This window comes from Euleptes europaea, chromosome 13 (assembly GCF_029931775.1).
Source record: "Euleptes europaea isolate rEulEur1 chromosome 13, rEulEur1.hap1, whole genome shotgun sequence".
In the NCBI taxonomy this organism is placed as follows: Eukaryota; Metazoa; Chordata; class Lepidosauria; order Squamata; family Sphaerodactylidae; genus Euleptes; species Euleptes europaea.
The window spans coordinates 15,884,099-16,014,124 of record NC_079324.1 but is presented as its reverse complement, the minus strand read 5'-3'; the positions used below and the strand labels follow the sequence as shown (position 1 = coordinate 16,014,124).

Below are 130,026 nucleotides of genomic sequence, written 5' to 3'. Positions count from 1 at the left end.
GCCTGAGGAGGACAGGGTTTGGGGAAGGGACTTCAATGCCATAGAGTCCAATTGCCAAAGCGGCCATTTTCTCCAGGTGAACTGATCTCTATCAGCTGGAGATCAGTTGTAATAGCGGCAGATCTCCAGCTAGTACCTGGAGGTTGGCAACCATCTTTGGATGGGAGACCACCAAGGAAGACGCTGAAGAAGAAGGCAATGGTAAACTACCTTTGCTTCTCACTTGCCTTGAACGTTCCTTGCTGGGGTCACCCTACGTCGGCTGCGACTTGACGGCGCTTTACTCGCACATTAGTCAGCAGTAGCCTTTCTTAAAGCACCTTCCTGAACCATTCAGTTATAATATAGCCCTGTTAGCTTTATGAAAATGCTCTCCTGAACATTTCAGTTTTGCACATTCTGCCAAATGATAAAAAGGTAGGAGCCTTCTGGATCGAGTTGCCAACCTCTAGGTCCGTGTTGGCGAACCTATGGCACGGGTGCCACTTCCGGCACGCATAGCCCTTTCTGCCGGCACTCACGGTTCCTCCAATCCACTGGCCTTTCCGGCTCTGCCCCACCCCGGATGGGGGAGGCTGTAGCCCAGGGGTGGGGAACCTCCGACATCATTGGCGGTGGCCCCCGGACTCTCCCACAGAAGCTGCCGCCATTGCTGCCGCTGGAGCGTGCGCGGCCAGCCAGGCGGGTGGGAGAGCGGGGAACAGAAGCCGAGCGCCCACACTCGGCATGGCTGGCGGCTTCTCCGGCGCCCTCTGGGCCTGTGCGGGCGGAGGGGCATGGCTGGTCGGTGGGTGTGAAGGAGGCGCCCTCTGCCCCACCCTGCTCGGCTCTCACAAGCCTGCTGCCGCGCCCCACCGAGTGGCAAATCCAAGGCAGAACCTCCCATGCATAAATGGCCTCTTTCTTTTTCTGTCTCCCTCTGTCCTTTTCTTTCTCTCCCTTGCTCCATTTCTTTCTCCCTTTCTCTCTCTTTTTCTTTCTTTCTCTCCCTCCCTTCCTTCCTTCCTTCTTTCCCTCCAGCGGCTTCTCCAGCACCCTCTGGGTCTGTGCGGGCGGAGGGGCGTGCAGTCCTATTCCACCTTTGAAGTGCCCACAAGCTATCCTCCAAACACCTTTCCATTTGTCTTGATATGTAGAGAGAAAACACTAAGGAACTAGTTGCCAATCTCCAGGTACTAGCTGGAGATCTGCTATTACAGGTGATCTCCAACCAATAGAGATCAGTTCCCCTGGAAAAAATTGCCACTTTGGCAATTGGACTCTATGGCACTGAAGTCCTTCCCCAAACCCTGCCCTCCTCAGGCGCCACCCCAAAAACCTCCCACTCATGGCGAAGAGGAACTTGGCAACCCTAGCCTCTCCCTCTGGGCCCCCTCTGGGGGTGGTATTCAGGTTAAATTGCCGCATTGGCACTCGGCAATAAATAAGTGGGTTTTTGGTTGCAGTTTGGGCACTCGGTCTCTAAAAGGTTCGCCATCACTGCTCTAGGTCATTAATCAAGAGAGGCTACAAGTGCTAAAGTAGGAGGTTGAATTCAAACAAAATAGCACAAGAACAAAAAGCCAAACTAAGGCACATGAATGCCCAAATTGGAAATTTGCTAACAAAGTGTATTGAAACAACCAAAAGGTCAACAACCACAAATGACAGCAAATAGGTGCAAGACCAATGAATCAAATATCACAATATACAATAAACGCAAAGCGTTTAGTAATACAAAAGCAACGGAATAATAAAGATGCAATGGGGTTCCGGATAAATTCCCATTTCATAACGATTTTTTCAAGCTTTCAAGTCTTCCGTATGCTTGACAGTTCATTTGTGTAGCAAAGGAGAGTACCTTCCCAGCCGTGATTACAAGGAAGGTACACACCTTTGCTACACAAATCTAGGTCATGGCTGGAGATCTCCTGGGATTACAACTGATCTCCTGAGGACTGCCATTTTCTCCAGGGAATTGATCTCTGTAGTCTGAAGATCAGTGGTAATTCCGGGAGATCTCCAGCCACCACCCAAAGACTGACAACCTTACTTGAAAAAAATCTGCTCAGCAGGGGCAGGAAATTTAAACTGTTTAAGTGTCCAAAATCCTATTGGCATTTACAAGCATGGGAACTTGACTGTTTCAAGTACATCACTGGATCCCAGCCTGCGTGTTTTAAATATATTTTAGTAAAATAAAAGTTATGTAGAGGTTCTTGGAATAAGTTATGAGAAATATACCCAAGACCTACCTTTGCAAATAGCCAGCCCTTTACAAATGCTCAGTAAAATTGCTATGAAAACAGTAGCATGCCCCCAAAGCAAAGGATTCGTCTCTATGTCCATCTAAGACCTTCCAAGCATGCATTCCCTGGCAAACAACATGGTGTGCCTTTTATACGTTCAACACCAAAGTAACCCCCCTCTGGAAAAAACACGTGGTCTGTTTTCCACTGACACCCGATTGAAAAGAGGATATGACATTTTAGAAATGCTAAGCAACAAGTGATGCAAAAGATAATATTTTCCACCTCACTGGTGTCATAATTGTGGGAAATGGGAAGTACACAGTAATGAAAGAGAATGCTGCTGAAGCTTTGCAGAACCTGTCCTGGAGATTGCTATGCCAAAAGCCATGCTTCCTGCACTGTCCCAGAGCTACGGTATGCCTTTGTGGCTGAAGAAGGGGTGGGTAGTGTGGGATGCTGTTGCATGTCCCTTTCAACCAGGGCTGGTTCTAGATTTTGGGGGAGGGCCTGGGCAGAGAGTTCCCTGGGGCCCCCTTCCCACCCACTCACCAATGTGTCTTAGGACTGCCAGTTCCCTCTTCGTCACCGCCAGGAGGTTTGTGGGGCAGAGCCAGAGGAGAGTGGGGTTTGGGGAGGGGAAGGACTTCAATGCCATAGAGTCCCATTGCCAAAGCGGCCAGTTTCTCCAGGTGAACTGATCTCTATCGGCTGGAGATCAGTTGTAATAGCGAGAGATCTCCAGCTACTACCTGGAAGTTGGCAACCCTAATGTGTCTTATTACCTCTCTGTGCATCCCTCCTTACCTTGGCCACAAGTAGTGTTGCCAGCTCCAGGTTGGGAAATACCTGGAGATTTTAGGGGTGGAGCCTGAGGAGGGCAGGGTTCGGAGAGAGGAGAGGCTTCAATGCCATAGAGTCCAATTGCCGAAGTGGCCATTTTTCTCCAGGTGAACTGATCTCTGTCGCCTGGAGATCAGTTGTAATAGCGGGAGATCTCCAGCCACCACCTGGAGGCTTAAGCTGTAATAGAGTAATGTATTCAATAAACACAGCTACTATGGCTATCCAATATTATGCAAAAAGTATATTATACTCACGAGTTTACACTTCCTAAAGTTAGTATTACATCAATCGGATATCAGCTCAAACGTCCCTTAGGATCAAGTTTGGCTGCCGTCATGCTCTGTTAGCTTCCACAAAGGATATCCTTTGCCAGCCTCCAGGTGGGGCCTGAGATCTCCCAGAATTATAACTGATCTCCAGATGACAGAGCTCAGTTCCCCTGGAGATCAGTTATAATTCTGGGAGATCTCAGGCCCCACCTGGAGGCTGGCAACCCAAATTGGTGCCATTTGGGGTGCTTTGAAGAGCCACACCGGTCACGTTGAAGAGCCCAAAGAGGCTTTGCTGACTATTGCTGGTACAACCATTTCCGTTAGGGTTGCCAGGTCGCTCTTCGCCACCGGCGGGAGGTTTTGGGGGCGGAGCCTGAGGAGGGTGGGGTTTGGGGAGGGGAGAGACCTCAATGCCATAGAGTCCAATTCATTCATTATTCTATTCATTTATTTAGGGAATTTATATGTCACCACTGCAGAGACCTGCTCAGGACGGTTCACAAATAAAAACAGACCCCTAAAACAGTACAAATTGTCATGCTTAAAATAAGCCGGTTAACAAAAGCATAAAACAGCCAATGAGCAGCCTGAAAATATCCATAAAACAGTCTTCAGGCAAAACGCAGGGCACCTCTGCAGAGAGAGATAGCTTTCCCATCACTTGAAACTAGGGTTGCCAACCGCCAGGTACTAGCTGGAGATTTGCTGTTATTACAACTGATCTCCAGCTGATAGAGATCAGTTCACCTCAAGAAAATGGCAGCTTTGGCAATTGGACTCTATGGTTTTGAAGTCCCTCCCCTCCCCAAATCCCACCCTCCTAAGGATCTGCCCCAAAAACCTCCTGCCGGTGGCGAAGAGGGACGTGGCAACCCTGCTTGAAACCTGAGATCCTGTTTCTGGGATTACCAGGGATTAGACCTGACAAGGTGGGTGTTTTCCCTTTCCTGTTAGATCCACGTCATAATGTATCCACTACATGAGAATGATGCACTGATATTGTTATATTTAGGGAACTGCAGATTTATGCCTTTAGGCTGTTTACTTAGTCATTTACTTCATTTATAGACCAAGACTTTGTCCACAGGGGGAACCCAAAGTGGTTTAGGTTACATAGTGCTCCTCTCCTCCACTTTGTCCTCACAACAACCCTGTGAGGTAGGTTAGACTGAGAGTGTTAGCCTAGCCCAAGATAAGCCAGCAAGCTTCCATGGCACAGTGAGGATTTGAAACTGGGTCTCTCAGATCCTCACCCAGTACTCCAACCACTACACCAAGATGGCACATTTATATAATCAGTCTTTTTCCTAATAGTAGGGTTGCCAGGTCCCTCCTAGCAACTGTTGGGAGATGTTGGGAAGTGGAAACAGGGGGCAGCGTTTGGCGTCCATATGCAAAGACATTACCTTTGGCACGATAATGAAGTGCCGGTATCGCACCGGGGGACACTTTAGCACTTGCCCCAAAACATCATTCTGGATAGACGCTGATTATTAAGAACATAAGAACATATGAAAGGCCCTGCTGGATCAGACCAAGGCCCATCAAGTCCAGCAGTCTGTTCACACAGTGGCCAACCAGGTGCCTCTAGGAAGCCCACAAACAAGACGACTGCAGCAGCACCATCCTGCCTGTGTTCCACAGCACCTAAGGTAATAGGCATGCTCCTCTGATCTTGGAGAGAATAGGTATGCATCATGACTAATATCCATTTTAACTAGTAGGCATGAATATCCCTCCATGAACATGTCCACTCCCCTCTTAAAGCCTTCCACGTTGGCAGCCATCACCACATCCTGGGGCAGGGAGTTCCACAATTTAACTATGCGTTGTGTGAAGAAATACTTCCTTTTATCAGTTTTGAATCTCTCACCCTCCAGCTTCAGCAGATGACCCCACGTTCTAGTATTATGAGGGGGAGAAAAGCTTCTCCCTGTCCACTGTCTCCATACCATGCATAATTTTATAGACCTTCATCATGTCTCCCCTTAAAACTCCTTCTTTCCAAGCTAAACAGCCCTAAGCATTTGAACCGCTCCTCATAGGGCCCCCAGATAATTTTGGTTGCTCATTTTTGCACCTTCTCTAGCTCTGCAATATCCTTTTTTAGGTGTGGTGACCAGAACTGTACTCAGTATTCCAAGTGTGGTCTCACCATAGATTTGTACAAGGGCAGTATGGTAGCAGCCGTTTTATTCTCTACGCCTTGTCTAATTATGGCAAGCATGGAATTTGCCTTTTTCACAGCAGCTGCACACTGGGTTGACATCTTCATCGAGCAATCCACCCCTTTCAGGCAGCCTGGTTCCACCCATTGAACATCTGAGTGTTGGCGGGCAGCAGAAGGAACTGACGGAAAATTGCCCACTATTAGCAGGCACTTGGGAATCTGCTGTCCTGTATGACCGTGGAAGGTGTGGAGATTGATAATGTTGTGTAAAACTGAGACTATTATTACAGTGTTACAAATCCAGTGCACAAAGCCAGTAAATTAATAAAATAAGCAATTGTAGTCTGTCAGCATCTCCAAATTATCTTGGAAGGATTTATTATGCCATAGAAGACCAAATGTATCCAGTACAGAGAGTGAAAACGTTGTAGTAAACAGATACCCCCCCACCAACTCTACAAAATATAACAAACATGATCCAACCCAGGTAAAACCCTTGTAAGATCCATTGGTTGCAACAGGACAGTTAAGCACATGCTTAGACCTCCTGCATTAAAATCAATGGGGCTTACAAGTGCTTACCTTTTGCTGGCTCATCATGCCCAATGCATGTTGCAAGATCGGGAGATTTGCCTAATAGAGCAATTCCAGATATAACACAAAGTTGTCAGAGTGCAATGTATGTGGGTGGGAAGTGCGTGGAAAAACACAATGCGGGGGATCCTTTGGAGGCTGACTCAGCGACTTCCCTTTTCCAAGTCCCAGTTAATTCAGATACATCAACTTGTTTCAGTGACTGCTGTTTGTGGGCTGCCTTTCTCTGGCAAAGAGAGAGTCGGAATCCCAAATCTGGCCTGTTGAAATCTGATGGAGCTACTGACAAGCTATGTCTCTTTAGTATCTGATCAGTTGGCCTTTAGGAATAACTTTAGGTCAAGGCTTGAGGTCTAGCTAGTTGTGATACTGCTCCCCCCCCCCCCGGTCCCTGAGTACTATATAAGGCTCCTAACAGAGCTCATGCAGTTTATCCTTCTCTTGGGGTGGTAAAACCATAGCTACCTGATGCGTGTAAAGATTTCTCCATATGACCTTCCAGTAGGGTTGCCAGTAGGGATGCCAACTCTGGGTTGGGAAATACCTGGAGATTTTTGGGGGTGGAGCCTAAGGAGGATGAGGTTTGGGGGAGGGGAGGGACCTCAGCGGGGTATAATGCCATAGAGTCCACCTTTCAAAACAGCCATTTTCTCCAGGTGAACTGATCTCTGTCGACCGGAGATCAGTTGTAATGGCAGGAGATCTCCAGCTACCACCTGGAGTTTGGCAACCCTAGTTGCCAGGCCTCCCCGGCCACTGGCAGGAGATGGGGGGGGGTAGGGTTGGGAAACCTCTGGAGATTTGGGGGTGGGGCCTTGGGAGGACAGGGACCTCAGTGGGGTATACAATACCATAGAGTCCATCTTCCAAAGCATCCATGTTCTCCAGGAAAAGTGATCTCTGTAGTCTGGAGATAAGCTGTAATCCTGGGGGATCCCCAGGTCCCACCTGAAGGCTGGCATCCCTACCTTCCATCATACCACCATTTCATCTTATCTGAGGCAATCTTTAGATTTGAATAGTGTGTTCAATACAGTCCCAGACCAACAATAAAAACTTTTACATGATAAAAACAATAGCTATATACATCAATAAATACATAATCGTACATTCATAGGGGAACTATTAAAAACTTAAGCTTAACTAAAACACAGTTAGAATCCACATATAAATACAAAAACACTCATTCGTTGGGTTCGACCCATGCTCGCCTAGTCTTTATAATTCGCCATCCAAATTTGGCCATTTTAAAGGTAAGCTCAGTGTCTTTATCTGAGAGCATATTAAAAAGGCGAGTCGCTCTAGTTCTCCCTGGGTGATCAGCTATTACAAGGGGAATGTCTTCTCTTATTTTATTATAAATTTTGCAGTCATAAATGACATGTTCAAGGGTCTCTATGCTCCCATCAGAACAAGGGCATACGCGTTCACCATAGGGGATCTTCTTATATCTCCCTTCCATTATAGCTGAAGGGAGAGCTTTACAACGTAACACGGTAAAGGCCCTCCTATAATCAGGGTTTTCCAGATGAACAAGATATGGCATCGGGGTCACATTAGTAAGGGTGCTTCGATTGTAACACACATTTTTAAGTCTATTCAGATCATGCTGTCGTTCTACATCTAGTACTCTTTGCCTTATCAAGGCCCTGGCCTGCAAATACTCCATAGATAAAAGTAGTTTTTGAGAGAGCCCATAGAAGCCTAATTTATTCTTCAAACTCCTCGACCAGGGAGAGGCAAAGGTATCATACAGGATCAGATTAATGAGTCCTTTAGGACAGAGTGCTATTTTAAGCCAATAGGAGATCGCATCTATCCATATCCTCGCTTCAATTGTAACCTCCCCAGTCTCTATTCGAACTGCAGCATTAGAGACACTGGAAGGGACTTGTAAAACAACTCTCAAAAATTTAGATTGAATTTTCTCCATGTTGGAGTAATTTGCCGTTATCATAAATGGCGCCCCATATAGCATTTGAGAAAGATTTAGCCTTAAATAGCTTAACAGCTGCCCTTAGTCCAGAAAAATATTTGTATAGCTGCTGCACTTTTTTGGGCATTTGAGGCGGCATAAGTTATGTGAGAAGTTCTTGTACCTGATGCCTGAAAGACCACCACCAGGTATTTATAACAGTGCACTTGCTCTATTTGGACCCCGTTCAAACACCAAGAATGGAGTTTTGGTTTGTTTGCAAAAACCATTACTTTCGTCTTGGAGTAGTTAACCTCAAGTTGGTTGTCAGCACAACAGAGTGCAAGCGAGCGCAAGGCCCTTCTAAGCCCAATAGATGTTCTGGAAAGAAGAACGGTGTCATCCGCATACAATAACAGTGGGATGTGTCTTCCACAGTGGGATGTGTCTTCCTCTTTAGATTTACCTTACAAATTACACACCTTCTCGATTTTACATGGTCTTTGGAAATTGCAGATGGTAGCGCATTTAGCTGCACTGTAGCTTTAATGCAAGGCTCAGCTGAGGGTGCAGCTCTCTGATTGTGCCAGTCTAAAACCCAGTGGTGCAGATGCCCTTGGTTAGCTCATTCTGCCATTTCCCCTTCCAAGTTCCTGGTAGATACATGCAACATATTATTTTCTTCTGTTTGCCAATTTGGAGTCTCCACTCCATCGCCGACGCCTTCTGCATTTCCCGTGGGGATTATTAAATCTTCTTAGAGAGGATTATTAAGTTTGCTTATACTGAAGCGTAAACGGCTGTTGGCACGCTTTGGCTCACAGCACATTTTAAATCATGATTATTCACAAAACACTTAATGTTGCGCAAAACGAACGCTAACACACGTCCACCTCGTTCCTTCCTCATGCCAAGATAGCTCTTTAGAAAAGAAACATTTGATTTCTGGAGTTCTTTAATATCACTGTTGCTTCTTCATAAAAAGAAGTCCTGTTTTCACAAACCAGATTAAGCGTCAGAGCAATTAACCAGCCCCGCTCTCTAAAAGCTTCTGCCTTGGCGGGTCGTGAGCCATGTGAGTATAGAAAAAGAATTGGCAGCTTAGAGATCAACTCCAACTAGGGTTGCCCAGGTCCCCCTTCGCCACCAGTGGGAGGTTTTGGAGGCAGAGCCTGAGGAGGGCGGGGTTTGGAGAGGGACTTCCATGCCATAGAGTCCAATGGCCAAAGCTGCCATTTTCTCCAGGTGAACTGGAGATCAGTTGTAGTAGCAGGAGATTGCCAGCTACTACCGGGAGGCTGGGGGAGAAAATAGACACCACTGTACTATTATCAACCGATGAGGAAACTAGTACAGGAGCGAACCAGTATAATGAAGTGCAAAAAATATATTTATGAGCTACTGTGTCTAACAATTACGCACAAACAATTACACATACATTTCTTGTTAATATGTATGTGTAATTGTTTGTGCGTAATTGTTAGACACAGTAGCTCATAAATATATTTTTTGCACTTCATTATACTGGTTCGCTCCTGTACTACTACAGGGAGGTTGGCAACCCTAACTCCAACCCATAGAGGGGTGTTTCCAGGGCTGCTGATTGTTAAACTCCGTGGTGCAGCAGAAAAGAGCGTAGAAAATTTTAGTGCCTCAATCGGGCTCCTAAAAAAGCATACAAAGAGCGCTTTTATACACGGCTTGTTTCCGTTGCAGTCACCCCGCAACTACTTCGGGACTTTGTTTTCATTATGCACATTTTCTCCGACCTTTAGAAGTTAAGAACATAAGAAAAGCCCTGCTGGATCAGACCAAGGCACCATCAAGACCAGCAGTCTGATCACACAGTGACCAACCAGGTGCCTCTAGGAAGCCCACAAGCAAGACGACTGCAGCAGCACCAACCTGCCTGTGTTTCACGCCACCTAATATAACAGGCATGCTCCTCTGATCCTGGAGAGAACAGGTAGGCATCATGACTAGTATCCATTTTGACCAGCAGCCATGGATAGCCCTCTCCTCCATGAACATGTCCACGCCCCTCTTAAAGCCTTCCAAGTTGGCAGCTACCACCACATCCTGGGGCAGGGAGTTCCAGAAATACTTCCTTTTATCTGTTTTGAATCTCTTACCCTCCAGCTTCAGCAGATGACCCCGCGTCATCTGTTCCCTCGCTCTTCCCTCATGTTTTCCCAGCGTTTTCTGGATGCTGTTTTAGCCCGAGTTTAATGTCTGCCTCAATCCCAAATCGAAAGCTAGTCCTGTGCATAGCTGTAGTTCGGGTGTGTCTGCCCATGCCCACATTCTCACTTCTCCCTCCCGCTTTTCCCTCCCCTTGAAGCCATTTTTGTTTGCGAGTGTTTGCGAGGGCACAGCTAGTGAGAGTATGCTGCTTATTTCTCCATTTAACTTGTCCTCTTCATATGCCCTCCCGCCCATTTTTTTTATTTTTGTTGATGAATACAAGATTAGCAATAGAACATGGAGCCAACAGGCAGAGGAGAAACTTTTGCCCCGGGCTAGGGATGGAGCGGGGAATAGTCTGGGCTGCTCATAGTGAACCGCACCCACTGCCGACCCCCCACTTTTCTCAAAAGGAGTATTTGCCACTTTTGCAGCGGAGGAGGAGCTCCGGGAAGAGGGGCCCATTCCCTTCCCTCCCCTGCCCTGGATTAGAGCCCTTAGTGGCCGTTCCCTCCACCCCCCAACTGGCAACGCTAATTGTCCCAGGATTCGGTGGTTCCCTTCGGGCTCACGCATTTTCTTCATGCTGGAAAGCGCCTCTTTCCCACCCCTTGCAACGCTTGCCCAGCCATCCTTTCACTCCCAAACCCAAGAACTAGTCTTTTTTTGGTGAAGGCAGGAGCGCTTCTCTCCAAGGCAGCCAAGCCTCTGCCAGGACACACCTCCCTATGCACCCCCGCGCAATTCCTCTCCCTGATTTTTGCAAAGCGCAGGGGAAGTGATCCCAAGTTCTGCCATTTTAGGAAAGAAACACTGCTGAAACAACAGCAGCTTTGGATGTGAAATGGCTACTCGGTTTGGTTAAAATCAAATAATCCCAACAATTTTTTTGGGGTTTGCAAATACAAGATTAGTGATAGACTACTGAAATAGCACAACGGACCATGCCTATTTCGGGGGGTGGGGACACTACAGCCAGTGATCTAGAGAGCTATGGCTTGAGAGCATGTGTGAACCAAAGAAAGGGAGTGGCATGTCACACAACAACATCGGTGACCACTCCCCCATTAGTTCAGACACTCCATATTTTTGCCAGTGATGGAGAAATTTAATCCAAGGAACTCCAGGAATGTATTTGTGGGGGGTAGAAGCCCCTGTGCAGACTGATTTCAGAATTAGAATGCAAACACTGTACATCGAGAGCGGGGCCCATCCAGTGGAAACAACCCAGGACTAAAAGGCCACACACTCGTCTCTTGGCATTTACACATTTCCTCATGAACACATGAAGTGGGTTTACACTGAGTCAGACCAAGCTCAGTTGTGGCTGTTCTGACGGGCAGCCACTCTGCAGAGTCTGGTCGAGTTCTTTCACATCACTTACTACCTGTTCCTTGTAATGGGGATTGAACCTGGAATATCCTGCATGCAAACTTCTGCCACTGAGCCATGGTCCCTGCCCCTTGTAGAATGGGGTGGGGATGGGGAGAATAGATTATTGGGCTCCCCATCTTCTAGTTTTCCCTCTTCCCCATTCCAGGCAACCTAGGTTCTAGTTCAGTAGTGTTAGGTATGCAGCGGGAAGCTGGGCTATGGTTGAGCTTGGAGTTCCCCAGGCTCCTGGGCTGTACGTTCTCATTGGCTCCCAAGTTACAGCTGCCCAATTACAAACAGTCCTGAGTTGTATTTTCTCATTGGCTCCCAAGGTACAACCATCCAATCACGGACTTGGGGGCGTGGCCACAGGCCGCTGAGCGGGCATATAAGCAGGGGATGTGGGCACAGCTCGCCAGTTCTGTTCTACGGTGACCCAATAAAGTAGTTGCTGTTGGAACTCCGTCTCTGGTCTCATGTATTGCCCGTGCGGACTTAACAGTGGCGACGAGGATGGGATCGCTGCGATAGTCGGTAGGCAACCTGCCTTGCCCTGCTCATGCGGACTTAACAAGTAGTATAGCACATTTTTTTTCTTTTTTGGGTCAAAGTCCAAAATGCACCTCATTGTACCCTATAGAACAAATGCACCAATTCTAGCTTACACCCGCAACGGGTGCCTGAGAGTGGTTTTGGCTTTGGCGCAAGCGCAAGTGTGAATGCTAAATACACAAACTGAACACAACAGAGAAATGTTTTGTGTCGCTTCAATACACCGCTCCGTTCCACTGAAATCACGACACGCCGACACCTGCCTGTCCATGAATGCCGAGGCACTAAGAGAAGAGTTTGTGCGCAAGGATCTTTCGCTCCAGATCCCACCTTTCATCCAAGGAGCTGTAGGGCCACATACCTGGTCCCCCTCCTCCCTTTTATCGTCACAACATCCTTGTGAGGTAGGTTAGACTCAATCAAAGGCACTGGTTAAAGGACACCCAGTGTTTTGTAGCTGGGGTGCCAACAGAGCTGGAGATAAGTGTCTTCTCCTTTTAACATGAGGCTTAATATGTGGAAATGGGCAGCTGAAGTTTTTTCATGGCATAGAGAACCTATTGAAGAGAACCTATTCAAGAGACAGGGTGGGGTTTTTTTTTCCTCCAGGCCTGTTGGCAACCTTATACATGGCTGAATCTGAACTCCTATCCCCTCCATTCAGGTCCAGCACTCTAACCAACACACACTCCACCGCCTTACACCAGATGCCGCAGTCATTCGTGGAATGGCAGAAATCCAACAGGAGTAGCTGCTCCCAGCCTAGAAGCTGCGCCTGCTGACTTTCTACCTGAATCAAGGACCATGCAGCTATACAAATCCGTTCCTCTCCCACAAGCTAAATAATAATAATAATAAAAAAGCCTCTTAAAATAGTCATATCGCAACTAGGGGGCGGGAGAACCAGGCCAAGCTGGTTTTACTTGCAAGAGGGACACGGAAAAAAAAAAGGCGACGTGCAAACATCGCAAGCTGCGCCTGGTGTTCTGCGCCCTCCCGCGCCGTATTGACAGCCCCTTCCCCGTACGCAGGGGGGCGCCAGAGAGCAAAGACCGGCGATACGGCGGGGGAAGCGGCGAGGGCCTCGCCTGTGAGTGATCGCTCCCGCGGCCAATCGGTGGGCAAGGCGAGGGTGTCGCGCCCGGCGACGGCCGTTGGGTTGCCATGGCCACCGCGGAGCAAAACGGGCGGCGCGAGCGGCTGGCCGGCTGGGCGGCCTTTGCAGAGCGGCGTCAAGATGGCCGGCATCCGGGTTTATTACACCAGCGTCACGGGGTCTAGAGAGGTGAGGGAGGAGGCCTATGGCGGCCGGGAGGTGGAGGGGGGGGGACGGAAGCTTCCCCCCCACGGCCAAATGCAGAGGAAGGAGATGTTAGCACTGGGCAGGGTTGCTGACCTCCAGGGGGTAAAGAAAGAAACAACAACAGCACAAATATCAATGCAGTTATATATATATATTGGGTGCAAAAATATATATACAGTGACTCACCACGAAGCCTTTTTGGCAGCTGGAATTGTACCTATTATGGTCATGTATTTGTATAGAAATTCTAACTGAGGTAAGCCTCATTTATAGCATACATATATACATATATATATATACATATATATATACATATGTATATATATGTATATATGTATGCTATAAATGAGGCTTACCTCAGTTAGAATTTCTATACAAATACATGACCATAATAGGTACAATTCCAGCTGCCAAAAAGGCTTCGTGGTGAGTCACTGTGTGTGTGTGTGTATATAGATAGATAGATAGATAGATAGATAGATAGATAGATAGATAGATAGATATGTATATATGTGTACCTTATATACATATCTATCTATCTATCTATTAATAGCACTAGTGATGGCATAACTTCTTTTCCAGGTTTGATACTGTATTTAATATGTAAAATAGTATTTTTGATATTGTTATTAATAAAAAAAGCAACCATTGTATTTTTTTATATTATAATAATTTTTATTGTACATTGAAAGTGATCAGCTGATGAAGCCTTGGCGAAACGTGGACAACGATCTAGACAACACGTCCATCTTCATCTCCTTTCCAGCTGTTTACTTGTCTGCAATATACTTTGGGACATTTGCACTTACCTGGAAGCTTGAATTCTGTAAAAGAAAACTGATATATCAGTGATAGTTATAACGTCTGGTACTTAACCTTTACTAAGTGAATTTTTTTCCTTTGTCTTTTCATGTACTGTTTGTTATTTATGTAGTCACTGTGTATATTTTTCGCACCCAATATATATAACTGCATTGATATTTGTGCTGTTGTTGTTTCTTTCCCATATTATACAGCACAGAGCCTTTTTTCTTCCAACCTCCAGGTGGTGGCTGGAGATTCCCTGGAATTGCAGCTGATCTCCAGACAGCATGCATCAGTTCCTCAGGAGGAAATGCATCAGTTCCTCAGCTAGAGAAATATCTTTCCCAGCGCCTGTTAGCTCATTTCACTGGAGATACTAGCGAATGAACCTTTGGATCTTCTGTGTGCAAAGCATGGACTCTGCCATGGACGGACAGCCGGCAGTTCCATCAGTATACTGAAACCCTGGAGCAAATTTTTGTAAGACAAACCTATACTGCACAATACTCCCAGACATTTTGACTGCATTTTTTTTAAGGTCTTCATTAAGCTCTTCACAGATCTGAATTAAAAAAGTTGGCCACCCCATTTGAAAGTGAAAGGACTGGTTCATTCTCGAGGAAGCCTTTTCTCTTTCCTCCACCTGGCATCACCCCAAACTAACTCCACCAAAAGCTGAATAGACAAAACACCTTCAGTACGCAGACAGGGAGAGCCACCCTAGAGAAGGGCACAGGTGACGAAAGTGTAAATATCCCAAGCTTCGGGATGATGAACAAATTACCAACTACTCTCTCAACAAAATTACCACTTCAGAGGGAAAACTAGCAACCCTGGATGAACCCAGGATTTTTTCATTTTGTATATAAAGAGGGGTAGCGTGAAAAGCGTTCAAACCTGCCTAGAAGTCTTTCAAAGGAACATTTGTTTGCGCAGGTGAAGCAGAGGCAGTCAGAAGTCCTTCGCATTCTGGATGGAAACCACATGAAGTACGAGTTGGTCGATGTGTCCATCAGTGAAAGTTTGCTTCAAGAAATGAGGGACAAAGCCGGCAACCCGGATGCGATACCCCCACAGATCTTTAACGGGGAGCGCTACTGTGGGGTAAGGTCAGGTTTTTTTTAGCAAGCTGAGATCTCCTAGAAAGCTGTCTGGATGTCAGGAGTGTTGTATCAGGTTAGGCCAAAGGTTCATGCCCCACACCAAGCTTGGCCACATCAGTTCTCATCAACCAACTAGCTAGCACTGCTCCTGTAGCATAGGCTCCACAGTCAGTCAATCTAAGACCTTATGAGAACACCAAACAAGGTGAGTTGCCCCTCCAGAGGTGAAGCAGAGGTTTAGTTATTTATTGTTCATACTTATATCCCGCCCTCCCCATGTCTATCAGGGCTCAGGGTGGCTAACAAAACATACAAACAATCATAATTAAACTGTTAAAAACCACGACAATAAATTCAATAGATTACATTATCTAAAACATCGCGTGTAACAAATTAACAGTTCTCATAATACTAGAATGCGGGGTCATTTGCTGAAGCTAGAGGTTGAGAGATTCAAAACACATAAAAGGAAGTATTTCTTCGCACAATGTGTTGTTAAACTGTGGAACTCCCTGCCCCAGGATATGGTGATGGCTGCCAACTTGGAAGGCTTGAAGAGGGGAGTGGACATGTTCATGGAAGAGAGGGCTGTCCATGGCTACTAGTCCAAACTGATACTAGTCATGATGTATACCTGTTCTCTACAGTATCAGAGGAGCGTACCTATTATATGAGGTGCTGTGGAACACTGCTGGACTTGATGGGCCTTGGTTTGATCCAACATGGCCTTTCTTATGTTATTTCAGGCTTGTCATTTCAGGGTAATGAGAACTACAGTAGCTCACAAGTTCTTACGTTATCAGAATGATACTATTTTAAAAAATACTATTCACTCTTATTAATTAAAATATTTATATGTTGTCTTTCCCACTGTGGCTCAAGGCTGTTTATGATCTGTAATGAAAATAACAGCGAAATTAATTAAAAATCAGTTAAATCCCACCCACATGTGCCTGTAAGCTCGTATTCCATTAAATGCCCTACCAGATAAAACTGCCTTACGCTGCCTCCTGAAAACCTACAAGGTGCATTCCGTCCTTGTGAAGTGCATTTCATACAGTGGGAGCCACCAATGAGAAGGAACAGGCCAGTACATGCCGAGCTGGCAACCTTAGGTGGGTGGGCAACCAGAATGTGGCAACCAGTACACCATATCTGGGCAGTGGAGAAGTTTGGAGCAAGATGGTCCTTCAGATACTAGGCTTTAAAGATTATAACCAGCTCCTTGATTTCAGCCCGGAAATGATCTGGCAGCCATTGTAACCAAGATGTGTTCTTATTGGCGAACTCCTGTTAATAATTGAGCTGCTGAATTCTGAACCATTTGAAACATCCTGGCTGTTCTCAGGGGAAGGCCCATGCGTTACAGTAGTCCAGCTGTGAAGTTACAGAAGCATGGATTGGCATGGCCAAGTTGGCTGACTAAAAAAAGAAGAAGACAGTTGGAGAACTGAATGCAGCTGATAGAAGGCACTCTTGACCACTAAGCCAGGCAGATTTCCAGTGCCCTAAGCTCACCCTGCATAATAAAAAGATTGATGCTGAATAATCTTTCCAGTTTCCAAAATGAACAAAGCAAGCTGGTCAGTTCTCACATGCTCAGAGCGTCAATAGTCAGACTAGGATATTTTGATGGCATTCTTTCATCCTGTCAGCAGTGCATGGGAAATGTAGAAAAGAACAAAACAGACAAACAGAAATGCAGACCTTCCTGAAGATTCTAGAAGGTCATGAGCAAATTGGAAGTCTCTCAGTAATTGAGCCAGCCCTCGACACTTTGCCAGCTAATTCCATCATATTGCCTACCCCTATCCATGCTCTGATAATGCTTTGGGACCAGATCAGTTATGTTTTCCCTTGGATGAACACATGAACATATAAAGCTGCCTTATACTGAATCAGAACCTTGGTCCATCAAAGTCAGAATTGTCTACTCAGACTGGCAGCAGTTCTCCAGGGTCTCAGGCTGAGGTCTTTCACATCACCTACTTGCCTAGTCCCTAAAACTGGAGATGCCGGGGATTGAACCTGGGACCTTCTGCATGCCAAGCAGAGGCTCTACCACTGAGCCACAGCCTCTCCCCAGAAATGAGATCTTCCACCCATAAGAACAAAGTCAATGTTTTAAATTTTAAAAAAGATAGGATGATTATTGCATGCCTCCCAATAGAACCTTTACTGAAACCCCCTTCTTCAGCCACTCCAAGACACACCCATATCTCCTTATTTGGGAGATATTTCTAACCAATTGTTGGCACCCCCACCAAGGAAGCTCACCATCTGATTCTAAGCAACCTCTGAATATCAATATCATAGTCCGGTTAAGCCCTTTAAATTAGTTGTCAGGGACTTTGCACATGATAAGAAAACTGTATCTTGGGTCTTTGTCGCTTTCATTTAGGTCCGCCCGCAGTTAGATGAGATTTCACAGGGAAGGCAAAAAGCAGCTGAACTGACAGCCGCACTGACCCCCAATACTGCTAGCTTAAGAGCATGATCTGTGTCTAGTTATGGTACTCAAGGGAGAGGGGATGTATTGCAAGGCACCCCCCTTCATTCCAGCTTTGCATTACATTCAGTGGCTTCCTGGACACCAGTGGTCTCTCCTCTGTAGCCTGGGCTGGGTTTGCGCTGGTGTGCCTGGCTGCTTTGCAGCAGCAGTACCCAGATTAAGCAAGACTGTGTGCCTGCGTGAAGTCCTATAGGGGAATGTTTCTGTCTCACCTGGGTCATGTTTGATTCAGCCCTGTTTATGGAGATGACTGTTTGGTTCCACAGTAGAAGATGATGATGATGAAGAGTTGGTTTTTATATGCCATCTTTCTCAACCTTTTAAGGATAATCAAACCAATTTACAATCTCCTTCTCTTCCTCTCCCTGCAACCTACCTGTGAGGTAGGTGAGGCTGAGAGAGTTCTGAGATAACTGTGACTGGCCCAAGGTCACCCAGCTGGCCTCGTGTGTAGAGGTGGGGAAAAAACCTGGTTATCCAGATCAGAGTCCACCCCTCCAAACCACTACACCATGCTGGCTCTCATATAGTCCCATACAGTGGAATGGGAAATGTCTTTTTTTATCCCCCCTGCTTCTTCTAAGGAGTTCAGGGCACCATACATGGGTCCCATATATGAGAGGCATGTAGGCTGGCTGAGACTGGTCCAAGATCCCCCAGCAACTTGAATGCAGGACTCCCTGGTCCAAGTATGAAATGCTGTCCAGACACATACTGGTTCTCAAAGGCTTTTCCCATACCGTTTTTTCTCTGCTTTCGCTTTCTAACTGGATTTGTGTGTGTGTGGGGGGGAGGACATCCACACCACATCATTCCCTAATTATGTTCCAAGCATCCTTTCCCCCATCCTCTGTATGCTCATTTGCTCACTCCCAAGCCTGCTCCGCTTTTCAGGAAGAGTGCTGCTCGAGCATATAGTCACATATCTAGATGGGAAACTGCATACTTGCCAAGGTCCCACCCGCATCAGGGCCATTTTCCCTGCCACACCACAGGGCAGCTTTCAGAAGGCTACATAAATAAATAGCCATCGTAACAATCAGCTATCCCCTTCCCCACCAAAAAGCCCTTCGGGGGCACGGCAGGGAAAACAGCGGCTGATGAAGAAGAAGAAGAGTTGGTTTTTATATGCCGACTTTCTCTACCACTTAAGGAAGAATCAAACCAGTTTACAATCACCTTCCCCTCCCCACAATAGACACCCTGTGAGGTAGGTGGGGCTGAATGAGCTCTAAGAGAGCTGTGATTAGCCCAAGCTCACCCAGCTGACTTCATGTGGAGGAGTGGGGAAACAAATCCAGTTCACCAGATTAGCCTCCGCCGCTCACATGGAGTGGGGAATCAAACCCGGTTCTCCAGATCAGCGTCCACCACTCCAAACCACCGCTCTTAACCACTACACCACGCTGGCTGATAAAGGAAAGTACACGGAAGCCCCCTTGCCAGTGCACATCCTTCTGCATTCACAGTGGCACTGGTAATAAATGCAACCCGGAGAATCCTCGCTGTGTGGATGAAGCCCAAGATGCAAATCTAGCTTCATGCAGAAAACACAGCTGGGGGGCGGGGCGGTAGAAGAGAAAGGTTGAATCCAAGTAATCTATCTTATTTTATTATATCTATTATATTATGTGAGCCGCCCTGAGCCTGACCTCTGGCTGGGGAGTGAGGGCAGAATACAAAACTAATAAAAATAATAAATGTTTACAAGTTTAGGACTCCCAGATGCTCTACAAAGCAACGGAGAATGAAGAAGTTAGGGAGTTCCTGAAGATGGGAACCATAGAGAAGACAGGAAGGGGAGAGATCGCCATCTGAAGAGGGAGCACAGTGTTGCCTCCACCAATGATGTTATATTATACGTTTGTTGCCTTAAGAGAAAATCTTGTGTGCAGAAGAGAGTCGTGTCAGGGCAAAAGGAAAAAAAACCCACTTAAAATGACCCCCCAAGTCTCCCAATGAGCTTCTTGTGCTGCTTTTGCACCGAATGTCGCGCCACCTTCCAAGATCCTTTCCATGAAATGAGGTTCAGCACAGCCTCCTTCAGCAGCTTACTAGAAAGTTGCTGTATTGAACGATGAAAAAAATAGAAAATATCGAAGATGGGCAGATTTTTGCTCTTGTAGAATATTAATAAAAAGCTATTGAATTTTATCCAAAACCATAGTTATAAATGGTATTTTTCCTACTGGTGATAGTTTGTCATCCATTCAAAGGTGTTGCATAGGACAATACCTTAAAAGGGTTCAGAAAAGCAGAAGTGTTATCTTATGAACAGGTTGGGGGACACAAAAATTTGATCCAGCACCTGGTATTCACAGGTAAGCCAAGAAAGGGCTTAGGGATGTGTGGAGTTCAGACAGAAGAGAGCTCTGCTGAGTGCCTCCTGCTTTGCCAAGGGTTGTGTCTTTGGATATTTCATATTTAGGGAAAGCAAGAGGTTGTGAATTTTAACCTTGCCTAAACCATGGTTAAGGAAGCTTAGCTTAACCTATGTGTTGAGAAGGCAAAGTCTGAGACTGGCTCACTAATCAGAAACCAAGGTATGAAGAAAGTTTGCAAACAACCTTTTGGGATGCTCAAACTCAGGAATCAGGGTTACGGCCATTGCTTTCCCTCTCAAAGTCTCTGCCCCGGAGAAATAGGAGTGCTGAGTAGCTCCAAAACAAAAGCAGACAAACAGCTCTGAATTACTGAAATACTAGTTAGGGTGAAGCATTGCTTGACATGATGCCTGAACTGTGCCAAACTGGCTACTGTACACTGCTCAAGAGCATGTATATACAATAAGGATTAAATCCTGCAGATATTAAAGTATTTCTACACATTTTTTCCTTCCCAGGTAGGTCTTTTTCATGCAACCAGCACCACAGATTCATCAGCAACAAGATGCATTTTATACGGAAAGTGCTTGCTGGGTAGACACGATTTCATTCTTGCCTAATGCCTCCATTGTTTTGAGCTGGAGTCTCAGTTCAGTCCCGCTTTTTTAAAAAATGAGATGAACTCAGGGAGTTGTGAATTTTGGCTTTGGTTTTCACTTGAAGTATATATTTTCTTCCTTTAGAGGTTGAACAGCAGTTTTGAAAATAGGATCTCCCCGACCAAAACAAGAGGGTATGCAAGAACAGGAAAGCATCAGGGACTGTACACATTACAAAGGGTGGCAAGTGTAACCTTTCATACATTCCACCCACCTCCTCACCATCACATGAAATGTGCCCACTCCTAACAACCCCGGCCCATTCATTCACATGGAACAGACGTAGTGTATAAATTAGTTCCATTGTTAACTCTCATGACAGAATGGGGAAAGAAGCATACATGTTTATGGGCTGTACAATTAACTAATGTGCAACGCACATATGCTCCATCCCAGTGTGTTCTGGAGGAGATGTAATGTGCAATGAAGTGAGTGGAGCAGCTCCCATGCACACATCAAATTGGGGCATCTGGTGCTGTCCTAAAGCTGAGACTGTAGCCAATATTGCAAATTCTTTGCATACTGGAGAACACTGGATCATTGTTCTTAAAACTGTTGGGTCATGACCTACAACTGGGCTATGTGCAGACCTCTGGTGGAATTCCACTGCCATCTTGGGTTACAGGAAAGACAGATCTAGGTAGACTTAAACACACACGAAGTAATTAGACTTTGCCTCCTGCTCATTTTGTCAAAGAACCGTTTGTTTAGTATTAACAGAAGTACTGGAGTAAAAGAAGAGATGCACCATAAGTGCAAAACAAAGCTCTGGAATATCATACTACAAAGCTGATATAGTCTTATAAAGTACTGGCCCTGTTCTGGCACACATGTCATAGGGCAAAAACGCATGGTCGCTTTAGTCTCCTGTATTCCCTGTTTCAGCCTGGATTTAGCCAGGATCGAACGGATGTTCAGCGAAAACACATGTGTTCGATCCTGGCTGAATCCTGGCTGAAACGGAATAAAGGAGGCTAAAGCAGCCATGCATTTTCGCCCATAGTCTCATATTGTGTATCTTATTTTGGAGGGCGTGACTCAGCTTTGCATGCAGAAGATCCCAGGTTCAACATTTGGCATCTCTAAACTCTCTCAGCAGGTCTTTCTCTGCTTGAGACCTGCCAGTCAGAGCAAGCAATACTGAGCAATACTGAGCAGGAAGGCCCAATGGTCAGACTTGGTAAAAGGCTATCTGGTTATAAATTTGGAAAGGCCGAAGAGCACTGCCCTAGAAAAACACAGCACTGCAGGTTACAAAGACGAAACAAAACACAAATCAAGCTTGGGTGCATGCCAAGTAGAAACTTTTATTCTTAATTGCACACCACATGAAAGAACAGAATGGACATTAGAGGCAGATGTGCAGCTTTTTTACAGAAGGTTGAAAGTTTGGGTTGTGTGGTTTTGATTGTCAGCATTAAGACTAACTTGGACAGAAAGACCAAAAGCAACAACCTGAAATAAATCTAAGAGGCTAGTGAAACGTATGTAAAAATAAGGGAAGTCAAACATCTTGTGATTAGGAATTTGACAATTCAGAACCTAGAAGGATCACTGGGGATTTACAAAGAAGAAGCCTAAAGAAAAACTTAGCCAACCATTATGAGCAAAAATTAAGGCTATAAAAAGAAACAAGACTGTTCTAAGACTATTTCCGTTCTTAAAAACAAAAACAGGAATTAAAGAAAGGCCAAATTCTGTCTCTGAGGTTTGACACTCAGAGCATCTAAATACAATTAGTTTGGCAAATCTCAAAAATAACAGTTTAAGGAGACCGTCTTGTCAGATTTGGGCCAGAAACCTCAGCCCAGTTCTCATGAAGGCAGCTGACCTGTGCCTGGAGCGTTCCACTTCAGACTGAAGGTGGGGGCATGCACTTTCTTCCATTAAAAACAACAACACAACTCTAGAAAGAAAACTAGCATAAGATGCATTCTAGTTAAGCCTTTCTCATTGCCCTGACATGTTTACCACCTAATGAAAAAGAACTAAACCCTGCTTGCTGAGCCCCAAGCCCAACAACGCAGACCAACTTTACCACTTTGTCAGTTCTCAAGGATATTAAGGGTGTGGTAAAACCTGACTGAGAATCCTCACTTGCGACTTGGATTGGCAAACCATTCGGATTACAGCTGACATCCAAATTAAGGGTGTGGTGGAACCTGACTGAGAATCATCACTGGCAACATGGACCAGCAAGCCATTCAGATTACAGTTTGACATCCAAATTCAGCGCTGGGGGGAAAATCTTGCCTCCTTCCATAAACTGCATAACCAACTGTAACGAAGGGAATATTTATCCCACAAAACAAACACCTTTAATAATTCTCTCTACCCAAGAAGCTGCTAGTCTGTGAGGGGGTTTCCAGTGGAGAATAGTAAAAACACCATTCTAGTTTTTAGGACCTTCGAGCTTTGGGTCATAAAGATACACTAACACACCAGGTCTCAAACCAAAGAGGAATGTATTTTCTTCCCACCCATTATTACACATTCCTGACACCTCTTCTCCACCAGCTACACATTTATCCTAAGATAGCATAGCCTGTTCTGTACTGGCTTCCAGGCTAACTTAGAACGGTTTCATGGACACTTCAATTTCATAATTTACTGCTGCAATTCAAGACATATCCAGCAATTTGCATTTCATGGAAAGGTTATAGGGCAGATGGGATGGATGCTTGTGCATATTAGCACATTTCACTACACCTTTAAAAAATCCTCTTAAGATCTCTTCAGATAGGGACAGGAACACACCAGAAAATATAGACTGGCCCTGGTGATGAGACTTGAAGTGTATGGAGCTCCCTACAGGAACCAATCAACAGAGAACTTCGTGCATTGCATGAAATAGCAAGAAGCAGATAAATAAGTGGCATAAGCATCCATTCTCTGCCCTGCTGACAGAATGTCCCCACAAGAGACTTATGCATTTCCTATTAGCATTGCTCCAATTTGCAGTATGAGCAGGCACAGACAGCCAAGAATCCAGCATTGGCAGGAATCAGTGACATGTATTAATTGGGGACCGTCCTAACTCAAGCAAAACTACCTTGATAGAAAACTTGATAGAAAATTTGGCTGCTGTGGGGGAAAACCAGTTGCTAGTGTACATGGTCTATTGATAGGGTTGCCAGGTCCCTCTTCGCCACCGGTGGGAGTTTTTTGGGGTGGAGCCTGAGGTGGTGTTTGGGGAGGGGACTTCAATGCCATAGAGTCCAATTGCCAAAGCAGCCATCTTCTCCAGGGGAACTGATCTCTATCCGCTGGAGATCAGCTGGAATAGCAGATCTCCTGCCATCACCTGGATGTTGGCAACCCTATCTATTGATGTTCCCAATTCTAGAATTCCAGGAGTGAGTGACCCATATAGAGTAATCCTAATCAAGTGCCAAGTTTTACAGACTAACATCAGCTACCCCATCTGGAATGGTTTTCAAGGTTTCAAAACCACTTCAACTCAACATAAACAGCTGTTGCACTGAGTTGTCAGACAACATTTCTGTTTGAAATTAAAAACCATTTTCCACCTAAAGAAAGCAAAAATACAAAAGGCAAGCAGAAATCATAGTTGCAAACAATATTCAATTGCTTTATTCCGATGATACAACAGTTAACAGACAAGACAATCCAAAGATTGCCTTCTTTTTGTTATAAAGTAGGACAGTGAAGGGAGAGATCGGCAAACTCCCTTCTACACCGGTCCCAGAAATGATCAAAAATGCTTTCAGTGTTTTGCACCTTTGCTTGGATGAGGCCAGATGTCTGTGTTGGAATGGTGGTCGACTGGGAGTATTTTTATGCTCCTGATTTTGCCCTCCTGCCTCTGACACATTATTGTTTTGGAGAAGCCGCATTGTCCTAGGAGAGTCCAGACGGTGCACTTAATTTAAGATGTTACTCTTTCACAGCAGATACAAAAACACAGCCAGCAATTCATTGAAGATTCGTCAGTTACAAAGAGAGGGCCTTTCGTTCAAAATTTAGCAAGGCCCTTTGCCGAGCGCTGATACTATTTTGATCTGGTTTGCTAAGCTGTGGTTGAGGCAAGCAGTAGCCACAAGCAGCCCAATTTAGTCAGCAACAGCAACTTGTTGCAAACAGAAAGTGGAGAAGAGAATCTTATGTGGCCATAAGAATAGAGTGTGTGATCTGATCCAAACTGAGTGTGCTTAATTAAACATGTACTCAGAGTAGGGTTGCCAGGTACCCGGTGGTGGCGGGTAAAAAGTGCGCACCCCGCGCAATGCGCCTGCGTCACTTCTGGGTCTACCCAGAAGCGACGTGGATGCTCTGGCAACCTCGGCTGAAGCTCTATGGAAACCACAGAATATCGGCTAGGATCGCTAGAGCATCTGCATCGCTTCCAGGTAGACCCGGAAGTGACGTAGGCACGTTGTGCGGGGTGCGCACACGCGTCTGCCACGGCCCTGCAAAGCTCCCGCCGGTGAAGCTGCAGGGCCTGGCAAGCCTAACTCAGAGATATCAAGGTCTGTCATATAGAAATTATGCAGAATGAACCAGCACAGAGATTACCCTGTTTCCCATTCTGTTCGATCAAAGACCTTGTAAAATAGGATAGTCAACTACTGAGGGTTGTTAAAAAGTGCAAAAGATTGTATCAAGAAACTCTGGCAGATAGCGTAGATCAACTGGAAAAATTACTCCTCTGGCATCCCCCCCTTTTAAAGTATGGATAATGAATTCCTCAAACTCATCAGTTAAGAGAAAGTCTTGATAAGATGATCACAGTTCCCTTAAGTTTCTGAAAGAAAGCCCAACTATTAAAAGTGCTTCTTCAAAAATTCTAGTCAGAGTCCTACAAACCGGAATGAATTTGAGACAAAATACACTGATATTTTTTTTTAATGAAAGGAAATTGTCACAGATTGGTAGCAAACTTCAAATACACTAGAACGGGCAAATGGATTAGAAATCTTTCTAGCCTAAATGCAGAAGGTTAGTCGTGATGATGTTTGCCCACAGGCAAAAGGACAGTTTGGCAGGGCATCTCCGCATCAGGCCCTTCAGGTTAAGCCCTATTCCTGCTATCTGCCTCGCAAAAGACACTATTTCAACAGGACTGCTGCCTTTGAAATGAGTTTTTAATGAGAAGCCTTGATGTACTGAAACAAATTCACCAAAGCAGAAAGTTTGCTGAATACAAGATATTTTACCCGATAATCTACCAAGAGCTGAAAGCATTGTTGTGGATCTGCAGAACCCATCTGGACAATGTTCAAAACATAGCCCCTATTCTTGATCTCTCTCTTCCAGCAGCAGCAGCCAAATTTTACAAGTTTGATTATTTGGAATGACTATGCTTGACTGCAAACTGCTTTCCAAGGTCTAAACAGAGAAAAGTTTATACAGTGGAATGGAACTTTTGCACATTGTTTCCTGAAATGTTTCAGGATGTATAGAAATAAGGACTACAGCCGGTGTTGGGTATTGTTTCACCATCTAGCCATGGATCCAGTTCCATCAAGCCAGCAGTAAAACCTGGCACAGATTCGTGCATTTGGGTCCTTCAAAAGTCAGTTAAGACAAGCAGGGACAGCCTGTGAAATTCCCTACATTGGTCAATTCAGTGAAATTCTTGTAACATTTCATCTTTGAAAGCCTATGCCTTGACCTACAAAATTACAACACACAAAGAAATACCCTAATTTCAGCAAGCAATTTTGATCATTACTATGCTACTTTTTTTTTAGCAGAAGTCACAACTTAAAAGACATCAACATTACAATATTTTTTTCAATTATCTTTGAGGCAGTTCAGGCACTGGGGCTTCTTTAGAGAAATTTTTGCTCCCCCCCCCCCTTGAAACAGTTGGATTTATAATTATAAATCTGCATTATTAATAGCAAAATACGGTGTTCGTAAGTTTACAAAAAACGATGCAACTGACAAAATATACGTTATACAGGCTAGAAAAATCAAAAGATTTCTTTTTGGACCACTGTCTTCAGCTCACATTTGCGATTATTGTCTTGGCGCTGTGTTTTATGCTGTGCCCCGGCAATTGGCATTTGATAAAAAACAACGAAACCTTCTCTATTTTTCTTGAAGCATGGACAATTTTGCCATTGTAGAAAAAGCTGTGGAAGTTTCCCTTTGCAGAGTATTTAAGGCTTTAGGCAGGGATGGGTGGAGAGGGGGGAAATCAGGCTTCTTGCTTTGCGAGGGCTTCCGCTTCCTGAAACAATAACCATCATCAACAACAACAACATCATCATCACAGAATAAAATGTAGCAAAATGTTGACCGCTTGGTAGGGTTGTCAGATCACTTGGATTGACGGGCAATTGCCCGCCAATCCATTGGCTGGCTCAGGAGCGGGGATCATGCGTGTGCGGCTGCACCAACGCTATTAAGTCACTTCTGGTTTGCGCACAGAAGCGTTGCATTGCAATGGGTTGCTTTACCACTCATACCCCCCAAATGCTACATAATCGCACAGCCGTGCAAGCGCAATCCCCACCCCAGCTCTGCTCCAAAAACCTCCCGCCAGAGGAGAGGGGGGGCCTGGAAACCCTACCGCTTTGATATGTTGCTGGAGGAGAAAGGAAAAACTGGGGCAAAACCCAATCGAATGGCAAAGGCCTTTTATGCATTCTCAGTTTCCTCTTTCTTGTGTCTTCGGGGGGGGGGGGAGTGTTATACATGCGTTTTGCTTCCTTCATTGGTCAATTAGATATAACACCAGTTTTTATGAAGCACAAAAAGCTGTTGATTTAAACTACAGGGAGAAACGCTTCATTTAAAGCTGTGTGATGTTGAATTGACCCATCAGAGGGAGCAAAACACAGGCATAACTGAACCCCCTCCCCCCGAAGAAACAGGAAGTTAGATGCAAGGAAACTGAGAATGGCCATAGCCACAAGGACACAGCATCTAGCCACCTCCATTACTAAAAGATCCTTGGAGATACTGTTCTAAGCTGACTCGATCCATGTTTGAGAACATTTCAGGATATTCTGATAAATTTCATGTTAGCTCCTCTTGGAGGAAAATCCCCACCAAATCAGCGAGGTCGCCAAATTCTGTGCAGCAATCTATAAACTTTGTCAAAGTCTTTTACGATAAAATCCAAAAAAACTACGGAAAACAAAGAAAAAGAAAAAAAATATTTTTTTAATATGAGTTAAAATGTTTATTTTTTACTTAACTGTAAATTATTTTAATTAAATATACTCTCTCAATTTAAGATGACACAACTTTTAAACAATATCAATGTACCCGTGGTAAAATTGCTGTTATGTTCTTAATTTTTATTGGCACAATGCCACAATAAATGTACTACTACTACTGTGTGCAAGCAGGAAGTTTGGCTGAATACAAGATTCGAATCCAGTAGCACCCTAAAGACCAACAAGATTTCCAGGATACAAGTTTTTGAGAGTCCAAGCTCACTTCATCACATACATGTAGGACAAAGGGAGCTTCGACTTTCTCTCTTTGACAAGCTTATGCCCTGGAAATCTTTGTCTTTAGGGTGCTCTGAATCTTGCTCTTATACCGCAGACCAGCACAGCTCCCCACCTGAGACTGGCTGGAGACAAGCACTGGAAAAGACAACGTGGAGCCCACCCACAGCACTCCAAGCCCACCTTCAAACTAGCAGTCGGGCAGACATGCCGATGAGGCAAAAGCTGGATGAAGCTTTAAAGCTCTGCTCTCCCCACAGGCTGCTCCTTTGGCCCCCCACTGCCGCCTCTGCAGCATTCATTTGCTTGGGACAATTCATTTGCTTTTTCTAGACAGAGGAAGAAGTGGGTAGGAAGAGACAGTAGCAGGAAGCCGAGCCAGTAGGGCAAAGCCAAGCTGCAGGGCCTTAGCCAGTGCTTGAACTGCTGGTGTGTTGGACGCTGCGGGCTTGAAGGGGACTCAAAAGGCGGCGGACGTAAAACGATCCCTGCGGGAATAGATCCCTCTAACCCAGGGGTACCCAACATGGTGCCCGTGGACGTCATGGCATCCACCGACACCTTTTCTGGTGCATGCTAAATTTTTAAAGGAAGTGGGAGGGCCAGATAGGGCTTTTGCCTAGTAAGGATTCTGACTGGCTGTGCAGATTTTGTTTTAAATGTTGCTTTGGCAGCAGCTGCCAGCACAGCACAAGGATCTGCACTGTGTCACTGAAGTTAAGCTGTTGCAATCATTTTTGAGGCGGGCTCTGCAGCACCCATTTTGTGGCAGCCGTTTTGTTCCGGCGCTCACCACGCCATGTCAGCATTCCAAAGGTGCTCGCAGGCTCAAAAGGGTTGGGGACCCCGGATCTAGGCCAGCATTCCTGTTCCCCGGGTTGGCCAACCAGTCATCAAAGCACCCCATCGTTGTCCTCCAGAAACTCTGAATATGGAGGTTCTATTTAGCCATCATGGAAAACAGCCGTGGATAAACCTCTCTTCCTCAAATTTGTCCTGTGAAAAATGTTTATACTTCCTAGCTCGCTGGGCTGGTGTGAAAATGGATCAACATGGAGGTGGAATTATGGACACATTCAAAAAAATCACCAGTGTTTCAGGGTTCATATTTAGCTTCGGGATCCTGAACAATCCAGAATTTTGCTGATTAATTTCCACTTTGAATGTCTGATGACTGCTAGAGTAACAATTGTCCGCTTGCCGATTTGGGGTGGGTGGGGGTATCCAGCAACTCGGGAGAATCGGAAACGCTAACATGTTTTGTTTTAGGTGAACGCCTGACTGGCGACCAAGTCTTGTCTCATCCTATCAAAATCAAGGCTTCGTTTTTCCAGTTTTCTGGTTTGCCGTAGCAACCTAATGCTTAACTGGCCTAGACAGTTCCATAAAACAGGTCTAACCTAGGGCAACATTTATCACAAAAGACAGCACAGGCTTCTCTCTTCAAAGGTGAGCATAGATTTCTTTGCAAAAGATACGTCTTTGAAAGAAGTCCTTTCAAGTTTTTTTAAATGTGTTTTTTTTAACCCCCCCACAGCCTCCTATTTGTTCTATTTTTTTCTTTTCCTGACACTAATTGAATGCCCCCCTACTTGGTAAATTCCCTGAAGAGTCAGTTGCGCTTTCGGCAAAGAAGCCCCTATTAGGAGAAGACCCTCGGGTTACACTCCAAACTGCCAAGTTCTGCGCTGTTGCTATTAACATACACAGAACTTTATTAGAAAATGATTGTTAGAATATTTTACAATTTTATCAGTTTTAAGATGATAATTTTAACCAGGGGTTGCTTTTATTGATCTTATACCTTTATATGTCTGTGATTCTGTGGTGCAAAACTATTGAGTCTGGAATTTTTGATGTTTTGGCACGTGATTGGTCAGTCGACCGTATTAATAAATTTGAATTTGACACAAATTGAACGTTTCTTCTGGTCCTTGCAAACCGGTGGGGTTCTGCCTTTTGAACTACCCTGCAAGCTTACATGTTTACAGCAGCCAAAGTCTCTTAAGCGAAGTTCGGATGCCTCCCGACTACCAGCAAGCGATGGTGAAGATCTGACTAAAAGTCACAGAAATGAAATGCGAAATGACGACGGCACATACCTTTGAACCAGGGGGAGCTGTCAGGCCTAAAAAAGCATAGACGGCATTATTTTCTCGAGCTTCAAAGAAGGCTTCGTAATCCTGGGAGACAGAGAGCACAAAACATTAGATAGGAATATCCAGCGCCAGGTCCAGGCATTTGAAAAGTGTCAATGCGGGGTGGGAGAGGGACGAGAACTGGTTCACGGGGGCCAACAAGTCGTGTTATCTAAACTGTGTTGGTCTTAGGGCCTCTGACAATGCCCTTGATGGATGGGGTCATACATATCTTATGGCCTGTGACTTTCACACTGGACCTCTCCGGAGTCATGTGAGTATCTGGATCTGTCTTATACCAAGTGATACCACTGGCCCATCTAGTACTCTTATTCTGCCTGTCATCCGCCGGAATCCAGGATCTCAGGCAGGAAGAAGTCTTTCCCATCACCTGCTATCCTAGATCCTGTAGTTGGAGATCCTGGGGACAGAACCCAGGACCGTCTTCATGAAAAGCAGACACTCTGCCCCTCAGCCATGAGCTCACTTTTTGTGGTGGAAAGACATCGCACCCTCACAATAAAAGCAAGATCCCTCCACACACACTTTGTCAGCTCTTGGACAAAGGAAGTCTAGGGTTACTAGGTGGAGGAAGGCAATGGCAAACCAACTCTACTCATCTTTTCCCTGGAACACCCCGTGGATGGGGTCGCCATGAGTCGGGTGCAACTTGACAACATGCTCTTCTTCTTCTCCACTTTATAGGTGAATGGGGTGGACGGAGTGAACCAATCCTGTCTAGTTTGGCCTTTAGGGTGTGTTCCCTATAGGAATCCACCCGCCTATTGCTTCTGAGAGCTTAGCTCTATGTTTCCTGAACATGGACATCCACAGCGCAGAGGAAGGCCTTTTTGGTGAGGGCCCCAAAGTTGTGGAACGGATCTTTCTAAGGAAATTCAGGCACACATCAGCACTGGACTTCTGAAAGTAGCGCAACACCCACTTGGCTGGCAAGCTTTTGCCTAATAACCGGGAGCATACCTGGATTTATTTTGAGGTTGCAGGAAGACCATTCAAGCCTGCCTCAGGAAAAGCTAAAGATCACACAGCATATGCAAGGGTGATGTATTGTTAACTTCTTAATTATGCTGCAGTTTTTTTTAATGCAAGCATATTTTTTAAAATGTGAATATATAAATATCAATGTTCTCTACATAACTGATAAAAAGTGAGCTCACTGAATGAGAAAGCCAAGTGCGAAGAGAGCCAGTGTGGTATAGTGGTTAAGAGCAGTGGTTTGGAGCGGTGGACTCTGATCTGGAGAACCGTGTTTGATTCCCCACTCCTCCACATGAGCGGCGGATGCTAATCTGGGGAACAAGATTTGTTTCCCTGCTCCTACACGCGAAGCCAGCTGGGTGACCTTGGGCAAGTCATTCTCTCTCAGCCCCACCTACCTCACAGGGTGTCTGTTGTGGGGAAGGGAAGGTGATTGTAAGCCGGTTTGAGTCTCCCTTAAGTGGTAGAGAAAGTCGGCATATAAAACCCAACTCTTCTTCTTCTTCTAAACATCTAATCATATATCCATGAGGAAAAGGCAGACCAAGAAGATGACACCCTGCTGTCAACAAATATGCAGCATACATATTTAAGTAACAAACTGTATCTATTTCCATGCTAAATCCAGACCCTGTATTTGCAACATGGCCACCAAATGCAGTTGGAGGAAGCTGAACTTTTTTTTTTTTTTGCAAATGCAACTGAGAAAGGGTTTAAAAAAAAAAAACTTCGCCCTTCTCCAAGCAATTTCCCAACAGTTCTGCCTTTGCCACTGATGCAATCAGGTGGCCCTTAAAGGGGGAGGGTTTGCTCTTCAAGATAAAGACCCCAGGCGACAGCAGCACGCTGACTGCACAGCTCCTATTGAGAAAGGAGGCAAAGCCAGGGAGGGAGCAGCCATTAAGGGGAAGGCATTTCACAGGTCCACTATGTCAGACTCATGGCGCCTAAGCAGAGGCTTGGCTTACAAAACAGCAAGAGAATATTCTGCAGAGGTTCAGGACTGGCAGAAGAAAAAGGAACTGCGGGTGGGGGGGGGAGGAAGAGGTCAACACTGAAATTACTTAAGGTCAGAGAACTTATCAGTTGGGCTTCTATTTAAATTGCAAAACCCTTACCCCCAGCAGACCTGATACAGGGAAATACCCACAGTGTAAAAGCTCCACAATAAAGGTGCCTGTGTCGGGATTCTGAAGGAGGGGGCTGCTTTCTATTATCTATACCAGGAGTCCCCAACGTAAGGTTGCCGGTCTCCAAGTACTGGAGAAAGAAAGGCTCAGTGCTGTTATGGATAATGGAAAGAATCCAGACAGCACTCACACAATATATATATTAAAGTACTAATTTATAAAGGTGAAAGAAGGTGCAAAAGTGAACAATATATATATATACAACAAGGTAACAACAAGATACACGTATAGATATCAATAGCAGTCCAGCAGAAAAAACAAGTTCAATATATAAATAAATAAATATCCTGGGAGTCAGGTAAGTCAATGTCAATTCTTGAGTATCCTGAGTGACAGGTAAATCAATTTTTATACTCAAATATAGACTTCTTTATGTGTTGTAGATTGCTGGAAAGCGGAGTCCCAGGCAAGAGCCTCTGTGGCCCGGTCCCCAAGTACTGGCTGGAGATCTCCTGCTATTACAACTGATCTCCAGCCGATAAGAGATCAGTTCACCTGGAGAAAGCGGCCGCTTTGGCAATTGGACTCTATGGCATTGAAATCCCTCCCCTTCCAAACCCCACACTCCTCAGGCTCCACCCGCCAAACCACCCGCCAATGGAGAAGAGGGACCTGGCAACCCTACCCCAAAGTGGTGCCTGCTGATACTTTTTCTTGCACCCTGCAAGTGTTCTTAGGAAATAGGGCTTTTGCCCAGCAAGGCTTCAGAAAGACGATTGGAGATTTGATTGGCTCTACAGAGTTTTTCAGATGTTGCACTGGCAGCAGCTGCCAGCACAGCACAAGGATCTACACTGGTTACTGAAGTTAAGCTGTGGCAGCCATTTTTTGGCTGACTCCGCCTCCTGCGGCAGCCATTTTTTGGATGAGCCCACCATGCCATGTCAGAATTCCAAATGTCCCTGCAGGCTTAAAAAGGTCGGGGACCCCTGATCTATACATTACCCTCAATGCTGGATACACCCAGTCCTCTAGGTACTGAGATGAATGGGTCCAGTATACAGGATGGCGTTTCCCCTATGCATATCAACAAGAGTCAACACAGCACAGCTGTCCTAGTAATTTAGGCCTAAGGGACAAAAGGGAGGCCTGGCTCTCACCCCGAGGTACCGGCTGTCGCTAAAGAGTCGAGGGGGCAATGGATTCCCGCTGGCCGGCCGGCAATCTTCAGGGACATTTTCCCGCATCCATTTTCGGTTCTCTTCGTTGGCTGCAATATCTTTCTCCTCGAACTCAATCTTGTTGGCTTCCAAGAAGCTGAGCATGTCTTGCTGCTGCTTTTTAATCTAGAATAAGGAAAAGTGAAAGACAAATCAGATGCTGGAAGGCTTCCTTACTGTTGATGGAATTCCAAAGGAATTGGAATTCTAATTCTGTAATACTTAGGAGCGTAGTGTAGTAGTAGAATAGTAATTAGGACTCTAATCTGGAGAACCAGGGTTAATAATAATAATAATAATTTATTAATACGGTCACTGACCAGCAGAACCAGGGTTGGTTCCCCCACTCTTCCACATGAAGCCTGCTTGGGCTAGTCACAGTTCTCTCGGAACTCTCTCAGCCCCACCTACCTCACAAGGTGTCCGTTGCGGGGAGGGGAAGGGAAGGTGATTGTAAGCCGCTTTGTGACTCCTTAACAGTAGAGAAAAGTGGGGTATAAAAAACCACCAGGACTACTGGACCTCAGAATTTCTAGGAAAACCTCAGGGTTTCCAGAGGGAAAGAGGAAAATCTAAGTTTCAAGGACCAGAACCAAAGCAACAGGCAATTTTCTGCTTGGCTTCAGAGTTAAGGTGTGAATACGAGTGTCTTATAGGCTCTGCCACCAGGCACCAACCCTTTGCTCCCAGGCCCCGTTCCCCGTGTCTCAAGGTCTCCCGTGTCCTCAACAAGTCACTTCTGGCCCTCAGCTAATGGCCAATGGGCTCTCTGCTCCAAAAGGCATCCACTTCCAACTTTTGGGTCCATGTGAATCAATAGCTACAAGTTCTAGGTGAAACTATGGCAGGCATCCCAGCAGTGGGAGACATGACTCCCTGCTTCCTGAACCCAAACGATAGTGTGATTCCACCCCGGAAGAAAGTCTAAGAGCACCCTGCTGGTATGGCGTGTGGGTAGGGTTGCCGATCCCTCTTCGCAACCGATCGGAGGTTTTTTGGGCAGAGCCTGAGGAGAACAAGGTTTGGGGAGGGAGTTCAATGCCATAGAGTCCAATTGCCAAAGTTTCTCCAGGGGAACAGATCTCTCTCGGCTGGAGATCAGTTGCAATAGCAAGCGATCTTCAGCTAGTACCTGGAGGTTATACTGAGGCAAGGTTGCACAAGTACTAAAGTAGTCGAGCTAAGGAAAGGATAGTACAAGGCTCTCAAATAATTGCAAAAAACATGTATTAACAAGTTAAACAGTGAATGTGCAAACGCGTGTCAAAGGAAACTTAACACAATTCTATAAACGGACCAAATACAAGAACTTGGTAGCCAAGGCTACACAGGTATCAACGGACAAATATATACAAAAACAACTGTAATAAATATGAAAAGACTCAAATGCAGTTCATATATCTCAATTATGGTCTAAAAGACTCAAACTCAGTTCATTAATGTCGTAGTTCCCACAGGAGGCGGGTCAGGAGGCAGAAGCCGGGAGGAGTTGAAATGCTGTCCGGATGCTTTGTGTTTTCACCGCCGCCAGGGCGGCGGTGAAAACACAAAGCATCCGGACGGCATTCCAACTCCTCCCGGCTTCTGCCTCCTGTGGGAACTACAAGATTAATGAACTGAGTTTGAGTCTTTATAGAACTGTGTTAAGTTTCCTTTGACACGCGTTTGCACATTCACTGTTTAACTTGTTAATACATGTTTTTTGCAATTATTTTATTCCCTGATCATTCAAGCCTAGGCATACAGTTTTCCCCAACCCAGGTTGCTTTGATCCTGGCTGAAACGGGGAATAAAGAAGGGTCAAGTGAGCATGCATAATTGGCCAATTGGTTGTTGGGGCGGAGCCTGAGGAGGGTGGGGTTTGGGGAGGGAACTTCAATGCCGTAGAGTCCAATTGCCAAAGCGGCCACTTTCTCCAGGTGATCTGATCCCTATCGGCTGGAGGTCAGTTGTAATAGCAGGAGCTCTCCAGATATTATCTGGAGGTTGGCAACCCTACCAGTGGCCCATCTAGCCTAGCAATCGCTTTCCCACATGCCTCTGGAAAGCTCACAAGTAAGGCAGGAAAGCCAGAAGCTGTCCTCTGCTATTGCCCTTTGCTACGGAAACTAATATTCAGCAAACAGTAGCCTGTTTCCAACCACTCCACTGTGTGAAGGTGGACGTTTTCCTCCAGAGATCCCCAACGTGGTTCCCATGGGCACTACAGCCCCCACCCACACCTTTCCTGGAGCCCCCCCAAGTGTTTTTAGAAAGTGGGTGGGTCTCCTGCCCAGCAGGGCTTTGAATGGCCGTGCAGATCAAAATACCTTTGTTTCAGTAGTAGCTGCCACTACACTGTCAGTTCTTATTCTCGCACTCCTATTTCCCAGTGTATTTAAAAAATATATATTCCTCCTGTCCCCTGCACCTGTGGGTCTGTGGTTAGCTCCACCTCCCACAGCAGTCATTTTGTGGCTGTGGCCACCACCCTATGTCAGAATACCAAAGGGGCCCACTGGCTCAGAATGGTTGGCGACCCCTGCTCAAGTCCGAGAAGATTTCCTCCAATGGAAGAGCCACTTAGAATCATAGGGTTGGAAGGGACCATCTAGTCCAACCCCCTGCACAATGCAGGAAATTCCAAACTACCCCCACACACACACCACCAGTGACCCCTACTCCATGCCCAGAAGATGGCCAAGATGCCCTCCCTCTCATGATCTGCCTAAGGTCATAGAATCAGCAGTGCTGACAGGTGGCCATCTAGCCTCTGCTTAAAAACCTCCATGGAAGGAGAGCCCACCACCTCCCGAGGAAGCCTGTTCCACTTAAGGAACCGCTCTGTTAGAAAATTCTTCCTAATGTCTAGACGGAAACACTTTGGATTTAATTTCGACCCGTTGGTTCTGGTCCGATCTTACCCAGCAACAGAAAACAACTCAGCGCCCTCCTCTCTATGACAGCCCTTCAAGTACTTGAAGATGGTTATCATATCCCCTCTCAGTCTTCTCCTCTTCAGGCTAAACATACCCAGCTCCTTCAACTGGAGGAAAGCTTCTTGGACATTTTGGGGGGGGGGGAGATGAAGAGCACATAACAGGGCTGTGTGCATCCAGCAATTCCACGCACGTGCAAGAAGAACAGATAACAGGGTGTATATACACAGAGACAAACATACTTTAATCCTCCTTTTCCCTTCTAAATACATCCTAATTATAAAAGTTTTAAAATTCTTATTTCATGCTGAATTACTAGATGATAAGAGGCCAAGGATTGAGTAACATTCAGATCTTTGCACCGCAGAAGAAAGGAAAAACTTTGATCACTGCTGATAAACTCATCCTTCTCTAACAACGGGGTTATCCATCTCTTTCTATCTTCACCAAATAAAGGACATTCAGGGTGGTTATTGAATGTCCCATTTTGTTAACTATACTGACTCACTGTGTACAATCCACCCTGTGTCCCTGTGAGACAGGCAGACTGCAAAAATAATGTAAATAAATAAAATAAATAAGCAAACTTTATTGGAAATGTTAGTTTCGCTACTGGGTAGCTTCCTATTCCCCATTTCAGCTACTGATCTGAAGGAATCATTCACAAGGACACAGGTCGCTACCGGATTCTGACAGCACATCAGCCCTCCCCAAACATGCACCGGTCGCTGGGAGACCAGCTAAAAGGAGGCTGATGTCCATCGTGAGAAAAGCAGCTCTCCAGAGGCTCCAATGCTGGCCCTCGAGCAGCTTTCCCTTATATGGGCAAGTCAAAAACACCCAAATCCTCCCCCAAACAGATGTGAGGTCAGCAGACTGGCACACAAAGCACCAAATATGGTAGCCAAGTTCCCCAATAAGCAGGAGGCCCTGAAAGAGGAAGCTGGAGCCGCACACAGGCAAGCTGATTCTCAGGTCTTGGCACACAGTTTGATGATGCTCTTTGGGGCTCTATCTCAGCATTTATGTGGTCATTTGAAGAGACTCCCTTTTCTCTTCTGCTTATTCTGCTTGGGACAGGATCAGGACTGGGGAAGGGGCTCTTTAACCCTTTATTTTCCTGCTATTTTGCTCTCTGGAAATGTTACGCCCCCGCCACTCTTTTCCCCAGCTGGGAAAAATTTACAGGTGCCTGTATACCTTCCCCCCCCCCCCCCGCAAAAAAAGACGGTTTAAATCAGATTGGGGTGGTGTTTTTCAGCAGGAAAATAGCAGGGGACAAAAGTTTTTAAAAAACACCTCCCCATCCCACCTCTACACTGCCCCTCCCTTCAAAGAAGCAAGTGCATTTGAAAAATAAACAGATCTTTTTATATGATTTATAGATTTAAGCATAGTGTAGTTCTGCACACAGAAAGACATGCTGCTGTGCAGTGGAAGCATTTTACATGCCTGCTTCTACATGCTGAGATGTTTCTTCAGAGCAATGAATGCATGTTCAGCCATTCCCACCACACTTTAGAATGCACATCCAACTTATCTCCAGTGTGATATAGGGGTTAAGAGTGGTGGACTCTAATCTGGTGAACTGGGTTGGTTTCCCCACTCCTCCTCATGAGGACTGCTGGGTGACCTTGGGCTAGTCACAGTTCTTTCAGAACTCTCTCAGCCCCACCTACCTTGCAAGATATCTGCTGTGGAGAGGGGAAGGTGATTGTAAGCCGGTTCGAGACTCCTTGAAGGTAGAGAAAATCGGGGTATAAAAAAACCTAACTCTTCGTCTTCTCCACAAGATTCCAGCCACAATGTGAGGGGGGTCTACCCCACTCCCACATAGTACCAGGGAAGGGGACATTGCTCAAAATATGATGTGGGTATTAGAGAATCACACTCTGTGGTGTTGGAGGAGAGTGTTACGAATACTGTGGACTGCCCAAAAAACAAATCAGTGGGTTATAGATCAAATGAAGCCTGAACTGACCCTAGAACCTAAAATGACTAAACTGAGGCTGTCGTACTTTGGTCACATTATGAGAAGACAAGAGTCACTGGAAAAGACAATCATGCTAGGAAAAGTGGAAGGCAGCAGGAAAAGAGGAAGACCCAACAAGAGAAGGATTGACTCTATAAAGGAAGCCATGGCCCTCAATTTGTAAGACCTGAGCAAGGCTGGTAACGGTAGGACGATCTGGAGGACACTGATTCATAAGGTCGCCATGAATCAGAAGTGACTTGACGGCATTTAACACACGCACACACACACACATATTGGCAAATCATACATCCCTCCTACCCTTCTATGGGATAATGAATCCACTCTCTTCAGCTCACATGGACAAAGCCTATCTGAATAAGGTAAATTGTCATATCTTCCATTTAACACCGCTGAAGGGGTGGCATTCAAGCGAGTTCGAACCTCAATTCTGAACACTAACCAGAGACCATAAACCACCAAGGGATGCATTTCTTGGTCCTGTGGTCAGGGGGTGGGGTAGATCAAAAAGCCATAGACGATTCAGAAACTGAGATGACTGTGTGGAACTTTGCATTCTTGCATCCTACCTGTCTTCTCACAAGCTCAGGACAGACAATAAATGAAGTAAATAAATGTGAGTTGTCCAAATTTATCCTCACCACAACCTTGGATGATGGGTTACACCACAGAAGACGGCAACCGGTCAAAGCTCTCACAGCGAGCGTTACAGCTCAGCAGGGATTTGAACCCAGATCTCCCCGATCCAAGTGAAGTGCAGTACTCACTTTTCAAAATTGCATTCTGGAAAACACTGGGGCTCCTTGGAAGTTTATCAAGGCTTCCTTGGGGATCAGGTCAGACAATGCAGACAAGCTTCCCTGGATGTCACACATGGAGCTGCCTTATACTGAATCAGACCCTTGGTCCATCAAAGTCAGTATTGTCTACTCAGACTGACAGTGGCTCTCCAGGATCTCAGGCAGGGGTCTTTCGCATCACCTACTTGCCAAGTCCCTTTAACTGGAGATGCCGGGGATTGAACCTGGAATTTTTTGCATGCCAAGCAGATACTCTACCACTGAGCCACAGCCCCTCCCCTGCCTGCCAACACTGATCTTCCCCTGGAACGGGCAGGCATATCAGTGAGAGAGGAGTGCCCCATAAATTCAAATCTGGAGTACTGTATCAGTGAAGCAGTTGGTAACTATGAAAATAATGGTGGAGCCCTACAAAGCCCATCAGTACATCTAAGACTCCCATGGGGGCAAAGAGTAGCCCCCCTAAGGGCTATTTCAGGTTGGGGAAACAGTGGGGGGGATTAGGAGAGGAGGCTTAAATAGGGTTGCTATCCTCCAGGTACTAGCTGGAGATCTCCTGCTATTACAACTGATCTCCAGCCAATAGAGATCAGTTCACCTGGAGAAAATGGCCGCTTTGGCAATTGGACTCTATGGCATTTAAGTCCCTCCCCTCCCCAAACCCCATCCTCCTCAGGCTCTGCCCAAAAACCTCCCACCAGTGCCAGAGAGGGACCTGGCAACCCTAGGTTTAAACCCCCTCTTCCTACCTGCCATAGTCCCAATTGAAACATAACTTGGTAATTCGGTTCCAAACACATAGGGTGGATTTGATTTAAATCAAATCGATTTAAACCATGATTTAAATTGCTAGTCAGTAAGACTAGATTGAAATCATGGTTTTCTACACTCTTTTACGGTCTGTTGCCATTATAGGTTTTCTCCTCCAGGGAGAAAATAATATTATAAACCTCAGGCTACATACACAAAGACCTCAAGACTTGTGGAGCATTCTGCTTGAAAGGTTTCACTTTCGTTTTTACTGCTTGCCCCTCCCTCCTCACACTCAGCTCCTTGGGCAGATCTATTCCACTCCAAACAAACTTCCATTCATTGAACTTTTTGAAACTTAGCACTTAAAGGTTAAGGAGTTGATTCTGTGCACATACATTTGCAAAGGGACAATGGGATTAAGGTCTTTTTCTCAACTCTGTATGTTTATTTTATAACATTTTTGCTGTGAAGAAGAGGCATGTAATTTCTGCAGACACAAATTCACAGTTTTGAGAACTGCAAAACCAAGCATCTGTGATAATGTCTTCTAGATAGAAAAGCTGCCCAAAATAATCTTACAGAAACCTCTGGAAGAGCATATAACATTGTGAAACATTGCATGAATATATAGCCTCATGCTACATAATCCTTATTTCATGATGAATAACCATGTATCTTAAATAGAAAACTAGAAAGTTTTCCTCAAAAAGCATTTTATTAAAAAAATTCAATTTAAATTAAAAAATACAATTTTTTATTTTTTTAAAAAAATCATTGATTTTTATCCACCCTGCAAACACAGAACTCCAAGCACAACTGTTAAAAAGACCCACAAAGGACACACATAATGTGTGAATGGTCCCTCAACCACGCAAGAAGCAGTACCACCACCCTCACAAAGCTACAATTCCCAGGGTTCCTTTGAAGGTCCTTGGCAATTAAACAGGTGGAAAATTAAGTTGGGTTTTTCCGTATGGGATGTTACCAGCCTCTCTTAAAAAGAAGACTATACTTAATTTCGGGCGCATTGCTCCATTGCACAGGGCATCCTCAAAAGCCACCCATGGCATTTGTTTCATTCAAAGAGGATGGAGCTGCTGCGGATAACACTCAGAAAAGGCCTCCGTTGCAACAGAAATCGGGCGATAACAAGGAATGCCGGATTGCCGCCAAGGCAAATTAATTTCTCCGCAGGGAACGCAGCCAGTCTGAGGTCCTGGCAGCCTGTTTCGCCTGGGCCTGACATTCCCGAGAACATGCGGAATGTCCTTGCTGTTCCAAGTCAAAAGAGCACGGCTGCAAAAGAGCCCAGCACAGAACAACGGTTGTGTTTCAGAGGCTGAAACAAGGGGGCCAAGAGGCTCGCCGGCGTGCCCCGCGCAAACAAACAGAAGCCGCAAACTTTTTGTTTCGAAAGGGCATGGATTCCCTGGCAGCCCTGGCACAAAGGAAGTCTCGGATGGCAGGGCTCTAAATGCCAACCTGAATCTGGCCAAAGATTCCGCATTTGGGTGGCTGTAGCCCTCCTCGCCCCACGTTTCACTGGTTAATGAACACTCAGTGCCAGGCCGCTCAGGATTTTGGAGCTCTGGACATGTATTAAGCTTTAAAAGCAGCCGTGCAGAAAGGGAGATTCAGGTCAGGGATATGATGTATCCCAACAACAACAACCCCCCCCCCCCAATAAGCCATTCCCTCCAGCAGCAATCTCATGTGCTTGCTAGCGGTCTCAGAGAAGGAAAAAACAAAGAATCAGTTTCCATATCATGTGGTGGAAAGTGCCGTAAGCTCGCAGCTGGCTTATGGTGACCCATAGGGTTTTCAAGGCAAGAGATGTTCAGAGGTGGTTTGCCATTGCTTGCCCCCGCGTAGCGACCCTGGTATTCCTTGATGGCCTCCTATCTAAGTACCAGCCAGGATGACCCTCCTTAGCTTCTGAGATCTGATGAGACCGGGCTAGCCTGGGCTATCTATACCAGCATTTTACCCTCTACTAGCCATTCAGGGAGGGTTTCTATCAATGCCCCTTGCCCCTCTATCCTATAGCCCTGAAATAGCCCACACCTAAACATCAGGAAGTACAATCCCTCATCCCCACTGCAACAGTTTGGCCCTCAAGCATTATCCAAAGTTAGGGTTGCCAGGTCCCTCTTCACCACTGGCGGGAGATTTTTGGGGTGGAGCCTGAGGAGGGCAGTGTGGGGAGGGGAGGGGCTTCAATGCCATAGAGTCCAATTGCCAAAGCAGCCATTTTCTCCAGGGGAACTCATCTTTATCGGCTGGAGATCAGTTGTAATAGCAGGAGATCTCCAGCTAGCACTTGGAGGCAACCCTATCCAAAGTAGAACCATAGAATCACAGAGATGGAAGGGTCCAACCCCGTACTCCACACTCAGAAGATGGCAAAAGCAAAAAATACCCCAGGATCCCTGGCCAATCTGGCTTGGAGGGAAATTGTTCCTGACCCCAAAGTGGCGATCAGCACTACCCTGGGCATGCGAGAAAGGGCCATGAGAGCCAAAGTAAGAACAGAACAGTCCAATTTAAAGGTTGTCTTTATATAACGCATATACATGCCTTGCTAGCCAAGGGTGCTTACTTAACGGCCTTCGACAACTCCAAACCACTGGAATGTGAGAGACCTCCCGCTTTCTTGGGGAGAGGGTGCGGCTGGAAGAACCTGGAGCCGGAAAAAACTCAGGTTTCGAAAGAGGCTTTCCACAAGCAGCCTGGGGGAGCTAGGAGGGAGGTGGGAGGTGAAATGACACAATTTCTAAGCTATGCTGTCTGGTTGCTTGCCTGATTCCCCACGGCCACTCCAGTCCTACCTGTGTAAAGGTTAGCAAAGAGATACTACAGAGTTGTGCAAGTCTCCAGCATGCTCTCCTTACAAAGAGAGAGACCCCGGACACATCCTCGATTGGATTTCAGTTCAATTTAGTTAAATTTCTGCCCCATTTCTTCAGCCAGGATGGGCTCCCAGAGTTGCTTCCCCAAATTAAAATCTAACATAATGGCACAATAAATACCAATGAGGCTGCTTTATATGAGTAAGATCCTTGGTCTGTCACATTTAGTCTGGTCTACTCTGACTGGCAGTGGCTCTCTGGGACCTTAGGTCTTCCACATCTTCGGCTGCCCAATCATTTTTTAAAAGAAAATGCCTGGGATTGAACCTGGGACCTTCTGCATACCAAGCAGATGCTCTACCACTGAGCCATGGCCTCCATCACTATATTCACAATACTTGTGTGTGTGGATAGTCCTCGGCCCTGGCAGCAGATAGCTTGGTCCAAGTTCTAGGCTTTTACCCTGGGGCTGGGGAGGGGGCAGAAGGCACTGCAGATGGACGGAGATGGTCCCAGAAGCAGCCCTGCCACTGATCTTCTACCCTCTAGAAGTCTTTCATTTGATTTCAAAACAGAGAACTTTACAAAAATGAGGGGCTAGTAAGAAGGGGGCTGAAAAGGAAACTCAAGAGAGTCAACTCCCTAGAGGACACTGGGACGCTATTTAAAACCACAGCATGGTGCCAGCATGGGGTGGTGGTTTGGAGCAGTGGGGTCTGATCTGGAGAACCGGGTTTGATTCCCCACTCCTCCAAATGAGTGGCCGAGGCTAATCTGATGAACTGGATTTGTTTCCCCACTCCTCTGCATAAAGCCACCTGGGTGACCTTGGGCTAGTCACAGTCTCTCAGCCCCACCTACCTCACAGGGTATCTGTTGTGGGGAGGGGAAGGGAAGGAGATTGTAAGCCAGTTTGATTCTCCCTTAAGTGGCAGAGAAAGTTGGCATATAAAAACTAACTCTTCTTCTTCTAATTAGAAATGGATGGGCAAAGAGACGGGAATCAACCCTCTGGTGGCTCCCAGTAACAGCCTCTCCTGCTCATCATTTGCCTTATCGTGTAAACATTTACAGAAATAGAGAAATGGTCAGCAAATCCTTACCGTTTAATTATTTAATAGTTTACATCTCTGTAAATTTCAGCCTGTATTGGGGAATAACAGATAAAGGCTGCCAAGCTTCCTGCAAAATTTGCATTTCAGTCCTAAACAGATTCACACCCTTCTGAGCTCACTGGACGGAGAAGGGTGTAACTGTTTAGGACAGCCCTGTTAAAATGTACTTCTGGTTTCTCAAAGGCCCCACAATACTGATACATTACCTCTTAACTTTAGTCTTAGAGCAAAATTAAAAATCAAACCCCAACAGAGATGCCAATCTGGAGTATTATTTTGCTCTCCTCACTTAAGGACATAAGAACAGCCCTGCTGGATCAGACCAGTGGTCCATCTAGTTCAGCATCGTGTCTCACACAGTGGCCAACCAGTTACTCTAGCCCAAGGTCACACAACTGGCTTTATGTGGAGGAGTGGGGAAACAAATCTAGTTCACCAGATTAGCCTCCGCCGTTCATGTGCAGGAGTAAGGAATCAAACCGGGTTCTCCAGACCAGACTCCACTGCTCCAAACCACTGCTCTTAACCACTACACCACGCTGGCTCCTTAAACATTTAAACTATCATTTAAAAGATTCTTCTTTAAGTCAAAGTTGACATCCCTGGTAACTTACCAATGCTTATGCCACAATAAATACTGCAGCTAAAATGCTGCAGGACTCTCCACAAGCTTGAAAGTATTTAACTCGTCTTTCTTAAAAGACCCATAATGCCTAAATGCACACCCCCATAACAAAACTCACATGAACACATGAAGCTGCCTTATACTGAACCAGATTCTTGGTCCATCAACACCAGTATTGTCTACTCAGACTGGCAGCGACTCTCCAGGGTCTCAGGCAGGGGTCTTTCACATCACCTACTTGCCTAGTCCCTTTAACTGGAGACGCCGGGGATTGAACTTGGGACCTTCGGCATGCCAAGCCAACGCTCTGCCACTGAGCCGCAGCCCCTCCCCTCCTCTCCCTCCTAAAAAGGGCCACTGAAACCACAACCCACTTTTTTCCTCTCTGCCTGCATAATATCTAGAGCCTCGGGTCACGCAAACCTCCCACACAATCCTCTGAGAGGGAAGCAAGAGAAACCTGTAAGTGCCCACCTTGGGCGCCTGCCTTCCATATTTCAGTAATGCACCAGAGCCAATCCGGATTCCAAAATGGCACAAACATCCCTCCCCCCCCCCAGATTAAAATCAGTTTAATAAACTAAAGGCTGATACCAATCAAATAAACTGCATAGGACTGACAGCTAAGGATTTTTCTCCCAACTATACAGAGAGAAACTTGTTTTGGCACAAAACCATTTTCCCCATTCTCAGGATGCATTCCTCCTATGTGGGGAAACCCCCAAAACTACACTCACTGAGCCCAACTTAGCCACTTTTTAAGGGGGGAAAAGCCATATGGATCTTGCCTGATCTTCCAAGGACTTCAAGCGATTCTGCTAATTGGGTGTTGAGTCCCCTTAGTTGGGTGCTGACATCTTTGGAGAGGTTTTTTTGGGAGGGGGGAGATGCGTTTCAGCAGCATCCGAATATTTGCTGCAAACATTTCCTTGCTGCTCTGCATTGCACAGTGTCAAGCAGACAGCAGCTATTTTTAGAGATGGGCAATTATTGCTCTTACTGCTTCTTCAAGCTCAGGCGGTGGCTTTTGGAGCCAAGAATCACACATTAGGCAAGGCCACCTGCAGCAGCTTTTGTGGCTGGCTCCAGCTTGGTAACACAACAGCTAAGTCACTCAGAAGAGCGTCAACACCCACGTTAAGATGGCAGGGGTCTACAAATGCCTTTGCCTGAGCATCAGATTCCCCAGAGGAACCCCTTTCCCAGTTAGCCAGCATGAAGAGAGAGGAAGAAGAAGAGGAGGAAGGAGTTGGTTTTTATACCCCAATTTTATCTACCTTTAAGGAGTCTCAAACCAGCTTACGATCCCCTTCCTTTCCCCTCCTCACAACAGACACCTTGTGAGGGTGGGGCTGAGAGAGGTCTAAGAGAACGGTGACCAGCCCAAGGTTACCCAGCTGGCTTCATGTGGAGGAGTGGGGAAACCAACCCGGTTCTACCAGCCGGTCTGCAGTGAACCCCCAAAGCTCTGATAACACCCTGGATCTCAGCAGGCTCCCATTGTGTGTGTGGGTGAATATACTCCCCATCTCTGCCCCATGAACACCAAGTTTGCTGGCATACCGATACCTTTGCAGGTAGATGTGTTTTTTTGGCACTCAGGCCAAAAAGATTGCCTGCCTCTGGTATACAGTTTTGGATGCTGCAAGGAAAAGATGTTCATGTGACCAGCGACACTTCAGATTCTGTGAATTACTGGAACCAGCGTGGTGTAGTGGTTAAGAGCGGTGGTTTAGAGCGTGGTGTAGTGGTTAAGAGCCAGCGTGGTATAGTGGTTAAGAGCGGTGGTTTGGAGCAGTGGACTCTACTCTGGAGAACCGGGTTTGATTCCTCCACTTGAGCGGCGGATGCTAATCTGGTGAACTGGATTTGTTTCCCCACTCCTACACATAAAGCCAGCTGGGTGACCTTGGGCCAGTCACAGTTCTCTTAGAGCTCTCTCAGCCCCACTTACCTCACAGGGTGTCTGTTGTGGGGAGGGGAAGGGAAGGTGATTGTAAGCCGGTTTGATTCTTCCTTGAGTGGTGGAGAAAGTTGGCATATAAAAACCACTTCCTCTTCTTGGAAGAACTCAGACATCTGGAAAGCCAGGAGCAAGGGGACAACGTGAGTTTCTTGGAGCAGGGAGTTCCACAGCTGAAAGGCTCCAGTCTGATATTTTCACTAACGTCACCTTCCGTGTAAGCCACATGGGCAGGACAGCTGAAAGACTTTCCTTGTGTCTGGGGCTTTTGGCGGCAGTTGTATCCATTCTTTACCAGGCTGACATTTCTCTTTGCATTATTTTCTACTGATCACTGGCTTAATTTTTTAATTATTTTTTCTGTCCCTAATGCTTTGACTAGTTTTATTGGCTTGAATTGTTTGTGGTTGCTTTTGCTGTTCTATGCTTCTTTGCTGCTGATTTTACTATGCTATCTGTACTCTGCATTTTTAAGTCTGCTGCCAGCAGCTCCATTTTATGGGTAGAAGGGCAGGTAGATTTTTTTTAAATGCAGAAATAATTCCTGGCCACAATTTACTAGACAAGCAGGTACAGTTAGGTATCTTGGTGTGTAGCCTTAGTTGAATAACTTCTTAACTGCTGCCATTAAATATATATGTGTGTGAGAGAGTGTATCTTGCTTTTCACCCTAATAGGAACCCAAAGCAACTCACCACATCATTCTCCCTTCACAACAATCCTGCAAGGTAGGTTATGCTAAAACAGTGGTAACAGGCCTAAGGTCACCTGTCAAGTTTACATGGCACAGTGGGGATTCGAATCCAGTTGTCCCAGGTCCTAGCCTGACACTCCAACCACTATACTATACTGACTTTTTACATGCAACAGTTTAGTACAGCCAATCCATCCCTTACTCTTTTGCAATGCATTGTGGGGAGATCTTTGGATTCCCTGCATACAGAGGTTAATATCTCCTAGTAGCTCCGGTGTGGCTCATACTTTCCTAACCCCGGCACCAAGTATTCATCCCATAAAACTGGCATTAAAATGAACATCGAAGCGTGAGAAGTTAAGTAAAGCTTTTTTAAAAATGTGTACAGCAGAACGAACAAGCGTGAGCCTGGCAAAGCTGCCGTTTTCTCCCAAGGCAAATGAAATGTTTTCAAAAGGTGTGGGAAAACATCTCAGCGGAAAAGCTGAGTCAGGAGGAAAAGAAAGAGAACAACTCGTCTGGATTACCCCATTGTTTAATAGGCCTTTCCATCAATAATCCACAGCCCAACGGCTGGCTAAACCTCAAAATACACAGCACAGCCAACCGCGACACTCTTGGATTAAATGAAAGTGACAAAACCCACACTTTAAAAAAAAGGAAACAACTTTATCTGACGAAATTAACCCCCATTTAGATATTAAGGCCACAGGAGTTCTCTGGGGACTGGTTGCAAATGTGATCAGCTGTGGCAGAAGAATCCATCCCTAAGTCACTGGTGAAACCCAAACACGGATGGTATCCGTGTGCACAAAAGACAATCGAGGGTGGAACGCCAAACACTATGGCTCCATAATGATCTCTCACAAGATCTGAGCCGGAAAAACATGGTTCGGAAGGGGGAGACCCACAATGCGATGGGGGGAACCATTTCATTCTTTGTTTCTCACGCTGAGCGCCAACGTGGTGTAGTGGTTAAGAGCAGTGGTCTGGAGCTGTGGAGTACGATCTGGAGAACCAGGTTTGATTCCCCACTCCTCCACACGAGCGGCAGAGGCTGATCTGGTGAACTGGATTTGTTTCCCCACTCCTGCACATGAAGCCAGCTGGGTGACCTTGGGCTAGTCACTGCTCTCTCAGCCTCACCTACCTCACAGGGTGTCTGTTGTAAGCAGGGGAAGGGAAGGTGACTGTAAGCTGGTTTGATTCTTCCTTAAGTGGTAGAAAAAGTCGGCATCTAAAAACCAACTCTTCTTCTTTTTAGGGTCAGTTTCCCACCAAATACTGCTGCCCCAGAGGAAAATAAATACCCAGATTAATACTATAAATAAATAAGCCGTTACTCAAAATCTGTTGGTTTTTTAATCCTACTTTTTGTTCAATGCCACGCTTGGCTTAATGCGTCCAAGACAAGTTCAGAAGACTGTAAATGAAAAGCAGAGAGCTCTTCATATTAAGAGAATTTGTTGCAATGCTATTAAAAAAAGAGAGCTGAAGACATTCCAAGGAGGAACCTTTTCACTCACTCCTCACAAAACAGCTGAGTTTCATTTGGCTGCAAACCCCACAAGATGGGTTTGCTTCCGATAGCCTGCCAGAAAAGTAAACAAAAGGCAGCTGGCTTTTCTTCGGGGAGTCAGAAATGTCAAATGGGTCTTCTGGTCGACATAGTTGCAAAGCTGTGCATCCATTTTACACGAAGAAGGCAACTTTCTTTGGGACGACTTGGAGCCAAAACAGAATTTGGCAGGCTAGAACAAATCCCGCAATGTGCAACATTCATCCCAGTGAATTTATGATGTGTAGAATGAAGGGGGGGGGGGAACCCTAGTGGGAAAGAATATAAAGTGGGGGAAGAACCCCCTCCCCCGCAAAAAAAATGAAACGACTATCGAGGACTAGGGATTAGTGATCAGTCCAAAGACTTCTGCAATGAAGTATTCAAGGCATCTTTTGGGATAATTGGCCCCGGTCATCATCATTCAATATCCTAAACTTTGGCTTTCTTAGTAGTACCTGCTTACAAAAAGTGTGCATACATTAAAACAACAAGTAGCATCTTTCCACCACTTGTTCACTGCAACCCAAGGAAGCATACCAGGACCTTTACACTAGTTAAGTCTGCCGGGTAGAATAAAACTAACCCCCGGCACCATCCTGATTTAATGAACATTTTTAAAGGCTGCCTTTCCAAAAACCCATACTTTGAAAATTACAAAATAAAGACGGGAAAAAATCCAAATTTACGTTAAGTGGAAGAGAATTACAACTGCTAACACTCACTCCATCTCCTTCCAACGTCCCCCTCCCAAATCTGTTACCCTTAACCATCTTCCACTCCCTGTACTGACAACATTTATATAGAAAGTTCCTTGGGGCAGGACCTCCTTGGCGCAGGACCTCCAATAGCAGGGTCCTGACCCTGAACATCTCTTGCCTTGAAAACCCTATGGGGTCACCATAAGTCAGCTGTGACTTGATGGCAAAAAAAGGGGTCAAATACGTTGTCAACGCCAAACTAACAGGTTCAGTTAAAAAAAAAACACCATGAACAAAGATGAAATTATTAATGAGACAAAATTATTCACAAGACAGTCCCGTGCACATTAGTTTAGAAACTAACAAATAGACATGGACACATCTGGGTGCTACTGCAACAACAATAAAAGAGTGCTTCTAAAACAGCTTTCGCTTTTCCTCCCCTCCTCCCGGGGGATTAACCAAATGTTTCTGAACAAGCAACAGCTCTCTTTTGCTTAAATCTAAAAGGACTAAGAATGCCAGGGAAATAGACAAGCCGTTCTAATTTGTTGGAAAGATTTAAAAAAAATCTTGGGCTTTGAATTACACAACCCTTGCAATAACCAACCAGATAATCATCAAGCTTTGGCAGGTTTACCATACATGGAGCTTCCGGCTTACTGTGCCATTATCACAGTTAAGGGGGTGGGGAGCGTCCGCTCACTTTCCTTTCCTGGGTCCTTAGCCTCCCCTCCAACTCCTGCTCCTCCCCGGCCTCCACCTGAGGCCTTGGAGAGCCACTGCCAGTCAGAGTAGACAATACTGACCATGATGGACCAGTGGTCTGATTCAAAATCATCATTTTTTTATTTATACCCCGTCCTCCCCTGACCAGGCAGGGCTCAGGGCAGCTACCAACACAATTGAACATAAAAAGCACTTTCTTAAAACACATTAAAACAATCTAACACAATGAAAACCTTCTAAAACATAATAAAACCCTAGCACGTTGTAATTCCATGACTCCAATTTCAGTGCCCAGTTTCCCATGTAGAGAATGATGATGGTAGGCCCATATCACAAATCTCAGGGAGGGGGGAAATGGACCCAGGACATTCGGGGGAAGGAAGGAAAGATATGGGGAAAGGGAAAGAAAGGAAGGGAAAGGGGAGGCCGGTACTCTGATGGTGGCATTGCTGTCCTCAACCATAAGGCAGCTTCATGTGTGTTCTGAAGTCATAGGAGATCAAGAGGACTGCCTGTGTACTATAGCGAGCTCAAAAGAGGTCCCATCCTCTGAGCTTGACTTAAAAAGTCTGGCTGCAGCTGCCCTAGGAGCATTTGCCTTTTCTTCTCAGGCAGTGGTCCTCAGTCTTTTCAGATCCAGAACCAACCTTCAGTCCCTTGCTGGAACATGGGAGCTGCGGCTAAGTGGCATAGAAGCTGCTTTGTTCACAGAAGATCCCAGGTTCAGTCCTCGGCATCTCCAGTTAAACTATCTAGAGTAGAAAGTTGTGGTGGAATGGGGGAGAGAGAACCTCTCTGCTAGTAGATCTCGGAGAGCTGCCCAACTAGACAATACTGAGCTGCATGGACCAATGATTCTCATGTGGCCCAATGAAGACAATACTGAGTTGGAGGGACCCATGGTTCTGGCATGGCCTGATGCAATTCCATGGGCCAAAGCATCTGAAATTTCAAGAAGCAACTCCAAGCTTCAATCCAAAGGGGAGAAGCTGGCTTTAAAAAAAAAATCACGCTGAATTCTGGGCACAAATATCAGTTTCTGAGCTTGGAGGCCGAGTCGACAGAATTTAGCCCAAGCATGTCATTGTTCCACACCAATATAGGAAAACACGCTATTTTAATCTCAGATGAATAGGACCCAATGTCGCTGCCCTCCCCTTTCCTTTACAAAACAGAGAAGCCAGATCCGCTCGGGCTCAAACCACTGGCTTCATCTGCTGCTCAGAAACATGATCAAATTTCAAAACTATGCCTTCTGTGCTTTTTTTTTTTACAAAAAGCACAAACCGCGACTTAAACCACCACAGTCATAACCCCAATTATTGCCTTTCAGGAGAAAGAGAGCCCTTGGCAGCCTCCGAAATCAGGCAAACAATGTTTGACTTTGACACGCCTGTGAAAACGGCATTTGTCTGGCCCAAAGTAAACATGGATGCAGCTTCCCCGATGGCCAGAGGGCCAGCTCATAACATGGGTTATCCATTAACTGCTGCAGTTCAGGCAAAGGGAGACGAACACAGCCGGGCTTTGTCTTAGCTGTGTGACAGCCCCACTGAGTGCAGGGAATGTGGGCTCGCCCTGCCAGATGCCCCGTTTCCTTCTTATTTTTAAAGCACTCCCAGTCATGGCAACCAAGGGACCCTCTAAATCAGGGGTGCCAAACATAAGGCCCACAAGCCGGATCCGGCCCCTTGAGAGCTCTTATCTGGCCCGCCAGCCAGCCAGCCTCACTCCCACTCTGGGCTGTGGCTCAGTGGTACAGCATCTGCTTGGCATGCAGAAGGTCCCAGGATCAACCCCCAGCATCTCCAGTTAAAGGGACTAGGCAAGTGATGTGAAAGACCCCTGCCTGAGACCCCGGAGAGCCGCTGCCGGTCTGAGTAGACAATACTGACTTTGGTGGACGGAGGGTCTGATTCAGTATAAGGCAGCTTCATGTTCATGTATGGCCTGGCCCAGCCAAGTGACGTTTATGTCATATCTGGCCCTCGTAACAATTGAGTTCGACACCCCTGCTCTAAAGTGCTAGAATTAAAGAGCGAAGGCAAGCAAGGGGCCCAATTGAACAGCTACGTCCAAAACGATACCCATTCTGCAGTTGTAACACACGAGCCCAAAAATCTGGAGTTGAGCACAGAACTCAGTCACTTGAGAACCCTTAGATTCAGTCTAATCCACGTGCCTTGAAGACTGGTGAGCAAAACCCAACAAAAATACCGCCCAGCACCATCCACACCTCTTCCACTCATGCACTAGCTGTGCATGTGGCCACTCCGTTCCCAACGGACACATCAAACTCAGAACAGGCATGGAGTCTAGATCACCACCTCATTGATCCACAGTGTGTTTGCTTGCTTGCTTGCACACACACACACACACCCCCGCAAAAAAACCAGCTTCCATCTTGGCCTCTTCATTCTTGGTGGTCATGTGCATTCGGCCACTCTCCCCTCTTCCTGCCCCCCAGCTTTTCCTCATGGATTTTGGGTATCTTTTGCATCAGATCCTCCCAGAAGTATGGACTGAGAGCCAGCATGGTATAGTGGTTAAGAGTGGTAGTTTGGAGCGACGACCTCTGATCTGGAGAACGGGGTTTGATTCCCCACTCCTCCACGTGAGCGGTGGACACTAATCTGGTGAACTGGATTGGTTTCCCCACTCTTCCACATGAAGCCAGCTGGGTGATCTTGGGCTAGTCACAGCTCTCTCAGCCCCAACTACCTCACAGGGTGTCTGTTGTGGGGAAGGTGATTGTAAGCCAGTTTGAGTCTCCCTTAAGTGGTAGAGAAAGTCGGCATATAAAAACCAACTCTTCTTCTTCTTTTGAGCAGATTGAGGGTAAGCAGGTTGGTCCTAGTTTTGCCCATGACCAGCCAAAACAGATCCCAACAAATAAATGTTTATATTCTATACAGGATCAGAAATCATATTTGGGGTGAGGGCACGGAGTTGTTCTTTTTTCATTTTGTTAAGCCTATTACACACACCTCTTTGTCTACGGAAAGCTACGGGAATCCGTTCAAATGACAGAATGCAACTCACAGATTGCATTCCCCAGAGTGGGGGGAGAGACAAGCATACCTTGTTTGGAGGGGAAATATTATTCAATAGCTTCCAGACCTTGGCAGGCTGTCAAAGCCGGACGGGAAGTCAAGAATCTCCCTGATCCAGGCCAAATGTTTTGTAGCACTCGCAGAGCGCTCCGTCCTGCGCGCTCATCTGCAAAACCAGTCAGTTTTCATAACTGCCCATGAGAGAATCCAAGTAAGAGAATGTTACCACAAAGCTATCAGGAACCATATTTTAGCCAAACCAAAGGCTAAAATAGCATGGAGTAGTGGTTAGGGGTGGTGGACTCTAATCTAGAGAACCAGGTTTGATTCCCTACTCCTCCACATGAGTGACAGACTCTGATCTGGTGAACCGGGTGGGTTTCCCCACTCCTCCACATGAAGCCTGCTGGGTGACCTTGGGCTAGTCACAGTTCTCTCTGAACTCTCTCAGCTCCACCTACATCACAAGGTGTCAGTTGTGGGGAGAGGAAGGGAAGGCGATTGTAAACTGGTTTGAGTCACCTTAAAAAGGTAGATAAAATTAGGGTATAAAAACCAACTCCTCCTCCTCACCTTCTCCTAAAACAATCCTATTGCCTCCACAGACACAGGCAAAAAACAAAAGCAATGAAATTCTCACTTCCTGGTCTTAAAATTAAGAGGGAGATCACAAGTACTTTAGTTGAAAGCTTACTTGCTGGATACCTTTCCAAACCCACACATGAATTTCTACATCAAACAGAAAATAGATTTCCTCAATTTTATCTGCTACCTAAAATTCAGGGCCATATATGCGTTATATGTGTTAATAGATTCAGGGCCATATATGTGCTATATGTGTTAGTACATTTTAACTTGCAATACATTTATACAGACATTGTGCACTGACATAACCTTTTAATTGTTTAACTTTCAATTGTATAACTTTTGGCCTTGAATGTTTCTTTTTATTAAGTTTTTCAAAAATAAACAAACAAACAAATACATACACAATCATTCACACAGTTTATACTCCTTTGGGGAGTCTATTTCATCTTACATCTCTAATCTCATAACTTGACTTTAAATTCCACACTTTGTATAAAAATTTCTTTTTGTACATTGTTAGTAAATTTAAGATAAAATAAAAAACAAAAAAAATGTTTCTTTTTTCTTGACCTTCTGGTTACTTAATTCTGTTTTTTAGGGTTGTCCCCCATTTTGGGGGGGTAAGGCATCTCTGATAGCAGTCTTGTTGGGATGGACCTTTCTTTGCCTATTAGACAATATTATGTGGTACATTTTTATGCCACCCTTCTTCCAAGGAACTCAGAGCAGAATAAGTCATTTCCCAGTCTTCCATTTTATCATCACAACAACCCTGTGAGGTGGGTTAGGCTGAAAGTATGAGATTGGCCCAAGGTTACCTAGCAAGCTTCCATGGCAGCGCAGGGGTCTGAACCTGAATCACCCATGCCCAAGTCCAAACACTCTAACCACTACACCACTCTGAGTTAGTGCACCTTCACTCAACTTTTTTTTTTTTTTTTTTGCCATCAACTCACAGCAGATTTATGGCGAGCCTGTAGGGTTTTCAAGGCAAGAGACTTCAGAGGTGGTTTGCCATTGCCTGTCTCCGCATCACACCTGTGGTATTCCTTGGAGATCTCCCATCTAAATATCTGTCAGGGTCGAGGCTGAGAGGGTGTGACTGGCCCAAGGTCACCCAGCAAGCTTCCATGGCAGAGTGGGGATTCGAACCTGGGTTTCCCAGGCCCTAGTCCCGTGTTGGCGAACCTATGGCACGCGTGCCACTTCCGGCACGCGTAGCCCTCTCTGCCGGCACGCACGGTTCCTCCAAGCCGCTGGCCTTTCCGGCTCTGCCCCACCCCGGGTGATCTCCAACCAATAGAGATCAGTTTCCCTGGAAAAAAATGCCACTTTGGCAATTGGACTCTATGGCACTGAAGTCCTTCCCCAAACCCCGCCCTCCTCAGGCGCCACCCCAAAAACCTCCCACTCATGGCGAAGAGGAACTTGGCAACCCTAGCCTCTCCCTCTGGGCCCCCTCTGGGGGTGGTATTCAGGTTAAATTGCCGCATTGGCACTCGGCGATAAATAAGTGGGTTTTCGGTTGCAGTTTGGGCACTCGGTCTCTAAAAGGTTCGCCATCACTGCCCTAGTCCAACAGCTTTACCACAACACCACACTGGCTCTCCTTCACAAAGATAGGGAATGTTGCTTTCTCTCGCTGGCCATTTCTATGGGCAACACACTATTTTCTGCATTGATAAGGACTGGCTACATTAGTACCCTTGGCTGATTCTTCCTCCTCTTTAGTTGGTACAGGCTATACCTGTTCTACCAGCTATGAGAGGGAGAAAGATTAAGGACTTCAAACAGAAGATACGTTAACGATCTTGTTTGTCTTAAACAGGGATAGCACTTTGATCATGAGATCTGGAAACATTATCAGTCTCTGAAAATCTCAGCATTCTTTTCACAGGACAGCGGGAGCAACCATACCAGGTTTCTACACAGTCCCGAGTTTAATTACAGTCACGCTGATACCTAGATTTTGTAAAACAGCATTTTTAAGTGTGCTGGATTTCAACACAGCTGTTAGCATCTTGGCACGTTTAAAACCACCAGGCATCTGAAAAGAATGATTTCTCCCTAAAGGCTGGTTGCTATGCATCTCTGCGTTTGCCAATTTTTGAGTAATCAATGCTTTCAATACTAGATGTATCGCGGGGACTTAACCCATATGTTTAGGTATATGACTGAGTTACAGAAATAACTGAATAATATACAGAGGAAGTGCAATATAGGAACGCCATGACCTCACAATTACTCCATCTTTAAGGGAGGGCCCACAGCTCAATGGCAGATCACATGCAGAAGGTCCTCAGTGTAACTCTTAGCAACAGTAAAGAATCCCTGGAAAGACCTTTCTCTGCCTGAGACCAGTCGTAATAGACAATACCCAGCGTGGTGGATCAACAGGTTGGTTTGGAGCAAGGCAGCTTCATATGATCACAGGGACTCTCTAAAAAACACCCCAAGCAGATTTTAGAAACTAAGGAGCTGTAGTATAACATGAGAAGCGTCAGTCAAGAACTCGCAGTGACCGAGTGACGCAGATCTTCAACCCTTGCTAACAAATGATACCGTTATGGAATTTGCCAAACAGAAGCTACCATCGATATGGTAGCATTCTTAACTTCATGGGATAGGCAAAGGTGTAACAGACTATCAACTGACAATATTTGACTGGGAAAATCGACAGGCTTGCCAAACCCTAGCGGTTCCATGGAGCATGAGCTAGTTTACCAAATCAGAGGGGCTGTAGTTCAGCGGTAAAGCATCTGCTTGGTATGCAGAAGGTCCCAGGTTCAATCCCGGCTTCTCCAGTTAAAGGGACTAGGCAGGTAGGTGATGTGAAAGACCTCTACCTGAGACCCTGGAGAGCCGCTGCTAGTTTGAGTAGACAATGCTGACTTTGATGGACCAAGGGACTGATTCGATATAAGGCAGCTTCATGTGTTTAATGTGTTTAAGTCAGACTGAGTACCAGCTTGGTCCCATTATATTTACACCACGCCTTCATAAGAATAAGGAGCACCAGCATGGTGTGGTGGTTAAAAGTGGTGGACTCTAACCTGGAGCGCTGGGTTTGTCTCCCCACTCCTCCACATGAGCAAGGGACGCTAATCTGCTGAACTGGGTTGGTTTCTCCACTCCTCCACATGAAGCCAGCTGGGTGACCCTGGGCTAGTCACAGTTCTCTTTGAGCTTTCTCAGCCCTGCCCACCTCACAAGGCATTTGTTGTGGGGAGAGGAAGGGAAGGAGATTGTAAGCTGGTTTGATTCTCCTTGGAAGGTAGAGAAAATTGGCAAATAAAAACCAACTCTTTTTCTTCTCTGCCAATAGTTCTTTCTGTTAAATCAGCCTAAACAAAAGGCCCTTTACCTGTCTGACCTTTAAAGGAAAGTGTGGGGAAAACAAGAAGTGGCCCACACCACTCCCTATGGAAGAAAAGCAAGCACCAACGCTAAAAAAGCTCCAACGTTGACAAGATGCTTATTGACAAGAGGACAGCCAGAGTTTGTGCCAAATTCCTTGAGATACACATTCATTATTAATATAATAATTGTTCTGCTAGACTTTTGGAGTCCTTAATGTCCTCTGATTGTGCTGGACACTTGTCCAGAAAAAGCCAAAAAAAAAAAAAAGTTTCACGTCTACTACGAGGAACACAGAGAACAAAAATGAAATTTAAAAAGCATGCTACTAGTAGCAGACAGAGTTCAAATGGAGTAAGACTATCCCTAAACATAATTGTAAAAGTTGCACACATGCTTGTTGCTACAACTGCATTAAGCCAGGGTTGTCTAGTTCGCACCCTGTAGTTTTGTGCATATCTTTTCCAGTCATTGAATGGCACTTTGCACTGAATTGAGAGAGACTTTTTTGAGGGTTACACACGAGTACCGTCAGGACGCAAGTTCTGCAATGTCAGAAAAAGGATCTAGTGCGGGAAAAAGTGTATCGCCTGCAGATGCCAATGCAGCACAGCCTGAGCAAAAGTCCCATTCAAGATCCTTTTCAGATGTTGCAAACAAGCACTGTTAGCTGACTGAAGAAGAGACAAGACACATGTTCGGCCATACTTGTCTGTAGTATCTCAAGCCACTGGGCAAGGAGAGATGATGGAATCTCATTTTTTTACAGTGATCTAAGACTGAATAAAAATCTGGGTTGTCCAAGTGTCATTAAATAAATACACTAACAGATAAGCAGAAAAACACAAGGTATTTTTTAAAGGAACATATTGTTCGAACTGTCCCATTATTTATGTTCAAGTGTTTCACTTTATTTCATTAAAATGAGTACTGGCAGCCAATTCCCCAGAGAAGGTGGTTTGGGGGGGTGGGGTGGGGGTGCAGTCTACAAATTTTGGCTTAGCTGAGGAGCCCCGTGGTGCAGAGTGTTAAGCTGCAGTACTGCAGTCAAAAGCTCTGCTCACGACCTGAGTTCGATCCCGACGGAAGTTGGTTTCAGGTAGCCGGTTCAAGGTTGACTCAGCCTTCCATCCTTCCGAGGTCGGTAAAATGAGGACCCAGCTTGCTGGGGGTAAAGTGTGGATGACTGGGGAAGGCACTGGCAAACCACCCAGCAAACCAAGTCTGCCTTGGAAATGTCAGGATGTGACATCACCCCATGGGTCAGGAATGACCCGGTGCTTGCACAGGGGACCTTTACCTTTACCTAATCAGCCACTGGGAAGGAAGGCAGCATGGTATAGCCCAATCTTGTCAGATCTTAGAAGCTAAGCAGGGTTGGCCCTGATTAGTATTTGGATAAGAGACCACCAAGGAATGCCAGGGTTGCTATGCAGAGGAAGCCAGTGGCAAACCACCTATTTTAGTCTCTTGCCTTTGAAAATCTCATAAGGGGTCGCCACAAGTCAGCTGCGATTTGACAGCACTTTACACACACACACAATCAGCCACCAATTATCTGAAGCCACCAAACCCATCCCAAAGTCCACTGGCACATACAGAAAATTTGCAGGGGGTGAGTGGGATGGGGTAAAGAAGAAGAAGAGTTGGTTTTTATATGCCAACTTTCTCTACCACTTAAGGAAGAATCAAACTAGCTTACAATCACCTTCCCTTCCCCACAACAGATACCCAGTGAGATAGGTGGGGCTGAGTGTGACTAGCCCAAGGTCATCCAGCTGGCTTCATGTGTAGGAGCGGGGAAACAAATCCAGTTCACCAGATTAGCCTCCACCGCTCATGTGGAGGAGCGGGGAATCCAACCCGGTTCTCCAGATCAGAGTCCACCGCTCCAAACCACAGCTCTTAACCACTACACCAGGCTGGCTCTCATGTCTTTCTATGTCACTGATACATAGGGTCTTTCTAACATTCTGTGACCTGAAGTGAGGAAAGAAGCTCCAGGAGACCTTCGCCCATCATGCCAGGTGTTCCACAGAGTCTGAAGCAGAAAAGGAGCCTTCAGGAAGGCGACAGGGGCCATTTTCAGCAGGTGGCGGCCTTAGGATTGCCCTGTGCCACTCACAGGGCAATCCTAAGCAGAGTTACTCCACTCTAGATCAGTGGGCTTAGACTGGAGTAACTTTTCTTAGGATTGCACTGTTAGTTACTTACGTGCTGCTATCAATACACACAACATATATCATATGTAATAGTATAGATTACATATTATATTATTGTGTGTGTTATGTGCCGTCAAGTTGCTTCCGACTCATGGTGACCCTATGAATCAAAGACCTCCAAAATCTCCTATCTTTGGCAGCCTTGCTCACATCTTGCAAATTGAGGGCCGAGGCTTCCTTTACAGAGTCAATCCATCTCTTGTTGGGTCTTACTCTTTTCCTGCTGCCCTTGTATTAGATTAGATTATTATAGTATGTTATTATATATAATAATATATTTATTATATTAAATAATTAATAATTATTAATCTGCTATATTATTGTAATAATATAATATTATATATGTAACACAACATAGAGCCCACCTGATAAATTTCTACAGTTATAACACAGTAGTACAGCAATCATCTGAAACCCCCCCCCCAATAATTATTTTGATAATCAACACAACGACCCCAGCCTCTCTCCCCTCTGTGGGTGTTTCCTACACACCCTTCCCTGCCAAGCTGATTGCACAATGATCTCTGTAAAGCAGCACAATCCACATGGAACTGGATCGTCTTCACATCAATTTAGACAGGGATGGATTCCGGCAGCACCACCATGCTTTTGGCAAGATATTCCTAATTGCATTTGTGCAAGGGAGGAGAACAGCTTATTGCATCAAGCCGGAAGTGGGAACCGCTTCGCTCTCTGTCTGTAAGTAAACACCCCAGTGGGAGCTCTGACACGCAAGTAGTTCCTGTGTGGCTTTTTCGGAAAGCATTTTGACAGGGGTGTAGCAAAGACTGGCAGATCTGTCAGCAAAGTTTAACAGCCTGCTTTTGGATATATTGGCATTGCCAAAAAGAAAAAGCTGTGCATTTTAAGAGCATTTCATTTTGGTTACTTTTCTCAGACCTCATTACAAACTATAGCAAGGTTATTCACACAACAGTCACGGTTTTTTCCCTTTTTTCTTTTTTTTTTAAAGCTGAGGAATTTATGCCTTTGGCACACATACCAAGCATAAGGCCCACGTAATTATCCTAACAATAGCCAGTCAGTGTGTAGAATCGGTAAGGGAGTGTGAATTGCTCCTCAGGAATAATCACATGGGGCAGGGAGGGAAATACAATTATGGCCCCCCATAATTGAGCAGGGATGCCAAGAGCCACAATTCTGCCCTCCTATTACCCATCCACCCACCCCCGCAAATCTTGGTTTCCTCATTCACTTGCATGTTCAGGCTGAAAAAGCAAAGCCTTTAAAGAAAAGCAGATGAGAGAGAATAAGAGTTGGTTTTTATATGCTGACTTTCTCTACCACTTAAGGAAGAAACAAACCGACTTATGATCTTCCCTTCCCCTCCCCACAACAGGCACCCTGTGAGGTAGGTGGGGCTGAGAGAGCTCTAAGAGAGCTGTGACTAGCCCAAGGTCACCCAGCTGGCTTCATATGGAGAAGTGGGGAAACAAACCCGGTTCTCCAGTCAGAGTCCACCGCTCTCAAGAAGCCATGAAGAATATCCCCCCCCACACACACACATCTTAAATGGAAATAGTAGTTGCATGTGATCAATTTTGGATCAGTGATACGGTGGGCGGGGGGGAGTAGACCTAACTTTTCTCGATCCTTCCTTACGCAATATCTCCAATTGAAACAGACTGTCCCCTGGCTTTAATTAGCCTAGGAGAAAGAAGGGGGGAAACAGAGAAAAATATGGTTCCTATGAGCATGTACAGAGTGCTCATCCTTGAGTAACCACCTCCAATATTTGTATTTTCTGAGTTTGGGGGCAGAGCATCCCGGGAAGAAACACAGTTCAACCCCACTGCCTTTTTGGGGAGGGAGGGAATTCAGTTGGACTTTGCAGACTTTATCCAGGAGGTACCCATCTATTTAATTCATGTTTGGTTTGGCCTGAACTCCTCAAACCGCACAGGCCTGCTTGGAGGTGCATATTTTTAAAGCAGGGACTTAAAATAAACTCACAGCAAACCACAGATTGTGTCAGTGGTTGTTGCAACCCCCCTTCTGTCAGCGCAGTAGCACCTTATACAATGGAACGGCTTTTCCCATTTGTGGTGGCCTGATTTTTTCCAGTTCCCCCCACCTGCTGCAAACCTCCTCACTTCTTCACCACACTGTCCCTTTGGGTCCACCCACTCAATTGAACATGGTGTGGGAGGCTGCAGTGAAGAGAAAGCTGCCTTCCTCTAGAACAACTCTGCTCATGCTCCTTAGTATCCATGCCCAGAAGTTTATGAACGATTCCTCTTCCTTGGTTCAGAGTATATATTAACAGTTTGTTTTCTGGATTCATATTGCACACAGTTTTACTGTATGTCAATGGGACACACAAGATCTGAAATCAGGATTTCCTTTTTTTAACTGAAAGCAACCATGGGGGGTTGAATCAGGCTGGGGAAGATGTGCTGAAGGAGAACCATTTAATTGTACCTCTCCATTTTTCCAGTCTAAAGGCAAGCACCTGTATGCACGTCTCTTTGAACATTTTTTTACGGGTAGGACAAGAAATCCTAAACAGAAATCTGTCACATCCACTTAAGCCTTCAATGAAGCTTCTCGGCCAGGCCGTAGCTCACTGGCACTGCGTAGACTTGGCATGTCTAAGCTCTCCCTCCCATCCCAAAGGTCCAACATTTCTGGTTTATTCATTTTGTTAGACTTCTAGCCCTCCCTCCCCAGCACATGCCGGGCTCAGGGTGGCTCACAGAATAGAAATATATAATAAAGAATCATAGACTTATAAAACCAAATAATTTAAACAGTCCTATAAAAAAAATATAATGATAAATCAGCTATTCCCAATGGTGCTTGGCCTGTGATATAAGGCCTGCAGGTAGGTCACATAAAAACGTAAGAAAGGTCATGATCAGACCAAGGTCCATCAAGTCCACAGAGTGGCCAACCTGGTGCCTCTAGGAAGCCCACAAACAAGATGACTGCAACAGCATTGTCCTGCCTGTGTTCCACAGCACCTAATGTAATAGGCATGCTCCTCTGATCCAGGAGAGAATAGGTATGCATCATGACTGGTCTCCATTTTGACTAGTAGCCATGAATAGCCCTCTCCTCCCTGAACATGTCCACTCCCCCCTGAAAGCCTTCCAAGTGGGAAGCCATCACCACATACTGGGGCAGGGAGTTCCACAATTTAACTATGCATAGAATGCACAGCCTGCAGATGAAGTGGAAGCTTTCCAGGCAGGGTGGAGTGGGATAGGAAGGCCAGCATTAATAAAGAAACCGTAGGTTCAAAGGGCTTCTGGCACAAGAGTTAGAAAGGTCCGCTAAGATTTTACAGAGCTGCAGGCTAGATAATCTTAGTATGATAAAGGATGCCACCACATTTGGTGCACAGGCCGTATCCATTGGAGAGCTCAAGTTTATGCCATGATGTCTCCCCACTTAGGGCGAAACTGCCATTGTCTTTGTTTCCCTCCCTACCCTACAAATGAAATTTGATAGGAAGATTATTATTGAAACTGACACCCGGGTTTGTCAGTTGCACAAAAATGGCATCTATTGATTCAGTACTGTAAAAACAGATGAGAGAAAACCAAACCACTGAGGAACATCGGAAATATAAAAGGGCTACAAGAAAAGATGCCCAACGGTAACATACAAAAACAAAAAGCAAAGGGCCAGTTTATGCATCCCTGCTTATAATTCACTGAAGAGAGTATCTGATGATATGCAGAATCATGTTGCTGGCTTACAACGAATCAACTGCAGGATCAGATTAAAAACCAAACACGCAAAAGCCTAAAGGGTTATGATGAGTTGCCCCATTTCTACCCCAGCCATCCTGTAAGGGGCATGAGGCGGCTTGCATAGGATCTCCTCCCACAACTCTGCAAAGAAGGCAAGGCAACAACCGGCCACTTGGCTAAGGCTGCTTGCTCTCCGGGCTTCCTGTCCAAGTGGGAATCTGAACTCAAATCTCACTGGATCCAGTTCGGCACCTTATCGACGGCAAGAAGCTGCCAATTCCAGTTTGTGCTGGACTGCATGAAACAGCCCTAAAGCTCGTTTTCTTCCTGGGAGCCCACAGAGTGACCCTAAGGAGAGCCACTCCAGTCTAAGCCCGTTCATTTCAATGGGCTTAGACTGGAGTAACTCTGCATAGGGTTGTGCTGCTAATCTCCTCTCCCACTAAAGCTCAGTGCTTTCACTGATTCAACCCCCGGCAGCCGGCCAACGCTCTGGCGCAGATGACATCGCTCTGCTTCTGAAGTTACACAGACCTGGGCCTGGACAGAATAAAGGACGGCCTGGGAACTTCATCCAGGCAGCTCTAAGCTCCTTGGAAGAAGGGTCAGTGCACCAGGGAGTACAAGAAATACACACAAAGGCAGGGGTACGCTGAACGCTGCAAGTCAAGAGCACAGGGGAGTGGGAGAGTCAAATTTAAGAGCTATACCTGTATTTTATATACTTCTGTATTTAAAAAAACAGCATTCCAAGATAGTGTAGTGGTTAGAGTGCTGGACTCGAACCTGGGAGACTCCAGGTTCAAATCCCCACACTACCATGGAAATTTACTAGATGGTCTTGGCCCTTTGTCAACCTAACTTATCTCACGAGGTTGTTATGAGAATAAAATGGAGGAGAATTATCTAAGCGGCTGGTATCTGACCAAGGCAGCTTTGACTCTCAACAGCTAATATCCCCAAAATCTTGCTGGTCCCTAAGGGTGCGACTGCATTCGAATCTAGGTATTCTACTGCAGTCCAACACAGCGACCCTCTGAAACTGAGTTGCTTTAGGTCCCTATGGGGGAGAAAGGCGGGGTATAAATGAAGCAAATAAAGAAACCATGTTTCATAAGAGAGCGAAAGATACCACTTTTGCATTTTTCTAGCCTAGGTGGCCTCTCCCCTTAAAGCCAGAACTATGTTAATCAGAGGTGAGGAAATAAACTCTGCACATGCTTAGATACCACCCTGTCCCACCATTCACAGAGTTCCAGACATCGCAAAGGAGGCTGAGGCTTGGCGGCTTCTCCAGTGCCGAAAGCCCCTTTCTCCTTCTCACCAAAACCCCATTCCCCTCCGGACTGAAGCTATCGCTTGTTCTCCAACTACTGGTGAAAACTTTGCTGGAGAGATGCGCTCAGTTCTATAAGCTGACTCCGAAGAAAGTCCCAACGTGTTCACTGGGGTTGACTCCCAGGTAGGTAAGCGTGCGCAGGATTGCAACCAACCTCAGCTGCTGCGAGTGCACCAGATTTTAAAGCCATGGCAATCAAAATAATAGAGCCTCCCCCCACACACATACACACAATTAGCATTTGCAAAGAGATTCCAGAGCTAAGCGGTCTCGCTCCCTCCTCCATCCCCCCAAGACTTTATCAATAGAAAAGATCAAGAGACCAGTAGTACCTTAAAGACTTAATAACATTTCTGGCACGGTACGAGGTAAACTTGGGCTCCAACAACACCGCGCTCCCTCCTCTTCCTCTCTCGACCCCCCCCCCCAAGTCTTTTTAAGTAGAAAAGAGCAAGAAAAGATGTAGCTCATACCCTGCCAGAAAATTTGTTAGTCTTTAAGGTGCTACAGGACTCTTGCTTTTTTTTTTTTTACTGCTACCTTAAAGACTAACACTTTTCTACTGCTAACTTAAACACAATTGTAGAATTGTGCCCTGCCGGAAAGGTTATTCCCAGTGGGTCGCCGTGTGAGTCTGTCTGCAGTAGCAAAAAAGAGCAAGAGCCCAGTAGCACCTTCAAGACTAACAAAAATATTTTCTGGCAGGGTAGGGGCTTTCGTGAGCCACAGCGGTGGCTACGGGACTCTTGCTCTTTTCTACTGCCAGAAAGGTTGTTCGTCTTTAAGGTGCTATTGGACTCTTGCTCTTTTTTTTTTTTTTTTACTGCTGCCTTCAAGACTAACACAACTGTAGAAGTCAAAAAGGGCCAGAGTCCAGTAGCACCTTAAAGACTAACAAAAATACTTTCTGGTAGGGTGCGAGCTTTCGGGAGCCACAGCTCCCTTCTTCAGATACAACTGTAGAAAAGCGTTAAGTCCTTAAGGTCCCGTTAGTCTCGAAGGCAGCGGGGGGAAAGAGCAAGAGCCCAGCGGCACCTTAACACCAGCAACGTTTGGGGCAGGGGCGCGAGCCACAGCAGCGGCTAGGGACAGACCCCCCCCCTCCCCTTGTCCCGGGGAAAGGACGAAGGCGCCCACCCGCAAGCGGTGGGAGGGGGCGGCGTGGGGCTGCGACTCTCCCGCGGGGCCGAGGGGAGGCGGGGGGCCCGGCCGCTCCTTACCGCCGTCGAGCCCGAGGAAGTGGCGATGTAGACCTTGATGACCATCGTGGCGGCGGCGGCGGGGTGGCCCGAGCGAGCGAAGGCGGCAGGGAAGGATGCAGGGAGGGAAGGAGGGAGGGAGGGCGGCGAGCGCGCCCAGGCGAGGCAGGCAGCCCGCCCGCCCGCCTGCCTCCCCGACGCCCCGCCTCCTTCGACGGCCGGGCAGAGGCGGCGCTCGCTCGCTCGCTCGCCGGCTCCCCAGCGCGGAGGAAGCGCGGCCAGGGGCCAGGGGCAGCCGCCCTCCTGCGATCCCGTCCCCAGCCATGGGCCGCGCCGGCTGCGCTGCTGGGGGGCTGCAGGCAGGCGGGGGGGGGAGGGGGAGGAAAAGCCCCTTTGTGCTGCTGGGGGGGCTGCAAGCAGGGGGGAGGGGAGGAAAAGCCCCTTTGTGCTGCTGGGGGGGCTGCAAGCAGGGGGGAGGGGAGGAAAAGCCCCTTTGTGCTGCTAGGGGGCTGCAGGCAGGCAGGCAGGGGGGAGGGGGAGGAAAAGCCCCTTTGTGCTGCTGGGGGGCTGCAGGCAGGGGGGGAGGGGGAGGAAAAGCTCCTTTGTGCTGCTGGGGGGGCTGCAAGCAGGGGGGAGGGGAGGAAAAGCCCCTTTGTGCTGCTGGGGGGCTGCAGGCAGGCGGGGGGGGAGGGGGAGGAAAAGCCCCTTTGTGCTGCTGGGGGGGCTGCAAGCAGGGGGGAGGGGAGGAAAAGCCCCTTTGTGCTGCTGGGGGGCTGCAGGCAGGCGGGGGGGGAGGGGGAGGAAAAGCCCCTTTGTGCTGCTGGGGGGGCTGCAAGCAGGGGGGAGGGGAGGAAAAGCCCCTTTGTGCTGCTGGGGGGCTGCAGGCAGGGGGGAGGGGGAGGAAAAGCCCCTTTGTGCTGCTGGGGGGGCTGCAAGCAGGGGGGAGGGGAGGAAAAGCCCCTTTGTGCTGCTGGGGGGGCTGCAAGCAGGGGGGAGGGGAGGAAAAGCCCCTTTGTGCTGCTGGGGGGGCTGCAAGCAGGGGGGAGGGGAGGAAAAGCCCCTTTGTGCTGCTGGGGGGGCTGCAAGCAGGGGGGAGGGGAGGAAAAGCCCCTTTGTGCTGCTAGGGGGCTGCAGGCAGGCAGGCAGGGGGGAGGGGAGGAAAAGCCCCTTTGTGCTGCTGGGGGGCTGCAGGCAGGGGGGGAGGGGGAGGAAAAGCTCCTTTGTGCTGCTGGGGGGCTGCAAGCAGGGGGGAGGGGAGGAAAAGCCCCTTTGTGCTGCTGGGGGGGCTGCAAGCAGGGGGGAGGGGAGGAAAAGCCCCTTTGTGCTGCTAGGGGGCTGCAGGCAGGCAGGCAGGGGGGAGGGGGAGGAAAAGCCCCTTTGTGCTGCTGGGGGGCTGCAGGCAGGGGGGAGGGAGGAAAAGCCCCTTTGTGCTGCTGGGGGGCTGCAGGCAGGGGGGGAGGGGGAGGAAAAGCTCCTTTGTGCTGCTGGGGGGCTGCAAGCAGGGGGGAGGGGAGGAAAAGCCCCTTTGTGCTGCTGGGGGGGCTGCAAGCAGGGGGGAGGGGAGGAAAAGCCCCTTTGTGCTGCTGGGGGGGCTGCAAGCAGGGGGGAGGGGAGGAAAAGCCCCTTTGTGCTGCTAGGGGGCTGCAGGCAGGCAGGCAGGGGGGAGGGGGAGGAAAAGCCCCTTTGTGCTGCTGGGGGGCTGCAGGCAGGGGGGAGGGAGGAAAAGCCCCTTTGTGCTGCTGGGGGGCTGCAGGCAGGGGGGGAGGGGGAGGAAAAGCTCCTTTGTGCTGCTGGGGGGCTGCAAGCAGGGGGAAGGGGAGGAAAAGCCCCTTTGTGCTGCTGGGGGGGCTGCAAGCAGGGGGGAGGGGAGGAAAAGCCCCTTTGTGCTGCTAGGGGGCTGCAGGCAGGCAGGGGGGAGAGGGAGGAGGAGGAGGAGGGAAAAAAAGCCCCTTTGTGCTGCTGGGGGGTGGCAGGCAGGCAGGGAGGAGGAGGAGGAGGAGGAAGAAAAGCCCCTTTGTGCTGCTGGGGGGCTTCAGGCAGGCAGGGGGGAGGAGGAGGAAGAAAAGCCCCTTTATGCTGCTGGGGGGCTCCAGGCAGGCAGGCATGGGGGAGGAGGAGGAGGAAGAAAAGCCCCTTTATGCTGCTGGGGGGCTCCAGGCAGGCAGGCATGGGGGAGGAGGAGGAGGAAGAAAAGCCCCTTTATGCTGCTGGGAGGCTGCAGGCAGGCATGGGGGAGGAGGAGGAGGAGTGAAGTGCCTATAAACTTCATTTATGGGAAAACATATATTCTTTCACATGTATGTACCCTCATAGCTTTATGAGGTGCTATGCTCAAGTATAAGAGCATAGCATCAGGCACATATACATTCTGCACACATATGTAAAGGCAATGCCCCATGTATAAGGGGCAAGAGAACTAATCTTTGGTTCATATTCACTAGTGTGTGAATTTGAATTAGCATAAGCTGGCAGCCATTGCTATGTGGTGTCAGTGATCTCATCCTGCAGGCCTGGTACAACCAGGCTCCTTCACAAGGCCTAAGACCAAGTGATTTAAGACACCAGAAGTGTCAGAAAGGAATGTTAAGTTTCGGTTCTTCATGTAGCCACCTAAATCCCCGCCTCAAACCACACTGATAGGCCTATGCTAATCCAAAGGTGTCCATCATTGGGTCTTTGTGTATCTATGCTCTATATTACATATATTGTAACACCCCTGACCAGAGGTTATAAATGTTGCTGCAATCCTTTGTTCTGGTGTGTGAATTGGCCTGCACTTTGGGGCAATTACACCCGACTGCTTATTTTGTCCACAATAAACAGATTGTTTAATCTTTCAACCTCCTACTGTGTGGTCGTTATTGGGAATTAATACAATAACACAGGCACTTCAGGAGGAGGAGGAGGAAGGGAAAAAAATATACTGCAGACTTGGCCAACCTGAGAAATCAGCAGTGGCTGAACATAGACTGACCCAAACAGGACACAGGGTCTTATTCCAAGACGCTGAAAGACTGGACAATTCTGCCAACTATTTTGTCAGATTACACAAAGAAGCCATTGAAATTCATAAACATCAGCACAACTTTAACAGAAAAGAAGAGCGTTTAAGAATGAATAAGGCTTGGCTTCCTGTCCTGAAAACCTCCAGACTAACAAAGACTACAGTCTACAATAGCCATGCAGATTAGCTTTGGATTTCACACATTAACAGATCACTTCAGGATACAATGGTTCCATATTAACATACCACACCCTTATTAGCACATTATCTTGATTCTTACAGGACAATGATTAGCACATTACCTTTGATACTTTTTGCAGGACAGTGATTCAGCTCAAACCCAACCCCTTTCTGACTATATATTACTCTTCCTACACACTTGACACTGAAGGGCAGTGTCCTTCAGTGTTACTCCTGTGAAGATGCCGGCCACAGCTGCTGGCGAAACGTCAGCAAAGAAAATACCAAGACCACGGTCACACAGCCTGGATAATCTACAAGAACCAAAAAGCCCCTTTGTTCAGGGCTGGTTGGTGGCCCCTTCTCCTACCCCACCAGGCGGAGCAGAGCGATCCGCTGCCTCTTGGGGCAGCCCCGCCAAAGCGGGTGTGCTTACCGCGGGCTTACTCCTTTGTGTGTGTGAGAGTCCCCAACCTAGCTGGGCAAACTTCGCCAAATCAATTGCTCAGACTTGGATGCAGAAACAAAAGATTTATTGAAGGCTTCAGATAGAGAAGACAGGCTCATGGATTCAAAGTTGCGAGTGACTAGCTTATCGGGGTTACAGTATTTATCTACTACAGGGCACGAAGGTTCACACGCATGGGAGGCATGGGAGGTACAAGGCAAACCGGTGCAGCATAAAACATCAAACAGTCCTAGAGAGACAGTGAGGGCTATCTGCATTTCAAGGCCGGACTCAGCCCGAGGGAGTGAAGGCAGAAAGCACAGCAGGGGAGGAGAGGTGGCACCTGGGCAAGAAGGACGAGGTGGGGGACTCAGGAAGATACACAGAGGTGCGAACTGCTTGTACGAGTTCAAAGGGGTAGAGATAGAAACAGATAAGAGCCAAAACCAGATGGCCCTCACATTCTGCCCCCCTTAAGGCCCCCCTCCCGCGGGTTCGGGAGGTCGAGGCTTCTCGGGATAAGCGCAATGGAATTCATGTACGAGCCGGGGGGCGGCCATATGGGGGGCTGCAACCCATTCATCGTGCGCGGCGCCTAGATGTTTCCACCGTACAAAGTAAAACAGCTTTCCCTTTTTCCACTTGGAATCCTAGACCTTGGATACTTCCATGTGGGTATCCCCTCCCACAACAGTGGGCACTTCTGGCTTGGAAGGGGGGTGGAACTGGGGAGCGGAGACGAACGGTTTGAGCAGACTGATGTGAAAAACGGGGTGTACCCCGCGAAGAGTTTTGGGAAGATCCAGCTCCGCAGTTACCTCGTTAATCACCCGGGTAATGGGGAAGGGGCCCACATAACGGTCACTGAGTTTTTTACAGGGTCGGAGGGAACGCAGATTTTTCGTGGAAAGATAAACCTGTTCTCCCACCCGGAGTTCCCATCCCTGTGAACGGTGTTTGTCAGCCTGTTCCTTGTATTTCCGCTTGGCCCGTTCAAGGTTCTTCTGTAGCCAGGGCCAAGTGGAACTGACCGCCTGTACCCATTCCTGCATCTCGGGCACTGCCTCGAGTTCGGGGGAGACGGGGGCGGCACCGAAAGGGCCGAAATCGGTTCCGTATACTACACGGAAAGGACTAAACCCCGTGGAGGAGTGGGGGGCGTTGTTGTATGCGTATTCGGCGAAGGGTAACAGGTCCACCCAGTCGTCCTGATGGTAGTTGACATAACATCGGAGGTAGCACTCGACCACGGCATTCACCCGTTTGGTTTGGCCATCAGTTTGCGGGTGGTAGGCAGACGAGAGACCCTGTTCCCCCACCCCCATAAGCTTCAGGAAGGCCCGCCAGAATTTGGCAACGAACTGGGCCCCTCTGTCGGAGAGGACCTTCCTAGGGATCGAGTGAAGCCTGAGGACATGGGTGACAAACATTTTGGCCAACCCCTGCGCCGACGGGAGTCCAGCGCAGGGGACAAAGTGGACCTGCTTGGAGAAGAGGTCTGTAACAACCCACAGTACGGTTTTGCCCCTGCTGGGGGGTAGATCGGTGACAAAATCCATGGCGATCACTTCCCATGGCCGGGTGGGGATCTCCAGGGGTTTCAGAAGCCCTGGGGTTTTGCCCCCCCTGTTTTTGGCAGTGGCGCATGTGGGACAACTGCGAACGTACAATTCTACATCCCCTCTCATGCCCGGCCACCAGAACTGCCGCCGTACCAAATGCAACGTCTTGACAAACCCAAAGTGACCGGCCAGCTTGGCTCCGTGGACCAGTCCCAAAACCTCCCTGCGAAGAGAGGCTGGGACATAGAGTTTCCCTTCCTGCACCCACCAGGACTCTTGCTGTTCCATACCGGAAGGGAGCGTCTGCTGCTCCGCTTCCTGTAGGGACGCTTCCCGGAGGCGTTGCTGGAAAGCCTCCGGGATTCCCTTGAGCGAGGGACCACTGGGGTGGCGGGTTTGAGACCGGGTGGAGACCGCCAAACCCGGGATCTCTCCCCTTTGCTCAGGAGTGAATAGAGAGTCCACAGGACGGTCAAAATCGTTGCGGTACTGGGGCAGTCGGGATAGAGCATCTGCTAGGGCGTTTTCCTTGCCGGGTACGTGTTTGAGGGTGAACCGGAATTTGGCAAAGAATTGGGCCCAACGTATTTGCTTGGCGTTGAGTTTTCTAGCCCCTTTGAGAGCCTCCAGATTCTTGTGATCAGTACACACTTCAAACGGGAATTCTGCCCCCTCTAGAAAATGCCTCCACACAGTGAGGGCGTGCTTAACTGCCGCGGCTTCTTTCTCCCAGATGGCCCAGTTGATTTCGGACTGGGTAAACTTCTTGGAGAAATAGGCGCATGGCTTTAAAGCACCACCTTCGTCCCGCTGCAGGAGGGCCCCTCCCATAGCTACATCGGATGCGTCCACCTGGACCACAAACGGTTTGGTGCAGTCCGGGTGGGCCAGGACCGGTTCGGACGAGAAGAGTAGCTTCAAGTCCTCAAAAGCCTGTTGGCAGGGAGGGGACCACTGCAGTCGGGCCGAAGGCAAGGCGGCATTGGCACCCTTTCCCTTAGTGCGCAGAAGGGAAGTGAGAGGAAGAGCCACTTGCGCAAAGTTGGGAATGAAATTGCGGTAGAAGTTGGCGAACCCCAGGAACTGCTGCAGTTGCTTGCGCGTAGTAGGGGGTTCCCAATCTCGCACAGCCTGAACCTTTCCGGGGTCCATTTCCAACCCCTGGTGGGAGATTACATAGCCTAGAAAGGTAATGGAAGGCTGGTGGAATTCACACTTAGACACTTTGGCATATAACTTGTGGTCCCGTAACCGCTGGAGGACCTCCCGCACCAGCCGGACATGCTCTTCCATGGTTTCAGAATAAATGAGTATATCGTCCAAAAATACCACCACCCCCCGAAACAACAAATCATGTAACACTTCATTGATTAACTGCATGAACACACTCGGAGCCCCAGAAAGTCCGAACGGCATGACTAAGTACTCAAACATGCCAAAACAGCTCGAAAAAGCCGTTTTTGGTTCGTCCCCCTCTTTTATGCGGATGCGGTGATAGGCTTCCACTAAATCCAGTTTGGTGAAAATCCGGCCCTCCTTCAATTGTGCTAGCAGGTCTGGAATGAGAGGGAGGGGGTAAGCGTTAGACTGCGTGACAGCGTTGAGCCTCCGAAAGTCAATACACAGTCTTAAGTCTCCCGTTTTCTTTTTGACAAAAAAGGCGGGGGCGGAGTACGGAGCTTTGGAGGGGCGGATGAAGCCCCTCGCCAAGTTAGTGTCCAAATAGTCCCGCAACACTGCCTTTTCACTGGGACTCATGGGGTACACCTTTCCCTTGGATAACTTGCCGTCTCCAACTATTTCAATCGCACAGTCGGTCTCCCGGTGCGGTGGCAGTTCGTCACACTCCCGCACATCAAACACATCCGAATATTGGGAGTATTCCGAGGGTAGGTTGGGGATATTGGAAACGGGTCCTGGGGAACCCACTAGGGCGGCCGCCGGGGTCCCGGTCATGCGGTCCCTGTCATGCATGGCGCAGGGATCCTCTGGGAAGGTAAGGGTCCGCTTGACCCAATCAATGGAAGGGTTGTGGCCCCGTAGCCAGTTCATTCCCAGCACTACAGGGGCAACTATGGGGGCAATGGTAAAGTACAGCTGTTCCCAATGCTCCCCTACAGTCATGACTATCGCGGTAGTCCGGTGAGTGACAGGCCCCTTTTTAAAGTCACTCCCGTCCATCTGGGAGAAGCGGAGGGGACCCGGGAGGCGCTTGCGGCGGACTTGCAATTTCCGGGCCGCCTCCTCACTAATCAACGTGCGGGCGCACCCCGAGTCCACGAGCGCGGGGAATTCTAAAACTGGGCCCCCCGTGGGTAGTGAGAGGTGAACCCGAATATAAACATTATCTTCCTGGGCGCTTACCATCGGTGGAGCTCCTTGCACAAGGGACGGTGCGGTCTGCTGAGGAGCCCCCCTTACAGCAGACCGACGGCGTTTTTTGCCGGCACATCCCACTCTTCCTCCTCGCTGGACGAGGGGGACGAGGTGTTTGTAATCCGTGACTCGGCAGAGTCAGAGGTTGCACTGGCAATCCGGGGTCCCGATGGACCGGTCGAACTGGCGATCCCATCCAGGGCGTGCGCGTGTAGTGCCGAGGGGGTGCTCCGTCGTCCTGGAGCGTTGCGTCGGCGTCGCGGCTGACCCTCTGCGGGGGCTTTCTCTGGTTCGCTCGGGACGGGGCGAATGGAAGCCGGGCGTCCGGAGCGGGATGGGCATTGGGAGGCGAAGTGACCCTTTCCTCCACAGACCAGGCACACCCCTGCCTCGAAGCGCTTGCGGCGCTCCGCTGGCGTGGGGCCGCCCCCGCCTGGGGTGCGAGGGTCCCGGATCCCACTTGCCTTGTCTCCTCTTGGTTTGAAGTCGCGGCCGGAACGTTGCTTGGACAGGTTCAGGAGCTGCTTCCGATTTTCGATATCGGCAGCGTGGCGCACCCAACCCTCAACGTCAGGGGGGTTGCCTTGCATAAAGGCCCAATGCTGCAGGTCCGGGTTTAGGCCCTCCCTGAACAACTGCACCCGGGTAGCCTCACTCCAGTCCAGAATCCGACTCGACAGGGACTGGAACTCGCTCGCATACTGGGCCACTGACTTGGCCCCTTGGCGTAGTTGTATCAGAGCGGCTTTGGCCCGCTCCCCCAGGTTCGGGTCCTCGAACCGGTTACGGAGTGCGATCATAAAGTCATCCAAACTCCGTAGCACAGGGGAGCGGAGCTCGTACTGTAACACCATCCACGCGGCCGCTTCGCCTTGCAGGAGGGAGGCCACATACTGGACCTGAGACTCCTCGGAGGTAAAGGTCCTGCCCTGCTCCCGCATGAAAATGTCCACTTGGACCATGAAAAAGGTCAACTGGTCCCCCGACCCATCATACGTGATTTTCAAGTCCCGGCGGGCCGGGGTGCTGGGAGGAGGCGCAGGGGGAGCCGCCGGTGTCCCACCCGGAGGGTTACCCGGCGGGGGCTGTACCTTCAGCGCGTCCATGGCAGCAGCCATCTCCTCCATCACAAGCTGCATGGCATCTATGCGCTCCACCATCGCTTGGCGTTCCTCCTGCCACTGTCTCCGCTCCTCATCCATCAGAGCGTCCCGACGAGCGGGGTCGTCCTCGAACCCCGTACCAGTTAAGGCCAAGCGGCGGTGCTTTGCCTCAGTCCGGGAAAGCGACCAACCTTTCGGCGAATCCAGCCAAGTGTTAAAGGTGGTCTTGGGACGCGTGCCCGGACCCGGTCCCGGGTGGGGCATGCCTGGCACCTTCTGGTCCGGTTTGTCCTTCGGGGCCGGCTTGTCCGGTGCACCGCTTCCATCCGGCGAGGCCGGAGGGGTAGTTTTTTCCTCGTCGGCTGACATAGCTGTCCCGTAGGGTACAGGTGCAGAACGAAGAGGAAATGACTCGCAACTTAATGTGAGAGTCCCCAACCTAGCTGGGCAAACTTCGCCAAATCAATTGCTCAGACTTGGATGCAGAAACAAAAGATTTATTGAAGGCTTCAGATAGAGAAGACAGGCTCATGGATTCAAAGTTGCGAGTGACTAGCTTATCGGGGTTACAGTATTTATCTACTACAGGGCACGAAGGTTCACACGCATGGGAGGCATGGGAGGTACAAGGCAAACCGGTGCAGCATAACACATCAAACAGTCCTAGAGAGACAGTGAGGGCTATCTGCATTTCAAGGCCGGACTCAGCCCGAGGGAGTGAAGGCAGAAAGCACAGCAGGGGAGGAGAGGTGGCACCTGGGCAAGAAGGACGAGGTGGGGGACTCAGAAAGATACACAGAGGTGCGAACTGCTTGTACGAGTTCAAAGGGGTAGAGATAGAAACAGATAAGAGCCAAAACCAGATGGCCCTCACAGTGTGTTTGTCAAGCTTCCGACTCAGGGCTACCCTATGATTGAGGGTTACCGCACTTGTATTCCCAGCAATGTACTGAGAGTTTGGAAAATGTTATAAAAAAATACGGTTCACGCTTTCTATGTGTTCCCACCGTTGTATTAAGAGTTTGAAAACGTTTTTAAAAATACTGTTCGCACTTTCAGACTTACCGCACTTTGTATTCCCAGCGATGTTTGAAAATGTTGTAAAAAACATTGCTTTAAAAGGGTTTTTGGATACCACGGCTTATAAATGGTTGGAAGACGTCTTCACAGCTAAAGGGGCCAAACAGTCCGAACAGTACTTTTTATTATGTTTTCAAACTCTTAATACATCTGTGGGAATACATAGAAAGTGCGAACAGTATTTTTTATAACGTTTTCAAACTCTTAATACATCGGTTTGGAATACAAGTGCGGTAACCCCCTTTGTTTGGCCCCTTTAGCTGTGAAGACGTCTTCCAACCATTTATAAGCCGTGGTATCCAAAAACCCTTTTAAAGCAATGTTTTTTACAACATTTTCAAACTCTTAATACATCGCTGGGAATACAAAGTGCGGTAACCATTGTCCTCCAAAATGTCCTATCTTTGACAGCCTTGCTCAGGTCTTGCAAACTGAGGGCTGTGGCTTCCTTTGTAGAGTCCGTCCATCTCTTGTTGGGTCTTCCTCTTCTCCTGGTGCCGTCCGCTTTTCCTAGCATGATTGTCTTCTCCAGTGACTCTCGTCTTCTCATAATGTGACCAAAGTACGACAGCCTCCGTTTAGTCATTTTAGGTTCTAGGGTCAGTTCAGGCTTCATTTGATCTATAACCCACTGATTTGTTTTTTTGGCAGTCCACGGTATCTGTAACACTCTCCTCCAACACCACATTTCAAACGAGTCTACTTTCTACCTATCTTACTCCTTTAGGAAGGGGGTTTGTGCGCATTTCCTTGGGAGTAAGCCATGTGGAGCAACGAGGTGGCTGAGGCTCAAAGAAAGTGGAGCTTGGTTTGAACCAGGGACTCTCCATTGGGATAGCTCAGCCTCTGAGCCCTTGTGCTGGGCAGCCCTGTGGTGCTTTTGCGTGCATTTTATCTTGTATCATCATTACAACAGCCCAGTAAGGTAGACCAATATTATCCTCCTCCCACTGGAGATGGGGGAATTGAGGCTAGGAAGATGAGTTGCCTTAAAGCCACCTACGTGTAGGGTTGCTAGCGTGGTCTGGTGGTTAATAGCGGTGGACTCTAATCTGCTGAACGGGGTTGGTTTCCCCACTCCTATGCATGAAGCCAGCTGGGTGACCTTGGCTAGTCACAGCTCTCTTAGAGCTCTCTCAGCACCACCTACCTCACAGGGTGTCTGTTGTGGGGAAGGGGAGGTGACTGTAAGCTGGTTTGATTCTCCTTACAAGGTAGAGAAAGTCAGCATATAAAAACCAACTCTTTTTCTAACTCTCCCAGAGTTACAAAGAATCTCAGACTACAGAGATTAGTTCACCTAGACAAAGTGACTGTGTCGGAGAGTTGACTGAATGACATTATACCCTGCTGAGGTCCCTCTCCTTCCCAAAACCTGCCCTTCCCAGGATCCACCACCAAATATCCTGGAATTTCCCATCCTGGAGCTGGCAACCCTACCACCTAGTCAGGTCACGGCAGAACAGAGACTAAGATCAGCAGCATCCTGTAGGATTCTGTGTTGCATGTATTCTATTTAGAAAAAAAACTATCTTCTGCCCTGATTGGGATAGCCTGATTGTGTCAGATCTCGGAAGCTAAGCAGGGTCAGCCCTGGCTAGTATTTGGAAGGGAGACCACCAAGGAAGTACAGGGTCGCTACACAGAGGCAGGCAATGGCAAACCACCTCTAAATGTCTCTTGCCTTGAAAACCCCGCAGGGTTGCCATAAGTCGGCTACGACTTGACGGCAAATTTAAAAAGTCCTCTCTCCAGAGACCATCAGGCCAAAAAACCAAGTCAAGGGCATAAGAAGAGCATACAACAACTTTCATCAGTCTAAAATGGGTGTCAAACATAAAGCCTGGGGGCCTAGGGTTGCCAAGTGCCCGGTGGTGGCGGGTAAAATCCCGCCGATCCACTGGGCTGCCCGCTGGCCAGCTGATGGCCAGCACACAAGCATGCACCACTTTCGGGTAAAACCGAAAGTGACCTGGACACTCTGGCAATCTCGGATAAAACTCTACGGAAACCATAGAGTTTTGGCCAAGATCACTAGAGCGTCCACGTTGCTTCTGGGACACAGGTGCATCGTGTGGGGTGCGCCGTGCATTGCACCAGGCACGCGCGCGCCACACAACACAGCCACGGCGCCGGAAAGCTCCCACCAGTGGAGCTACGGGGTCTGGCAAGCCTATGGGGGCTGGATCCGGCCCCTTGATAGCTCTTATCCAGCCCGCGATCCAGCCAAGGCAGCCACACGCACGCACACACACACACTCCCGAAATTGTCAATTATCAAAGACTGTTAAAAAAATTTTTTAATTTCAATTGTATATTTCTTATTCTACATACAATGTTTGTATAACATACTTTTCTCATTCCCTCCCATCCCCCTCCCTAGCCCCACTCCTTCTCCTTGTAATTTTTAGTCTCTTGTCCCCAGCCACGGGCACAAAGTCTGGATCTTCCACCGAATGTCTTTTCTTCCTTCCACTGATATCCACTCTAAGTAGGTCTTCCATCTACTCGTGATTTCCCTGTTCTTATCTTCCCATGAAGTCTTCTGGCGCATCATCTCGACGATATCCGACTGTATAAATTCAAACAGTTGTGCCAGATCTCTATAGAGACTGTTAAATTTTTAAAAATACTGTAAACGTTTGTTTTAAGTAAAACAATTAAGTAAAAATAATATAGCAACCAATCTTTTTTTATTATATATTGTGCACAATTGTATTTAAAAACACAGGGCCTAAAATACAGGCTTCCTAAAAAGCACAAACATAGTTACAAATATAACCAGCACATAACAGCTGATGTTAGTACATAAAGTGACCAAAAACTGACCAGACGCTTTTTGGCCTTTTACAGGCCTTCCTCAGAGGTCATACATACACAATTTTACAATACACATCCTGACATATGCGTTGTACAAAGTAAAAATATTTACATAAAAGCCTTTTATTCTGTGTGGCTTTATGTTCAAATAGTTCGTCCATGTGCCTTAAAACATGGCTCACATCTTGTATATGGTGTCCAGCATTTCAGGATGTGTATAACATCAACAAACATGAAGAACAGAACTTGGAGAAAATGGCTACTTTGGAGGGTGAACTCTAGAGCATTATATCCCACTGAACTCTCTCCCCTTCCCAAACCCCTCCCTTCACACACCCCCCCCAAATCGCCAGTTTTTTCACAATCTGGAGCTGGCAACCCTATCCCTCAGTGATCCCTCCTTCCTGCCCTCTGTTTTAATTGCTGCATTTATGTTTTGGTATGTACGTTTTAGATTTGTTTTAATGGTGCACTTTTGTTTGGTTTTAAGGATTTTTAAGATGGTTTTTTTTTTAATTATTTATTATTTTAATCTGTTAGTTGCCTTGCTGGCCCTGAAGAGGGCAGAAAGGTGAGGTGTAATTTTTTAAAATAAATCCGTCTCCAGCATTAGTACCTTGCTCTTCTTCCAAGGAGCTCAGGAAAGCATACCTGGCTCTCCCCTCTTTTACTTTATTCTCAGAACAGTCGTGAGGTGGGTTAAGAGTGTGTGACTGGCCCAAGGTCACCCAGGGAGCTCCATGGCAGAATGGAGACTTGACTCCCCATCATCATCTTCTGACATTTTTCTAGTACCTAGGGTTGCCAAACTCCAGGTGCAGCCTGGAAATCTCTAAGAATTACAACTGATCTCCAGACTACAGGGCTAGTATAGTCTAGGGCTGTGGCTCAGTGGTAGAGCATCTGCTTGGCATGCAGAAGGCCCCAGGTTCAATCCCCGGCATCTCCAGTTAAAGGGACTAGGCAAGTAGGTGATGTGAAACACCTCTTCCTGAGACCCTGGAGAGCTGCTGCTGGTCTGAGTAGACAATACTGACTGATGGACCAAGGATCTAATTCAGTATAAAGCAGCTTCATGTGTTCATGTATACAGAGATCAGTTCCCCTGGAGGAAATGGATGCTTTGGAGGGCAGACTCTATGGCGTCACATCCCTGATGAGCTCCCTCCATTCCCCAAACTCTGCCCTCCCCAGGCTCCACCCCAAAATCTCCAGGAATTTCCCAACTTAGAGTTGGCAACCCTACCTGTACCTGAGAACTTTGTAACTGGAGAAGCCTGGGCCTTTTGCACCCAGTCTCCTTCCTTGCAAAGTGAATTAAATGAAATGTCTCTTAACAGGCTCATAGTGTTTTCCTTGCTATCACCGTGTCCTCCTTGTGTTTTTAACAACTAAGCAGAAATTCAGCAGATAAACCCATTTCTATAATGTTGGAAAAACCTTCACCAGGTGAATTTCTGCTTGTCTTGCAGCTGTTTCTACCCAGGCACCCTGCCAGGAAAAAAGGTGCTCATTGTTAATGAGGTACAGAAGGTGGATTGGAGCCATTTTTAACACATTATATACTTCAGCTTGTTGGGCCGGATTTAAAAGAACTATATAAAGAAGAAAAATGGGCAGATTTTTCCCCCCCTGGAAGCTTTGTGCATTAGCTGTGAGTCCATCACGGCTGATCGTAGACAAGTACCACTAACTCTCCCACTGGACCACCATCAGGACTTTAATTTCAATCCCGTTTCCAATTTCCTTGTTCATAACATTTCCTGAATAAGCACACATACCAATAGGCTTGTCTAATACGTTACACCTTTGCAATGAAATAGAGCTCTGATACCATCCAGGAGCATAGTCTTAAACTTCGGATTGTGCAGACCATATGCCTTTTGCGCTACAGAATGTATAGTTGCTCTAGGATTTAGGAGAGCCACTGTGGTGTAGTGTTAAGAGCGGCAGACAGACACTAACCTGGAGAGCCGGGTTTGATTTTCCCACTCCTCCACATGAGCTCTAATCTGGTGAACCAGGTTTGTTTCCCCACTCCTTCACATGAAGCCTGCTGGGTGACCTTGGGCTTGTCACAGTTCTCTCAGAACTCTCTCAGCCCCACCTACCTCACTAGGTGTCTGATGTGGGGAGGGGAAGGGAAGAGGATTATAAGCCCCTTTGAGACCCCTTAAAGGTAGAGAAAAGTGGGGTATAAAAGCCAACACTTCTGTGCGGTACCCTCAATACATATGTAAGGACACTAAGGAAGACCACATAACTTCAAGAAAAAGTACAGAGCATTGCAGAGGCAAAACTTACTGGGAAGAATATTTTTGCTCCATGCAGACAGAAATAAGAGTCTGTTATCAGTATAATCCATAACCTATTGTGTTATTAACATTTGTAACACTCAAAAGTCAACATATTTTTGTCCCTGGTTCATTCACAGAATGTTATATAGTATACTATCCATGTGTGTAATAGAGCATCATAGATTTTCAGAATTCATGAATGTATACTTAAGTATGCTTGTAATTTGATAGGAACAACAGAACTAATTAAAAAAAATCCAATTGTTTTAAAATTTGGGTTTATTTTGATTACTTTTTAAAATTAATTGAATGATTTTTGTCCACCGTTGTCTGCTTAGGGAAAACACTTTGTCAAGTGACAATTGTTTCTGCCATATGTGGAGGTAGGGAGGAGGGACATTCACATTTTGCCCAGCCTCTCTCACATTATAGAGTTGTTTTGGTTTTATTCATCTAATTAAGGATTTTGATCCCACCTTTCTGCCACCAGGGCACTCAATAACTTCCAGTGGAAACAAAATAAGCAGTTGTCCTTGATCAATATGTGATTAAAAACATATGAGTGGTAAGCTGCAGTACTGCAGTCCAAGCTCTGTTCACGACCTGAGTTCGATCCCAATGGAAGTTGGTTTCAGGTAGCCGGCTCAAGGTTGACTCAGCCTTCCATCCTTCCGAGGTCGGTAAAATGAGGACCCAGCTTGCTGGGGGTAAAGGGAAGGTGATGATTGGGGAAGGCACTGGCAAACCACCCTGTAAACAAAGTCTGCCTAGAAAACGTCAGGATGTGACATCACCCCATGGGTCAGTAATGACCCGGTGCTTGCCCAGGGGACCTTTACCTTTTAAACAGGATGGACTTTACCTGGAGCAAAAAAGATGTTAATGTAAGTGTCAGGCAAACCTGATTGGACAAGGAGCTTTTATGACTAGGGGGCTGCCACAAAAAGACCCCTCTCTCAGCTGCCTTACTGCTGAAGGAAAGCTTATAGGCAAGAAACCAACCCTAGTTCGTTCTTATGTCTGCATGCAACTATAATATTGTGATTTGTTATTTTTATGTGTAAAATTTCCTTCAATACAAAATGAAGTTACTATTAATGCAATCCAAAGCAGATTTACACCCTTCTAAAATCATTCAAATCAATAGGCCTAGAAAGGGATAATATTCCTTAGGACTGCACTGTAATTTTCCAGAAACCTAACTTTCCAAAAGCATGTGTCTTCAATCCTATGAAAAAATTAGGGCTTTAGTAATTAATATGTCTAAGGATTGACATGGTTCTGAGTGGAAAACAGATATTTTATATCCATTGAAGAATGGTCTAGAATAGTTTATTGTTGTTGAAGTTTAAATATCTAACCTAGTTTCAAAAATTGAGAACATTTATAATTAATTTTTTTAATAAAAACCTTTAATTACAGAGGCTATAAGAATCATTTTGTTGATCTTTATTTGCACTTATCACCCTTTATCCCTTTCGTTTTATAATAATATATATTTTTAAAAGAACAGAGAGAATTTAGGGCTATTTTGAGGATGGAAAAGTGGGTTCGATTTGTTACTTTCTGCAATGGACAACCTGTACAAAATATATATTGTTTTGATGTGTTTGCATTTGGTGTTATTTCCAGGACCATGCAGTCTAAATTATTTTTGCATGATTTCTTTGTGGCATCCCTGTCATATTCTCTATATAATTCAGTCTTCTGTTGTTTGAATGGAACAATTTTTATATACTTGGTACTTCTGAGCAGCTCACACCTGAGAACATCTGTTACATCAGGCGGATAGTTATAAGATGAACCAACGCTGGCTTTTCTGGAAGCCAAACTTCTTGGAACGATCAATGAGAATGGGCTAATTTTCCTAAACAGGAAATGTGCTGATAGAAGGGGGAGAGGAACCCTTTTGCTTTGGCAGGCTTTTGTGTTTCCTTTGTAAACATAGAGGACTGTTTCACTTCATCTGGAGAGACTGAAGGAGTTGCAGCCAAGACTATGTGCATTTTTCTCAGAAGTTAAGTATTGCTGTGGGTTAATCCTAGGGGAGTATGCATAGCATTGCACCATTATTATCCATTTATCAGCTTTTTAGGCATCAGTGTTCCCAGGGTGTGGATACAGGAGAAGGGTAAGCTGGATCCCTTTCTTTATAGGTTGGACTCTCAAAACTCACTCTGAACACATGAAGCTGCCTTCTACTGAGGACCTTGGTCTAGCCAGGTCAGCATTGCTTGCTCTGACTGGCAGCAGCTCTCCCGGGTCTCAGTGGTGTTGGCAACGCTGACGTACTTTTGTTCATAAAGAAATGCACTGAAGGTGATTTGCAGTTGAAGAGAGACTGGCAGTATTGCTTGCTCCAACTGGCAGCAGCTCTCCAGGGTCTCTGATTTAATTTTGTTCATAAAGAAATGCACTGGAGGCAATTTGCAGTTGAAGAGAACTTGACGATCTTATTATTTATTCTAGGGAAGTTGTGCTACTAGATATAGAGGGAGATGGTTAAGGGTTCTAGCTACATGGCTGGCAAGACGTAAGAGAGAGAAGAAGCAGTGTCCAAGCCTGGCAGTCACACACTGGGGCAAATGAAGCAGCTTAGCAGGTCAAAAGAGGAAAGTACAACTATCTCACTAATGGCCCCCTTGAGCAGCTGGCTTCTTGTACATTGACCCCTGCACACTTCCAGACGTTGGTGGCCTTTCATCTCCTCAATTACATAAGTATTTTAACTGGAGATGCTGGGGATTGAACCTGGGGCCTTCTGTGTGCAAAGCAGGTGCTCTCCTGTTGAGCCATGGCCTGTCTCATCTACTACAGTGAGGGTTTTTCAGACATCACTGGCTACAATGATGCCTTAACTGTAGGCCAACAGACACCACCATGCATATGCTTCTGCTGTGTTTGATACCATATGGTCCTAACTGCCGTGGCATCATGAAACCCCAATCCACTTGCCTACATGGATAGTGGGGGACGTTCTTACTTTCTGTGTACATTGATAAGCAAAACAGAACTTGTGTGTGTGTGAAGTTTCGTCAAGTAGCAGCCAACTTATGGCAGCCCAGTAGGATTTTCAAGGCAAGAGATTAACAGAGGTGGTTTTCCATTGCCTTCCTCTGCATAACAACTCTGGACTTCCTTGGTGGTCTCCCATACAAGTACTAACCAGGGCCGACCTTGCTTACCTTCTAAGATCTAAAAAATGGGGATGGGAGATGGCATTGTGAGGGGGAGGCAAGGGTAACTTTGGCTGGAGGGGCTGAAATCCTCAACATGCCAACTTGGGAATTGAAACCCATTGAACTGAGGAGAGGGGAGACACTTGCTTCTGGGTAAACATACACTGGGCTGCCAACCTCCAGGTACTCGCTGGAGATCTCCTGCTATTACAACTGATCTCCAGCCGATAGAGATCAGTTCACCTGGAGAAAGCGGCCGCTTTGGCAACTGGACTCTATGGCATTGAAGTCCCTCCCCTCCCCAAACCCGCCCTCCTCAGGCTCCACCCAAAATACCTCCTGCTGGTGGTGAAGAGGGACCTGGCAACCCTAGCTGCATGTGTGCTTGTATGGGATATTTTACAATGCATTTTAAGCTAGCTGTTGCAAGTTTTTGGCGCTTAACTGTAATGTCAATTCAAATCCTCAAGTCGATAATAAAAAGTTTGAACCTTTTGTCCATTTAATCTACAGGATATCCAGGGAAACAGCCACGGCTCTATGGTACAGAATGTGCTTTGCGTTACAGAACATCCTATACTTGGTTCCTGGCATCTCTAGCTGATGATTCCATGTGCCAGACTTTCCTTTGCCTGAGATCTTGGAGAGCTGCTGCCACAGTCAGAATAAATAATACCAAGGTGGGTGGGAGCAATGGTATGATGGCATAAGGAAGTATTGTATGCTCACCTCCCAGTGTGTAAACTCTACATATTTGAGGGGGACGAATTTGGTGCCAGTGAAACTCTTCTTCCCTCCATGCATATATGGCATAAAGACCACACCCTGTGACACAGGGTGCCCGAGATAGCCATCTGTCATATGAAAGGGATGGACAGGGATACTGATGTCTGCACTAAGGTTCTTGATATGTGTTCCTCTGCTGTAGAATCTCTCTGTTAGGACACAACATTTGTTTATTTTATTTATTTCCTTCACTTATACCCCACCTGTCTCCCCAGTGGAGACCCAAAGCAGCTGATATTGTTCTCAATACCTTTATATTCTAGACTAAATAAATTTCAGTAAATTGTCGGTATCACTTGACTCTCTTTAAATGAAAATATATACATGTTTAGTTGGGTGAACACATGAACACATGAAGCTACCTTATACTGAATCAGATTCTTGGCCCATCAAAGTCAGTATTGTCTACTCAGACCAGCAGCGGCTCTCCAGGGTCTCAGGCAGAGGTCTTTCACATCACCTACTTGCCTAGTCCCTTGAACTAGAGATGCCGGGGACTGAACCTGGGCCCTTCTGCATGCCAAGCAGATGCTCTAACACTGAGCCACAGCCCCTCCCCCAGGATCCTTCTCCTGTCCTAACAGTCCACTGAACAAAGTTTGAAGCCTTCCTCCATCCCAAGGAGACTTCCTCCACTGGAGGAAGAACCCGTTAAGCTGGAGGAATTTTCCTTAGGTTGGAGAGAGGCACCTTGGAGCATGGTTGGAGCCACCCCAGCAAATGTAAGGGGTATGTGTGTTCTGAGGTCTGTACGTGTGCAGCCCTATGTAAAAGATAATTATTATCCTCTAATTTGCTTAATTGGAGGAGAATGTCATTTTTTAGCTGAAACAAAATAGTAACAAAAGCATGCAGGAGAAACGGGCTGAAAATTACTTTTATACATTCTGTTTTAAGAATATTATCAAAAGTCTTCAGAAGGGGTTGGAAATAAAATATTTATGGATTTGTAGAGTGCACTTGGAGAATTACTTTGCAACTAAACAGAGACACCTACTGGAGCAGCAACAAACCTTCAGAGATGCCAGTGAAAGGAAGGGCTAAAACAGCTAATTAAAACAGCTAATGAGAAACAAAAAAACAGAATTGCAACAAGACAGAGCTGGTGTTTTTAAATCAACTACATTTTCTCACACTTGTCCAGTAGTTTTGACACATCATTATATCTAACACAGAATAGTAAAGACAGGCATGGTGTAGCAGTTACAATGTCAGATTTGGAAGTAAAAAGTAAAGGTGCCCTGTGCAAACACCAGGTCATTCCTGACCCATGGGGTGATGTCACATCCTGAAGTTTACTAGGCAGACTGTGTTTACGGGGTGGTTTGCCAGTGCCTTCCCCAGTCATCTTCTCTTTACCCCCAGCAAGCTGGGTACTCATTTGACCGACCTGGGAAGGATGGAAGGCTGAGTCAACCTTGATCTGGCTACCTGAAACCAACTTCCATCGGGATCGAACTCAGATCGTGAGCAGAGCTTGGACTGCAGTACTGCAGCTTACCACTCTGCACCACAGGGCTCCTTCAGATCTGGGAGACCCAGGTTCCGATCCCTACTCTGCCATGTAAGCTCACTGGATGACCTTTGGCCAGTCACACACTCGCAACCTAACATACCTCATAGGGCTGTTGCGAGAATAAAATACCGGAGAGAAGAATGCTGCAAGTTGCTTTGTGTCGCCATTGGGGACAAAAAAGGTAAAGGTAGTCCCCTGTGCAAGCACTGGGTCATTACTGACCCCTGGGGTGATGTCACATCCTGACATTTACTAGGCAGACTATGTTTACAGGGTGGTTTGCCATTGCCTTCAACAGTCATCTACACTTTACCCCCAGCAAGCTGGATACTCATTTTGCTGGCCTCGGAAGGATGGAAGGCTGAGTCAACCTTGAGCCGGCTACCTGGAACCGACTTCCGTCGGGATCGAACTCAGGTTATAGGCAGAGTTTTGACTGCAGTACTGCAGCTTACCACTCTGCCCCAGGGGGCTCTCTTATTGGGGACAAAGGTGGGGTATAAATGAAGTAAATAAATAGGGTGATTTCTGGTAATCCCAAGAACAGCACAATGTGGCAACTTAACAGACATAAGAAGGTATCTACATACATGGGGGAATCCCCAGATAGGCAGAAAAACACTACCTTATTAATTAACCAAAGGAAAAAGAGTACCACCTGATGAGCACCCAATGTGCTCCAGGGGGTACAGATGTTGAGAGTCAGCTAAAAGAGGCGAGGAGGGGGAGAGCTTAAAGAATCCTGAGGGGGGGGGGTTTCCAAACTGTTCCCTTAGCAATTTGTGAGCCTTCAGTTATTTAGAACCTGAATGATGAAACTAATATAACTCATGCTTACTTCTGTCAAAGTAAGTTAGGTGTTTAGATGAAAGATCAATGGCTACTGGGAGGCCCCATCTTCTCTCTCCCAGGTATGGTTGCCAACTTCACAATGGGAAATCCCTGGAGATTTGGGGGTGGATCCTGGAGGTGGTGGGGTTTGGGGAGGGGAGGGACCTCAGCAGGCTGTAATGCCAATCTATAGAGTTCGCCCTCCAAGCAGCCATTTTCTCCAGCTGAACTGGCCTCTGTAATCTGGAGATCCACTGTAATTCTGAGAGATCTCCAGCTCCCACCTGGAGGTTGGCAATGCCACTCCCAGGAAGGATGCGGTGGCGGCTCTTGACCAGGGGGAAGTGGGTTAAGTAAACAAACCTCAAAATTATGTGCAAATGAAAAATTAACTAAAAATTAATTTTAACCCTCCATTAATTAAATTATAGCAATAACGAATTATTAAGGAGCCCCGTGGCGCAGAGTGGTAAGCTGCAGTACTGCAGTCCAAGCTCTGCTCACAACCTGAGTTCCATCCTGACGGAAGTAGGTTTCAGGTAGCCGGCTCAAGGTTGACTCAGCCTTCCATCCTTCCGAGGTTGGTAAAATGAGTACCTAGCTTTGGTTCTTGTAGGTTATCTGGGCTGTGTGACCATGGTCTTGGTATTTTCTTTCCTGATGTTTCGCCAGCAGCTGTGGCAGGCATCTTCAGAGGAGTAACACTGAAGGACAGTGTCTCTCAGTGTCAAGTGTGTAGGAAGAGTAATATATAGTCAGAAAGGGGTGGGTTTGAGCTGAATCATTGTCCTGCAAAAAGTATCAAAGGTTATGTGCTAATCATTGTCCTGTAAGTATCAAGATAATGTGCTAATGAGGGTGTGGTATGTTAATATGGAACCATTGTATCCTGAAGTGATCTGTTAATGTGTGAAATCCAAAGCTAATCTGCATGGCTATTATGGACTGTAGTCTTGGTTAGTCTGGAGGTTTTCAGGACAGGAAGCCAAGCCTTATTCATTCTTAAACTCTCTTCTTTTCTGTTAAAGTTGTGCTGATGTTTATGAATTTCAATGGCTTCTTTGTGCAATCTGACAAAATAGTTGGTAGAACTGTCCAGTCTTTCAGCGTCTTGGAATAAGACCCTGTGTCCTGTTTGGGTCAGTCCATGTTCAGCCACTGCTGATTTCTCAGTTCTGGGACCAGCCCCAGAGAGACCCTGCCTGCATGGTGTAGTGGTGGTTTGGAGCAGTGGACTCTGATGTGGAGAACTGGGTTTGTTTCCCCACTCCTACACATGAACCCAGCTGGGAGACCTTGGGCTAGTCACAGCTCTTTTAGAGCTCTCTCAGCCCCACCTACCTCACAGTGTGTCTGTTGTGGGAGGGGAAGGGAAGGTGATTGTAAGCCGGTTTGATTCTACCGTAACTGGTAGAGAAAGTTGGCATATAAAAACCAACTCTTCTTCTTTTTCCCCCCTTACCACCATTGCTCAGAGTGGTAGCGGGCAAAAAGGGCTGCCAGCCAGAGGTCTGATGCTGTAGGAGACCTTGGAGTCTTACTACCAGGCCTGGACAAAAATGTAATGTGCCTTTAATAGAGGCTTAATGGGATGTTATTTATCTGGTGATACTATTCACCTCCAAGCCATGAATAACTTCAACTGCCAGTTTCCACACATTAAGCCTGCGTTACAGGGACAGGACATTTTTCTACAAGCTTGTTGTTAATCCTGTCTAACATGCTAATGTCCTATGCGTGTGTATGGGGAGGGTATGTAGCATTTGGTTAAGTGAACCTCCTGAGATCTGGAGGTCTGGGGGGAAAAATAGAAAAATTAGGAGGAAACAAATCCCTCACCAAGGACTCTTTTCCCCATTTTCCCAAAGGAACATCTGGGAATTTGTGAGGATCACTGAAAAAAAACTCCCAATGAAATGTTTTCTCTTTTGGAATGAATGAAATGCTTTTTGAGACAAGATTTTATTCACTTTGAAGTGTAATATGAATTTTTAATGTAAAACAATATAGAGAATTATAATTCTGTAGACATATACAATATTTTCAAGGCCATATTATTTAAATCGGACTAATTTTGCCAACAACTAGCATACTATGATGTGTATGATAATATACCATTGTATAGGCTTTCAGTGTTATAGTTTAACTTGAAGCCCAGATAAGCCATTAGTCCTGTTGTAACTGCATGAGACTGTTTCCTAATTTGTGTTTCCCATTTTCAACATTTTTTCCTTCAGATGCATGTGCTAAAGCAGCATAGGGTATGTCTATGTCTCATCTGTAAATAAATGACTTCTGTAACCCATAACATACTGTTTTAGTGTATTGCTTCCTCTCCACACTTTATGGATCAGTTTTAGCAAGCAATGTAAAAATCATAATTAACAATAAGTGTGCAATCCTAAGGGGAGGGGCTGAAGCTCCCGAGCAGCCAGCATGAGAGCCAGCGTGGTGTAGTGGTTAAGAGTGGTGGACTCTGATCTGGAGAACCGGGTTTGATTCCCCACTCCTCCACATGAGTGGCGGACGCTAATCTGGTCAACCAGGTTGGTTTCCTTGCTCCTACACATGAAGCCAGCTGGGTGACCTTGGGCTAGTCACACTCTTCTCAGCCCCACCTAACTCCCAGGGTGTCTGTTGTGGGGAGCGTAAGGGAAGGTGATTGAAGGCCGGTTTGATTCTCCCTTAAGTGGTAGAGAAAGTCAGCATATAAAAACCAATTCTGCTTCTTCTTCTAAGTACCCCTTTAACCCAGGTTAAAGGGACACTTACACTGTCCCCGGGGCAAACACGTCGGCACCAGGGAGCCACAGAACTGTGCCAGCCCCTGCCACCAGCGCAGCCACGCCAGCAGGGAATTTCTGGAAGGGAAAGCCCATGCCAGCATGGGGAGGGAGAGGGTGTTACTGGGGGTGGAGTTGCCTTTAGGCAGCTTCCTAACCCCTTTTGCCCCAGGAACGCCCTCTTGCACTGCGACATTGCTACACCACCTTTTTTGGTGGCATAGCCTCGCTGTTTCAGAGGGGGCATTTTCCAGTTTTTCTTTTTAAAATGCTTTTATTTTTCTGTTTTACCACCCCACCCCAGGATTGTGCTGCCTGCCAGCAAACACATATAGCAGATACCACCAGGCTCCCCAACATGTTATGACATTAAAAAAAAAATTAACAATTACCTTGAGTCATTATTTGCCAAACAGACAAATGCAATAACAAAAATCATCATTATTTTTTAAGCAAAGGGCAAAGGAAACAGATGTCATTAGCCTAATTACAACAAAAATTGTAAAATTGCCATTGATCAATAAACATATAAAACAAATGATATTTGGACAGCTTTGCCACAACAGAATTTGGCGTATCTATGAGTTACAGATTAGAACCAATCTGCCATAGCCACTGGTTTATACCTGTCCGCCCTGCCACATTTTTTAAAATCTCCATTAAAAAAATAAGAGTCAAATTTATGTACCCTTAAGCATATCACCTTTATTCATTTTGTCAAATTCTGATCCCACTGTTTACCTGTGAACTGGCTTCCTAAAGGAGTCACAGCAATCAAGATCTAGGACCAACAACAAAATTCAAGGCAACCCTGGAGGTTTTAAAGCAGAGGCTCGATGGCCATCTGTCAGCAATGCTGATTCTATGACCTTAGGAAGATCATGAGAGGGAGGGAATCTTGGCCATCTTCTGGGCATGGAGTAGGGGTCACTGGGGGTGTGGGGGGGGCGAAGTAGTTGTGAATTTCCTGCATTGTGCACGGTCTTATTCTAGATGACCCTGGAGGTCCCAACTCTATGATTCTACTTTGTTTGGGAAAGGGAGTCTCAGCTAGCATTTAACTGAGACGCCACAGCTTCTTCCTCCTGTCCCTCTGATGGCTCCATCAGTGGCCACTGCATGCGGGCCACTTAGTGGGGCAACATCCAAGGGGTACTTCCCATGCCAGAAGCAAAGTGAAGGTCTAGAGAAGGGCCATCAAACTCATTTATTACAAGGGCCGGATATGACATAAATGTTCCCTCTTGTTCAAGTCTTGCCCTTGAGGAAGGAAAGGCCCCTGAAACTCAGTTCCTAGCGTCTGATTGCACATGGGATGCATCCCTTGCTTCCAGCTGTACTTTTCAAGAACAGGAAAAGCCCTCTATGGATGAATGCCTCCAAGACAAGCAGGAAGGACTACAGGGTGTGTTCTGTAGGCCTTGCACACGTAAGATCCTCACCAAAACGCATGGAGGCTGCTCTGGCACAGGAGGGCAGCATGTACTACCCTAGGAGTATCCTTCCTATCTTAAAGATAGCCTCCGCCAAGTCGCTCAGGGAAGGGGAAAGCTACCTTACTAGATCTGTCTGTTAGTTTTGAGAACCGGTTGTCTTTTTTCTTGCCATGTTGGCAAGCTGTTTCTGATGATCTTTAGGTTCTGAGAATAATAAAGCGTGGTTACTTTTTTGAATTCAAATCTTTGCCTCCACATTCCCCCCCCCCCTCTAGTTTGTCCACAGATGTTACCCAAGCCTTACAGAAAGAAGTAGCAGACTTGCTCTTGAAGGGTGCTATTTCGGTAGTACCAGAGGAAGAAAAGGGGCATTGTTATTACTCCCACTATTTTCTGGTGGATAAGAAAGATTGGGGGGAAAGGCCCATTCTAGACTTAAGGGGCCTCAACAAATTTTTGGAAGTGAAGAAATTCAGAATGGTATCGATTGCAGATGTTTTGCAATTGTTAGAACACAATGTTTGGTTTTGCGTCGTTGATCTCAAAGATGCATATTTCTGCATTTCTATCCACACTGATTGCAGAAAATTCCTACGTTTTGTTTGCGGCAACAGCCACTACCAGTTTAATGCATTGCCTTTTGGGCTCGCGACAGCGTCTCTCGTCTTTTCTAAATGCATGGCTGTTGTTGTGGCTCACTTAGCACTCAATGGCTGCACAGTCTACCCTTACTTGGATGACTGGCTGTTTGTGGCCAAATCAGCTGACCAATTGCACTTAGTACCCTGGAGGATGTGGGGTTGAATTACACAAAATCCAGATGTCAGCCAACCCAGGATTTGGAGTTTATTGGGCAAAGTTAGATTCTACCCTTGGGAGGGTTTTTTTGCCCACTAAAAGAATAGTAGCCATATGTAAACTGGTTCACGCCTTCCAGTCCAACAGGTTCCAGAGGTTCCAACAGGTTCCAAAAGTTGCTTGGGTTAATGGTCTCTACAACGGCCGTGGTTGAACATGCTAGAGTGCATAAGAGGACCCTTCAAAATTGGTTCCTGAGGCATTTTGACCCCTTAACGGACAATCTAGGAAACTTTTTATTCCAAGAAGGGTTATTCGTTCCCTGCATTGGTGGGACTCATATGCTAACCTTTCTCAGGGTGTGTTGTTTGGCTGTCTAGCACCTCAGGTGTTTTTAACCACAGATGCTTCACTCTCTGGTTGGGGGGCTTCCTGTGAAGGACGTTCAGCCAGTGGTTTGTGGTCGCAGACTGAATCCAAGCTGCATATCAACCTCTTGGAGCTCAGGGCGATTAGATACGCTTTGCTCTTTTTCAGGCCTTGTTGCAGATCATGTCGTGCAGGTGGCCATGGAGAATATGGTTGCAAAATTTTATATTGCAAAACAAGGATGGACCGGGTCGCTAACCCTATGTGCAGAGGCCATGTGCACTTGGAATTGAGCCATAGCACACAACACCGTTCTGATAGCCATTCATTTTGCTGGGCAATGCAATATTGTGGCAGATGCATTAAGCAGGCAGACCACTACACACCACGAGTGGCAGTTGAATCCTGTCTACTTGGATCAGATTTTTCACAAGTGGGGCACCCCCCAAATAGACCTTTTTGCCACTCCGGACAATGCAGTTTGTCCCGAGTTCTGCACAAGAGCAGGTATAGGACGCCATTCGCTAGGCAATGTGTTCCAGTTCCCGTGGAGGGGCTCCCTGTTCTACATGTTTTCCCCCTTACCCCTGTTGAACAGGGTAGTCATCAAAATCAGGGTGGACGACACAGATTGCATTCTTATTGCCCCCTATTGGGTGCGCCGACCCTGGTTTCCCACGGTGATGGGTCTGGCCAAGGGGAATGTTCTTCTTTTCCCTCTTCATGAGGACCTTCTGGTAATAGGCCCCTTGAGATATCATGACGTGCCTGCTCTGCCCTTGGCAGCGTGGAGAATCAGACTGTAACTCCATGGTCAGACAGGGTGGCTGTTTTGCTCTCATCCCGAAAGCCCTCTACCAGGAGGTCCTACACTGCTAAATGGCAAAGATTTTCTGAATGGTCGGCCTAAAGCTAAAGGGATCGTTCCTGAACCCTGTTCTCTATCTCAGGTGTTTGAGTTCCTGTTGCATTTAAAGGATGTAGGTTTGTCTAATTAATCAATTAAAGTTTACTTAGTTGCTATTTCCTCCTTCCATTTTGGTGTGGACTCCAAGTCACTGTTTTCGAATCCTTATTCAAAGAGGTTTCTCAAAGGACTTAATAACCTATATCTCCCTGTCACTCCTCCCACTCCTCAATGGAGTCTGTCGCTTGTGTTGTCCAGACTGATGGGTCATCCCTTTGAACCCATGGCTACATGTGATCTCTCCTATCTCTCCTACAAGTCTGCCTTTTTACTAGCAATCACATAGGCTAGGAGAGCGAGTGACATTTCTACCCTAAGGTTTGATCCACCTTTTACGAAGTTTCACCCTGACAAGGTGGTGTTGCGGCCCAATGTGGACTTCCTGCCCAAGGTGGTCTCAGCTTTTCATCTATCACAGGACACAGTACTCCCTGTATTCTTCCCGCATCCCCAATCTGATGCAGACAAGGCTCTCCACACTTTGGACGTTCGTAGAGCTTTATTGTTTTACTTGAGTCATACCACTGACTTTAGGTAACAGGACAATTGGTTTGTCTGATTTAAAGGCCCTAATAAGGGCAGGGGTGCCTCCGCACAGTCAATCTCCATCTGAATTTTCTCGGCTATCAAATTGTCCTACCGAAAGGCCAACATCACCTGTCCTTTCCTAATCAAGGCCCACTCAACTAGGGCCCAAGCTGCTTCTGCCGCTTTTTCTTCCAGGATCAGCATCCAGGACATCTGCAAGGCGGCAACATGGTCCAATCCATCGACGTTCTTGAGGCACTATGCGATGGATGTCGACTCCGGCAGGGAGGCTGTAGTGGGAAAAGCAGTCCAGTCAATCTTTCGCTGAGTGGTCCCACACCCTCCTCCTTGGTGAGCTTGCTACTCTCCCATGTGGGACTGCACAGAAGACACGACGATGAAAACCAGTGTTGCACTTACCTGTAGCTGTGGGACTCATATTTCATTATTGTTTATCCTTGCTGTCCCCACGGCGGCAGGTTGGAGAACTGAGAGGAGAGCGCTCCTCCCTCCCGGTCATGTGACTGTTTGGGTGGGAAAGTCACAGCACTGACTGGGTGGGAGGGGGAGCACTCTGTAGAGCGGAGGATTCCAGAAGCTTCAAAGATCTCCATGGCCTGCCTGCGCAGTCCCATGTGTGCCTGCACGAAGACACTCGATGAACAACAGTTACAGGTCAGTGCAACGCTGGTTTTTTTGGGGGTTTTTTTGTGTATGTAGTGAAATTAGTGGAGAAAATAAATTTTTTGAATGAAATAAAACTTGATGTTTAACACGTCCAAATGGTTAAACTACCTTCCATTGTCAATACTACTGTCATTCGGTTTAGTATATAGGTGCTGGGTGAAAATTAGTGCTCTTTGACTAATTTCTCTCCTGAAAAGAGTGCCATGACTCAAAAAGTTTGGGAACCCCTGGTCTAGAGCTCCCACACTGCTTCTGACATGGGCAATTAATTCCCCATACTGACAATGCACCCAGAATTCTCTGCAAGACTTCAGGGGTCTTAGCCCACTTTTTCAAGCTACACATGCAGCAGAATAGGTGAGCAGAACCAGTTCCAGGTATTGGCAGGTTCTGAGTAAAGTTTCTTCTGTGCCTCCATCCCCACTAACTGCAATGGCAGCTCCTCTTCCCCGACATACTCCTATCGACAGCCACACTTACAGCCCTGCTCTGCTGATCGCTTATTTGCCCTGTAGGGCCGAGTCTGCTTCTCCATCCACCACCCAGCTGGAGCAAGTGGGGAGTTACTGGTACTCTAAACTGCTCCCCCCCCTCCAGTGGCAGGAGGCAAGGCTGCGAGCTGGCATGCAGAAGGGTGAGCAAGCATCAGCAACCACTGCCTGCGCCCCAGCCAGGCAACAGATGGGAAAGAGGGCACCGAGTGGTCAACATCAAGACACAGCAGCAGCCGAAGCCGAACTCTGCCCCCTTCTCCTCGATAGGGAGGGGAGAACTGCTGCCAACTGCAGCAATACTGCTGCATGGCATGAAGGAAGGGGCAGGGTCTGGAGAGGGCCCAGTTCTTCAAGGGCAGACAATCCTCACAAAACCTTGGTAACATGCATACTTGACTACTGTAACACACTATATGTGGGGCTCCCCTTGAAGACATTTTGTCAAACTTCAGTTGGTTCAAAATGCAGTAGCAAGGGTCCTTTCAGATGCTATATAAACTAACAAATTCACTGCTCCCCAAAGGGAGAGGAAGAGCACAAGATGGTGACAAAGCACAGGTAGTAGAAGCAGTTTGTTGGCCTTTGGTGAAGAGCCCTTCCAGGGCCCTGGGCCCCTTGCAACTGCTCTGAGCTCTTCACTTATTTGCCACTGATTCACACTTACAAGTCTGACACTTGATGAGTGCAGCATCAAGTGGCAACCTGCACATGAGAATGAGCTTTCAGACTTGAGATTCTTCACCCCAAACTCATTGCTGCTTAGTGGAGTCTCTTGATCCATTCTACAGGCAGTAAATGGCGTAGTGTAGTGGTTAAGAGCAGAGGTTGGAGCGGTGGACTCTAATCTGGAGAACCGGGTTTGATTCCCCACTCCTCCACATGAGCGGCACACGCTAATCTGGTAAACCGGGTTGGTTTCCCCACTCCTCCACATGAAGCCAGCTGGGTGACCTTGGGCTAGTCACAGCTCTCTTAGAGCTCTCTCAGCCTCACCTACCTCACAGGGTGTCTGTTGTGAGGAAGGGAAGGTGATTGTAAGGAAGTTTGATTCTTCCTTAAGTGGTATAGAAAGTCGGCATATAAAAACCAACTCTTCTTCTTACCAAGGGTCCGACAGACACATGTTCAAAGTAGCATTCCCTTTTTAACGTATTTTAACTGCAAAGGGACAGGGAGCAAGAGAAACAGATAAGCCATTCCCACATAATCTGGAGACCAAGGAAGCCCCATTTCGTTTTAGAATAAAAATGTGAAGTGTTCCCCACTATCTACATAGCACGTTGCTTTAGTTTTATCCAGCTTGTCCCTCAAGTATGTTGGACAAATTCTGACAAATACCTTTAGATTCAAAATTAAGTGATGATTAGCAAAGTTGTTATATCACTACCAAAACAAGGATCTTAGCATTCTGCTACGACTACCTATTAGTCCCAATCGAGTATAAGTTGCACTATAGACACAACACAGATATTGCACTGACCATACTTGAAATACAGATCAGCAAGTGTGAGTTCTGGGACCAGCCCCAGAGAGACCCTGCCTGCATGGTGTAGTGGTGATTTGGAGCACTAGACTCTGATGTGGAGAACTAGATTTGTTTCCCCACTCCTACCTTGGGCTAGTCACAGCTCTCTTAGAGCTCTCTCAGCCCTACCTACCTCACAGGGGGTTTGTTGTGGTGTGGGGAAGGGAAGGTGATAGTAAGCCAGTTTGATTGTTCCTTAAGTGGTAGAGAAAGTCGGCATATAAAAAACAATTCTTCTTCTTCTTCTCTCTCACTCCCTCACTCTTTGCTAACCTAGAGGCAAGTGTGCTGTGGAAAAAGTACCCATGACAACAGAACATGCCAGCAGTAGCAAGGATGGTACTGTGGCAAGGGGTCCAGCACCCTCAACCTATTCCCATAGTGCCCCCACCCAAGAAAACTAGTTGCTAAAAGGTGCTCAACAATCACCATCTCAAGCTAAGCTGTTGCATTTAGACAGGAGGTACACAACATGCATACTAGACAGTCTGACTTCTACAGGTTGGGCATAACGTCATTCAACAACATGCCAAAAATCTGGTTTGCTGTTCCATTGCTGTTTCCCATCTTCCTCTAAGATGTGGGGTACTTTTAAAACAGTGATGGCCACACTTTTCTATGCAATGGGAATACCTCCCCCAGAAGCCCTTCCATATATTTCAACCTTTTGACCCTTCCTAACCAAAGGCGGGCTTTTACTTTGGCGAGATTAAAAGCATTCCCTACACAGGTTCTGAATGGTCGTTTTTTTTTTTTTTAATTCCTTTTAGCGACCCCCTGTGCGACTGTGGAGACAGGGTAGTTGAAACTTTAGATCACCTCTTTTGTAAGAAATGGGAAGCAGAGAGAACCCGGTGGATTTCACCTATTTTAGTAAAGTACAGTCTTCCGTTAAAACCTTGGATTATATCATTTCTTTTATCAGATCTAGATTCAGATACTGAGAAAGTACATCAGACAATGAAATACCTAGCATGTGTAATGGGCCTAATAGCTCTGATAACGCAAGTTTACCCTGCACCACAGATGGATAAAATCTTTTATTAATTGTGTTTATTCTAAAACTGTAAAACTGTTCATTTCTTTGTTTCTCTATATTATGAATGCTTAAGACTGTGTCAATGAGCAATAAAGGTTAATCTATACTTTTCTATTTATGAGTCCCGTGGCGCAGAGTGTTAAGCTGCAGTACTGCAGTCAAAAGCTCTGCTCACGACCTGAGTTCGATCCCAACGGAAGTTGGTTTCAGGTAGCCGGCTCAAGGTTGACTCAGCCTTCCATCCTTCCGAGGTCGGTCAAATGAGTACCCAGCTTGCTGGGGGTAAAGGGAAGATGACTGGGGAAGGCACTGGCAAACCACCCCGCAAACAAAGTCTGCCTTGGAAACGTCGGGATGTGACGTCACCCCATGGGTCAGGAATGACCCGGTGCTTGCACAGGGGACCTTTACCTTTACCTTTTATACTTTTCTATGTGGTATCATGAACACATGAACCTGGGATCGCCTGCTTGCAAGACACACCTTAACCCTAAACTGTCAGCCCATCTCTAGCCCTTCTTCCCATTCTTAAACTTTAAATTCTCTTGTTTCTCAGCACCCATTTCCAGATTCAGAATCTTTTGCTTGCTTTCTGTGTCAGAGGCAGACACATAATAAAATCTCAGGGAAAACCCACTGCAAACAGGTAAGTGATTCTACACTGAAGATCAAGAAGGCTCCATGCTCTCCAACCTTTTAACCTCTTAAAATGCAAGCCTCAGGTGTCCTGGCCACCCCACCTCAATGCTACACCCATTCTAGCAGTCTCCAGTGGTTAAAAATCAAACCTGTCCATCTAGACAGATCCTCCCAGACCCATGATGGCCTCGGCTCAGTGGTAAGATTCTACTTTGCAGACATAACATCCCAGGTTCAATCCCTAGCTTCTCCAGTACTTAAGAACATAAGAAAAGCCATGCTGGATCAGATCAAGGTCCATCAAGTTCAGCAGTCTGTTCGCACAGTGGCCAACCAGGTGCCTGTAGGTTCCGGTAGTCAGTGCTCAGGCAGTCAAAGGCTCAGGTAATCAGTGCTGTAAAACCTCCGATGCTGGAGAGCTGCTCCCGGAACAGACAATGCTGGTGTTGATTCAGTACAGGGCATGCTCATGTCTGTGTTTCTGGAGTTCTGGACAGGTTTGGGCAGACACATGCATGTGGAAACTGGAGTTTGGGGGTGGGTTTTGAAACCCCTTCTCCAACACGTCCTGCACTGTGTACCACTAGAGAAACAGGGAGTAGCATAGGCCTGACTCAGAGCCATAACCAGCCCTCCTTTCCAAATGGGCCGCAGGCCCCCACTGATTGAAGCACTCCGGCCACAAGTTGGCTACTAAGGCTGTTTAAACAGTTTAAAGGGGATCATGTCAGAGCTTCATACCTGGTCAGTATCCCCTTCTATAACCTCAGAATAGCTTTTACCGCCCTCCGGTTTCAAACCATGCCAATGGCTTGGATAGCTGGACGTTACTCCCGAACACCATGGGCCTCTCGCCTATGTATTTGTGGGGCCGCTCCAGAGGACCTAACTCATTACACCTTATTCTGTCCTCTTTATACAGAGCCCAGACTTAAATTCCTCAGAGTGATACTAAAGGGCCTAAATCTTTCTCCAGATCCAGAGAAGCTGCTGTTTCTCCTATCAGACACCAATCCTGATGTTTCCTACAAAGTGTCACTCTTTGCTTTAGCAGCTAAGAAAATCCGAGCTAAAGCTGTTTTTAATCAGGGATCTTAACATATTTAAATATTAGTTTCTTGTGGGTCAGACTGTTTTAAAGTTATTTTAATGTTATTTTATGATAATTTTATGTTATTTTAATATTTTGTATGGTGGATTGAGATGGCCTTCGGCCACAGACAATAAACTTTGTCACTATCACAAAGGATACTTTGCCAATCCCCAACAAAAGGATGATCAGGGCCTGGAGACCAAGCCCTATGAGGAAAGGCTGAGGGAGTTGGGAATGTTTAATCTGGAGGAGGTTGAAGGGGGACAGATTGCTCGTTTAAAGTATTTGAAGGGCTGTCACTTAGAGGAGGGCAGGGAGCTGTTCCTGTTGGCAGCAGAGGATAGGATTCACAATAATGGGTATAAATTACAGACAGAAAGGTACCGGCTGGATATTAGGAAAAATGTTTTTACAGTAAGAGTTGATCGACCGTGGAATCAGCCACCTAGGGAGGTGGTGAGCTCCCCCTCACTGGCGGTCTTTAAGGAGAGGCTGGACAAGCACTTGTCAGGGATGCTCTAGGGCTAGGCTGATCCTGCATTAAGCAGGGAGTTGGACTATATAGCCTGTATGGTCCCTATGATTCTATTTGTGAAATAAGACTCTTGTGAACAGGGGTGAAAGTAAATTAAAATTCTCCCTGGTACTATGATAGATGGAATCAAAGCAGAAGATGGGAGCTGCCTCTTTGGGAATTTTCTTACCCCTGCTCTGTACTGGCCCATTGTGTGTGTGTGTGTGTGTGTGTGTGTAAAGTGCCGTCAAGCCGCAGCCGATTTATGGCAACACCTTTTGGGGATTTTAATGGCAAGAGACTAACAGAGGTGGTTTGCCAGTGCCTTCCTCTGCACAGCAACCCTGGACTTCCTTGGTGGTCTCCCATCCAAATACTAACCAGGGCTGACCCTGCTTAGCTTCTGAGATCTGACGAGATCAGGCTAGCCTGGGCCATCCAGGTCAGGGCACTGGCCCATTACCCGCTCATTTTCACCTCCGCTTTTGACACCAGTTGGTTTTTGTTTAGAAACTCTATGCGTTATTTTCATGCTGTTTTGAATCAAAGCGGGAACACCGCATACTTCATAGCCTCTCTATAGCCAGCATGGTGTAGTGGTTACGAGGAGTGGAGAACTGGGTTCGCTTCTCCACTCCTCCCCATGAAGCCTGCTGGGTGACCTTGGGCTAGTCACAGCTCTCTCCGAGCTCTCAGCCCCACCTATCTCACAAGGTGTCTGTTGTGGAGAGAGGAAGGGAAGGCGATTGTAAGCTGCTCTGAGACTCCTTAAAGGTAGAGAAAAGGAAAGTATAAAAACCAACGCTTCTTCTTCCTTGGTTGAAAACTAGAAAACCCATTCCCTTCTCAAAGAACGCTCTACTCTTGCCCGTAGGTTTTACTCATGGGAGAAAATAATTTTCTATGCTGAGCATTCCTGCCGAGGTGCTAGGGGATTTAACCGTAAAATCCTAATCTGCACCACATCTCTGACTACACCCTTGTGATTACACAGCGAAGGACTCATTCCCCAGTAAACTCCTGCTTAGGTCGGCTTCCAAGAGCAAAACCGCCTTTCGTTTCTCCAACCCCGAACCCATTCCCTTGGAAGCGTGCGGTCCAACTGGAGAATCCCAATGACTTCGGTGCACAACACAGTTCAGGGGGAGGCTGCCAACGTACCCCAGCCTTGGAGAATCCGTTGGTACAGCCTAATTTTTTCAAAAGAAACCTGCACTTATGAATCGGGGCTGGAGAAGGGCGGAGAGGCCGCCTCCAGCAACGGGTTTCGTGGCATGCCCGAATGCATATCTCGGGCCCCGAGGGAAGCCGAGCTGCCTCGCCGCGCTCTCCAGCCGCGCCTTCCCCATTCGCGTGGAGGGAGAGAGACAAGGCCCCTGCATTCCCCCACCCCCCGCGAAGCTGCACCCTTTCTCCTCCTCCCCCTTGCAGAGGGAAGGCAGGAAGGTGCCAGGGCAGCCATGTTGCTGGTGGCTCTGGGAAGAGAAAGGCTCGCGCCCGCCCGCCCCGGGTAACTTTTCAGGGAAGTTTCTGCTCCCAGCCTCCCGGGGCTGCTGCAAAGCCCTAGCGGCGCACAACGAGGCGCGGGGCCTGGGGAGCTTTGCAAAAAGCCCCCCTCCCTCTCTCCCAGGTGGTTTGCACCCAAGGGCGGTCTTTGGCTTCCGAGCTGCTCCAGGCCCCCAAAAGCAAGGCGCAGCAAACGCCGCTGCGTTGCCTCCTCCATTAGGCCGGGGAGAGGAGGGAGGGGGGGCGGCTCTATTCAGGAAGAGCTTTAAGGGCCGCTCGCTTACGCAGGCGGCGCAAGCGCCCGGCGTACGTCTCGCTGGATGCCTGGATGTGCGCGCGGGTGTCTTTCTCGCGCTAAGAGTCCAGCCCCGCCTCTCGTCCGAGCCCCGCAACCACCGCCACCTTCCCCCGCTCTGGCCCGGCTCGCCTATTGGCCGAGGCGCGCATCAGTCAGAGCCCGGACCCATCTCGCGCTCCCCATTCATGCAGTTTGGTTGAGTGTTGGTGTATTTTACTGTTTGCAATAAAGAGGGGGGGATTTTTTTTTTTTGGTTCAGTTTCTGCCGCAATTAACTCTTGGGTCTTTTATATAGTGTTCAAGGGGGGGAGATCTCTTTTTTCCCCCTTTTAAAACAAAGCCTTCCCAAGAGGGTTTGTTTGGTGTGTGTGTTTTTTTTAATTTTGCGCGTGGTGCTTTGCCTTTTAAGCGTTTTTTTTTTGGGGAGGGAGGGGTGTCTTCATTAAACATTTTTAAATACACACCAATCTCTCTTGTTTTGCAAGCAGCTATTAAGGTTCAACTATGCCCAAAAGAAAGGTAAGCAAAAAAACAAAAATATTGGGGGGGGGGGAAGAGAAACGGAGGGAGGAAAGAGTATGAAGCCCGTTTGCGGTGTGTGGGGGGGTTAAAATGTCTTGATTTGCGCGCGCGCGCGCTATGTGCAGTTTGTGTGTGTTTGCATTTTAATATGTCGGTGCATGCCGTGCGGCGGAGCGGGTGCGGATGAGAGACGCTTCGGAAAGGCGATCGGGGCGAGCCGAGGAGCCGGCCGGAGTTGAGTTTGGGCTGTTTTGTTTGGAGAGCGGCGGCTGCTCGCTGTCTCCATGCTGGATCCCGAACAGCCATGGTGCTGGCTGCTGGTGCCCCTATGGAGAGCGCAGAGGCAAAGGCGCGGAAGCCTCCGCCGCCTTTCCCCCCGCCAAGAAACCCAGCAGGTTGCTTCCCCCCAGCCCAAGCCTTGACGGTCATCTGCGGGACGAGGGGGCATCGCTGGGCTTGGCGGAGGGGGCGCGCTTCTTTGCAAAAATTGGGATCCGAAGTGGCTCCCTTTCTCCTGCGTTTGCCTTTGTTCTTTTTTTTGTGTGTGTGTGTGTGTCCTTCCTCCTACTTCTTGTCGTACCAGATGGTTGTGCAATGGTGATCCGGAGCCATTAGGCGGCGCAGAGTTTTGAAATTGTCCTTGCAAGCGCCGGGGGGGGGGGAAGCGGAGAGCGCGCTGGCGAGCCGCGGGTCTCCGAGCAGGCGGAATACAACTTTGGCCGGGGTGGGGGGTGGGGAGGAGAGAGGGGCTATTGTTTTTAAATTTAAAAAAAAAAACCTACCCGCCTTCTTTTCTGCAAATAAACCCTTTTTATCCCCCGTGCAAAAAGGCCCGGGGACTTCCCTTCCCTCTCTTTCTCCCCCCCCCCGCGCGCCTTAAAAATAGCTGCAGATTAATCCATTTAGTTTGATTCATTCGTCAAGCCTCGGTTGCTTTAAAAGCAAAACCTGCAGCGAGCCGCTTTGCGGAGGCCTTTGGCGGCGTACCTGCGTGTGCAAAGCGGCGCTTATGCAATCTTGCTTTCCCCTCCCCCATCTCTCCCCCCCCGGGTCCGCTTTACCCCCCCCCCGGGGTCCATCTAACTCAGTTTAATTCCTCTCCGGAGCACGCCTCCGTTGTGTCGAGTGCGGAAGTATTCCCGTGCGCCCCCCCCCCCCCAATAAAAAGCTGATCGCGACCTTGTAGGCAATTTGGCGGGAACTGCTATTTTTTTTTTAAAAAGGCTGGGGCGACTTTTGACGCAAGGACGTAAAACAAAACAAAGTGGCTGGCGGGGCATTGTGGGAGCTGTAGTCTTTGCTGTGGCAGTTGGGAGGCCGGCTTGGGATCGTCTAAAATACGAATTTCAGGTGGGAGGGGAAGGAGCAGTTTTTTTTTTTTTACACTTACTTTTGCAAGCGTCTTGCAGAAGACGTGCAAGGGCAGGAATGACTTCTGGTGTCACCCAAAGCAAAAAAGGCAGACGAGGCATTGCAAAGATCTAACTGGCACAATAAGAAATACAAGCAGTCGGTGATCAGTTAGGAGTTGTGGAGTTTGCTTTACTGTGTGCCCCTTATTTTGCATGCACCGACTTGGCGGTGACATTGTATGCTAGATTTGCATGTAAGGCTGGAAATAGTGGCTACCGATCCCATGTCTAACAAGCCCTTCCGTTTTGACTAATGTCCTAGACGCCTAGAGACTTATTTGCAGGCGTTTGGTAGCCATTTCCTTTTAGGGGCCAAACCACAAATGCAAATACTGACATTTTGTATGTGCTTTATTTTTTTTACAATAGGCTGCAGCTGAAGGCGAGGTAAAGGAGGAGGTAAGTTTGTTTACATGGTATCATTATAAAACATTCATCCCTGCTCTTCCCCCCACTTCTAGTTGAAGGAGTTTAACCGATATATGATCCATTCACAAAGCAGAGAGTGCTTTAAAAATTCTGCAACAATCCAGTTGTTCACGTGGGGGGGGGCCCTCTAAAAATTTGATGCACATTTGGTAGTACAATTATTTAAACACACTGGCCACCATCCAGCACATTAATAAGTGTTCTTAAATATTATTGATTTCAGTGCGAACACCTTAAGCCTGTGCATACTGCACTCCTAGTGAAATCATCAGGACTTGCAACTCAATCTTAACTCTGCTTATTCAGATGGAAACCATACAGATTTTAGTTGAGCTTGCCAGAAGTATGTTTCAGAGGGTAGCCATGTTGGTCTGCAATAGAAGAGCTAGAACCGTAGAAGAGCATACAGCAGCAGTTCGTATAAGCTTTCAAGAGTCAAATCTCCCGTCATCAGATACAAGTAGGAATGGAGATCCTTGAGTCCTTATGCCCCAAAAATCTTGTTGGTCTCTAAGGTGCCACTGGACTCAATTCTAGCTCTTCTTCTGGAAATATGTTGATGATTGGAGTCATAAGAGAGCTTGACCTTGACTGGATGGTACCCATTCACTTTGCCTATCCATTTTACTGGAATTTAACAAAGTTCGCCACAAATGGTTGATATGTGCTGATCTGGCTGTCCGGAGCAAAGTGCAGAAAAGCTGCAATTTACTTAAATGTATAGGTTTGGGGCTATTTTCTCACCATCAGCGCTGTTAAGATACATATCCCAGTTCTCCATTCAAATTTGTAGCCTTACAATTTGGAGATGGACATACGGAGTCCTGGAAAATGTTCAGTGGTGTGGCTACAGCACAATAGGTCAACTGTTACAGCCCGGAGAGTTTTTCACTGGCTGGTATAGAGAGTCCTTTGCTAGCACTGGGATGGCTGGCATTGGCCAGAAGCCTGCTATTGCTTTCCCCCATAATAGTTATAAGAGCCCGAAAGGGTAGAGGGTCTGTAGCTATTTTTGAGCGAAAAGCAGTACCGGAGGGACCTGAGCAGAGGCAGTGACCTACGACAGTTGCGTTCCATCCATGACAGCCCACTGCTGAAATAGGTCACTGTTAAGGGTCAGCTGCCCTTTAAATGGCTACTGAGTCTGGCTCAGGGCTGGCATAGACTATTGTACATTATGCAACAGATGTATGGACAAGGGAGTACTGGGGGGGGGGGCTACTCTAAAATGTTAAGGATGCATAAGAGCAGCCAACACACATCTGAGAGCCCGCGTGGTGTAGGGGTTAAGAACAGTGATTTGGAGCAGTGGAGTCTGATCTGGAGAACCAGGTTTGATCCTCCACTCCTCCACATGAGCGACGGAGGCTAATCTGGGGAACCAGGTTGGTTGCCCCCCTCCTACACATGAAGCCTGCTGGGTGACCTTGGGCTAGACATAGCTTTCTTAGATCATTCTCAGCCCCACCTACCTCACAGGGTGTCTGTTGTGGGGAGGGGAAGGGAAGGTGATTGTAAGCCAGTTTGATTCTCCCTTAAGTGGTAGAGAAAGTCGGCATATAAAAACCAACTCCTCCTCCTTCTGTCCACCCATTCGCAATGTACCAACAGCTTTTGGAGAGCTGGGCTGTTTGTCATCCTCTGGGAGGCTGATTTATGCCAGGGGATACACTTGCGCGGAGCCGACCACAACGCTGGATGGCTCTTACACGTGAACTGGCAGAAATTAGGGAAGCAGCAACACTTCCCTTATCCTAAATTGCGTACAGTTATGGACTATCTTGGCATGCATTCAGTTATAACTTTTGCCCTTTGCACTATGGGGCAGCCCGATCCTGTGGATGTTCACTTTCAACTGAGCTCCAGTGAACTGAGTGGGACTTTTGCCCGAGTACATTTGCAGATGACTTTACAATGTGAATTTCCCTTTTTAATGGCATCGACTTACAGTTTGTCTGTCTTTCGTGCAGCCAAAGAGACGATCGGCTAGGTTATCCGCAGTGAGTACCTCTCTGAGTCCTTTTCTTCCATGTTAACACTTCCATTATGTCGGTGCTGATGACTTGGGAGCCCTCATGCAAGGAGGTTCCAACAGCGTCTGCAAAACAGGGAGCCTTATTATTCTGGAGGACTGAGGGTGGGTGTCATGTGGCGCAGTACTTAAGGGTGGAAGTTCCTGGTCCGAATCTCATCTCAGCTGTGAACTCTGAAGGTGACCTTGGGACAGGAACACACATTTCAAAGAGCATAAGAAAAGCCCTGCTGGATCAGGCCAAGGCCCGTCAAGTCGAACAGTCTGTTCACACAGTGGCCCACCAGGTGCCTCCAGGAAGCCCACACTGAAACACTGGACCGCTGCTAAAAATGGCAACTCCAAGTCTGTCTCTCCATTTTCATAACATCTAGTACACCTTGTCTCGTGCCATCTTATGTTTACACTTGTGCATCCCCTGTGGAATCGGGGCCAAAAATGCTTGACATGATAGCGTCAAATGAACACATGAAGCTGCCTTCTACTGAATCTGACCCTTGGTCCATCAAAGTCAGTATTGTCTACTCAGACCAGCAGCGACTCTCCAGGTAGAGGTCTTTCACATCACCTACTTGCCTAGTCCCTTTAACTGGAGATGCCAAGGATTGAACCTGGGAACTTCTGCATGCCAAGCAGATGCTGTGCCGCTGAGCCACAGCCCCTCCCCATGTCAGGACACATGGAGTCAGTGCAGTGCGGCTTCGTGGAAAGGGAGGAAGAAGGCGGCGGCAGGAGTCTCTTAGTTCTGGCTACAGTCTGGTGGGCTTTGTAATGTGGCAAGCCACTCTGGCCGAGTTCCCCATTTGCACTGTGGGGATAATGATACTGATTTAATTTACAGGGTTCTTGGAAAGATTGGGATAATGTATGTGTTGCAATATGGAAATACAATAGTATTATTCCTATTACATCTTTGTGGCTAGCATTGTAAAAGTGGGACAGAATTCTGCAAATGGTTTATAAATCTTATGTTCTGGATTATGCCATGAAGCCCATTTGTGATCCCCAAATCCTCCCATTGGCAAAATCTTGGTGCATTTAGATTGCCTGGTTGAACCCAAGATCTATTGTAGCAATCCCCAGTGTGGTGCCCCATGGATGCTCACCTAAGTGCTTTCTGGCACCCCCGCCACTGATTCCATGATCCTTTCCCTTTTCAACTAACTTTTTTTATCCTGTTCACACTTCCTCCTTTCTAGTATTTCCTGTGACCCTCCCCTCACAATCTTTTCTTCCGCTTTCTCTGTTCCTCTTTCTCTCTGTGCCCTTAACACTTACTCCCCATGCCATTTCTTTACCTGGCTGAGAAGAGCTCCTAGCACAGGGGTGTCAAACATATGGCCCTTGAGAGCTCTTATCTGGCCAGCCGAGGCAGCCCACTCCTGATCTGGGCATTAAATTTTATGGTATGCATGGCCCGGCCTGACCAAGTGACATTTATGTCATATCTGGTCCTCATAACAATTGAGTTCGACACCCGTCTACCTAGCACCTGCTACTAAATACCTTTACTCCCCCATACACACACTAGATAACATTAATTGTACACAGGCTTAGGGACTCCCCAATATCAGTCTTCGATCCTGAAAATACTTGTGCATAGAAACTGAGGCACTTTCCAATTTATTTCGCTTGGATAAATATTAGTAAATGAAGGTAATGTATATTATTGCCTGAAAGTTTTGTTTGTTCCCTATAAAAATGGAAATCTTCCATTTCCCCTCATAAATGTTTCACTGAATTTAAGCTTTAATTTTTAAAAAAAATTATGTATGGGAGGGGGGTTAGGGGTAGGGCACCCATTTTGTGGTGGCACCCACTCCTCTCTCTCAAAATTCTAAAAGTGCTCACAAGCTATACAAAATTGAGGACCCATTGACTGCAGAAAGAGTAGTAACTAGTTCACTGATCACTCTGTTTGCACAAGACTTGTTGGAATTCAGTGGGCATTGCAAAAGAACACACCTAATCTTGGACAACATTCATTTCAGTTGGGCTGAGATAAGTGGATTATGCTCAGGTCCATATCTATTCTGTACTTAAAGAAACTGACTGTGTTCGCCTACAACGTTCCTCATTCACCTGTTTGCTTCTCTTGCAGAAACCTGCTCTGCCTAAACCAGAGCCAAAGCCGAAAAAGGCAGCACCCAAGGTAAAAAAAAAAAATCCAAATAAACGCTGAAGACCATACATTTCCATTAAAAAAAATAGAGTAACTAGCTGGCATTGTGCTTTCTCATCCACACAGTCATTCTTTTTTCCCCAGAAAAATATTTGGTAGATGGTTAAAATAAACATATTTTGTGTGTGAAAGATCTAGAGCTCTTTGTTTCTTTTAAACATATTCTTGAAATTCCTCAAAGGGCATGGTAATTTCCACTGTGTACATCCTAACTAAAACGATCAAGTATATTTTGTTTGTATACACTCCTTAATTTGTTTAGGAGAGCCAGTGTGATGAAGTGGTTAGAGCGTCAGGCTAAAGATCTGTGTTCAAATACCCACTACTGTAAAAGCTCACTGAGTGATCTTGGGCCAGTCATTCTCTCTCAGTCTGACCTACCTCACAGGGTTGTTGTGAGTATAAAACAGGGAGGAGAAGCCCATTAGTGCCACATTGAGCTCCTGAAATGGGTGGGATCAAAATGTAGTATCTAGGTCAACAGTATTTAGCCTTGCAGGCCGAGGACCCATCTTTAACCCTTAGGTGGCAACATGGGACACATTAAGATAGAAGGACATGACATCACAGCCACATATGAGGCGAAAGAGTTTTGATGGATGTGGAGGCCAGGACAGGGAGCAGCAGACCAAGGAAGCCAGGGGAACGCAAGCTGACCACCTTGAGGGGTATTGCTGTAAGGAACAAACCAAGGATTACAACTAGGGTTGTGCATATTGATAAACTTGAACCGGAAATAAACCCGAAAATAGCTGTTTCGGCAAAGTTTGGTTTTCGGTTTTACCAAAATACCAAAACCTGGGAATCTGCCCAAAGCCGAATAGGTTTCAGCTGAATAGGTATTCAAGTTTTTTCAGCTTTGGCTTTCCCCAGGCTTTTCCCTGTAGGAATTTTTTTAATGAGCTCTGGGGGAGGCATTTTTGGAGGTAGAGTTCCCAAATTTTCAGGATAGCTTCAAGGAACTCTCCTTGCATGAACCCCGAAGTTTGGTGAAGATTGGGTCAGGGGGTCCGATTTTTGGGTGTCCCGAATGGGTCAACCCCCCTCCTGCATAGAGAATCATTGTAAACTTCTCTATGGAGGAGGGGGGCAACCCCTTCAAGACCTCATAAAATCGGGCCCCCTGACCCAATCTTCCCCAAACTTCAGGGTTCATGCAAGGAGAGTCCCTTGCAGCCACGCTGCAAATTTGGTGACGCTACCTCCAAAAATGCCCCCACAGGAGCTTTGAAAAAAATCCCCACAGACTGTAATGGACCCAACTTTTTCCAGTTAACCCGGAAATAAAGCCAAATACCATATTTACCGGTATGGGAATTCAGCTTATTCTGGGTTTACTGGGGGGAAAACGGCCCAATAAACCTGAAATTTACCGATTTTTTTTTCTTTTGCACAACCCTAATTACAACCATAGAGGAATCCCATTCTCTGCTGAGTGGCCTTGCCTTCACTGTCTTCCTGTTCCTCCTAATGTGAAGAGAGCTCTTGCTCTCTTCACTTGCACACTAGCAGCTGGTCCCTCCAAAAAGCAACAGAAAAAAAATGGTGGGTTTACAGATGCTCAGGAGCCTCTGACGGTCCTGATCCATGGGCTGAAGGCCACTGATCTAGATAGGCTGAGAGCCAGTATGGTGCTGTAGGATTGTGCACCTTTCCCCCAGTATTTTTTGGGTTTAATAAACCCGGAAAATTTTGAAAAATCTGAAAAGCCAAATACAATAGATTCGGCTTTTCGAAAGCATTCACGTTTATTAAACCCTAACCCAAAAAATACCGGGGGAAAGGTGCAGAGCCCTACAACACCAGGTTCAAATCCCCACTGGTGCCATGGAAGCTTGCTGGGTGACCTTGGGCCAGTCACACTCAGTCTAGCCTACTTCACAGGGTTGTTGTGAGGATAGAACAGAGGGGAGGAGAATGATGTAAGCTGCTGTGGGTCCCCTTTTGGGTGAAAGACAGTATATAAATGAAGTGAATAAATAAATAGGTTCCATGTGGAAGGGGGGAACAGTTGCCAAAGTTTCAGCTAGCAAAGCTGTAGAATTCACACGCCGGTTGTAACTAAAATTGCTTTTGAAATTAGTACGCCTTTTTGCTGAGTTTGAGTCAAGCCGCCAACCAGCTAAATTTAATTTAGTCAGTGAGTTGGGCTGCAAAGTCACCAGTGAAAAGCCATATGATTGGGTAGCGGTTACCAAACACCCTTGTCTTCAGGGAATCCTTTTGCCTTTGACTTGCCTGCTAGAGAGCCCTTTGCATGTCCTTTGTGGTATGTTCTCTGTGTTACGGAAGATGCTGCACCTTGGAACACGCCTCGTTCTCAGGGCTGGTCTATATGTGCAGTGGAATGAGGCTGTAGAATCGACTGTACAGCTTCAGTCTGTGAAAAGGGAAGGGCAGCATCACCTCGGACTGAAGGCTTGAAACAGAACCTTTCTCCCTAATGTGCTGATTTGGTTTGGAAGGGTTTTTTTTAATGAGAATTTAAAAAAAAATATCCTTCACCTGCAGTCTGAAGTGGTACAGTCCTTTCTCTCACTTCCAGATTCTACCACCTCATTCTGGTGCATGAGTAGACCAGAAAATATTTAATACCGTCTCCCTACATCCCACCTCTGGCACAAATGAAATTCCCCTGCAGAAGAGATATGGAAGTTTGCAAGTAATCCACACTTCTTGCCTAGTATGAGCCAGCATAGTGTAGTGGTTAAGAGCGGTGGAGTCTGATCTGGAGAACCAGGTTTGATTCCTCACTCCTCCACATGAGCGGTGGAGGCTAATCTGGCGAACTGGATTAGTTTCCCCACTCCTACACACGAAGACAGCTGGGTGACCTTGGGCTAGTCACACTCTCAGCCTCACCTACCTCACAGGGTGTCTGTTGTGGGAAGGGGAAGGTGATTGTAACATAGTTTGATTCTTCCTTAAGTGGTAGAGAAAGTCAGCATATAAAAACCAACTCTTCTTCTTGGACCACTGTTTGAGAACTACTTCCATTGAGCAGGCCTAGGGTGGTGGGCAGCCTTAATTTCTCAGTAGCAGCACTTTGTGGGGATAGGGAGAAATTCCCCTCCCCCCCCAAAAAAAACCCAAAAACTCCAGCATGTATAATATACATCTAATGTTACAGCCTTATTACTGATTTTTTTGGGTAATGAATAGCAATTAGAATTCGGACATTTATGGGTACTGGATTAAAAGCCCTGCATTATGTGGATATGAATATGTTGAGATTCTGGTTGTGTAGAGCAATCCTCAGAGGGGGTGGGGCAAATGGCCTTTGGAGCCAGCATGACCCTTGTGCTGGCGTTAGTGCCACTTGCACCGGCTAAGTGGGCATTGATGCCAGCGCAGGGCAATTTATGCCGGCTCCAGGGAGCAGCAAGGCTCAGGCAACCGGCACTGCCTCCAACAGCGTTTCCCCAGTGCGAAGGCTCGCGCCAGCCCTGAAGGGGCGTTCCCAGGGCATTCCCTAAGCTTTTTTGCCCCAAGACTGCCCCCTTTTGCAAGTGCAAACTGCACCTGCAAAACTCAAGGCGTATCCCCATGAAACTCAATGGAGGAGTTTTACGGGGCTTGGGGGGGATTAATTTTTAATTCCCTCTGCACCACTGCAAACTGCTCAGGAGGTGGCATGGCTACGCCACCCCTGGGCACTCCTTAACAACCCCCCTTCAGAATTGCTCAGTAATTCATACAAATGAGAACCCATGAGGACTTGCAGGGGAGGAGAGACCCTATCCCTGCTGGCCCCCGCGCCCTTCCAGCTCTGCCACCTCCCTGGCTTCTTGTTGCCTCTTCTCCCTTACCTTAGGTGATCCATTTTTTAAACAATATCTTTGCTTGTGCAGACACCTCAAGTTATTTGAGGGGGGTTAATTCACTATATTTCTATTTCTAAAAGCTTCTTTTAATATTTTTCTGCAAACTTGGGGATTGCCCTAGGTTTGCAGAAACATATACCTTAACCCTTGGCCACCATGCTCATGTTTCGATCCATCTGGAAAGACCAACCATTGCTATTATACGTATAGATGGTTTACCATGAGATAACTGGGACAGTGACTTGTTCACACAACAAGGCACTTAGCAGAGGCCGGGGAAAATTCAAAAAAGAAAAGTGTGCCCGTATAAATTGCATAGCCATTACCCCAGTTTTTCTCCATAGTCAATGGTGGCAGTATCCATCCTTCTAAGCGCTTGAGCCCTTTGCTGTGTGTAGATTACCTTGAGCGGTTAGGAGGAAAACAATCCTAAGAAACAAGGCAATAGGTAGATAAACAGTTTTGACTTAGGTGGAGTGCTGGTTTAGTCCTCTTTACCCTCAAATTAATATATTCATCCTAGCTGAAAGAAGCTCGGTAGCAGGGCATGCGTACGATTGCTGCAGCGCTCTTTTCTCTGTAGGGTGCCTTGTGTCTGCAGTTCACTCCTAAAAGGACTGCTCATTCCTTTTTGTATTCAGGAAACAGATCAAGGCATTTTTGTTCTGTTTTAAGCCTTTGGCATCTGATTAATGTGATCGTGCCGATCTTTACTGTTGGTTTATTATCTTACAACACATGTTTAAAACAAATTGTGTTCTATCGGCAATTTTTTTCACTGTGTGAGCTGCCTTGACCTTTGTTTCTATAGAAAGGAGGGTTCTGTAGCCCTCTCTTTACATGCTAATGGGCATCATATCTGGTTTGGTCCGTAGCATTCCGCAGTTTGTCTGCTTCAAGTCACAGGTTGTCACAAAACACTGCTTGCTGCAGGTGGAGCTATCTCCAAGAATTCACCCTCCCCAGTAACCCGTTTTCTAGCATGACACGGAGCCATACAGCCATTATTAGACAGCCCCTACAGCACAATACGTGTCTTCTGTCAGGTTTGTTATATAAAGAAAGCAAAGTACATTATTGTCTCAACAAGGAAGGCAAGGGATTGCACATGCTTCATTCTGACATCTTTCTCACCTGCTACAGCAAAAAGTACATTCTTACTCTTATTGGAATTAGACAGGAAATAGTGTAGGCTGTTATGGGTTTCATTCTCTATTGCACTTTGCGTATACACAGCTGTTGATATGTTGGGATTTTGTGTGTGTGTGTTTTTTTTTAACGTCTGCCTTTCAAATATGCTGATGTCTGAAACTGCAGCAGAGTAAATGGGCAGGGTGTAAATTCTTGCCAAGTACTTTTGCAGTACATGGTCCAATGGGAGAAACCAGCACATTGGACAGTTTCTACATCCAGGGAGAATCTCAGCTTATGTCTAATAATAGCAGAATAAATTATCTCTAAATAGAGTTAAATAGAGTTTTAAAAATATATTTGCCTTTTCTGTAATGTGTCATATGTGGCCACAATACTTCAAAAGAGAGTTGCTGTTATCCAAGCAGAAATGTTTATTATTGTTTAAGTATGCATTTCCCACCACAAAACATCCTTATTTAGTCTGCAAATTATGTCTCTTCATTATCTTACTTGAAACATAAAAGCCTCGATATTTGAGAATTGACATTTAAATGCAATCTGCTATTCTCCTTTTTTGTTGTTGTTAAATGGGATTGCTGCTGCAGAAAGAAAAAGGAGCAAATGATAAGAAGGAGGACAAAAAGGTAGCAAAAGGGAAGAAGGGAGCCAAAGGAAAAGACGAAACTAAGCAAGAAGATGCTAAAGAAGAAAACCACTCTGAGAACGGAGATACCAAAACTAACGAGGTAGAGTATATGGCAGCTATATGGTGCAGGGGAATCAGCCCTTATAACTGTATGCAGTATGTAGTTTAGCTGGCCTGGAACACAGGTGGCAGCTGGATTTGAGACCTGAAAAACCAAAACAGAAAGGGGAAGAAAAACTTCAATCCAGAAAGACCAAGTATCTAAGAAGGGTGACAAAAAGCTAATACCAGAATGTATACTTAAGGCTTCCATGCGATAAGTTAACAAAACTTTCATACATTACAAATGGGAAAAAACTGGTTATAATGGGGGGAAAGTTACCATTTGTAATGTGTTAAAGTTTTATTAATTTATCACATGTAACCCTTAAGTAGTCATTCTGGTGTTAGGCTTTTTAGCCCTGACATGATCTCAGAAGCTAAGTAGGGTCAGCCCTGTTTAGTATTTGGTTGGGAGACCACCAAGGAATACTAGGGTAGCTATGCAGAGGAAGACAATGGTAAACCACTTTTGTTAGTCTCTTGCCTTGAAAACCCTACTGGGTCGCCAGAAGTCAGCTGTGACTTGATGGCACTTGACACACACACATTAGGCTTTTTGTCAACCTTCTTGGTTACCTGGATTTGAGACCTGGCCATTATTTGTCACTGTCCTGAGGTCTCTAAGCACACAATTCTCATTATTTCCAAGGGTCTGCAAGGCAGAGGAAGGAGATTGACCTCCTCTGTCTTCTCAGTCTGCTGTGCATGCCAAAGGTCTGGGGACGAGCGTAGGTTTTGTCTGCTGCTGATATTAAGCAAGCACAGTATCTGGAATACACAATTTAGAGAAGGGAAAGGGATCTTGTGTTGTGCTGGAACTTGATTCGTGGCCATCAGTGGCTATTTTGGCACAGAAATCTGAAAAACTCTGTCAGGAATGTACCATTTTAGTATACAGGGATGCTACATTTGAATCCCTTCCCATGTTGATAAAGGCTACAAATGTGGAAAACTAGCATGTCAGGTAGAGGGTTCCCAGTCTGGTCCTTGAGGTACTAGCTTTCTCTTGCAGAGAGACTGTGATGTGAATGACCATTAAAACATGAATTATGACACCTAAAATGCTGCACTGTGCTTTTGCTGTACATTTGAAGCATCACTGAGTTAAACATGATGTAACATTTTAGAACTGGAGGTCATGCAGAAGAAAGAAGCCTGCTAGAGAGGGGTGGACCCATGTTTTATGTAATGGGGTGGGGGACAGACCCCCCCTTCCCCAGAAGGAAAATAAGAGGGATGGGAGATTAAGCCTTTTTTAAACCTGACATGCTGCAGTGGAAACAAAATCTTAATAAAGGTAGAAAAATAAGCTGCGTCTTTTCATCCCCATTGATTCTTAAATTTGCACACATGTAAATACATTTGGCACTTAAGTGACATAATAATAAAAGGCAAGCTGAGCTGTGCTTTCTGTATGTTTTGATTCTATGAATTTGAAGATGTAATGTATATGTACTATACATTTCTGTTGTTCTTTCAAGGGGTCGGATTTAGTAATGAGTACAGAATTTAAAATCGTTCACACGAGAAATAAATTTCTGTAGGTGGGAAGTAATCCATGGACGCAAGGATTGTGGATCTTTTCCAGATCTCACCCCCCACCCCGGTAGCCATTTCTGACCCTTGGGACAGTTCATTCATGGACTAATAGCTGTGTGGGTCAGGAGGCTGTCGTGGGGAGCTAATTTGACACAGGGCAATTTCATCCTCTTTCCCCACCGCAGCCTTCTGACCCAGGAATTACATTTCTTAGGGTCAGAAAGTGCTGCTAGGGGGAGGAGAACGTGGGGAAAATCTGCCGATGGATCACTAGATCCAACCCAGGGATATGTTTCACTTCAGAATCCTCTGCATCTAGTTTTGGTTCGTTTGTACTAAAGATAGAAGCTAGCACGTTCTTTCAAACAATAGAATGGGATATTTCCTATTTGTAAAAAAATACTTTCTTTTTTCCCCATCTCTAACACTGATAGGCACCAGCTGCTGAAGAATCTGATGAAAAGGAAACCAAGTCCGAGTAACAACCTTTGCCCTGTTCATTTCCATCATTCGGTATCCATACCTCCATACTGTATTGTTAAGAGAGGAATATTTTTATCAACTATTTTATAAATGCAGGTTTTTTTAGCATGAATTTAATCATGGAACATCTTCATCTCTGTTACTTGGGACTTAAAACAAAAAAACAAAACAAAAAATCTTTTGTTTTTAAAATTTTGTGATTGTCATAGTTTGTATGGTACCTGGAAAGAATCAGTGGTGGTAGCTATTGACTTCTGTCAGTATATAATCCCTTTGTGTGTAAGTCAAGACAGACTTCAGATTTTAATTTCACCCTTGTTACGTGTTGTACGGTTTCTTAACGTGGGGAGGTCTCGAAAAAAAATTACACAAAATAATTGCGTCAGACATTCCGGTGGTTCTGTGGGTTGCTTTTATAAAGAAGGTGAGATATTTTCATGAAAAATCCTAAGAAGCTGGAAATCTTGTTGTATCCCAAATGTAGTTTTATTTTGTCACATTTTGGAGAAGAAGAATAATGCGGGGGGGGGGAGTGTAATCGTGTTTTTAAATGAAATACAAAAAAAATTCTTTTAGAAAAAAAGGGCAGGTTGGCGGAATATACCCACTGTTAGGAATTTTGCTGGATTTATCTTAATAAAAAAAGACTCCTCGAAAGAAGCATTGTAGTTTTGCTTACTTATGTGGTAGTGATGCATTTCTGTACTCAGGACTGTCTGCTTCCTACAGGAGGGATATCAAATCTGGGACTGTATCCTGTTTACCAGTAGTCCTGAGACTGTCCCACTCTGCTCACAAAAGAGCTCAGTCAGGGGCCGAGCACTGCTTGTATCACCCTAGTTGTGGCCCTGAATGCCAGTGGGGAATGTTTCAAGCATTTAAATTTGTGGATGGACCTTTTATCAGGTGGACTCAGGCTGCAATCTGGGGGTGTGTGAATCTCCTTTGGAGCAGTTGTGACCCCATGCTGGTGCGGGTGCCACTTTATCATGGGATAAAGCGACAAACATGCTGGCGTCCGGGAGCGACGGAGCTCCACTGGCCAGCACAGCCAGTATGGGAACTAAATTTCGGAAGAGATAACGGCTGCACCGGCGTGGAGGAGACATATCCAGGGGCCGAGCTGCCTTTGGGCAGCTTCCTAACCCTGTTCGCCCTGGGAACACCCCCTTGAGCGGTGGCAGGGTGGTGCCACCATTTTTGGCGGGTCAGCCTCGCTCATTTTAATGGTGCATTCCCTCCAATTTTTATTTTTAAATAACCTTTTTTGTCCCTTCCTGGCAGCTTGGAAGCCTCAGAGGAGGAGGCACGGTTCCACCGCTCATAGCAGTTGCGGATCTACCCCTACCTTTAGGAGTGGGCTGCCCGTCCTGGGTGTTAAGTTTTGACCTCTGATCCTAATGGTTTTAAGAAACACCTAGATATAAAATTGCTAGATTTTAGTTCAGCAGCACCTTAAGAGACCAAGAAGGTTTTCGGAGTATGAGATTTTGAGAGTCAAATATTCCATCATCATATACTAGCATGGGCTACCCTCTGAAACTAAATATAAAATTGTGTCAGTAATAGAAAGCTGCTGTAGGAATGCAAATAATATTTGTTCTAGAGCACCCAAAATTGAATGAGTAAATATCTCAGCACCATAAATCTGAAAAAAAAGGAAGACATTTGAGAAGGAGGGATAGCTTGTTTTCAATTGCTTACTTTCTGTCTACATTCAGAACAAACCTTGGAGGTCATGTGGCAGTTCTGAAACTCAGATACTCTTCTGCAATAGTGCATTGTTAAGTTGTTACATCCATACCACAAACTGTGGTTAGTTTCTTGTCTGTAAACCAGGACTAAACCACAATTTAACATTAGCTATATTTTAATCCTGGTCCGTAGGCAAACTACAGTTTGGGATCAAGATATAATGACAAGCTGTGATTTGTTACGAACCAGCAAGTCTTTGGTACCTGAGCTATGCACAGAGGGAGAGAGTGCGCAAGACTGAGGACATCCAGAGCTTGTTTTAGGAATGAAAAAAGTAATTTGTCATGACATCAGAATTCAGCCTCCGTTTTCACATCAGATCATGACATGAACATCTGTATCCATGGAGATTTACATTTTTATTCTTATAAATATGTCTTTGAAATCAATGGAATTTACTTCCAATGGGATTTATTTCTAAATAAGTATGCTATATGGATGAGGATTCCTTAAACAAGTTGTTAAAACTACAATTACAAACAATACCAGTGATAGAGAAAGGTGGGGGAGACATCTACAAGAAGTCAAAGTGGCTGAATAAAAAGATAAGTGATGAGCTGAAAATTAAAAAGGACATATATAGGAAATGGAAGGTGGGACAGGTAACTAGAGACATCTACAGGCAAGTAGACTGGAGTTGCTGAAGACAGTTTTATTGTGATTTTAAATTTTGGGTTTTTTTAAATGTAATTTATTTTATGTATTTCATTAATATTGTAAGCCTCCTTGAGCTCCATAAGGATGAAAGATGTCTAATAATTATGTTAATTAATTAATTAGTGCCAAGAAAGTTAAAGTTCAAAATGAGCTGAGGGTAGCATGGAAGGTTAGGAATAAAAGGGTTGTTTCAAGTATGTCTGAATAAGAAGCGGAGGAAGGAAACGGTAGACCGGGGAGGATGGAGAAATGGTGACAAAAGAAAGGCAGAATTACTCAAGTCCTGTTTTGCCCCAACTTCTTCCAAAAGAGGAACCGTGTGCAGCTTTGGCAAAAGGAGAGTGACTGGCGGGGGGTGCGGGGACACGATTGCTGCTCAAAACTGATACGTTGGTCAAGGAATAGCTAGCTACTTTCAAGTCATCCTGGCTGGCTACATTTCCATCCTAGGGTACCAAAGGAATTCCCAGGTGTACCCTTGGAACCTCATCTTTGAGAAATCCTGGCGGTACCTTGAGGCTAGAGATGGGCAATTTTTATTTTATTTATTTAGTAGATATTTTAGTCACCGCTTACTCAGAGGGTCTTGCGCTCACAACGTTAAAACAGTATAAATGAGTTAAAAGCAACATAAAAGCAGATAACAAATATAAACCATTAACATGATGAAGAAGAGTTGGTTTTTATGCCCCACTTTTCTCTACCGTAAGGAGTCTCAAAGCAGCTTACAATCACCTCCCACACACACAACAGGCACCTTGTGAGGTAGGTGGGGCTGAGAGTTCGGAGAGAAGAACTGTGACTGGCTCAAGGTCACCCAGCAGGCTTCATGTGGAGGAGTGGGGACACAAGCCCCGGTTCTCCAGATTAGAGTCTGCTGCTCTTAACCACTACCCCATACTGGCTAAAATGTTAAGCAATTAAAATATGTGGCTAGCACCATACCACTAACTAAACAACCCAAACGTGTGGATTACACTCCAAAGGGCAACCTTAACAATTCGGCCTTGCATGCCACGTGGAAACCAAACAAGTCCAGCAGGGCACAGTTGTCATCGAAGAGTACATACCACAGGGTAGGGGCACAACTGAGAAGGCTGTTCCGCTGGTGACAGATAACCAAGCCATACTGGGGCCGGGCACCTGCAAGAGGCCCCTAGAGGAAAACCAAAGGGAGCGCAGGGGGTTATAATGAGAGAGGCAGTCCTGTGGGTAGGAGGATCCATTAAAGAATTTAATAGTTAACACCAACACTTCGAATTGGATCTGGAGACTAATTGGTAGCCAGTGCAGCTGCTGCAAAACTGGCATAATAGGAGCTGACCGTGATGCTCAGGTCAGCAACCTGGCAGCTGCATTCTGGACCACCTGCAGTCTCCGAAGCATTTTCAAGGATAGCCCTACATAGAGTGATTTATTTATTTATATTTGCATTTTGTAGCCCGCCCTCCTCCCAGTCAGACCGGGTTACAACCTCTAAAATCAACAAAACCCATAAAATGTTAAAATAACAATCATTCAAACACAACAATTTAAAACCAGATGGCTCTGAGGTACACATGAACACATGAAGCTGCCTTATACTGAATCAGACCCTTGGTCCATCAAAGTCAGTACTGTCTTCTCAGGCCGGCAGTAGTAGTAATTGCTGTGGACCAGACAGCAGGATCACCCCCACAGATGACAAGCGGAGGGGAAAGGGATGGGGAAGCCAGTACAATAGATAGCTAAGGGTAGCCAGCGGTTGCCCTCGTAGGCCTGGCGGAATAGCTCCGTTTTGCAGGCCCTACAGAACTCTTGCAGGTCCCGCAGGACCCTGATGTCCCCAGGAACACTATTCCACCAGGCCGGGGCCAGGGCTGAAAAAGCCCTGGCCCGTGTTGAGGACAGCTGCACATGCTTTGGGCTGGGGATCACCAGTAGGTTGTTATTTGTAGAGCGTAAAGCAGTACAGTCATCCAATCTGGAGGTGACCCGTCACATGGATCAACGTAGCAAGGGCCATCCCAGACAAATGAGGAGCCAGCCGGTGGGCCTGGCATAGGTGAAAATGCTGGCTGTGCTACCATGGCCACTCATTGATCCAATGATAGTGCAGGATCCAACCACACCCAGAGGCTGTGAAGACTCTGGAGTCTACAGCTGTCAGCTTGGCACCATCAAGTCTTGGGAGTCCCTTCATCTTCAGAGGAAAAAGGAAGATCTGGGAAACTGCAGGTCGGTCAGCTTGATTTCGATACCAGGGAAAACAGATTTTGAAGCAACCGTTCAGAAAGCAGCTTGGAAACAAGGCAGTGCTCAGAGAGAGAAGTGGAGCAACCTGGTGGGAAGAGAAGTATTGCGGTGCTCACTGAACCCCTTTCCTTCCCTGGCTGAGGTCCCAAGAGAACCCTCATAGGGAAGACTGCAAGCAAGCCCAGTCACTCGTGCGGATGCCATGGATGGAATATACCTTGATTTCAGCAAGAGATTTTACAAAATCCACAACAACCAATTAGCAAACTGATCAAATGGGGGATAGATGATAGTGCCATCAAATGGATTTACTGCAGGTTGGAAAACTGCACCGAAAGAGTGCTTATCAATGAACACATGAAGCTGCCTCGTACTGAATCAAGCCCTTAGTCCATCAAAGTCAGTATTGTCTACTCAGACCGGCAGCGGCTTTCCAGGGTCTCAGGCAGAGGTCTTTCACATCACCTACTTGCCTAGTCCCTTTAACTGGAGATGCTGGGGATTGAACCTGGGACCTTCTGCATGCCAAGCAGATGCTCTACTATTGAGCCTGGAAAGAAGTCTTGAGTGGGATTCCACAAATCTCTGTCCTGGCCTTCGTATTCTTCCGTATTTGTTTTTCAATAACCTGGAAGCAGGAACGGAGGGAATCCTTATCCAAATGTGCAGATGATACAAAACTGGGAGGGATCACTAGCACCACAGCAGACAAACACAAATGTCACTGATGGGTTGAAAAGCTGAGCTGAAACGGATGAATTTCATTTTATTAGTAGGGTTGCCAGCTCCAGGATGGGAAATACCTGGAGATTTGGGGGGTGGATCTTGAGGAGGGTGGGGTTTGGGGAGGGGCCTCAATGGGGTATAATGCCAAAGAGTCCACCTTTCAAAGTGGCCATTTTCTCCAGGTGAACTGTTCTCTGTCACCTGGAGATCAGTTGTAATAGCGGGAGATCTCCAGCCACCACCTGGAGGTTGGCAACATTATTTATTAGAGACTATTTCTTCGAGACAGATGCAAAGTTCTGCACGTAGGCAAAAAAAGAAAATGCACAGGTCTGGTCAATATCTTGCTTAGCAATGGTACGGCATGCATTTAAAGGCTCTCAGTTCAGCAGTGTGATGTGGCTGCAAAAAACCAAAAATGATTTTAGGCTTTATTATTGTTGTTGTTTTTGTTAAGAACATAAGAAAGGCCATGCTGGATCAAAAGGTCCATCAAGTCCAGCAGTCTGTTCACACAGTGGCCAACCAGGTACCACTTATGATGATGATGATATTTATAGTCGGTCTTTCTTGCTGGGACTCAAGCCAATTACATAGTATAAATCAAGTACAATCAACAGAATGGGCATCCAGTGAACAATACAGTAGGGTTTGGACTACAGAAGACTGAAAACAAACAAATCTCAAACAGAGTTGAACAAAGCATGAGCTTTTAACATGATACATTAAGTGGTGTAGAAGCTACCTGGTCTGCAGCATACTTACAGTGTTGGGTAGCAATACAGTGGTGTAGGTCACAGTCCCTACCCCCTGACCCATGCAACTTTCTTAAGATTTTGTAACAGTACAGCTCTATTTACCCATGCAAAAAGCCATCTTGATTAATTACTTTTTGTGTAGTTTGTGGAAAGCCAAGAGAGGGGAAGCCTTCCTAACCTTATCAGGAAGGCTATTCTATAAGGTGGGGGCCACAACAGAGAATGCAAGGCTATACAGGATTGCCAGTCTCCAGGTACTCGCTGGAGATCTCCCGCTATTATAACTGATCTCCAGCTGATAGAGATCAGTTCACCTGGAGAAAATGGCTGCTTTGGCAATTGGACTATATGGCATTGAAGTCCCTCCCCTCCCCTCCCCAAACCCTGTCCTCCTCAGGCAAAGAGGGACCTGGCAACCCTATGGATATGGGCGGTTATCAGTTTTGCCCACTTGCAGGAAGGTACCTGTGGAAGGCCCTGCTGGGATGAGCAAAGTTGGCGTGGTGGAATCTAGGAAGAGAGGTCCTGCAGATAAGAGGGACCGAGGCCATGAAGGGCTTTGTATGTGATAGTCAATATCTTGAATTCAGCCTGATTGGCAGCCAATGGCGTGACTGCAGAATGGGAGTGATATGCATGTTATCCAAGTCACCAGAAGTCATAGTTCTACTAAACTGTGCACTAGTCAGACTTCATCAGGAGTACTGTGCCCAGTTTTGAATGCCATGCCTTAAGGAAGATGTAGATAAATTGGAGCAGATTCTGGGGATGGTGACAAAGGAAAGGGGTCTGTGAAAAAGTTATGCAAGGAAAGGAAGGAACTGGCTATGTCTAGTTTGGAGAAGACTTGGGTAGGGGTGGGGGAGGAGACATGATTATACTCTTTATACACCTGAGAGGCTACTGCATGGAAGAGGGCAAAGACGGAGGGCAGAGAGCCAGTGTGGTGCAGTGGTTAAGAGCAGTGGACTCTAGTCTGGAGAACCGGGTTTGATTCCCCACTCCTACACATGAAGACTGCGGGGTGACGGGCTAGTCAAAGTTCTCTTCGAGTCCTCTCAGACCCACCTATCTCACATGGTGTCTGTTGTGAAGAAAAGAAGGGAAGGAGATTGTAAACTGGTTTAATTCTCCTTTAAAAAGGTGGAGAGGAAAGAAAGGAGATCATAAGCTGGTTTAATTCTCCTTTAAAAAGGTAGAGAAAGTAGGCATATAAAAACCAACTCCACTTCTTCATCTCCTTTTTGTTCTCTGCTGCTGCAGTAGGTAAGCCTAGATCTAATAGGCCTAAATTTCAGGAAGGTAGATTTTGGTTGGACACTAGCAGAAACTTTCTAACAAAAGGAGTGGTCCCATAACAGAACCAATTACAGGGTGGAGTGGCTCTCTCTTGCTGGAGGTTTTCATGCAGAGGCTGGGCAGCCATCTCTCTTCAATGCCCTAGCGTAGGATTTCCTGAACAGAGCAGGGGGTTGGATTAGAAAGCCTATAAAGCCCCTTTCCACTCTAGGATTCCATAGGATTGCAGCTTTGCTTGTGTTCAGATTAAATAATATTAATATCTGGAATGAAACAGCTACGATAAAATGGCATGGTCTTGCCAGTAACATCACCAGTCTAATAAACAGTTTGCACATTTAACAAGCAGGCTGGACATTGGTGTACAAGGATAGAACCTGTTAACACAATTGTTTTAATGTAAGCCTCATTGGGTTGTATCAGGAAATCTGGCTTGTGGCATCGCATAAGAATTTTTAACTTAATGACAAGTGTTATCGCTGCAGGAATTCCTGTCTCTGTTGCTGTGTATAAATACAAAAGATGCTTTAAGTGTTCTAAAATTCACTTGCTTGCAAAAGCTTAGGTAAGCCACATTATGGGTTAAAACAAGAAAAAACCCAACCATTTTTCTGAATAAAGGTATTAATTATTTTTACTAGTAAATGCAAGTCACCAGTTTTTGAATGGGAGCTTCAAAAACATTGTGTTTAAGATTTCATTGACTTTCTGGGTCTGTATAGTAAATCTGGAAACTCTGAACATGTTAAATGTGCAACAATCATTAAGTAAAACCTTAATTTTATCAATGCCATCATGAAACTGTGAACAACTCCAAGGATTTCCTTCCTTAGCAAATAGTAATGTGTGTAAAGTGCCGTCAAGTCGCAGCTGACTTATGGCAACCCCTTTTTGGGATTTTCATGGCAAGAGACTAACAGAGGTGGTTTGCCAGTGCCTTCCTCTGCACAGCAACCCTGGTATTCCTTGGTGGTCTCCCATCCAAATACTAACCAGGGCCGACCCTGGACCCTGCTTAGCTTCTGAGATCTGATGAGATCAGGCTAGCCTGGGCCATCCAGGTCAGGGCAGCAAATAGTAATAGGGGCCACCAAATAAGTAATGACAAACATGTTCTATTAGGGATGCCAGGTCCCTCTTCGCCACTGGTGGGAGGCTTTTGGGGAAAAGCCTGAGGAGGGTGGGGTTTGGTGAGGGACGTTAATACCATAGAGTCCAATTGCCAAAGCAGCCATTTTCTCCTGGTGAACTGATCTCTGTTGGCTGGAGATCAGTTGTAATAGCAAGAGATCTCCTGCCACCACCTGGAAGTTGGCAACCCTGCCTTCTATTGTGGCCATGCTACATATGCATTAAGTGAACGCCTTCTAACAACTGAGTGAGCACAGAGGGAAACCAAGGTTGTTCTCTGTTTAAAAAATGAACAAACGTACTATCGATTCAGTCAAATTGTTTTCATCTCCATGAGATGTTTTAATAGATACATGCCAAGGTGCTTAATTTGCTGCCCAGTTTGTGCATGCTTGCTTTCACCTGGAGAAAATGGCCACTTTGGCCACTGGACTCTATGGCATTGAAGTCCCTCCCCTCCTCAAACCACGCCCATCTCAGGCTCCACCCCAAAAACCTCCCACCGGTTGCAAAACGGGATCTGGCAACCCTAGATATGCTCAATGGGGATTTACTCCCGAGTACGTTGGCAAAGGACTGCTTTTTCAGCCAGACTGCCTAAGAATCCCTTCATCTTGCAGTTTTCAATTGGACCATGTTGTTCTAACAGCCCATCTTTGCAGATACAGTTTGGCCTCTATGATGGTTCACACACACAGGCATGCAGATTAATGCAGGATGATCAACCGTTCACATCAACTGCGTGCGTAAAACACAGACAACTTCAAATCTGCTTAACGTTGCCAAGGCAAGATCAGGCCTGTTTGGATCAGTCCAACCATCTGTTTCCACGAGGGCAGCTGCTGTCCCTTTGGAGGAGCCGGTGGGGATGCCGATAATATATATTCATCCTGATGGCCTCACTGCACAACACTGGCATTTCTTAAAGCTGTATGACTTGCCCTATCATTTTAATGTCACGAAGTCAAAAAGTGAGGATCAGTGTGGAGAAATGCCCTCTACCCAGAATTCACCCCAGTATTTCAATTATTGCTCTCTGTCCATGTACAGGAGCCCAGCTGCAGGCTAGTAGTCCTACGGTTGAGGACAGTGACAGTTTCCAACTTGCTGGCCTCCCCCCTTCTTTCCCCTTTTATTATTCACTTATATCCTATCTATTTTAATCTCTATCCCCTCCTTACTGAGCGTAATTTATTGTTTTCCCCTTATTCTTCCCCTCTGAATGGGTTCCCACCATTGTTTATTGTGATACGGTTTTAGGGCACCTTTGGTAAAATGTTAAGATATTGTGGTTTTAAATTGTAATTTGTTGGGATTTTATCTGTGCTGCAATGTTGTAAGCCCCTCTGAGCCTGACTTGAAAGTTGGGAAAGGGTGGAAGGAGGAAGAGGAAGAATAAAGCTAACCCGTCCTATATTAACATCATTTGGAAAGTACTGTACATAGTATGGGGAAAGATGACTGAAATGGTTGAACAGACCACATGTGGTGTTTCTATTCATTTTATTCATTAATTCAACTTCCTTATATTTTGATTTAAATGCTCTAAGTCTGATTTTCTGAGGAAAACAAACACCACATCTATTCAGTCTTGCTATCTGAGGTGTGGTAGCGGCAAGTTAGATCAAGTCCTGTGAACCAGAGGAGGCGTCGGGTGCAAGAGATGCAAGTGAGCACACCAGCAAACTATGTTTGTGCCCAGCTGAATTGCAGCTTTGCACAGTGTCTGGGTGAAGCCTTACAAGACGTTGTGTGTGATCTCAGCTTCACCATTTGTCCAGTCTTCACCTGGACTTTCCTCATCAGAATGAACACATCAAGGCAATGATTTTCTTATGCAAGCCACTTGGTTAATCTGTCAAATTTCTGGGCTCTTAGTGATTATTCTGAGGGGGGTTTTTCTTACTAGATCTGCTGTGGAACACACAAGCAAGAAATCTGGTCTCCTGCAAAACTAAATACATGTTGTATACTACCTTACAATGTTTTGATCACATTCCTCCATAGACGATCCTTAAATATTATTTTAAAAAATACAATTGTGCTTGTAAGCACTAGATGAAAACAGCCCCTCTTTGCTCAGACTTCTTGCCACAGCGTGGGTTTGGTTTGTGGACATGGTTCATTATTCTTTCTCTTGAAGTTTTATTAATAGCGATATTTTAGGGGACTGTTTTTATTGCAATTGTGATATCTTAATTGTTACTGCTCTTTTGTTTTTAGTAATGAGCACGGTATTCACAACAATGAAATTAGAAGGCGATTCTGGTTGGGGAAGCTGGAGACTTCAAGGGCTTTGTTCCCGTCAGACTCAGTTAAGAACTTGGGGGTGGTTTTAGACCCATTTCTTTCACTGGAGAAACAGGTTAAGCAGATAACAAACAGTGCCTTCTATCAGTTATCTCTAGTTCAGAAGTTGGCACCCTTCTTTGACCCACTGAATCTGGCCCCACTGAGCCATCCAACAGTCTTGAATAGACTATTGCAACATACTGAAGGAGTCCCGGGGCGCAGAGTGGTAAGCTGCAGTACTGCAGTCAAAGCTCTGCTCACGATCCGAGTTTGATCGTGACGGAAGTCACTTTCAGGTTTACTCAGCCTTCTGTCCTTCTGAGGTCGGTAAAATGAGTACCCAACTTGCTGGGGGTAAAGTGTGGACGGCTGGGAAAGACAATGGCAAACCACCCCGTAAACATAGTCTGCCTAGTAAACATCATGATGTGATGTCACCCTATGAGTCAGAACTGACCTGGTGCTTGCACAGGGGACCACCTTTACCTTTGAACATACTGTACAGGGGGCATCCTTGAAGACAATTTGGAAGAAGAAGAGTTGGTTTTTACATCCCACTTTTCTCTAGCTTTAAGGAGTCTCAAAACGGCTTACAATCGCCTTCCCTTCCCCTCCCCATAACAGAAACCCAACCACTGCAAAATGCAGCAGCCAGCTTTCTAGTGGCGACCCGACCAACCACCAGGCACACTCCACACCTGCTTTGAGTCTCTGCACTAGTTGGCAGTTTATTTCTGAGTTGAATTCACAGTACTGTTTCCCCCCCTTCAAAGCCTTTCATGTCCTGGGTCTCCCATCCCTGCAGGACCACCACCCATTATCAACCTGTGTAACTGCTTCACTCTCCAGACCTACTGGTTATTCTAGGGAGTTAGTATGGTCGCTACTAAATGGGCTAATTCAGTGGCTGCTCCTATTTTATGGAACGTCCTTCCTGAAGGTGGTAAGAAGGCTTGGACTCTGTTAATTTTGTGCAAATTATGCAAGGAACAAATATTCAGGAGGGCTTTGATGCTACCACTGAATTTTTCATTAGCTACCTATGCTGGTTTTAATGGATTTTTAATTGTATATATTTTTATTATCATTGTAACCCACCTTGAGTCCAGTTTTGGAGAAAGGTGTGCTAAGCCAGAGTGGTATAGTGGTTAAGAGGGGTGGTTTGGAGTGGTGGGCTCTGAGCTGGAGAACCAGGTTTCATTCCCCACTTCTCCACATGAGCGGCGGAGGTAACCCGGTGAACTGGATTTGTTTCCCCACTCCTACACCTGAAGCCAGCTGGGTGACCTTGGGCTAGCCACACTCTCTCAGCCCCACCAACCACACAGGGTGTCTGTTGTGGGGAAGGTGATTGTAAGCCGGTTTGATTCTCCCTTAAGTGGTAGAGAAAGTTGGCATATAAAAACCAACTCTTCTTCTTTTTCTTCTAAATAAATACATGACCCAAACTTGCCAGAAGAAAAAGAAGAGCCTGGCTTTGGCAGGGGAGGTTGGGCCGCAAATCATAAAATAAATAAATAAATAACAAATATACAGAATAGATTTAAGGGACTACTGTGTTTTAAATCACAAATTGGAAGCCATGCGAGAGCCTCTTTTGGCTGAGTTTGCAGACTAATAATAATAATAAAAGATAAAAATAGTATTTTGAAACAGACAAACATAGACATTGCCTTTGCTGCATTAACACACCATCTGCCTTGTCCAGCCATCTCTTTCCAACAGCAGTTGGATCCTTCTGAACATCCACAAGCAGGGCATGAAGATGGGGCTGCCAACCTCCAGGTGGTAGCTGGAGATCTCCTGGGATCACAACAGATCTCCAGGTGACAGAGATCAGTTCTCCTGGAAAAATGGCCATTTGGAAGGTGAACGCTGTGGCATTATACCCCACTTAAGTCCCTCCCTTCCCCAAGCCCTGCCCTCTTCAGGCTCCACCCCTAAAATCTCCAGGCAATTCCCAAACTGGAGCTGACAACCTTCCATGAAGATGAGGGCTCTCCCTTAATGTCTCTCCTCAACGGCTGGTATTCTGAGCTGTGTTAGCTCTGAACACGGAAGCTCCATTTAACTTTGACGGGCAAGGGCCACTGACAAACCTCATTATTTTTCCTAATCCCTTTTTTTAAACCTATCTAAGCTTGGCATTATGATCAGCAGCAAATACCGGAATCTCTATCCCATGTTCATATCTATTGGGCAAGGAGATACAGGGGAGATTTGCAGGGAAGCAGCAGTGCACAGGGACACGTTACTTAACCCTGCTTTGGCTTGCTGCTTTCCCGCTGTAATCCTTCCATCCACCAGCTGCTTTTTTTAGCCTGGCTTCAAGACAGAGGTCCCCGGCAAAGTGGGGGAAAGCCACGGTGGGAGGAGGTGCAGAGGAAGGCGTTAGCATCTCCCCTTAGGGTTGCCAACCAAAAAGCCATCTTGATTCATTCCCTTTTGTGTAGTTTGTGGCAAGCCAAGAGAGGGGAAGCCTTCCTAACCTCATCAGGAAGGCCATTCTATAAGGTGGGGGCCACAGCAGAGAATGCAAGGCTATACAGGATTGCCAATCTCCAGGTACTAGCTGGAGATCTCCCGCTATTATAACTGATCTCCAGCTGATAGAGATCAGTTCACCTGGAGAAAATGGTGCTTTGGCAATTGGACTCTATGGCATTGAAGTCCCTTCCCTCCCCAAACCCTGCCCTCCTCAGGCTCTGCCCCAAAAACCTCCCGCCAGTGGCGAAGAGGGACCTGGCAATCCTATCTCCCCTTCTGCCTGCTTTTCTCTTCCAAATGCCCTCTCCCACATCTGCTGTAGTAAATTCCATAAGTGACATGTTGTGAACTTATACTACTGTCTGTCAAAAAAACAGGAAGGGGAAAGAAACCCAACCTTAAAAAACAAAATCTGGGTACCCAAGGTTGGGTGGAAAAGATAACATAATAATAGAGAAATATATTTTATTTTAAGGTGCTATATCAGGATTAAAAATATTAAAATAAAAAATGGCACAATGGCACCTTATAAGATCGACAGACGTAAGGCAGACGCGTTTCGGCCATCAGGCCTTCATCAGTGGTCAAATA

General features: G+C 46.5%; 3 protein-coding genes across 3 annotated transcripts; 2 read left to right on the top strand and 1 right to left on the bottom strand.

The window, feature by feature from the left end:
• Positions 1-13,372: 13,372 nt before the first annotated feature.
• LOC130485824 (SH3 domain-binding glutamic acid-rich-like protein 3) lies at positions 13,373-19,675 on the top strand. Its single transcript, XM_056858969.1, has 3 exons — positions 13,373-13,420; positions 15,179-15,346; positions 19,574-19,675. The coding sequence occupies exons 1-3, from the start codon at positions 13,373-13,375 to the stop codon at positions 19,673-19,675; spliced, it is 318 nt and encodes a 105-aa protein (XP_056714947.1).
• Positions 19,676-26,902: 7,227 nt separating this feature from the next.
• Positions 26,903-94,434, bottom strand: SH3BGRL (SH3 domain binding glutamate rich protein like). The gene is made up of 5 exons (XM_056858968.1): positions 94,416-94,434; positions 65,954-66,285; positions 33,698-33,883; positions 30,373-30,453; positions 26,903-27,039 (listed from the first exon to the last, which is right to left on the bottom strand). Exons 1-5 carry the CDS (start codon positions 94,432-94,434, stop codon positions 27,007-27,009), a joined length of 651 nt encoding a protein of 216 aa, XP_056714946.1. The 3' UTR covers positions 26,903-27,006.
• A 7,834-nt stretch (positions 94,435-102,268) lies between these two features.
• On the top strand, positions 102,269-116,755 carry HMGN5 (high mobility group nucleosome binding domain 5). Its single transcript, XM_056859613.1, has 6 exons — positions 102,269-102,309; positions 104,094-104,123; positions 106,124-106,153; positions 108,287-108,337; positions 113,931-114,071; positions 116,047-116,755. Exons 1-6 carry the CDS (start codon positions 102,295-102,297, stop codon positions 116,092-116,094), a joined length of 315 nt encoding a protein of 104 aa, XP_056715591.1. The 5' UTR covers positions 102,269-102,294; the 3' UTR covers positions 116,095-116,755.
• Positions 116,756-130,026: the final 13,271 nt, after the last annotated feature.

Bases quoted from the DNA above. Each gene is read 5' to 3' on its own strand.
- LOC130485824 (XM_056858969.1), top strand. From the start codon at position 13,373: ATGGCCGGCATCCGGGTTTATTACACCAGCGTCACGGGGTCTAGAGAG. The intron at 13,421-15,178 runs GTGAGGGAGGAG...TTGTTTGCGCAG, and splicing joins GCGTCACGGGGTCTAGAGAG to GTGAAGCAGAGGCAGTCAGA. The intron at 15,347-19,573 runs GTAAGGTCAGGT...TTACAAGTTTAG, and splicing joins ACGGGGAGCGCTACTGTGGG to GACTCCCAGATGCTCTACAA.
- HMGN5 (XM_056859613.1), top strand. The intron at 106,154-108,286 runs GTGAGTACCTCT...CTTCTCTTGCAG, and splicing joins GATCGGCTAGGTTATCCGCA to AAACCTGCTCTGCCTAAACC. The intron at 108,338-113,930 runs GTAAAAAAAAAA...TTGCTGCTGCAG, and splicing joins CGAAAAAGGCAGCACCCAAG to AAAGAAAAAGGAGCAAATGA.
- SH3BGRL (XM_056858968.1), bottom strand. The intron at 33,884-65,953 runs GTAAGGAGCGGC...TCCTTATTCTAG, and splicing joins CTTCCTCGGGCTCGACGGCG to ATTAAAAAGCAGCAGCAAGA. The intron at 30,454-33,697 runs GTGAGAGCCAGG...TCTGTCTCCCAG, and splicing joins GCGACAGCCGGTACCTCGGG to GATTACGAAGCCTTCTTTGA.